The sequence below is a fragment of the Amphibalanus amphitrite genome, unplaced genomic scaffold (assembly GCF_019059575.1).
Source record: "Amphibalanus amphitrite isolate SeventyFive unplaced genomic scaffold, NRLGWU_Aamphi_draft 000571F_arrow, whole genome shotgun sequence".
Classification (NCBI taxonomy): Eukaryota; Metazoa; Arthropoda; class Thecostraca; order Balanomorpha; family Balanidae; genus Amphibalanus; species Amphibalanus amphitrite.
The window spans coordinates 163,810-273,430 of NW_024882065.1; the positions used below are offsets into that span (position 1 = coordinate 163,810).

Sequence of the window (109,621 nt, forward strand, 5' to 3'; positions counted from 1 at the left end):
GATACCTGATTTTAAGGTCCTAGGTCAACCGGTGACCTCTGAGGTCAGGTCAAGTGCCCCAAGGTACGGTTCCGTTTTTGGTGAATAGCTTCGAAAAAACGGTCGCAGAGCTGCGATTTTGGCAGCATCTTGTTCGCCTCGCTCAGGCGCGTCGAATGATATACTTTTTGTTTGGGTGAGGTGAACTTAGAGTGTTGACCTCAGGTCACGGTCAGGTCAGCGTCCCCAGGTCACGAAGTTGGTCGAAGGAGGTCATATCGCATACCATTCGATTCGGCAGGTCTTCCTGAGTCCATTGGTGGCTTTCCCGACTCGCTAGCTCAATTTGATCGGGAGTTATTGACGAAAAAACTAATATGACCCTAATGACGTCATAAATGACGTTATGCAAGGTAAACAAAGCAAAAGTGACGCATCTAACCTTGCAAGGTGTGCATCAAATCTTGATTCTGTGTGCTTGAGATAGTTGGAGATCGTTCACGGTGCCAGAATAGCAGTTTTTATTTTTCCCCATTGACTTATATGTAATGGTGAGGTCACGAAAATGACCTGACCTCATATGACCTTTAGGAAAGATCCGAGATTCATTAGTTGTGAGACTCGTAATGGATGTTAGATCCTGCAAGTTGCTTCATTTCCCTGTGATAGCTCCTCTGGCAGTGAGGGCGTTGCCAAGTTGCGACATCTGAAGACCGTGCAGAGGTTCACTTATGACGTCATAGGTCAGTGACCTGACCTGACCCGAAGATGCGCTTGGTGTCAAAAGATCCGAATTGAATCAAAGGTCAGGTATGCCAAGTTTCAGCTCTCTATCGCCAGCGTGTTCAGAGCTATCGCGAAAAACCCTATGGGAGAGGGGGTGCCGGCACCCACCCACCCCCCTCCCTCGGCCGGCGAGGGTTAGATTCAAAAGCATAGTAAAACAAAACCGAATTGACTCAGTCCGTGACGTCACCTGACACCTATTTTGTCATCGAATCTCTCCGACTCCCCATTATTCCCCTCTATCTCCCCCTCTCTCTCCCTCCCCCCTCTCTCTCCATCTCTCTCTCTTTCTCTCCACCCTCTCTCTCTCTCTCTCTCTCTCTCTCTCTCTCTCTCTCTCTCTCTCTCTCTCTCTCTCTCTCTCTCTCTCTCTACGCCACCGCTCACCAGGGCAGCTGCCTGACGCGCAGGACCGGCCAGCCGAGGACAAAGTCAACCCTCCGCCCCGAGTAAACATAGGTACGGCAAACAGCTGGTGCGCTCCATAGCGGGCCATTGTCGGCGGCCAGCCCAGCCCGGCGTGACGCAGGCGGGGGACGGCTGGGTAAATAGTAAATATGCAGTCCGACCGGCCCGCCCCGTTCAACCGAGGAGGCGATCGACTAACATACGCTGCTACCATGCTCGGGTACGACGTCATGGTTAAAACTTAAAGCTGATTAAACTGGAATGTATTTGAAAGTGACTTATGTGCTTCCCCGAGTTGGTTAATTATTTTATTCGCCATTGGAAATAAAAAACTACTTCATTGTATCTACCAGCCGATGCCATCCCTGCTTCTTTCATAGTTTCATACCATGGGTTTCTGCGAACACCACCACAGGAGGCAAACGCCACCACTCACGCCTCAGGTCGTCCACAGCTCCTGATGATGTCATACTACGACAGCGGCGTGGCGTGACGCAGGTGAGGCGAGCCGTGGCGCAGCGCGACGGTCGCCGCCATCGGACGCACTATTTTGGCCCGCGGCGTCAGGTGCTATGTGCGGCAGGGGCGTAGGCAGGGGGGGGGGGCCACTGGGCCATGGCCCCCCCCTTGGGCGCCGAAGGCGCCCTCCAATCGCAAATGCAATTGTGATATAATCGAATCGAAAAACAATCGCGACTGGAGGGCGCCCTCCAATCGCGAATGTGTTTACAGGGAAAATACGGATGGAGGGCGCCCTCGGAGGACGCCCATTCCAAATACGCCCTCCAAATACGGTTGGAGGGCTCCCTCGGGCCCCCTCCAACCACATTTGTAGGCTGTAGCTCTCTAAGCGTAACGGTGGTCGCCTATGTAAGCCGCTGTCCTGTAAATAAGCGCCCTCTCACCCGAAGGCGCCCTCCTGTAGGTCGCCACCCTGCTACACATTGCCGCCCTTCTGCTGATCGGCGTCCTCATAATTATTGGCGCTCTCCTACCTATTGAGCCCTCATGTGAAATTTTGAAGGCCGCCTTTCTCCCTTTTGGCACCCTCTTGTTCAGTGCCGCCCTCCTACCTATTGGTTCCCTAGTCCTTCCTGTTGAATGTTAATCGGGGCCCTTCTCCTATTGGCGCCCTCGTGTAGATCGCCGCCCTCCTAACCACTGGCACCCTCCTGTTGATCACCGCCCTCCTATCCACTGGCACCTTCCTGTTGACCAGCGCCCTCCGCACAGACGCCCTCCTGTTCGTGTCATCCTCTTGAGCAAAGGCGCCCTCCTCACCATTGCCACCCCCATTTTAATCGTCACCCTTCCGCTCATTGGCGACTTCCAGTTGATGACCGCCCTCCCACCTATTGGCGACCTCTTGTTGATCGCCACCCTCCTATTGGTGCTCTCCTGTTCCTCGCCACCCTCTTACCTGGTGGCGCCCTCCTGTTGATTGTTGATCGGCGCCCTCCTACCTATTGGTGCCCTCCTGTTGATCGCTGCCCTTCTATCCATTGGCGCCCTCCTGCTGCTCGCCAACTTCCTACCTATCGGTGCCCTACTGTCGAAACTCGGGATGTTGATCGGGGCTCTTCTACCTATTAGTGCCCTCCTGTGGATCGCAGCCCTTCTACCTATTGGCAACATCCGTTGATCGCTGCCCTCCTATCATTTATTTACTCCTTTGGCATGTTTTTCAACTTAGTCGTTCTATTGCACATAGTTGATGTCTTGCCTGTGAAAACTGCCACAAATGAACGTGCATTCAGCACAATGAATGAAGTATCTATACCTACCAAAACTATCTACGCTCTACGATGCATAAAACACGTCTTTGTTCTTAACGGATTGATCCTTGGGCCGTGGCATGGCACGTGCATCATGGCATCTATATGGATTACGATTAAGTATTGTCAACAGGTTCGGGCGCAACAGCAGGCATCTGAAGTTTCGGTGATTGAAACTGGTTATGTGGGTACACTGTATGCATCTGTGAGAAGGCTATGAAGGCTGGTCTAAGGTAATTTGGATGATGTTTACGCATCTCGCGCTCCGGTATCAATCCGATACGGTGATCTGGTGCGTAGATATGCCACCGCCAATAAACTTTTATACATCGACACCCATGAGCCAAGCTTTCTGTACAGTTTGTGTGGCAGCGGCCCGACCAAACCTTAGGTATTTTTTACACCTTCAAATTTGGTAAAAGAGCGAGAGGAGCTTTGAACAGTGATCGTATAAAAGGCGTGCCTAAAAAGCGGAGGAAAAGGTTGTTTTCAAAAATTTCGCGCGCCTTCGGCGCAGCATTTCAAGAACACTTGACCTTTTGTGACCTGGAGTATAAAGAATACACACGATGCAAAATCAATGCAGCACGACCTATACGAGGTTACGCAAAAAAAAAAACTGGTGGCATGGTAAAAAAACGCCTCCCAACCCCCCAACCCCCACTGAGCGATTTTTTATCTCGCGACCGTATGGCGCCCTCCTTGGGTGAGGTGGCGCCCTCCAAACCCTTGGCCCCCCCCCCCCTTCGCGATTTTCTAAATACGCCGCTGATGTGCGGCATTTGCTGATGACAGAGGTAAGACGGGAGACGCAGCATTGAAGACAGGATGTAGAGCGAGCCGCGAGGCGATAGAAGGGCAAAGCGGAGGCAGAAGGAGAGAGAGCAGGGAGACAGGACAGAGGAAGGAGAAAGGAAGATAGAGCGCGGGGAACGGGAGACGGAATTTGGTGATGACGGCAAAGGAAGTTAGATGAAAATAGAGCAGAGAATGGCAGAAAATTCTGATTGGTGGAAGGGATGGTGAGCACGGGGGCCTAGGGCAAGACTGGTAGCACGGCAGTCGGGTCGGGACGTGGATGTATAATGTCGGGCGTGGATGCACAATGCACATAGGTCGGAGAACACACACCTGAAACTGAAACTGAGGAGAAGCTGAACTGTCTAGGGGTGGAAATGTGAGGGGAAACGGAAGACCGTGCACCAACCTATAGGATAGCATCAAGTTTGACATGCCATTGACATGACAAGAATGGAGGTCAATACAAGAGGGTAATCTAGTATCTACAACGCGATTGTAATTTCAACAAGTGAAAGAGTGAAAAACTGCTGATTACATTTGAAACGTTCATTTGGGCGTAGGGTAAGGGCGGGTAAGAGGACGCGGGCGATAAGAGTACGCATCAGCTGTTTCGGTTGCCTAGCAACGCGGGTTTGTCGAGTTCATGAAGTGACATGAAGCCGCCAGTACGTGTTTGTCACCAACGGAACGTGGACGTTGTGCGGCGACGCTGTTGAGTTTAAGGCGATGAATATTATTTTGGAGCGTTATGATATTATTATGGTATGGTACAATAATTTTGATACTTGGCAGTTGAGATAAGGTACATTTTCGTGATTGTTGTGGGAAACTTGTGAGGTTTTCTGGTGAAATACTGTGCAGTGCAATTTTCTGTTTGTGAAGTTTTACACAATGTTTCGGGGTTGTTTGTGCGCGAAAAGCATGTACGGTAAGAGTACGCACTGTTCATGAGGGTAAGAGTACGCAGAATTATACATTACCTATATCGAATATACAGAAATATCAAATTATTGAGATATCGCTCAAAGACGTTTGTTTTGTAGGTAAATCATCAATGGAGCATGGTGAGGCAGATGCGTACCCGAAATTCTTCTAAATACGATTTATTCTCCCTTTTGATTGTACATTTTTAAAGTCACATGGCTTGATTCTTTCTTGATTTATAGATATGCAAGATTTATTTTAATGCTTTTTCTTTTTTTGATACTAGAATTAGATTAAAAGTCTTCTGAGTTTGATGCCAAGCATTTGGACAGTAAAAGCTGCCTATAGGTGTGTGTTTATATGCTTGCGTACTCCACCCGCATGGTGTGCGTACTCTTACACACCCCATGTGGTAAGAGTACGCAACAGCAGCGGTTCAGAAAACGTCAGTTATAGACCACTTCCACTTACTCTGAAGGATCGTTGCCTCATGGGTTGATGGCGAATTCAATGAACTTTAATATGCCATATTTGCGATTTCTTTCTTTCAAATATTTAACAAATGAGAGCAAAAAATCCACTAAGTGCGTACTCTTATACGACTTCACCCTAAGCTGTAGGTGTGTCATGAGGTCACATTATTATGCCAGGCGGCAACAGCAACCCATTCGATCGACGGCCCGGCCCTGACCTGCTCGCCTGTGACCAGTACGCACCCGTCACAAGATGTCGCTAGTGTCACAGCAGAGCTGCACCTGACACGCCATCTGATCCCCACTGTCTTCCAGGCCGATCAGTTGCTGTCTTTGATCACCCCTCCCACCCCGGGGTCATGTCACTGGCGCCGACTCCGGTGACCGGTAGCCCAGCCTAGCCCGGCGCGGCGGCGCGTGCTCCCGGCAGCGGCGGCGGTGGCAGCGGCGGCGCCTCAGTTTGTCGGTTGGAGAGCCGAGGGGAGGTGTGGCCGGCCGGAGCTCCCTGGACGAATAGCGCGGACCGGCGTGCGGGCCGAGACGAGCGATTGTGACGAGTGGTGGACCGGTGGGTGACCGCCGTGCTTTGCGGTGACGAGTGCTGAGGGGTGGTGTCCGACTGAGCGCACTGCACGGTGACAAGTCAGACGTGAGAAGCGGACCGTGTGAAACGCACCGGTTACCGATACCCCGGCACGTGAGAAACGTGACTAGACTGAGTGAGGCTGCTATGTAGAGTGATTCAGTCACATTAATTGGTATACAAACTACGAACGGTTTCTTAGGTTATTTGGACAGCGAGCTATTCTGAAACTGTTCTCACGACGGGGAAGTCCCGTTGAGGCTGCAGGGAAGCTTCAGTGCTGTCTTCGGACCGTGAGTAAATGGAAGTGACCTGTGTGTGGGTGAGTTAGGATCGGTACTGTGTGAGTTTCAACCAAAGTTGAGCTAAGCCTGCTGAGTTGAGTTTGATAAACTGACGAGCCTCAACAGCGGGTGCTGTGATTCACCGAGTGAGTGAAGGCGTTCGCTCGGATACTGAGAGTGAGAGAGGGAGTTTACTCGGCCACTGAGTCCAAGTGACGGAGTTTCGGTCCGTGTCCACCGGACGGTGGCGGTGTGTCCTGAGCTGCAGCCGAAGCTCAGCCAGCTTCTGGCGGTGTGTGTGAGTGAGCCGCTGCCATGCACCGTGACCAACCAAACTCAGCTGAGTTGGCGGCCTCCGAGCAGGCCCGCAAACTCAGCACCCTGGACACACTGGCCGGCAAAATATCGCCGCAGAACGGAGCCGACCCGGAGCCCGCCAAGTCGAGGTGAGAGCCCGAGACAACTTCATGACTGGACGGTACAGGTGCGGTCACAGGGTGGGAGGTGAACCACTGCTAGAGCCACCCACCTCTGCCTCGGAGGGAGTGAAGGGTCCACGTGTCAGCCACTGTACTCGAGGAAAGTAAACACGCGCCGAATCGCTACCATCACACGGCCGCCACCTGATGACAGTGATCCGTGCTCCTCACAGCACGAACCGCTTCTCTTTCGCGTGTCATGTATCAATTGTTGATCCTTTCCGTCAGTCGAGCGAATGACGTCATAGAGCTCGTGTCGGATGTTAGGGCGTTTTTTTTTTAGTATTCAGTCACCACGTAAAATATTCTTCAGGAACTTCTGAAATGCTACATTAACATGCTGAAGATCTCGAGCACGCAAGGAGCGCCCACCTACATTATTTTCAACATTGCTCCTCGAGTCGGATGATGGGCACGGAAGGGATGAAAAGCAATTCAGCAATTTATCTACCGCACTCATATACGTATATGTGGTGGGCGGGCTAGGTCACCACTTAATAATGCAACACCCAAGGACAATTTTCAGCACATGAGCGCATACAGCCTCTTCTATCCCTCGCATCTTTGTCAACAGCAACGCCACTATCCCTAAGTTAGGCAATAGGCAGGTTCCACTCGCCAGCACTATCGCTGCTGGGCCTGGACCAGCGAGTGCTGGCTCGGGTCTGCTACTGTCCCCACCAGACCAGCTGTCTCTGACACCATGACCCGCCCCTACTCCTGACACCAGGACACGCCTCACACAGCGGGATGCCAGCGGAAGACTGACCTAGTCGCCAGAAAGCTGACATCTCCACTGGGTCACACAGGTCTGTTGTCCCAGTCCTAATCTTGTCCCAGTCCCGTCCTATCCCAGTCTCGTCCTGTCCCAGTCCCGTTCTGTCCCAGTCCCGTCCTGTCCCAGTCCCGTCCTGTCCCAGTCCCGTCCTGTCCCAATCCCGTCCTGTCCCAGTCCCGTCGTGTCCCGTCCTGCATCTCGTCTGTCCCGTCCCTTTCCCATCATGTAACAGCAGCTATGTGTGACATAATGACAAGCTCATCTGTCAGGTGGCAGAGTTTCATGCCGCTCCCCGCTGCCATAAGCCACTGTTTTTGACAGTGTTCGGTGACCCTCATAGCGACAATTCGCAGATCCCTTCAGGCATCAGCCGTTGAAGCTGAACAGTTCCATCATCTTACAGCTGTATAAATAAAGAATCGGTTGACTGAAGCATGATCTTTGTCTCTATGATGAGCATTGTGGAGAACGTTGGATGTTGCCATTCTTACAGTATGTGTGGCTTTCATTGAGAAGCGCGAAATCGATTTAAAAGCATTGGTAGGTATATCGTCCACATTTTTCATGAAATCGTTTTTTCATGAAACTTTTCATGACAACTTTAGTGAATCTACTTTTAGTACAAAACTTTGAAGCGTGTAGGTAACTGCCATTGCATGCAGTGAAAACAAAAGAAGTACCTAGTCACTTGTAATATTTTTGGATATTCGACGGGATAAAATCCGTTTATGCTTACGGAAGTGATAGGCTAGTAAGTTGGCTACATAAGTTATTCAACAACCTTTTGATCTTCCTTTTTTAGATCCCTTTAAGATAAGAACTGTTCAGTTCGGTTCTCTCTTTCTCTCTCTCTCTCTCTCTCTCTCTCTCTCTCTCTCTCTCTCTCTCTCTCTCTCTCTCTCTCTCTCTCTCTCTCTCTCTCTCTCTCTCTCTCTCTCTCTCTCTCTCTCTCTCTCTCTCTCTCTCTCTCTCTCTCTCTCTCTCTCTCTCTCTCTCTCTACATTCAATCGCACATGCATTTGCATATGAAGGCATACATAGAAAGGAAGAGAACATTCCCAAATTAAGAACCACAAATGCTTCAACCCGTCGTATCCATTTTGAATAGAGTTGCAAAATTTCCCCCAAAGGCTGCTACCGGCACCGCCCCGCCCCACAAAAATTTTCTGGGATACCGGCATGCTACCACGACCCAAGCAAAAACACCACCAAATTACCGGCATACTAAAAATACCTGCACTGTTGATTCTAGCTTACCCCTACAAGAGATGCCACACTTTGGCAATTTTAGTACCCATCCCAGTTCCCACCCAGCAGCCACCCAATGTCCAACCTAACTACGAACAGGATGATTTTGGCTCAGTTGGCCCCACAAATACCCACAATTTTGAAACTCAGTTCCAGTCTATAACTGTTAAAATATCACGTGTAATCAAAGAGGTATTGCCTATACAAAAAGCAGTAAGAAAAAAGCATCAAAAAAGCAATGACAAAAAGAACTTAAATTACTGAATTGTTTCTGAAGACTGGACAGTTCAAGTTAGCAGTAATCACATTAACATTTCAGAGGTGTTCTACTATTCCACATTCTCCTAAAATGTTGCAGGAACCTACCAACCAAAATCGAATTTTGAAATCTAGATGGCCACAACATAAAAAGTACCTACAGATTCGGCCATGTGCCTGAGGAAGCGAGATCAACACCTTTTTTCCTTTTCGCCATGGCTTGCTGGCTCATGAATAAGATACGAATCATTTGAAAAATGTGAAAAACTCACTTGTCCTGAGAACAGTCACCAAATAATATGCATAAAAACGATATATTACCCGCTTTCTCGAAGTATCTTCCCCTCTCCAAACACAAGGTTATCAACTATCAAAGATTTCGAAACAGATGCGCCATAATAACAGAGACTTTTAACCAGCTGATTAAATTGCTGCAAAAAAAAAAGTTTCTGAACTGTAGCAGACTGCCTCATAAATGATTTGTTGATGTAAATGATCCAAAACGATATTGAATTCTGATGTAATCAACATTGTGAGTTTAGTTCACTACAAGAAAATGCATTCCCTTTCAGGAATTAAACCAAAAAGGCATACGAATAAATATAACGTCATCATCTTACATCCTTCCATCAGGGGAGGGAAGATCTAAAAAGTCAATCCTTGGAGTTGGTTCCCCTGTTATTCTGCGCCACTTTGTTTATTTTGTATGCATATTGTGTTTTCTTGTAAAGATGAGACAAAATGCCAGTTTATTTGATTTTCATTTCATTTTTGGGACCAAAGTCAGGCTCAGGGCTACCTAATACCTGCCTTTTCAGCTGGATTTTCAGTGTCAAATACTTTGTAGAGTATCTCAGACCACATCTCAGGACTCAAGGCCAGTTTCCGAACAATGTGTTTTGTGGTGTTTTGATTCTGCCTTTTCCTCTAGGGAACGTTGTCATGAACATTTATTTATTTTGTTGTATTTTACCTATTACATACCATTAGACTTACTGATTGATCGAGCTTTTGCAGCATGAATAAATATTCTTCTATTTATTGACCACAGTAGATTCTTGACAATCCTAATTATAACGAAACCTGTGAATCGCTGAGGTCCATGTGTTATCCCTACCCTTAGCAATGTAACTTCTACCACAAAATGTATTTTGCAGTGGCTAATATTGCTGTAATTATAATTTGATAGCCTCTTAGTGCCCAAAGTTTAAACCATATGCTGATATTTTCTATTTTTGTGCAAAATCAAAAATACCGGCATGCTACCGGCAAGACATGCCAGATACCACGAAAAAACCTGCGGTAGTGAAAATTTACCGGCATGCCGGTAGTGCGGTAGGGAAACTTTGCAACTCTAATTTTGAACTATCCATTTTGACCCGTCTCAACTCTCCTAGTCATTCAACGGCGTGTTACAACGCCCATTTCGATCACCTAATCACCTAAACAGCGCCCGTTTCCCGGTACCTGACAACTCTGATGGGATCTCATCGGCGGGATGAGTTGGTTATGGTCGCAACTAGCGACAGTTGTGTCCGGAGCCCGAGATTAAACTGAGATTGATGTACTCGGCTGGCCCTGATGTGAACACAAGATGTCCCACTCTAATACTGTCCAACTTTGCCAGTTAGACAGTGCAGACGGATTAACGACGACGCCGTAATATTGGACCGAGATCGAGCTGACTACTGAAGCTGTTAGTTCTATCGAGTGTTCTGCTAAAATGAAATTTGACATTAATAGCTTGTTAACCATGGTGATGTGTTCAGCAATCGAGCTGCGCTCTGTGCTCACTCTTGTGGATTGTAGTTGATTTATTTTCTTTGGCAATAACTGAACCACACTTTCTTCAGTATAAAAAAATTATTCTAAAAGTCATCAATAAATGTCGACCTATCAATCCCGACAGATGATTTGTTTTGTCACACGATAGCTCGGATGAGCTCAAACATTGTGTGCACTGCTGAGTGCTTTTAGGAGAAGTCCAAATATCCAGCCAGACCCATATAACTATATTGCGCAAAATAGCATCAAACGATTGCCCGTGTTGATATATGCATGATGCGTGTTTGCACGTAAGACGTATATATCCATATAATGGTCAATTCTGTTTTCGCTTTGACTACATACGGTTCGGCAGTTCGCTTCATTCTGTTTTGATAGCAGATGCCCCTGGCTTAACATGGTTAGATTTTCATCGATTCAAATGTCAAAAGAAGTTACTATCGGTGCGGTCGACCTCAGGTTTCCCGATGACCCGATGACTGCTACAGTGACCCTTCACCCACCCTATCCAGCCCACGACCTCGGGCGGCGACCCGGGGCGCGACCCAACGACCCAAAAGGACCTTGACCCTGCGGCCACCCCACGCCGACCTGCTGGGCCATCGGCCGTCCGTCTCACTTACCAGCGCGCGGCGATCGAGTCCTAACTCTGCCCTGTGGTCGGTCAGTGGTCTCCGGTTCGGCGGTCGGTCCGCTCTGGTCGGAACGGCCGCGTCCATCACGGGTCGCGGCGGCTGGGCGGCGGTGGCTCCCGAGGGGGTCGTGGCCGCCTCTCGGAGCCGCTTAGCACACCGTCATGACCAAAACGGCCGCGCGCCGGAAGGATCGAAGCCGGGACCTCGGTATAGTTTGGCGGAGCGAGACGTGAGCTGGAGGCTGTGTGGGCTGAGACAGCGAGGGCTGGAACTTGACGTGGGTTATGGTGGCCATGGCTTGGCGCTTGGCTTAGGGTATGGTCTGAAGGTGGCGAGGACTGACGTGGCTTGAACTGGAGGTGGATGGGCAGGGCAGCAGAGGGCTGGAGCAGACCACCGGGGGCTGCGAGTGTTGGGTTAGCAGAGCGCGGGGGCTGTGTGGTCCGGGTTAGCAGAGCGCCGGGGCTGCGGGGGTCATCAATGGCCGGTGGGCGTGAGATACGGCGGCTGAAGGTGGAGGTAAAGGAGTGGTGGACGGTGTTACATCAGCCGACACGAATGTCACTGGAGCGCCGCAGCTGAAGTTTGTGCGACCAAAGTCCACTCGGCTCGAGTGCCATGACTTATTTGCTGTGGTCAGACAGAACATTTACACAGTGGTAAAGCACATTGTTGGCGAGGCGGTGTCAAAGTTGGTGTGCCAAATGCCTTACCATCCATTCCACATTCCTCACCATCGAACAAAAGCCAGTCATCGGTCACGATTAGAGATTCTCGCCAGTTTCGTCGTCCGTTTTTGGATACTCACCGTGTCGCAATGTCGCATTTCGACATCACGAGTCACGACGCGCCTTCTCAGTGCTATCGTTCACGCCATGTTCAGCTGGGCTGCGTGTCGTCACGTCTCGCCACACTCCTCGTGCCGTTATTTCGTCTCCGTCACCGCCTCCGAAGTACACACGCGCACAGACACGCACACAGACGGCGGGTCGCAGTCAATAGTCATCCGTCCCGGCGCTTCGCTCTGTTTTCCCAGCTGGTTGACGAGCTTCAGCCGAGCCGCATACCAATGAGACAGGCCGCTTTGGGTGCCGGCCAGTGACTCGACTCTGAGTCTGACTACCGACTGGTGAGTCGACACTTACTCTGACTCCTACCGACCAATGAGTCGATAGGAGTCATCCCAGCTCGCGAGTCGGCCCAGCTCGTGAGTCTCATTCCCATGTCGGATGGCTTCATGTGCTCCAGGTTTCACCCATGCGCTACAAGTCCGCTAATTTGATATCGGGGTGGCGGTCTCCATACGCTAGCTGGCAAACGGTTCAAAGGCACCACGGCGCCGAATGGATACAGTTGGAAACTGGTGGACAATTTAGATGCCGTTCTACAGGATTGGATGAAGCAGGAATGACGTCAGTGACGGAGTCCAATGGATCGATAGTACTCGGAAATGTCTCAGTTCAATTTCATTTCTATCCGACTAATCAGCGCCAACATGTGAAACTGTCACGAGTGACAATGCGTTGAGCTGCGGCCGGAAGCGACCCCATAAATTCGGTGACGTTTGCTGGCTGCCGGCAGTTCGCCGAACGGTCTGCTGATGGGCAGATGTTTGCGCTGACAGACAGCTGCCGGCGCTCCAAAGTTACGGCGCCGGCAGAAGTTTCCAAAGCCCCGATACTTCGAGTAGCCCGCATGGTGGGTAATAAGCGGTCGAGTAGACTTATAGTATCTGGAGCAGCGGCGCAGACTTTCACAACACTCGCAGGTCCTATCCTATCCGTTGGGGTCTCTGATCCGCTCCTGACTTGCTAACGGAAGCTGACAGCTCACCAAACCCTCCCTCTCACCAGCTCACAGCTCTCACCGCGCGCTCAGCGGGCGGATGTGAGCCAGTCGTGCACGTCACTGTGCACAGACGCTGAGGTGTGCACAGTGCACAGTGACGCCCTGTGTGCACCGCCGGCCCAGTCACGGAGCCGTGAACGTGGCCCCAGCGCTAGGCACGTGCAGAGAGGTGCTGATTTCTCGGGTCGGTGGCGGGCCCACCGCCACTGCCAGCTCAGCGCTCTGACTCTGGTATGCCCCGTCATTAGGGTTGTTCAAAAAAACCGAATTTTGGAAAAGTATACGGGCTCATGGCTCATGTGGTGCGGTATTCTTTTCTGAGTCCAATGATGCCCATTTTTCTGAAAAGTATTAACTGTTAGGGGCTCCTCAAACGGCTTAAAGCGGACCATGTTACGCCCGCCGACCGGCCGGTGTCAATAAGGGCGAGAATTCGACGCCGCGCACGGGCGGCAGCGCCTTATCGGCACCGCGCGCCACGACACCTGCCGGGTGGCCGGCTGGGCGGTGGGAAGTTATAAGTGTGTGGTCTTATTGCACACGATCGGGGTGAGCTATCCCATGTTTTCGGGGCGGAAAGTTTCAGTGCAGCATCGGTGCGGCTGCTGCGGTGGTCTGTGTCGATGGTACAGAAAATAAGCAAACATAGCTGAGAAAAGACTGAATGATTCCGGTTAGTTGCCTCGAAACAATCCATTTCAAGAATACATTTGCCTTCTTAACGTACCGTATCACTTGTTAATTCTTTAAAAAGCAAACTCTGAGCAATAACAGACTTCTTTGCATTGCTGTTGACAATTCACGTTACCTTTGGACGGTGGCTCGCACCCCCAATATGCTGCCACGCATCTTAAATCTAACGGCGAAACGCGCAACTGTGCGAGAATCGAAAATTCACGATTTACGTACAGCAAGAGCTGACAATGCACAAGAACAGAATATGAAGACCCGGAAGTCATCGGTCCAAGTTTGGGGGTGGGTTTGACGAGCATGGGCGTCACCAATGTCATTATGCAGATACGTTGATGTCAAATGCTGAAGCAACAGAATCGACGCCAGGTTTAACTTAGATTAGCAGGCCGAAATAAAACATAGCATGTCCGGGAATGACAGGGTGGCCACCCTGACAGTGTGACGAAGTGAGACATGAGTAGAGACATTAGCCGGAGTACCTATAAAGCGCCGTTTATCCAATCTTTCGAGCATAAGCGACGCCGGCAGTCCGGCCAGGGCGGCCGTGCCCACGGCGATGCCGATCAAGACCCGAATCCAGACCCGGCATAGAACACAGCTCTGCCCTGACGTGACACATTACCCCGGTGTGTCACTCATGACGGATGGACCAATGCAGGAGCCTTGCCAGCTCCTGTTGTACCTACTTCGTTAAATTTTCGATTCTCGCTAAGTTGCCGTTTCGTCGTTGGAATAGAGTTACGCGGCAGCATATTGGAGCTGCGAGCCACCGTCCAAAAGCAACTTAAATTATCAACAGCAATGCAAAGAAGTCTGTTATTGCTCAGAGCTTGCTTTTTGAAGAATTAAAAAGTGATACAGTACGTTAAGAAGGCAGCTGTATTCTTGAAACGGATTGTTTCGAGGCAACTATCCGGAATCATTCAGTCTTTTCTAAGCTCTGTTTGAGTTATTTTCTGTACCATCGACACAGACCACCGCAGCAGCCGCACCGATGCTGCACTGAAACTTTCCGCCCCGAAAACATGGGATAGCTCACCCCGATCGTGTGCAATAAGACCACGCGCTTGTAACTTCCCACTGCCCATCCGGCCGGCCGGCAGATGCCGTGGCGCGCGGTGCCGATAAGGCGCTGCCGCCGGCGCGCGGCGTCGAGTTCTCGCCCTTATTGACACCGGCCGGTCGGCGGGCGTAACATGGTCCTCTTTAAGCGGTTTGAGCAGCGCCTAGCAGGAATACTTTTCGGAAAAAAAGGGTATCATTGGACTCAGAAAAGAATACCGCACCACATGAGCCATGAGCCCGTATACTTTTCCAAAAATCGTTTTTTTTGAACAACCCTACCCGTCATGACTGGCTGGACAGGGTGGGAAATACGGCAGGTGCTTCTCCTGACAGGTCCTGAGGCTTCAAACGACGATGTCAAGGTTCGTTTGTAATCAATTTGTCATAGAAATGTTGATGAAATGTTATATCCTAGCGTGCCAGGCCAGGTGTGAAGGTGAAGGATGACATTTTGTAACACAATCGGTATTCTCGTAGCAGCTTATATTACGTATGTGTAACAAGTAATATCGTGAGAAGGCTTTAAGTGTCAGTTTTATTTCCTGATTCTCTGGGGCTGGACTGTGATGCCTCAGTCGCCATGATTCGTTCTCCGGCCGCTTTCGGTTGCCGCTGACGTCACCGGTCAGTGGTGAGAGCCGCGATCTCTCCTGTACCCGGCGAACTGGGGGTGGAGGAAGAGGAGAGAAGGTGATTTGTGCGCAGTCACCTGAGTCAACGTTTTACGGCACCGCCGCGCCCGCGGGTGTGTGAGGTGTCGCCGTCATCCTGATTCTTTCGTCACCGACGGCGGCTATGAGGACGGTTTTCTCTCAGCTATCTCAGTGACCAGTGTCATACTATCGTAGTGCCGGATCGAACGACGAGCTGGCCGGTTACGAAGGCCTATGCAGATTTAATCTGGGAGGCATGAATCATGTGGTTTTGTTGCAGTTGCATACTGTCTCAGGTTGTCAATTATTCGTTTTACTGATGATGGTCTCCACGGCACACGATTGATGATTACTGCTGTGAGCAACGCATTGCGCATCCTCTCCCACCACCTCTGGTTAGCACTCTCCCACTCAGACCAACCCTCCCCTGATCAGACCCCTAGACCCCCAGACCCCTACCCCCTGCACCCCACGGCGTGCCCTTTCAGCTGGTGCTCTGATCGGCCCGGATCGGCGCCGGTCCGTGTCCTATGCAGCTCCACCGGCGACGGCACGTGCCGACTGTTTGCCAGGGCCCCGAGTGGCGCTTATTGCCAGTCGCCAGGGCCGGCGGCACCCGAATTCTATTGGCGGGATCGGGCTGTACTGGGGAGGGGGGGGGGCGGGTGGAGCTCTACTGGCGGGATCGGTGCTCTACTGGCGCGGGATCGGAGCTCCATACTGGCGCTAACGGAGCTCATACTGGAGGGAGTCGTGCTCTTTTAGCGGGAACATAGCTCTCTGCTGAGTGAGTTTAGCCCTATGTAGGCGAGAAACCAGGCCTTTTGTAAAACGGAACTGGTTGCTCTGAAACCTAACAAAAACCCGTTTCACTGTGTTGAGGAGGGAAGTGAAGGCTGAACAGATGCTTTGTTGTTTGTTGTGCTAAGCTGCCTCTCACCAGAACGTGACCGTTAGGTACAGATGTGAACGCTTCATGAACAGCAAAAGGCGTCGTGCTGGTTGTCATAATAAGCATCGGAACACTCTGCCTTGGGTCTGGACTGTCCCTTTTAATTAAGGTAGTTGTTGTCGTTGCAAAATATTAAGCAGCTTTTGTCTCATTTTGCAATATTTATTATCTTATACACTATCCAATATAAACTATCCAATTGTTCGCCTCAGCTAATTATCTGTCCAGACCGGGCTTTGTTTTAAAATCTTTTTATGATACCAACGCGCCGAAAACCTTCATTGGATTAGTCGAGCTGCCCTACAGGACCCGTTGATGTTCCCTGTCAGCCAGCTCCACCCCTTTGCCATTCGGCTTTGTCGCCGAGCCCCGTGATCCCCTCCTGCCTCTAGTAATGCATTCAAATCAGGCCCGGCGGCCTGCCGTCCCCGCTCTACCACCGCGGGTGCAGTGTCCCGTTCGTCCGCCTGCGCCGCAGTCTCGCCGTTCGCCACGCTCGGGGGGCTCACCTGCCCCGACCCCGGCCTGGCGGGAGCACATGTGCAGCCCGCAGGCCGGCGGCCGGGCCGTCCACGGCCGAGCGCCGTTTGCTTTTACACCGGCCAGCGCTCTGTTTATGTCTGTGATGCATGGCTCGATCGATCAGACTCTGAGGGGCCGGCGAGCCTCTCGGAGGTCTCGAGAGGCTACGCTCCGCTTCCGATGGTCCGTGCGGCTCCGTACGCTCCCGTTTGGCCCCGTGCGCCTCCATATGCTTCCGTACGGTCCCGTATGTCCCAATACGGCCCAGTATAGCTCTATGTGGCTCTCGGCGGCTCAGTATATGACTGCGAGAGGGGACGGCCTCAGGAGGCAGCTGGAGGCTGCACCCGTGGGAGTCGGGAAATGCCTATCTGCCGATCCCATAGGGGAGAGATATTCTGCGCGGCTGAGTAGGGAGGCGGCTGGGACCGAGTAAGAGCACTAGTGGCTCTTAGGACAATAGACGAATAGAAAGGTCGATGGCATGTGATCTCATATCCCATGCGTAGCATAAGCCGCAGTAATGTGTGCCGTGTGACACTCAATAAGGTCATATTATAATTTCCGCTGAAGTTAATTTAAGTCGTCTTACACCAAGAACAAGAATGTAACGCCTCGCATAATCCACTGATGTAGACAAAAAGGATCATATACGAAAGGATCAGCAAACGACAGGTCGCGCTGACATCTGCAGTGATCCGTGGCGGCTTTCCAGCTTTCCTCAAACAGAGCCCTGCGGACCTGCACCTCTGGGACTCGGCCTACCTCCACCATCCTTCCTGTGGACTCCGTTAGCCGCCTCCCCGGACCATACAGCGCCGGAATGGGCCCTGTCGACCAGCTCAGCAGATACGTCGGCCGCCGCCGGGCTGAATACATGAGTCAGCTTAGTCGGCCGGCGTTTGGAGCGGAGCTGTTCGGCTGGTCGATTGACGCGAAATCGGCGGCGGTGGGAGAGCACCAGGTGCCGCCGGCTGCGATCTGTTCAGTCACCGAGCTGAGCGGAGATCGGCGGTAAATATTTTTACGGGCTGTCGGCGCCGGCCGGCGCTGTGTGTCGACGGCAAGAGAGGCTGTTGTAGCGACTGCCTGGGATGTTCGTAAGCAGCCGTCAACATTCTCTCTTAGATGCCTACAGAGTGACGCATTGAGGTGGGGTCGATTCGGTGTCATCGATACAGGCAATTAGTTCGTGACACATTTTAATGCTTAGATCGGCGATGTTGAAATTGTGATTCATTAGAAATTAATGGATCCCGTCTATACATTAATTGTTGTTTACAACTTTCCGATGATGCAAGCTTGTGTAGGCATCCCATGTATCAAACCTGATTCTGAAAGAAACTCTCTGACTCATAACATAATGCACGTGACTATGAGCTGCCGTAAATGGTCACTTTGACCGAAGAGCCATTCTAAACCGTTTCTACCTAATGGCGCGGCCTTTGAAGTAATTACAGGCTCAACCGAGCGGCTCGTGCTTATGCATGCGTTACGGAATTATGGGATGCAATCGATTACGTTTCGGTGTGCATACAAAAAGCCATTGCTTTTGAAGTGTGGAAGTGCGTTTCTTGCGTAAATCAGTCGCCTTCTTAGTTTGAACAATGCAGGTAGGCATAGCATCTACTTCTTTGTCAGGTGTGGCAGCCATTATCCACTGAACGCCAGCAAAAACTTTTAAAAGCTGGCGACATGCAATATTTTTTTTGCTGCTCGGCCACGTCATCTGAAACAGAAAGAAAAGCTTTTTATCGCTATCAACATAGGAAGCAAAATTAGATTGCGAATGCTCATTAGTTTTGTGGCTAAATAAACCACAATTGCGAATGGTTCCAGTCCGATGGCAGTGCCCTGGGGTAGACCGTTCATCAAATCAGGCTGGGCTGTTCCATTTCCTTGAGCAGCAGCACGTTCTTTGGGTCCCTGGAGACGCTGCCCCGATCTGCCTCGGTAGTCTGCTGCCAGCCCAGCCAGTCTCCGGAGAAATCAGAGGAAATCAGCGTCAGCGTCTGTCCGGGACTGCTGCTGGAGATGTATCCGAACTCGGCCGGAACAGCTTTGGAGATCGTTCACCTAGCAGCGTTAGCTAATAGCTATATCCTATTAGCTGGAGGTATTTCTGCACAAACATGTTACTAAAACTAATAACCCATATTGATGACGTACTGGTCAACATATTTTCTTTATGGACCTCAAGACGCTGGTTCATTTGTGGTGAAAAATCCCGGTCCAATCACACTCATTTAAAATTTGAATCACTACTGCAGCTTGGCGAACATTAACATTACATCTGTTTCACGATACAGGCGTAAAGAAGTCATTTAGAAGTCTGCTCGCGCCGCAAATACCACTAAGTCTGCAAATGACGCATAAGTTTCATGGATTAAGTTTGCATGACTCATTACTGTTAAGAATTCCCTGCGGCCACAAACACGTAAAGTAACACGTGTGCATTGCATGCGCGAACAAAACGGCATATGCGTCCCTCGACAAATGGGAGTGACACCTTGTCAAACAGTTTGGGGCGGCTGGTGACATGCAAGACTGGCTTTGACTTGTCGGCACTTGCATCAAAGGCTCTTTACTCTGATGACGTTGGCTGGACGCACCAGTATGTATGTAGATGCCCTTTTGATGATCAAGCTACGATGAACTCAAGAAAAAATGTATATTGTTGATGTAAATACCGCGACTCTATTGAAGTTCTTTTTTTTTTGTAAATTTCTAGCAGAGCACAAAGTAAAAAGTAGGCTTATTTTTATGTTGCTCAGAGGTAACTTAACCTACCATTTGTAGCTGGTCTAATTAGCTAGACAAAAAAGTAAACAATCATGCTTACATCCGTTTGTAAGGAAATCCGTCTCTTCATGTGCAGAGACTGTAGTGGCTGTTTTCTTTTGTCGGATATATATGATCGTGCCGATTACGCTATATCACCTCGATTAGTCAAGGCACGGCCATATATTAATCGCTGCATTCCCCATGGTCCACACACCGTGCTGTTGATTGCAGTTCAGTCCAGCACTGAACCCGATCCGCCCCGACCCCGCCGGAGTCACCGCGACATCGACTGTCGTGCTCGTGCAGGCTTTGTCACGGTTATCCTGGGACGGCGCCCCGTCGGTGCCGACAGCGCGGCCTGTCGACGACGACTGTCGGTTCTCACGAGGTGACAGGTTGTGTTCGGCGGCTGACGGAGTGGACTGGTCGCCGCGCTCGAGGACGGTAGGGGTCGAGCTGAGTTGGATACACGTGTTGGAGGCGAGAGGTGACTTTCTAATGCTATGGGAATCGTCAAACGATGAATTTATCGTTAAACTAGCCTTTTCGGAGATAGTCTCGTGACTTGTGTGCAAAAAATGGCTTACCTATGTCAACTCGTTTGGAAATACAGTGCATTTTTCGATGGGTAAATCTTTATGGCGCACCCTGTAGAAGTTACCATTTCTTGGCAAGTTTGATAAGCACTGTGGAGCCGAAACTGGCGCTGTCAGTGATACGACTGACGGCGAATTTCGCTGACATTTGTGGCTTGTAATTGGTGATCACTCAGCCTGGTGTCGAGTCTTCTCCGAGCGTGGGTGAATTCCGTCACAACTTGGTCATTCCTGTCATAACTCAGATGCCCTCATATCTTGTATGATCTGAATACTGAACAGCATTCATGCGACGTTCAGAGCATAGTGAGAGATATTATTATTATTATTGCCATTAATTTGATTCAATGTCCGAACGAACCAACTTTTGAAACTTATTTTGCAGCCTGTCTTTGCATCATGCGTCGATGCTTCAGGCTTAGAATGCCCCACAGAATTCGCAATGTTCGTTGATGCTGAGGACACGGCAACTCTCGAAACCATCATAACTTTCGGTCGAAGCTCCCATATCCATTCGTAACCTTTATAAGTCGTTGGCGTAGAGTCACTATCTGCCTTGGTCTCAACGGTTTCCTTAACTGTGTGAGCGTTTTCCCCTAAGCTCCGTAGCCTCTGAATGAAGCCTCACGTCCTTGTGGGTCCGCCGTCGGCCGTCGTCTGCCGCTGTCTGCTGCCGTGCGCCGCGCCGCTGTCTGTCGCCTTCTGCCGCCGCCGTCTACCGTCGTCTCCCGTCGTCTGCCGCTGTCTGCCATCGTTCGCAGCCAGCTGTCGCCTTGCGCCGCTGTCTGCCGTTGTCTGCCGCTGTCTGCCACTGTCTGCGCCGTCGTCCGCAGCCGTCTACCGCCGCTGTCTGCCGTCGGCAGCCGCTGTCTGCCGTGCACAGCTGTCTGCCGCCGTCTGCCGTCGTCGCTGTCGTCTGCTGTCGTCTGCCGCTATCTACCACCGTGCGCCGTGCGCCGCTGTCTACCAGCGCTGTCTGCCGTCGTCTGCCGTCGTCGCCGTCGTCGCCGTCGGCAGCCGCAGTTGTCACCGTCTGACGGACGCCCAACTGGCATGCCACGACCATGGGCCGGCCGGCACGCGAGGTCCTCGCGCCGCCCACCGGTGCTGTCGAGTGGCCGGTCCGGCACTTCAACGCCCGCCTGTCAAAACATACTGACGCCGCCTGAATAATTGAAGAACCGACGGCGCTGCTGCGGCGCTGTCCGAGGCGGAGCCCCGAGCCGCGAGTGTCATGAGTTGTAGCCTGTAGGTTCTTAGTGGGAGGTGGCACCTGGATGGGTGGGGCTGGAGGGAGGGGTGCGGGGGTGGTTCAAAGTGTGTCGACCGCAATACAGGCTGAGTTGGATTGATGGGACACAGCGGTGGGTCTATAGACAGGACTGGTCAAACGATAAACCTGTTGTTGGTTCCGCTGCACGGCTAATGTCCGCGCAAACACTGTGGGCGGCGGTCGGACCGGCGGGGGCGGAGGCGGAGGCGGAGGCGGAGGCGGAGGCGGGGGCGGATCGGGCGGGCGATCGTAGACGGAGCCGTGGTCGAATTGTTTGGACAAGGCCGCCAAACAGCGACACAATTTCCATTCGCCAGCGGCGCCGCCATCCGATGGGGGTCATTCGGCACATGGGCGCCGGCGTTCCGTTAGCAGCGGATGGCTGTTCCGTAGCGATGACATTTATTGCGGAATGAATTTGTGGCTGTTGACTCGGCTCCGGCGATATGCCCCATGCAGAATGTAGCACGCCGCTCGCGGCATCAACAATGTTGTGGATCATTCATGATGCTGTTGGGCTGGCCATGTAATAGATTGACTGACAATAATATGGTGACAAGGCGTTGCGTGCTGGTCCGTGCCATTCCACAATGCGAATAATTGGAATCGACCTAGAGATAGAGACACTTGCAAAACTTATATAATTTTCATCGCTCAGATTATGCCAGGTGACATGGAGATTCATAAGTAAAATAATTGTTCCTCCACAGGAAAGGAGGGTTGCCCTTTCTTCAGACGGCGCTCTGAGATGTGGCGTGCTATTTTGCGAGCGCTTCACATGCGAAAATGGAGAGCTGTTCAGTCGGCATTTAGCTGGGGTGCATGTCACATCGTCGTAAAGTCAGGCAACATTTGCAAAGTAAGTACCGACGTTTACTCACGCATAAATGCCATGGCTGAGTTCCTTTTGGAGTTGTGACCAATCTGCCTCCTGTTCAATTTCCAAAGAGCTGCGACTAACCACCCATGAACTACCCTAGGTCTGCACCCATGAGCACACCTATAGACCGGCCAAGACTACAAGACCACTAGTTATAGTGGTCTATATGTATGTTTAGTGGTGCTCTTTACAACGTGCCTTGCCACTGGCGCTCCATTTGATCCTTAGCTACTTCCTGTTCCATTACCTGAGTGGTTGGTGCATACACTCGGGAACTTTGATTCATCAAGTGTGCCGGCCGCGCGCCGCGGGTCAAACTCGTGATGGCAGCGCTGCCGGCGTGGGAAAGTTCCGCTATCGGGGCCTGAGGAGGCGGCCACAGCGGTTAACGGCCACCAAGTTTGGCCAGCGGGCTGCGGTTCTTTGTGCTGAGCCACAGCGCTGGGGCGGCCTCGGCCGGCCGGCGTTGGGCCCCAGGGAGAAATCACCAGACGCTTTATCTCCTAAAGGGCTGATCCCAGCAGCTTTGATCGGACTTTTAATGATGCGTGCGGCGAGGAGCGGCGACGAAATAGACTTTTGGAGGCAGCAGCTGACGCGGCGGAAACGAATGCGGATGAGTGGGACTGCCTCAGCGATTTGGTTCACTTTGCCGCTTTATCGGGTGTGATTCCCACCGACTTCCCCAGTATCAGACAGTCTTAGTAGACCGACGACATTGTGTGAAGATGCTGACCAAATTGTCAATAGCCGAATGTCTTTTGTCAGTTCACTAAACACAAACAGTCCCTGCAAAGTTGGCAAGGTCCTCTCCAGATGCTTGGTTAGCTTCCAGTGTCATGCTCGTACAAACAAATAGAACAGTGGGATACTGCTAAGTGCGCATTTGATAACTTGGGGACCGTTGTGGGTATGCCACAGGCATGGACACAACAGGCCGCATGAGGAATCTAAAACACGAGGATTCTCAACACATGCAACATCCATACCTCTAGAGGGACGGCATGGTTTTGTTCGTGTGGAATCATTTTGTTCATACTCGTTTACTATCATGCCTTTACTTCCACAAATAAAGCCGAACATTTGGCAGGATATGTAGCGGTGCTGTGCCGCTTATCCAGCTAGAAATCGGATCGCCTGCCCCATACGGCCCTGACGCAAGATAACTTCAGAAGTAATCTCTCGGTAAATCTTGAGAAAAATTAGCAATCGTCCAGGAACGTGAGCCTTTGACGTAAATGGGCGTTCTTAATTTGGCAAGTGGAACCATTCTACGTTGTTTATATCTCATAAATTTTGCTGAGTCAGACCCAGGAAAACTTCTTTTGCAGGTTCGGTATCCAATTTTGCCAGGACTAACTCAAATGCAAATTTCTTTTCACAACTTCCGGTTGGTTCCCTATTTATGCCAAGTACAGATCAGTGCATAAAAGGAAAATAAATTGGCTTGATTTCATTGAGAGTGGACTCGAGAAGGAACCCCTGCTCGCGGCAGCAGTGCTGAACAAGAACGGAGAATCAGAGCTGAGGAGGTGCGTAGTGCCCAGTTCAGCCGTTTATTTGTTGAACTGATGTTTTTAGGATTACCTTCAAAATAGTCAACTTCTATCTACGATATGGTTTGCTCTGAAAAGATCAATATTGTTGGAAAAGTACACTCCCGTTGCACACAGGCGGCGGAACGGGGAGGGCACCGGGGCACCGTGCCCCCTTTGATTTTGGCATTTTAACATTAGCCCTATGGGCGTTGCATGGAAAGAATGGGACCAAAAGTCGGCAGTGCCCCCCCCCCCTTAATTGAAGGTGTTCCTCCGCTACTGCTATTGCATCCTAATTGTTTTGAGTTATAGAAACTTTGCTGATGGGTGCTTGCTTCTTAGGATTGTCGAAGTGGTAGCCTCCCGGTCGGGCTCACTCCATTCAACTGAGACACTTCTTCCCTATGCCATCTTTCTGAGATCGCTCTCTTTTCTCTCGAACCTGGTAACTCTCCCCTATTCTTCTCTCACCTCAGCAGTGGATCATCTCTGTGCTCCGGGGCTAAGCTCGGGCAGCCGCTGATTTGTCCCAGCCCGGACCCTCCCCACCGTTCTCCCACCCACAATGCACCGTGTGACCGCTGCCCTCACCGGGCGACATTAGGGGCCGGCCAAACGGCGGCCACATTAGCGTGGACCGGTCAGGGCTGCTCTCAGCCGGTCTGAGCGGAAAGCCATCGATCGAGCGCGTCAGGTCAGCCTCTCATCAGTCCGCGGGTGCCATCAGTCCGGTCATCCGGCAGTCACGTCACTGCCGTCAGTCCAGCGGCCTCATCAGTGCCATCAGACACATCAGTTTATCAGTGGGTATCATCAGACTCATCAGTTCCATCAGCTCCATCAGTGCAGTTTTCAAATCAATCCAATCAGTCTCGCCAGTTTTAGCTTTCTTCTACGTCAAGCGTCCGGGAAATTGCAGAATAACCATCGCCAACTTGAGACTAAGATCCATGGGCTGCCGAAGCGCTGCCAGTCAGGCCGGCAGTCGTCGGGTACGCCCCGATCATGAAATAATGGCTCAGACTATCGGCACATTATCGTGGCATTTAGGGGATAAGTGGATTTCGATACGGGCCGCCGTTAGGCCGGCCAAGGTGCCTTCCGTTGATGAAACCGTGAGGTGGAGAGCTGATGAGAGCTCCACGGAGCTTTGGTGGGCCCAGAGCGGCCGCCTGGAGGGTCTGACGGGCCCGTGTCGACGGCCGGCCTCACTCCAATCACGACCGGGTCTGCGGGACTCTGATTAAATGTGGCCGACGCCACCCGGTCCGTGACGAGCCCATCGGTTCGACCCGATACCCGTTCCACCGGCGGCGCTCCGACGGTCTCAGGGGCAGACTGCAGGGTGACGAGCCGGCCGGCCGGCCGACCACTTCACAGACCACGAGCGCCGACAGCGCTTTACGAAAATGAAAACCGGACTCGTTTCTCATGTCACAATGAGCAGTTTTTAGGGACGATGTGTCTGTATGATGGCCAATAGAGGAAGCCTGGGCCGGCTGTTGTTTTACTGGAATGAAGACAGACGTGGTGGGGCGTTTTTCGATTTCGCAGCGCCGTGTTCCATTTCACGCTCCATTTGTCCGTAATAAGGTTGCTAGTGTGTTGGGACATTGCGCTGCCATTGGCGGGATTTTCTGCCGTCTTGCTGAGACAGCAACCATCCGCAGGCCCCGTGAACAATACACCAACGTCCAACAGACGATCCAATGGAAGAAGAAGAAAGATATCGATTTTCATTGATATCTCTAGCTGTGGTTCCCAGATCCACGATATTCTGGATGGATGGTTGCCGATCCCTATTATCGAGCTCCGCACGCGCAGGACTCTATAAACTGCACCCTCTGTGAACCCCCGACAATAGCGTGGGCACAGCCGGAGGGGGCGACCGACGGAGGGGCGCCGGGGACTTAATACTCTGTCCCCTCCCGTGCCCTCGCCTCCCCTTCTTCGATACGACAGACGGCTGAGTGGCGCGGCGCTCCTATGGTGCTCGATGATCAACTCAGCCGAATTAGTCGCGTTTTCAGCTTTATTGAAAGACCGTCCGGCGGAGTTGTGATGTTTGATTGATGAGGTAATATGGTCGACCAGGCGCGGTGGCGGCGGTGCGGTGAGGGCTGGGTTCAGGCTGTCAGGGGTCGGTCTGACCTGACCGAGCACCTACTGGCGTCCGTCGGTCGGTAACGCTCGATAGCAGGCACCTGGTGGTCGCACTCAGCTACAGACAGGACGCCGCGTCAGTTGGCACACTGAAAACAATTTAACCCAAGGCTGACGAGTAAACCGGTGTTTTACGGGTAACCCTATCCTCAACCATTTTTAACCACCCTCCCAGGAGTAGTGCTAGGTCCCATTGCGGTGTAGTCGTACTTGCTCTGAGCGGATATAACCGCTGTCAGCGAACAAGTCCGCTGAGAGCAGGGACGACTACACTGCAATGGGACCTTACTGTACTCCTGGGAGGGTGGTTAAAAATGGTTGCGGATAGGGGTACCCGCAAAACACCGGTTTACTCGCGGGCCTTGGGTTAAATTGTTTTCAGTGCACTCACTGCGCTACAGTTCACGAAAGGATGTCATGTTTTCTACGCAAGTTAGTGCCACTAGCGTGAATGGGCGGCCGCTTTTAGAAGAGACTGTGAGGCGATCGCCCAGCAGACCTCAGTAGAGGAGTTACAGGGTAGTAACGGGCTAACGACGATCTTTAGAGCACGGGGGATTGATGTTATTGATTGCGGTCGTTGGTATCAGCACGTCCAAGGGCCAATGTTTCGACCGTGCAGCAGACTTGTTTGTCAACCGACCACTGAACTGCCATAATGGGGATCGAGCCAGCAGACAGGGACACAGGTTAGTTCGAAGTTGGAAGTTTGTCCACCGATGAATTTCCCCTGACCCCTTCATTTTCTACCAAGCCCCTGTAGAATCGATAATCAATGCGCCACTTTCGTTGATTGGTGGGCGACTGCGATGACTCATATTGGCTCGAATTTGGATCGAGCCGGGCAGCGCGACTCTGACCACTTCTGAGTGAGTTATGGGTGGTCCCTCGAGGGAAGTTTTCAAAACTGCAGCCTGCTCATGGGTATTAGAGACAATTCAATAAAGAAGCTTCGATGAAACCTTCATTTAGTTATGTCAGGAGAGGTTATTACAGGCCATATGGAAGCAGGCGGCGGCTGTCACTCGATTGAAACATGGCCCCATGGATCCCAGCCACCGACTACAATATAATACGTTTTAAGTTTCGTTTGGCTAAGATGAAATGCAGACGAGTGAATAGAAGTTGTCATTGATTTTTTTTCTTAATTTGTATTTGCGGAGTTTCATTCAACAGTTTGTTGGGTAGTGAAGTGTGCACTGTTCAGGGAGTAGGTGCAAGGGAGCTGCTTATATTTGTTAAAAAACGAGAAACTGAATGTTTGATGCAAACTAGTCAATCTAATGCGTCCTAGGTTTCGGAGCTACATGCATTGAACATGCTCGTATTTTTACATGTCATCTGTCCAATAGTGACTTTTCCTCGGGCATTATATTAAATGCTCATCATGGAACGAGACCGTAGAATGGAGTTTCCAAAGTCGTACAAGCACTACGATTCCTACCTTTGGAGACGTTATTCCACAGAAATCTGCCAGTGTTGGCGGTTCACTCGACAGTTTTAATTGCTACAACTTTCTGAAGGAGAAGCTCATTTGCAAACAGTCGCTGCCGGCTCCGACACTCTGATGAAGTTTTACTCGGTTAGCTGTTGGACCAACTGAATCATCAGATGTTGCTCAAATCTGCAGGCTAGTATGACAATCGCTGTCCAGAGTAGTCAACCCAATTGGTGCTCGTAGAAATCTGACCGCACTGTATCATGGACAATCGGTATATTTTCACGGGCATAGCTGCCTCGTTCTCGTTTTCATGCTATCTCGCTCACATGTCCGCATGTTCATATGAACTATCTGGAACATATGCTAGAAGTCCAACACCTTTATTCTAGGTCAGCCGCGCACTGATTGTTCTTTCTTTACGATGGCTATGTGGCTCTGTTGTGGATGTTTTCCTCGGCTTTGGATCACAGGATGACCGCGCTGACGACCGAAGCTCTGAAGCTCTGAAGGCTCAAATCTCTCCTCTCCCGAAATAACACATTCCTGCTGCGTCTCAGCGCCGTGCTGCTATCTATTTGTTCAGTTTACTGTTTGATTTCTTCTGCTGGGGATTTAAAATGTGCGGGCTCGGGACATTGTCAAAGACGGTCTGCAGCCGACGTTCGGTCGACGGTCGATGGAAGAAAATAAACACACAGGGGCAGTGGGAGGGCCGGCGCTGGCAACTTGCCAGCTCTCCGCGGGCCTCTTGCGGAAATCTCCCGTCACGGACCGGTGAAAACGCCTCTTTACTGCGGGATCGAGCGATGGCTTGCCACGTTTCCACCATCCTGAATTTCACACGCTTCAGGGGGAGCGTTTCAGCGGAAGCTTTGATGTGCTCGGGACAGACGGGCGGCGTGGGGGCTTCCTTTTGAAGTGTCGGTATCGACTCCATTGTTGTCTGTCTTATCGCTCACCCAGCTTCAGCGTCGCTGAAGACGGTGGGTGGCGTTCTGCGAACGGCTTCCTCCCTCCTTTCCCAGCTCCGAGACGTCTCCAATGCTCCCCTTCCGCTGCCAAACCGGTCCCAGCCGCTGTGTCCGCCCATTGTGTTTGGGCTGACCTCACGCGTGTGTATGTCTGCCCCTGTGTGTATTTGCGGTGTGCAAGCGACGCTGTATTGAACGTTGAACTGGCGGTCCTTGTTCATCGACGGACGGCGCGCAAACAGTAAGCTGACGGCGCAGGTTGAGGACCACCCAGGTCGCCGCCACCCCTGCCTCGGAGACCTCGGAGGCCTCGGGGGGCCGGAAGGGCGTCCGCTGCAGTTGGTCACACATGGCTCATTCCTCACGGAGCAGGCGGATGTCGAGATGTGTGGCTGCTTTGTTGGATGATACTGACGCACGGCTCTGCTACAGGCCGCACCGGGTCGATGACTGTGATAGGTTTATTTTAGATACAGGTTTGGGTGGGTCACCCACAAAGTATTAAATTGTCTTGCATTGCATTGTTTTGGCAATGGTCGGTTCTGTTTTTTTTTTTATACTAGGATGTCGTTGAAAAACGATAACGACTGTTTTCAATAATGGTTACTCTCAACAAGTGGTCAGCTACCCCGAAACCCATTACCCGACCCTTCCATCGATTTACCGAAATTTCATTCATCTTTTTCTCTCCCCAGCCCGCCTTCCCTCCATTCCCTCTCCAAACCACCGAGCGGCCACTCTCCTTCCCTAATGGAGGCCCAATTCTTCGAGACCTCCTCCTACAAGCGTCCCGTGTCCACACACTTTTCCATCGTCAACGCACTGTGACGAGCACGCGGCCGGCGCGCCGAGCAAACACTGCTGCAGTAGATCGATACCTTTGTAGGCTTTCATCGTCCATCATCGCGGCGCGGCTCTGGCACGTCCACGGCCGACGTCCCGGGCACCTGCGGCTTCATACCGCGCCGCCGCTGGAGTGTCCTGAGCGAGTGGGCAGAGGTGTGGGGCGGATGTGCGGGTGTTTGATTGCTGGAATACAAGTCGGCTTGATTTTATACAATTGAGGCGTTCGGCATTGAATACTTCAGTTGTTCAATTGTCTTACAATCTAGCTGCCCTGTAAGACACATCCGGCCGGAGCTGTTCAGTGTTCGTGTTCACTGTCAACACTGTCCAGCCATGGCTGGACAGTGAACACGAACACTGAACAATGCTTGCAAAACACTGCAGTGTTTTGCAAGCATTTCGCTTCCCAAACTTCATGCGACCGCATGGCGCATCTATCCAGCCGTCTTGTCTTTGAGGAATGTCTAGTGTCTATAGCTCTCCCTGCCACTCGACCGTTCCGCCTCCTGTTGCCTGTACGCTTGAATAGGCTATGGCTATAGGTCCGGTATCAGACTCACCAGCTCTCACGTAACTAGCCGTCAGGATCGCTGGCATGGTCATGATCCAGCAATGGTGCTGACGGTATCTTCCATTCTGTCAGGGCAAAGTCCGCGGCTGGAGTATCGTTTCTTGGCTTGCTTATTATTGTTTGAGCTTCACCGCTGCATAACCAAAGAAGTCCGAGGCTTTGCAATGCGCATCTAACGTTCCTTCATGTTGTTGGTTGAGCAGAGGTATCTCGCTTATTTCATCACAACGAATTTGATTAGTGGGCAGCTTAAAATAGCACAAAAGCAATGTAATGAGCAACGCTTCGCCTCCCTCTTCCCTCACAAGCATACGGATGATGTGTTAGCATTCATTTCTCTTTACCGGACAATGGACAGTCCGATTGTAGACCATAGGGAACAATTAAAACCGCAACGGGCAACTAACTGCGCTCTTAGTCGGTTAGTCTCAGAAATCATCACTCACCGACTCTTAACGGTCGTATTAGCATATGCACAGATGCCCTAACCGCTCTCCAAGTGCGATAAATGGCACCCTTGACGGCCCTTTAAGCTGTCACATCCGGATGGAGCTCCAGCATTTTGCAGTCAGTCAGAGAAGCATGGACCCTGAAATGAAAGCATGGCCTGGGTGTCGCCAGCTTAAGATGGTTTCATCCATAGTTACCTCATTGTTTGAATATTTTATGCGATATTATACTGTATCTATCAAGAGGCATATGATACCTTGCATTGTTTTTGTTTAAGACAAAATAGTTGCAGGCCTTTTGTTGTAGGTCACATTTATCAGAGATTTCGTAGTGGTAGAGCATGATATCTTACCTACCTCTTATCTTTTGATAGTGTCTCATGTGATCTCAACGCTCCAGCGAGCTCCCGCCGCATTTATAGCCACCCGTTGCCATGCACCGGGCGCGGATTTCGCCCCTCGGCCGGCGTCTGCCCACTGCCGCGGGGGCTGATCGCCTTGGCACGCGGCGACCGCAGACGAACGGCGCTGGACATAGGACATGCCGACCGGGCGGCCGTCCAATTTCATCAGCGCTCCCCTCTTCCGTCCCGGTCGGCCCCGTCCTGTGGGGCTTAATCTGGAAGCGCCTGGACCGCAGAGGAAGTTGTCGACTAGGAAGGGATGTACTGAGCTCTGAGCTGTCTCCCTCCGTGGTTTGTTCATCTAGAGTCGTTTTCAGAAAGACAGTAAAATCACCGCTGGGAGTGACTGACGGGTAGTCATCCCTCCTCATGATTTGTACAGGAACCTGTCACGATCAGATGACTTCTCTCACTGCCCGAGAGATGACCGACAGTGATAAACCTTCCCGTCGATCGTCCACCCCTCATTTCAATAGCCGGCCAGGTGACTTATTCTGGCTGATGATCTCCGATCGGCTCCCTTACGGCCGTCGGAACCCTATTGCCCCCCCCCCCTTCCATCCGAAGTGGCCGGTCAGGTGACCGCCCCCGGGTCACTGAAGTGTGACAGGATCTCTTGTAGTGGTAGCCCCCCTATTGGTTATCCCCCCGAAGTGGTCGGTCAGGTGACCGCCCACGGGTCACTGAGGTGTGACAGGATCTCTTGTAGTGATATCCCCCCCCCCCCTATTGGTCACCCCCCCCCCCCGAAGTGGCCGGTCAGGTGACCGCCCCCAGGTCACTGAGGTGTGACCAGCGTGTCATGCCAACTACTGGTGTTGGTTGGCGCTCGGCCACGTCGCCGCTGTCGCTTAGATGGATGACAGCTCTAGCGAACACCGACACTCATTAGCTGAGTCCGTGGCTAATGCTGCCCCGACGACAGTGTGAAATATTGACCGGGGGATTTTCGAATAATGCTGTTTGCTTTTGGTGACAATTTATGGTGAACAGATGTGCGCGCTTTCTTGTTGCCGTTTCTGATCATATGTAGGTACCTACATATGTACATTGTACATATGTCAAACTAACGTTTCATACTTTTCCATGCCTACCGAAACAGTTAATTTATTCGCGAAGATATTCAAAATGAGCCACAAATTCATGCATTATGGTAAAATGATAAAACAGTGAAAAAAACAATCTAAAAGATACTCACTGCAAAAAAGTCGTTTGTACAGGGTGTCCCAGAAGTCTTGAAGCTTTTTTATTTTTGTCGTGTGACCTTGCTATGCCACCGATTAAGGCGAATCATGCCTCAAACGAAAGAGAATGAACTGAAATTTTGTATTTTCATGCGTAGAGCACCACTTAAGTCAGGTGGCCCCCGTTGTGAGTCGCACAAGATTGAGCACGAGAGATCACGTTCTTCGCTGCCGCCAAGATCTCCTGGTTTGCGAAACACCGTTGTTGCCATGCCCGTTTCTTGTCAGCTTCAGAGTCTTATTCCCTGAAGCGAGGGACATAATATTAGCGACATATATTTCCGACGGGTTGATATTTGTTTTAGCCCCATAATAATGCGACGAATCAAAGGATTACAACGGGCTGTTGCTTAGCGTGCTCAAGCAGCTGAGCCTTATTTCTGTAATGGATGCGTGCAAACATGTCAGGAGACTTTCTGATCAGTAAATCATTATGTTGCTAATGTTTTCTCGGAGATCCAATGCTCTGCTTCCTGGCGTCTGGCTCGCTTCATGAAATAAGGCTCTGAAGCTGACCAGAAACGGGCATGGCGACACCGGTGTTTCGCAAACCGGGAGATCTTGGCGGCAGCGAAGAACGTGATCTCTCGTGCTCAATCTTGTGCGACTCACAACGGGGGCCACCTGACTAAAGTGGTGCTCTACGCATGAAAATACAAAATTTCAGTTCATTCTCTTTCGTTTGAGGCGTCATTTGCCTTAATCGGTGGCATAGCAAGGTCACACGACAAAAATAAAAAAGCTTCAAGACTTCTGGGACACCCTGTATAAATATTTTAGAATGAAAAACTTGCCCGAAACGAAGACTAGGTGCTCTCCACTATACGCTTAACATTTATATCTGTGCGAGGCGTCCTCTGTATTTCTGGTGGACAAGAGCCAAATTCTGCTGCTGAAGTGTGAGTGAGATAAACGTGACGTGCGATTAGTTAATCTTATTTTCTATTTATGTTTAGAGTTCATGTTGCATCAGGCAACTCAGGCGGCAGTCTTCTGTACCGGGTGCATGGAATTGAAGTGAGATACTCACGCTTTCCTGGTATCTATCCTGGTATATCTCCTAGACTTTTCTTGTAAGTCTCAATTGATCCATGCCTTAAAATGTTTTTTTTTTCTCATTTAGCTACAATAGAAAAAATTCATGGCGATTTATGGTAGAGGAGGCGAACCACCAATGCGCCAAAAAAGTTAACCTTTTTTCTTATGCCACCTACACACACATTTCCATAATTGACAGTCGCCGCGCCGTCCTGATGTCGCAGGCACTTTTATTGAGTTCTCTGTTCCGTGTCGGTCCTGTCATTGGTGCTTCAGACCTGTCAATAGCAGCCGTCCGCACGACAGTGAACACTGCACGGTACGGATCCCCGCTGGGGAGAGTGTGAGAGGGGCGGGCAGAGGCAGTGAGGGAGCACCTCCGGAGCCGCGGGTGGGAATCTGAGAGAGACGCGACCCAATTGGATTGCGGGCCGGTCTGTGGAGACAGATTGGCCGTAATGAGGGATAGAGAAGTGCGGCCTGACTGGCAGATAGCATAGCAGGGCTCTATATGTGGTGCGTCTATCGACTTTGCTGCATCGCGTCAATCCAATGGTGTCAGCGCTGGTTGTTGGCTACTGCCATTGAGTTAGATGGGGAAATTAGTGTTAAAATGTCAAGTACACTTTATTTCCTTACACTGTCCACTTTTTGAAGATGGTTTTATGACGTAACTACTAACTAGCACACCGCAGGTAACTTTTCAACGCGTTTAGTTCGTGCAAGACTGTGCAAAAACTGTTTCGATCTACTTGCTAATGGCCTTCATATTACATTAACTTCGTCTTCAAACTTGCTCTTTCAAGGTATCGAGCAGCTGTACGTTTTCCATTCCCTATGAAATATGTATCTTTGCAGTGAAGCTTTTCTGTATTTGGGCATACCTGCATAAAAACAACTAACAAGTTCTTCCAGCACGGCCTGGCTTGCGGATGGGAAGTTCTTCGAGCCCCGGTTTCTTTTTCGCTGACTGACTAGCTTTCAGCTCATGCATGTTTCAGCAAACATCTCACTCGAATGGACTCGTCTTCAGGTGAAACATTCCCTCGGCTCGCTCCTTATTGCCGTGATGGTCGCTTTTCTCCGCCACTGACGCCACTTCAGCAGCGTTTGCGGCAATTTGTGGCGGAGCAGATCACCTTCCATCGCCGGGCGGCGCCGCTGAGCGCGCAGCTATCGGCTTTCGGGGAGCATCGTTCATCTTCCGCTCATTTTGTCGGCGCAAAACGAGAACACATGTTCATCAGCTCGGCTCGACGGCGGCCCACTAATGAACAGAATGAGCACGGCCCGGCCGACAGCGGAGAGCGCCCGGTTATCGATCCGAATATTTATGACATTACCAGATGGAGGCTGTGAGATGCTCGAAAAGGTCCTCATTACAAAATGTGATGTGCTTTCGAGTTAACTAGGCGCTCGGGCGACGTTAAAGGCGGCCGACGCCGGACGTTGGTGTGCAAATTGGAACGGTAAATTATGGATCAGGTGTCTTGAAGCACAAAATGAGCGGCAGCCATGGTAATGCTTTGTTTGGTCTTGGTCGAAAAGCCAGCGTTTATCTGATGCAATAACCTCATAAAGTAGCGTCTAGTGCATATTCTTCCCCTTCCGTCGGCGTTTCACTATCCCGTTCGTGTTCCCTGGACGACAGTCACGGTTCCCGCGCTGTTTGCTTCCAACACGACGACGAGCCGGGGCCTGTCTTCCGCTACCGTCTGTCTCCCCTTCCTTCTTCCTTCCTTCCGTTCTGAACTTACTGAGAACTGCAGAGCGGATACGACCAGACGGTCCTGACAATCACGTGGCTAAGACGAGGCAGCGGCGGCTTCGATGCCAAAATACTGTCCAAATAAAAGCAAAACACTGGATTTTGGTAAGGTGTGAAGTCTTGAGTTGAAAAGGAGACAAATACCCACGTGATAAGAACAGCAGAAAATGTGCATTTTCCTTCACTTTGCAGAAATTATTTATTTGTAACGATCTACTTTTCCCCTCGAAAAACTCTGGTTATGACGTGCAAAAGTCAATCCAGTCACAAATAACTCACTCGCTTCACACCTACAGCGGTACGGGTCGATGCCATTCCTGTCACATGCACCGTAATAGCGACCACAATGCCGGCGTAAATGGCCGCCCCGTGTGCGCCGGTGCTTTATTGATGCCCTCCGCTGACCGGTGCCGCGTGACCGCTTTTGTTCAATTGTGTCCGGGTGTGTGGCGTGCTGGCTGACGTATATGCTTGGTGTGGGGCGGGGAGGAGGGGGATGATTTGTCGGCCCACGTCACTCTGTGCGCGTGATAAAGTCACGCGCGTAGTTAGATGGGTGATGGGTGGACAAAAGGTGTGATGGATGCTCCGGTTATTAGTTATTGACACGTCAACCAAAATGGCAACAATCATATTTGTTCAATTATGATTCAGGATGTGATCGGGCTGTTCTTAACGACATAAAGGAACGCATGTAACATGTGAATTTGACATGAAAGGTGAATGCGAAATGTGCGACCAGTGCGTCTAAATCAAAACTTGTCAACTTCCTGTCATCGATATCATTGTCATCATGTCATCGACATCGAAGCGCAAACGTCCCGACGATGGTCTGTCTAACATGCTTCACTAGCTGTGCTTTCTTTACTATCATCTGCTCTAAAACCCTTGTTTTAACTATGTATGTCTCTAGCTTCCGCTTTTTGCATTTACGCAGGCTGAACTCCTACTCCCCTGCCCACGCACCCGCTATTCGACGGTCCTCCGTTCGGCGCCATCTGTCCCCACGAGCGCCGAGTCGGCTTCGACCGATCCAATTAGAATATTTGAAAAGACTTATCACGTAAGGCATAGACAAGTATCTCAAGGGGCCGGATCAGAGCCAGATTAAAATGCAATTTGGGACGTGCCAGCTTTGCAGAAAATGTTAATCTCGGTGATGTATGCTGGAATTCTCCTTCGTATTTATCCGTTCAGAGAAGGATTTTGTGATGAGTCCGAGGAACTATTTTTCGCGTCTAATTTAGTTTGCTACGGGGTTTAATTTCATATGAGGGAGGGTATGCATGAGCAAGTTCTATTGCAAGCTCGAATATCTAATATGTGGCTAAGCATATTTGACATTTTTCGATGCATTAGTTGTGCATTGTATGGTCAATGGTAGCCACTTAGTTTCTTGCACTGCACTGGTTGCATGGTCAAGTATTTTAGTTGCCAGATTAACTTCCAAAAACATTTATAATCTCATTGGTTCTTTATGATGCATGGTTAGTGATTAATGATGATCCACGATTCTTTCAGTGATTCTTTTTTGCTAACTCTTATTTTTGATAGTATTAAAAATGCCATGCTGTACTCAGCGAAAGCTTATACCTAGTTACATATTTTTGGTTTTACTAAGATTACTCGCCGCCTGCGGGTGCGCGCTTTGAAACGTCTCCTTGTCACAATACCCGGCGGCTCTTCCAGAAGAGCTCCCCAGTCGGATGATGTTTGCTCTCAGATCTGTGAGCGCATCTGCCTTTCAGATTGGCCCGCGCTCCTCCGCCCTGTGCGTCCCCCTTCCCTCCTCTGAGCTTCCGCTCCTCTCCTCTGCAGTCGTGCTGGGATTGGAAAACTTGACGAAAATGTTTGACTTTGGCGCTCTTTGATCCTTCAGAAAGCTACGAGAGCGCCAATATTTCTCAAAACGAATTTTAAACTAATAGATGATCTTAACCCTCGCCCTGGCAGGGGGTCGATGCGACCCCCCCTAAGGTTTTTCGAAGATAGCGTAAAAACGGCGGCGCGCAGCGCCGCCAAACTTGGCACAGCCTATGGGGCAACCTTTTTACATATGACCTGAAAATTTCAGGTCCGGGTGACCTTGGGTCAGGTCACCAGGTCAGAAAAACCAGTACAAGGTCATGGTCAAATTTCAATTTTATTTTTGCACCTGTCCAACTCACAGTTTTCGACTGATTTCCTTCAAACTTTCAGGATGTGCTAAGTTCACCGAGTTGTATAACATATAGTCCGTTTTTCTTAGGTCACTGACCTGAGGTCAGTTAGAGGTCATTACGTCGTAATGTTAAGCCTATGGGAAAATACTAAATTCGGAAAATACTGGAGATATCCGCTTCGTCTGATCTTTTTTGTGCTTTGAAACCACGGTACTTAACAGCAGGTCACTTGGTGCTTCTTTGTTTGGTGCACTTATCCATGGGTCAGGTCAAATGAGGTCAACTGAGGTCAAATGACGTTTTTGCCAATAACTTGGCACATAATGACGCTAGAGCTTAAAAAATGGTATCATTGTGTTCCTGGTGATCAGCCGAATCAAATGATATGCGATATGATGCAATTTGGTTAACTTAAACTTAATTTATTAAGTTAAGTATACTTAAAACTTAAGAAAAACTTTAAGTACACTTAAGCAAGCTAAAATGTATATCATGTGACGCGCCTTGACGTGCTGAGTTCACTGGTGCTTTTCTGTTTGCTCTATCTTACTTAGATCAAAAGTTATAAGCGAAAAACTTTTGACCTGTTTTTAGCGAAATTTTTACATTTATACCCCCCAAAACCCCCTAAATATTGACTTAGAGCAACCAAATTTGCACAGGGGCGAGAACTCCGGGGGGCCCACCTGCCTACCAAATTTGGTGTTTCTAGGTGCCATAGGAGCCAATCGCGAGGGGGGGTCGCATCGACCCCCCCTGCCAGGCCGCGTTATGAAAAATGCCCTGCCAGGGCGAGGGTTAAAGTTGTGATAACTAAAAGCGAGACCAGAAGATCTCGGTGAATTGTTAACGATTTCTGTTTGAGAAACTTCAATCCCGTCTCCTAGAGCGCAGTTTTTCTCGGTTTCGCTCCTGTGTTTTCTATTTTACTTGCCCTGCTCTGTTTGCATGTCAAACAGACGAGTCCAATTAAGGCGAGACTGGTGTTGGCCGGGGGCGGCTCGCATTTGTCGCTGTAGACTGCCGAGTCGTCTGGCGCAGAAATACGGCCGGAGTGCAGGTTCACCGCAGAGGAAGCGCTTCCACCCGCCTCTCCGAGACCAACCGGAACATGATGAGGTGTCGGCCATGTATCTCGAGCTGGCTCTAATAACGGAGCCTCTCTTGCCAAATGTGTCGTGGCGATGACAACGCGCGCGGTCAGAGTTTGTCTAAAGCGACGTAATCGGCAAAGTCATGACCGCATTCGGTCGGCCGTATTGATCTTGCAGATCTCTCTGAGGGAGGGAGTCGCTTTTTACGACCGGCCGCCAAGTGGACTTGCGTGTTCGATTAAGCCGCGGAAATTACGGAGCAGATGGGGTGTCGTCGATCTGCCTGGGTCAGCCCGGTGCTGATTTGTGGCGGCCCACTGTGCGACTCTGTTCTATCGAGCCATTTTAGCCGAATTATCCAGCGCTATTTGTGGTTTATTGGGCCGAGTTTCCCCCGATGTGATGTCGGGCGACCGTTGCCGTCCCCGAGGCGGCCTTAATCGTATCATATGGGTTTTTGCACTCACTGGTGTCAATGAGTGGGGCTCATTCTTTTTCATTCCTTCATTCAGAGATGATTCAGAAGGACCATGGGATAAGAGCGATGGCAGTAAACATTGCCTTTTTGTGGGAGTTCGGAAATGCTTTTTATCGTTGCGCAGTGCGCATGAACGCCAATAAGAAGTGAAGTGGTGGCGTGAAACGTACCTTTCTTTTATCGAAACGTCCTTTTTCTCTTTACTAAACTAGCGAGTAACGACATTAAAATACACGTCGTAAATTCTTGATTTTCAGTATGACGTTCCTTTGACATTTCTTTCCACGCCATTCATAATAGCGACAGAGAATGCTCGGCTCGGTGCACAATCCGTCCAGAAAGTTAATGACGACGTGATTCTTAGGAGACGTAAAGCCCTTCTTGCCCGCCTTCGGGCATGATAAATGATAGGGATCTACCCGGCTCTCCACTTTGTCAACGGTCGCCATTCCGGGGTGGGTGGCGGAGCAGCGATTTAGTAGCCAGCGCGCCCGTTCTGACTCCAGGGGCGAGCTCGACCCCGACGCTCGGTCTCGCCCCCTCCGCGGTCCATTTCCAGCCACCGCGCCGCACTGCCACTCCCGCGGGCACTACCCTGACGCGCCCCACAGCCGCGCCGGGACCGGCGCAGCAATAATGCCCCATCTGGAAAGAACGCCAATATCCGCCGTCCGACTACGTGATGCGGTTTTGCCGGCGCCGACGCGGCCCGATGATTCCGGTCGCGTCGCGTCGCGCTGCCGGCACGATTGATTTTCCCGCGGGCGATCAGCGGCGCCGATGGGTGACAATAGTGCTCATCGGACGGGCCCGGTGGCTGCCGAGGGCTACTGGTTGGTCAGCGACTGGGGACTCGGGGTCTGGGGAGACGCTGCAAGTAGGGCTGATAATCCCGGGACTTTTTGGCAATCCCGGGATCCCGGGATTTTAGAAATGCAATCCCGGGATATCCCGGGATCCCGGGATTGAGCAGTTTTTATTTTAACCTGTCTACAAAGCAGAATTTTCTTGCAATATCGTATGTATATGGCGCATCCTTACCATCATAAACACAATACCAGGCATACACCTTCACCCCGAACAAATATAAGAGCATGAATGACATTGATCATTGTATTTCTTGTTTTTTTTTATTTTTTTTTCTACACCGCCACCCATTATCAGGTGACCAGGAGTGCCCCCTCCCTCTATCCCAACGACACACAGAACCTTACGTTAACACCACCAGGAAAATAATGAAGACAATTGTCGCGGCACTCCCAGCTAGGAAATGAAACAAACTCAAGGAAGCAAAAAACGAGACACATTATCATGCTGTTAGTATAAAGGTGTAAGAGAAGGCATAGTAGTCATAACTGAAAACAGTTAGTGACTAGTTTCTAATTCCCAGGAGTACACATTCGTTCATACATCCACACAGGAGCAGTGTTAGAAGGATTCAGATGAAGGGAATCATGCATGCAGGGGTATTATATACAAATCTGCTGGTCAGTATTCAAGCTGGGTCATTTACTGAATCTCCGTCGTTTTGCCCAGCTAAGCGAGGCTTGTTGCTGGGCAACCAACGGAGATCAGTTCCATGAGAATGAGTGGTTATGTAGAATATGCAAGGGAAATGAAAAAAAATATACTAGTAATAATAATAATAATAATAATAACAATAATAATAATAATAATAATAATAATAATAATAATAATAATAATAATAATAATAATAATAATAATAATAACAATAATAATAATAATAATAGTAAAACATAATAAAAATAATAATAATAAATAAAAACTATGGTGAAGAAAAATAAACCATGGGGTAAGAGTAAAGATATCATGATAGTGCACCATATGATTTATAGTTTTCATAATGTTACGAACCTCCACAATGTTTATATTTCGAGTCAGGATAGAGTAGACGTGCCTACGGATTGTGGTCGTCTGACCAGCAGCATGTCCTGGTCACATTCACTTGTTACGGTAGTAGCACTTGAGGAAGCAAAGTGCATCAACGACTTCGTCGCCGAGACTCGACCGCACTTTTGTGACGATATTCCCGACAGTGGAAAACACTCGTTCCGATTCAACGCTCGTAGGAACTATGCCCTTCAGCCAGTTGTAGGACAGCGCTACCATGCCTGTCCTTCCTGAGATAGGTAAATTTTCCAATTCTTTCCTTATGGCCTTCGTCATCATCAGAGAAGATTGCGAAAAGTTAATCCCAGACGGGCATGAACTGGTGCCTTGCTCTGGAGCTCTAACCTCATCTAGAGCTTGTTGAAGCATCGACTGAAGAAACGGCGCTGATTCAGGATCATCAGCGTCCATCACTTCTGTATCTACACCTACTTCGGTATCATGCATCTGTTCTCCCAATCTTTCCATCATGTGGACAACTAAGTCCTGTGCTTCCTTGCGAGAGGCACTAGGAAAAATATCTTTCCAGTCTCTGTCTGCCGACATTTTGTTATGGAGCGATTGTAGGACTTTAGCCGCACGTGACCGTCTCTGTCGGATGCGCTGTTTCAACGCATCAGACAGTTTACATGCAATCCTTCGCCGGACACGTTTTGCGGCGTCTCTCCGGATCGGGATGGTCCAGCAACACTCATACCACCATGCTTGCTCCTGAGGTGGACGTGAAGTCCTTTGGTGGAACCTCCAGATATTTTCAGTACCTTTTTACAAAGACGACACTTTGCTGTGTGGCCATCTTGACTTCTTAGATAATGTTCCCACACCGCACTGCTTTTAAATTCAGCAAAATCCGACATTTTGGCAAAGTTAGCTATAGCTTATCACAAAGGCACGTAATTAATAATTATTCACTAACGGTAACCATGCCCAGGGCGCCCGGCCAATGGATCGTCCAGCCACGGGGCACTGACAGTAACTGAGCCACCAGACGTGCTCCCACAGTCACACAGAGAAGACGGCCGACCTCCTCCCACTCGATGGACTCGAATTCGATAGTCGGCATAGTATGTCATCGTGCAAAATGATCTGTTAAACCGAGTACGCGAGGGACGTCGCGGGGAGCGAGAGATGAGCCGAGAGAGAGCTCGTCTCTCGCCACATTGTGAAGGCTGAGACGGTGTGAAACAATGTCAATTAGGTATATATGTAACCAATACTTGTGCATAACGACTTTGCACGGCGTAAGTAAGATCTTTGGACATAAAACTGCACTGTAATGCGTTGTTACTCACTTACCTTTTTTTACATACCTACTATCAGCTACACTTTATGAACGATGTTTCTGTACGGAAAATATCGGGATCCCGAAATCCCGATGCTTCTAATCCCGGGATTCGGGATTAATACAATCCCGGGATCCTGGGATCCCGATCCCGGGATTATCAGCCCTAGCTGCAAGCGCTGCGCGTGGCTGCGGATGGGCATTGGTCAATGGTCAGTGGTCTGCGGCTAAGGGTTTAGAGGTCTGGGCACTGGGCAGGGTCTGAACAAGGTTTTGTCAGGGTTGGACGTGGTCTGGACAGGATCGGTGACCGGCCTGGCCAACTCTCAGAGCAGCTGCGTAGTGCCGATAACCACAAGCGTGGACCTCTGGCGCTGCGCCGAAGGACGGGATGCATACAGAGGGCCTCCAATGAGCCGCGTGTTCGACAACGTCCACTGGCACGGCGGCGTGCAGGCCGTAATGCGTAACTGCATATGCATTAGAGGCAGCATTAGACCCGATTCCAGCTGGTCGCTCCATGGTGGTAATGTGAGCAGATTGGGCAGATTCTCGTTTTAGGCCTGTTACGTGACCATAGGTGTTGCTACGCTCTGAATAAGTATGTCATAATGGAACTGTTCGCGCACAAGAATGCTGACCTTGAGCATTTGCCCAGCTACCGCGAATTATGTCAAAGCGGCGAGACAGCGATGGGCAAGGCAGTCGGGTCTAAAGCGACGGCAGGCGGGCAGTAACTGCCGGCGGCTCGGCGGCGGCTGAGCTCGGTCGGTCGCTCCGTGCCGCGCGACGAGCGGTGACCGGAATAAAGCCGCCGGTGCGCCATTAGTGCCGCCCGGCCACCGGCCTCTGATTAATCCTCTGGCCGCCGGCAGCGCTGCCAACTCATCCGGCCACCGGCGGCGACGCAGACTGGCAATCACACGCCAATGATTAGCCGGAGGGCGGATGGGTCTCTGGGGGCGGCCGCCGGCGGCGCCCACGACGCTCGGTGTCGTCTGTCGCTCGGACCCGTGCCGCCGTCGAGCTGCGCCAGCCTCCGCCGGTCGGGTCAGGCGTCAGGTTCGGGGTGTAATTCTAGGACGGGTCTCGGCGGACATTGGAGACGGCGATAGCTGCACCACTTGGACGAGACGCCGGTCGTATCGCGGGCCTACCGTTACAATCAGTTACAATGCTCAACAATAGAGCGCATTTTGACCCGGTCTGGGAGTAAGCGAGATCACTAACTTGTTAGGATTAACCTCCGAAAATTAGAACGTACTACGTAGTGCATCGCAGGTATCGTAGAGTTACAACCAATGTTTTGGAATGCAGAGACGGATGCGCTTTGTGAGCACGAGCTCGCATAAAGTCATTAACTTCGTACTGAATCCCACAGTCTCGCCCTTGCAAAAATGATATATTTGGATGTATTCTCTGTGTCCCTCCAGCTATCACCATACCTTTCCACACCATCTAAGCCCACATAGACTGTATCAGCCCCTTCCCATTTGTTGCTGTCCCCGACTGAACACTGAACATCCTGATAGTCTCCCGGTGAGTTCCTTTACCAACGGCGTCTTTTTGCCCGCGGCGAAATCGGGTCCGACGGCCCGGTCCCTGCCGAGTGCCGGCGGCTGCGACAGCCATTTGTCTCCGAGGATGGAGATTGCGTTTGCTGGGCGCTGGCTACGCTGGACACGGCCTGGCCGGGGCGTCGGGTTGGGCCGGGGTTACTTGTATCGGGCGGGGCAAGGGAGATGGGGTTTACTGTTTGGATGGGATGAGGGCTGGAATTTACTGTCAGGTTTGCGTGAACTCAAATCAAATCAGTAAAGTGGGACGCTCAAATTCGTATTATTGGTGAGCACATTCGTATCACTATGACAAAACCTAAGTAATGAAGCGGAAAAACCTCACCTTTCTTGAATACCAGAACATCTTTGTGCAAAGTAACACAACCATTTTAACAATTGCATCTGAAACGGGCCGAATTACATCTCAATCTCATTGGTGCCATTCTAACTCAACTGGAATAAATTTATACCACATGAACTCCAGAACTCCCTCGCCCAGGAGACACAACCATTCGGCTAAACCAGCCGGCAATTGAACCCAAACAGGCTGAGATCCCACTCCGTTGGCGCGTCCCAGTGCAGCTAACGCCGCGCGACTGGCCGGCTGGGTCCGATTGAATGGAATACATTACAGCCGTACGGGTACGGGGTTGAGCGCGTGACGGGCGTACGGAACGCCGGCGACGCGTCCAATAGAAATCCGCTCCTCCACTGAACGCCAACTGTTTCGGAAGGCTGTCGTGATGTAATTTACAACGCTGAAACGCACCGCGCGTCGCGGACAATTTAGCGCCCTTGCCAAGTTTTTGCTTGGCTGGATCCAGCATGATAGGTGTTGACACCACACAAGAGACAAAAAGCTCGCAGAAAGCGGCTACCGATAGTGAAACGGCGGCGCCTCGTGCGTGCGGATGTCGATTTCTGTCGGCAGTGTCGCAACGTTTAGCGTTTAGAAGACGGGGGAGGCGAGGACATGTAAGTGATGAGCCTCGCGTGACCGCTAAGGCAGTGACAGGCATCACGTGACTGCCACCGTTACCAGAGTGAAAACATCCGTCTGAACGGGGCTTTAGCCGACTTATTGTCCATCGAAATTTAGCGGCCACTTTTTCTGACTTGGGATTGATGCAGTTAAAGTTTGAGCTTGCAAAGTTGAAATATGTAATGCTAAGTAAATGTTGGCAGCTCACTGAAGCATTTAGGAAAATGGCGTCGACAACTTTGCCTGATTTTGGTTGGAATATGCCGTAAACCTTTTACGCCCCCGGGACATATACCTACCATGTGTTTTTATTATGGCACGCACACTGGTTATTGGCACCAACAACATAAAACGCATCAAATGACCCTACCTAAACATTGGCTTACCATCCTTTTTCACTGTTTATTTGCTGTCGCACGAGCGTCGAAATATTTACGATCTGGACGGATCGGTTTTATTTCCATCGGTGCAAACGTCAGCAATCGATGAGAGCGATGCTATTTGAGCTGCGGACCAAGTTGCTCTGTCAGCCAAACGCCCTGTTTTCCAAACCTGTCAGTCCGTAATTGAAATATGGAAATTTCGCTTCTTTCTCACAAGTTTGCCGTCGATTTCAGGCATGAAAGGGACAGGTCGTCGCGAAAATGGTTCGACCCGTCGTCGGTGCGTTTTGGTAATGTTTTCGTTATGATCTACGGGATAACATAGTTATTTTGTGTTGCATCGATAACCATAAATATTAATAAATATTATAGTTAAATATTTTCACATATTATTTCCTCACTTCTTCTTGTGTTCAAGACTTGCTACTTCGTGACATTAAGGACACCCCAAGTGACCGTACGCGTCCAATGCTTGCGGTTCATGTATCTCCGTATCAGGGAAGTTCAACTGCGCGCCGGCTCCCTCCTCTTCGCTCCATTTCGTCCCGAAAAAGGCATTATCACCGAGTCGGACCACCTCCGGACTTCCGCCATAATTGCTCATTACTCCTGGAGATGGCCTGTCCGCTCTGGCCGCGGCGAAACCGGCACTGCTGCGCCGGAATTAGCGGCCGCCCGCCGCGATCGGCGCCGTGCTGAGTATATGGAACAGCGGCACTGGTGGCGCGGCGGCGACAAGGGACGGCGCTGGGCAGAAGACTTCTCACCTGCGGGCGAGTGCTGCTTACTCTGTGGTCTCACCCATTACCGGCGGAGAAGGAAACGATGCTTCTTCCCGTGCGAAAAACACTCCCATATGTCAGCGGGACGGAAACTGTTGTCCACTGAGAGGCTGGTGTTCCCGGCGCTCGGAGATTATTTTTGGCCGCCGTAATGGGTTGTGGTTGCGCTTGTTTACGGCCAAATGAAGTTTTATGTTTACTGTTATGGGCATTAGTCTCGTGTTTGTAGCGATATGAAGTTTTCATAAAGTTTAACGGCATCGACCGTTCGTTGTGTCAACACTAATCGTCACGTACCTCGATTTATCACAATTTTGGCCGCTGCCGTATTATTGCTGACGTCTTGCTTCTGGTGTCACCTCTGGCGGTGAGTTTCACACCGGAGTTGGCTCGTATAAAAACAAACTTGCTGCGTCGCACATTTGCCACAAACTGGCGGCAAGCAGCCTGTCAGCGCGATCAGTTTTACAGCGAAACTTTTGACCCGGGGGACTGCTTTATCACAGCGCGGCTGAAGGATCAGTGCTCCCTTCCGCCTCTCCCCTCTCCTCCCCTCCCCTACCCCCACTCTTCCCTCCCGGGCGCGTATTTGGCTCCCCTCGACAGCCGGGGATCGTGCCATTGGCTTATTTAGCCTCAGGAGGTCCCAGCTGGGTAATCGCAGCGATGCAGGGGCAGGTCCAAGCTGCGGTCCGATCTGCGGTACGCGGGGAGCCATGGACGCCGCCCTCCCACACCAAAAGGCGGCAACTGTTGCTATGTGGGCGAGAAGTGTGGGAGTTTTGTGGTAATGCTTGGAAGTCCGCAATGGTCATTCATATTTCCAAGCAGGTAATTGCATCATGGCGTCCTAAATCGTACGAGAAATGTGTTAAAATCTTGAAATAGGTTGAAGCGAATCGGGAAAATGGATGTACAGTCTGTCTTAAAAGTACCGCGCAAAGTGACGGTGGATCCATCGAGCCTCACTGAGCAAGGGCCTGCTAAATTTTGATCACCGAAGCAATGGACATCCTCGTCCATTCCCTAGGTCAATTGGTCGGTGACTTTCAAATTAAAGCAGGCCCTTTCTCGGTCAGGCTTGATGGATCCACCGTCACTTTGCGCGGTACTTTTAAGACAGACTGTACAAATTGGAATTGGAAATGTTTGGACTAACCTTATTGCAATGCATAGCATTTGATCATCATAAACACACAGTTGAATATAGAATCTAGCGTGCGAAATGGAGTTAAAAATAATTCCAGCTGTTTTATTTTAACCGGCTGTTACCTCACCATGACCCATGGTTATTGACTATTCCAGGAAACTGCTTGATCCAGCCTGTCTAGTCTGAGCATTCAGCACTCACAGTCGGTACTCCTATTCAATGGATCGTGTCATGCCATGCTTTACATTCGTCAGCCCTCAGGCAGTCTCCGCGCCGCACCTCGCCGCTGTTTACTCCGGCTGGTACCGTCGATTTTATCGATCTGCCGTCAGGGCACCCGATGTGTGACGTCATTTGCCGAGGGGGAGGGGGGGGGTGTCACACATGTGTGCCACGTTCTGTGCCGACCGGCCCGGCGGCTGAGCCCGCAGTGGTAGCCAGGTGCTTGTGTCGACTGTTACGACATCAGTCCCAGTGAGGGAGAGAGTGAAAATGTGGAGAGAGCGCGACTGCTTCAGCTTCAGCGAGCTGCGCCATGCTCTGTAGGTGCCGTTTGCTCAGCTTTTCACTGGGTTCGCCTGGGTCGTGGATTTGACTGATTTTAGAGGGCTATATATTTCAGTTTCGTGGTACATATTTCAGCTCCTCCTCTCCTGAGTTGCTCTGTTTCTGTCTCTGTTTCTGTACGTCTCCGTCTTGTCTGTCTGTCTGCCTGTCTGTCTGTCTGTCTTCTCTTTCGCCCTCTCTATCTAGCTTCTGCCTGCTCCTCACCTGCCTTTTTTATTAAATGATACGTTTTTGCCGTTTTCACGCCTTGGGGTATACGCTTCCTCCCCCACTACTCCCACTGTTTTGTCAGTATCTCTTTGTTTGGGTTCCGTCTCCCAATTATACTCTACTCTCGGGCAGTTAGTCTCTTGCTCTAGTTTCCTTTTTTATTCTATCTTCTTCTGTTCACTTGCAACCTACAGCACCCTAACAAGTTATATTTGTTTTGACATGGTCTTTTTGTGTCTCGGAATCCGTTAGATTGCATTTTTTCCCTGACTTTGTTCTGATAAGTTAGAGCTGTCGAGTTAGAGTCGGGTAGTTGGAAATCGTTCATGATTTGCCTGCTCCTGATCAGTGTCTAGTCCCATTCGCGAATGGTTGCTGATCAGCATTGCTAGCCTCTCTTTATAGGCATGCACTTCTAAGACGGCTGTTTCCTCCCCTCTATCTCACATCTGAAGTGTCTCGGCACCACCAATTTTGTGATCATCGGGACGACTGTTCCCATGGTGACTGGTGTCAGATTGTGTCACAGTTAATACCACGGCAAGATTTTAGGCATGAATGTTCTACAACGCCTTTCCATTCATAAATGTCTACTGACTACAAGGTACAAGGACTTTTCATTTCAATCAGATTGGCAATCAGTCCGTGCCTCCTTTGCTGTTTCAATGACTTAAAGCAATCGTGGAATGGGCCAAGCAGTCCGTTGATTACATATGTTACATAACGCCTTTCGTATTTCGCATCAGACTTATTCCTAAACACACCATTACTATTAAAAAACTTGTGCTACCCACTTCTCTATTTTCGTTCGCAATGCCCGCTGGGCAAAAACCTTTTCACTCTGCACTTAAGCGGCTCTTTGTGAGCGTGGGTCGGCTCTCTGAAGCGCGCCGGTGGAGCGTTGCCTCCTCCGGCCGTTCATTAGTCCGCTCATTACGGCAGGCCCGTGCCCCTCAGAAAATCGACCGGCGCGCCCGGGCCGCACAGCCCCCCTCCCCCCGCTTCACCGGCGGACGGCACAGGGGGTCCGGACTGATCCCTCGCGGTCCGATGCTCTGCGGTCCGGCTCTTCCCGGTCCGACACTCGAGGTCCAGAGCCTTGCAGCCCCGACCTTCAGCCCATCGCAACTTAGAGAGACCCGTATGTAATGCATGGGGGGGGGGGGGGCGCTGAATACGTTCAAAGAACGGCAAGTCGCTTTAATAACAGCCTTTTCTTGCTTCCTATTTGTCTTTAGCGGACATTGCGTTTCAGCTCCTCAACAAGCTTTCTGTTTCATCTATTATTCCGTGTTGTTCCTTGCTGTGGCGAAATAGTTAAGTCTCAGGTAAGTTAGGAGATGTTTAAATGGTTGCCTCGCCAGGTAGACGAACATCATTGACATAAGGAACGCGCCTTCCGTCCTCATCATTCTCTAATCTCTTTCCCTTTCCTCCCGTCGGACCTCTAGCTGTGACCCGGTTCCCCCAGCTGCCCCCACTGCCCTCGGGGCACCGGACGGAGAAAGGACTCGCCTCAGATCCCTCCCCTCGGCGATCCAGCGGCTGCCCGCGCCACCCGATGCATACTGATGCGGCTTTGATGGATGGCTCGCCTGCATTATATCTGGCCCCTGTCGGGATTGGCAGCGCTGTTTACGTAGACGAGTGGCATCCCGCCGCTCTGGGGTGGAAGAAGGATGCGGACTGGGAGATGGAGGAAAAAAGTCGGCTAAATATTTGTGATATCCGTCCTTTATTTCCACCTTTGTTGCTTCTGTGCTTACGTGGAACTTTATAGATAAAGACGTGGGTATTTGGAGAATATACGATACTTTCTTTCAAAATCAAAAGATATGAATCGCGAGCTTCAAGGCTACTTAGCATTTCCCCTTATTTCCACCCTCGAGCCATTATTTTTGTTGTCTGTCCCGCAGCATCAAATGGCCGATACGCGCTATCAACGATCAGAAAATTGCCTTGGGATATCTTGACGCAGGGTGGCTCGGTCTCGTACCAAGCACCGTTCGAGCTTCCCAAACGGAAAACGGTGGCTGGTGCTCAACAGCCGGCCTAGCGGCAGACATCGAAACTAGGCCGGAAACATTCGAAGCTGAGCTGTTTGCTCTGGGCTAATTTGACCCGGGCGGCCGGTCGCTGCCTCAGACACGAGACCGGAGACGACGTCCTTGATGGGCGAGACAGATTCAGTTGGCTGTGGCCTGTTAGTGGCGAGAATTGATGGTGTGCTGTTTGTAACTGCTAGGGCTAAGACACCGTTATTTTTGTTTTGTGTAAATTGTATTGGAAGTGCCGCCTGCTATGAGTTATCAGGTCTAGTGCCTGGCGGCTACTACAGGCAGGATATTTGTGGTCTGTGTGATGACATGTCAGCATCGCAGGAATTTCTTAAAAGAAATAAAACTGTCCTCCCTCGTCCATCCAAAGTGTCAAATAGTTGTTGGTCGTCACACTGGTGTCGTCATTCGTTCCGCCAGCTCCGTACTAAATAATCATTCCATCCGTGCGTGAAACACTACATATAACAACACATTGCGAAAAACTGTCCCCATAGACTGTTCCAATTAAATGAGTACAGCGTTTCCCTCATTCGTGAATTGCGGTTCATTCCCGGTGGCGCCTAATGGGTTTTATCTGATTCGCGATCTCCCTGCGAGGGAAGGTAACACGCGACGTGGCGTGTGTTCGCGCTGCAATCCAGTCTGCATAATGGATAAGCTGCAAGTGTCAGCACCACCGTGTGGAAGAGGGACACGACCGAAAAAGAACTGACTTTTATGGATACCTGGAGCGTTTTTGACACACCTTCATACATACATATATCGCCCTGATATACCCTAATGTATTAGTAGATATTTATGCATATGTCACAGAGACTGTGAGTCCATTTGTGTAACAGTCACACCTCATACACCTCAGTCATAAGTATCCAATGTCCACACAGCATTACGGTGAACAACTTTGCATTTTATTGGCGATCTATGTAGGCATAGCCAAACGGCTGCGGGCCCCTAATCGAGAATAAACATCGCTGAGAGAATGCATAGCATCATTGAGTCAACATTGCGCATCACATTCCCTATCGCTCTGTGATGTGCTATTTCCAATGTTATCTCGACATGATAACTCGGAAGGTCGATACTGATTCCTGTTACGACCATAAAATCGTGACTGTGCGATATTTATCATGGGCCGGCCGGCCAGGGTTCCCAGGCAGGCTTCGCAAATCCATAGCGGTAGCGACGCACGGAAAAAGTTGAGCTGTATGTATGTTGAGTGCGAAAGTGGATGGCGTGGTCAAAACCATTGGTGGGGGAGGGGGGAGTGAAGCATAGCCAGGGAACCGTTTTGAGCTTTGAATGAGATGAGGCATTGCCGGTCGCAGACTTTTTATTGTTCATTAACATACATTACGATCGACAAACATTGGCTGGATCGTACAAGAAATTTATTGATGGAGAAAATGGACGTTTGAGGTCCTGTTTGCATTTTAGGAGCTTATGAATAGATGACTTGGACAACTTTCTTTTCGGGATAAAAACAATGCTTATGGTACGCTTTTTAAACGCTTTTAGGAGCCTTCTCTAAACATAAATGCAGTGAACAAGTTATTTATACCACCAACGTTTTTCTTTCTCTCTTCTTTTCCCCTTTTACGAAATTAGCCACCCGTCCCATAGTCTATCTTACCACCAAGCGCTCTAGAACTGCTCCACATATCACGTCCACGCACATAAGGCTTATGATTACACGCTAGAAAGGCGCCCAGATGGGCTGAGGAGGCCGTTTAGGTCCAGATGAGCCGTCGAAACAGTCTGGCGCGGTGGTTGTTCGAAGTCGTCTTGCTGCTGGTTGTGAGCGAAATAGCGCTAGTCGAGTCCCTGCAAGTCGCATCAAAAGAAGGCGAGAGGCGTGAAGTTGAGATAAGTGAAGCGTGGCAAAGGTAGTAGACCCGGGCACAGGTGTGTTGGACGCTGTTGAGGGCCCTCGCTGTCGTTGGCGCCTGTCAGACTGCCAGTTGCTGAAGACAACGGTGACGGAATGACAGAAACGAGCGACGACGGCTCTCTGTCAGCTGCGACACGGTATGGCACGGTGAGGAGCTTCACGTTGTTTTACGGCGCCCAGCGTTTGGCGTTTTGCCGTAGAGTGCCGCAGAGTGCCGCAGAGTGCCGTAGAGTGCCGTCGCCAAGGTAGACGTCACAATGTCGGTACGATTAGCTCGGCCTTTCTCTTTAGTAAAGGCTTTACGATTGCAACAAATGAATAAAAGCAAAAGTTTGTGGTCAAACAACGCCAGTGAGTAATCCCAATTAGCTCAAAGAATCAGGCAACCAGATGGAAAAGTTAAGCTATAACAGCTAAGGTCTGACTACACGACGTCTCTATGTAAGACCTCTCGTGGCTCTATCGTCGGCTCCGTAAGCGGTTCGACTTCGGACGTCTCACCACTGTCGGTTGGATGTTTACGGGGAGCCGCTCACCACCACATAACAAACCCAGCCGGCCCAAACGGCTCAGACGGACGGGACGAAAGGGAGGGGAATAACTGAGCGAAACCCACACCCGCCGACTCTGCAGGCATCGAAATAGGGATGAGTGAAATTGATTCGGCCGCGGACACTGGGGACCGACGGTCAGAGAGGCTTTGCGGTCGCCGCGACGGATTCGGTCGGACATTTATTTTATGAGTGGGCGTTGTAGTTTTGAGGAAACAAAAACGAGAGACGACGGAGCTGAAATTGACCAAGGTCCAGCGATGGTTCTTCGAAATGTTGAAACGCGATATTGTCGCGGATCTAGCTGGAGCCGGGATGTGGACTTACGAGTGAATCCTTGTCTTTGTTTTCTACAGCGTTCCAGGAAGGCATTCCAATTTTGGGATTAACTGGAAATTAACTGAAGTGAACTGACCTGAAATATGTCGAGCAGCTGGGCGCACATCCGCCCAGTCACATCCAGTAATGTTGAAATCCAATGCAGTCGGAATACGGTCGTGGACAATTGTTGAGTGACACATCTCCTCTTTTGGTTGTCAGATAGACCATTGTAGCTGACTTGACATGTCGTAGACGATGATTCTAGATGAAAAGTTGCTCATATGTAGGACGTACGCGATAATGTGTACATTTCAAGATCATAAACCAGGTTGGGAGCAAATATGGGTGGGTAATTTTGCAATTGTTTCCATCGAACTTTATGAAGAGTTGCATTCAGTATTTGAAATAAAACGTATAGCTACCTTTCATTTTGTAATGGCAGGTCACACACACCACTGGACAACACTTCGCTAAACACACCGTGAGTGTCACACCCCACCACACAGCCCGTTTCCGTTTGTCAACACACCCCCTCCCTCCCCTCCACACCGCTGACGTCACGGTCCGTGTTTGCAGGACCGGCTCGGTGGGCCTGGGTCACAGCAGGATACCTGAGGTCACGGCCCGCGACCACCCCGACCCAGACGCCATCAAAATGTTCGTCGGACAGATGCCCCGCCATATGGACGAGAACGACATCCGGAGTATGTTTGAGGAGTTCGGTCCCGTCCACCAGATCAACGTACTGCGCGACAAAATCACCGGGCAGAGTAAAGGTCAGTCGGGGCGAGGGCATGGCGAGGTCATAAATAGAGGCATGGAATGTGTTAGGTAAAAGGCAAACCTGTAGAGGAAATAAGATGCACGGCCACGGGTGTAGCTGAGCTGGCTAGTGATCATAGGAGGAACATTATTTTTCTAAGAATATCAAATAAATTAATTGACCCTATTTCTTTTTCAATTCCCCAACAGTCCCGGGGGTCCTCTAAGCCTCCGCTGGCTGGCTCAATCAGCTGTTTCCGTTCCGACCATCCATGTAATTTGTATCTGTCTGGACGCGGCTCTGGCGGCACATACACCTCTGCGGGGTCATTGCGGCCGGCCTGCAGCCGCTTCCAATCCGTTTTGGTTGGGTGGACGATCCGATTGAGCGGTGGACTGGCGGTCGGAGGAGCGGTCTCCGGCGGCTCGGCCGGCCGACCTGACCTCAGTGGCGGCCGATGATAGAGCTATCAATCCACATCAGCGCCAGGAGAGACCGGCTGAGCGGCCCTCCATTACCGACAGACACCTGGGAGAGCCGCGGCTCAAACCGGCATGGGGAGCGGTCGGGAGGAACGCTGACATTGCGGTGGTAGAGCGGATTTGGTGTAACGGATTTGGTATACCTAACTGGGTGGAGGGGTGGGGTCTGAAACTGCGGGAATAGGCTGATGCAGCACGGACTGGATGTAGAGGCGGCTTCTGAAATTGCTGCTTTGGGCTGATACAGCAGGACTGGGTAATTTATAGACATTTCTGTGTTTCCAATCGAATGAATTTCAAAGAAAACACAAATGCCACTGATGTGTCACTGATTGCGCCTTAATCTAAAACTGCTGTGAATAGCATGCTTTGGGACGAGAACTTGTAAGGAGTTCCCAAATCAAAATTAAATGCCGAAGCTGAACAAGTGACAGCTATCTTGATAGAGCTAGAAAGTATGAGTTGACATATTTTTTATATGATAAAGGTCATCCTTCATCTTTTCACAACTAGGTACTGACCTTGACATCAACCTGTAAAGCCACGCTGCCGTGTCGGCTCGTCGGCCGAGCATTCCGGCTCACCTTAGACTGACACGTGCCTCTGCAGCGGGCTTCTCTGATCAGCAGTCGTCGCAGCCGTCGCGCCGTCGCGTCGTCGTCGTCGCCGTCGCGTCGTATACGACCCTGGGCTGAAGCGGGCGCGGACAGGCAATGACAGCCGCGGCGAGGCGATGAGGCCCGACGGCGGCCCTATCTGTATTCGGCAGTCTCGCAGCCGGGCCGCGCCGCTCGTTCCTTTTGTTCTAATGAAAGTGCCGCCGCCCGGTCTCGCGGGGGTCGGACCGGCCCGGCCGATTGGTGCTCTGTTGCGCCCTCCACCGGCTAACTGCCGTTACCCGCTCGGGTAACGGGACGGATTCGACACGGTCCTGCCGAGACTTGAGTCACGTCAGGAGATGCGGGGAGGGGTAGAAGAGATCTAACTCGGATGGTAATCCATATGTATTATCATCTGAGTTAGGTTAGCTCTCTTCCCCCCCCCCCACATCTCAAGTGAGGAAGGTATGTACATGTGATGGATGTTCATGTGATGGTTGTTCACCTTCCTTTTTTATATTCCTTATCGTCTTCGCAGCTAAGGTGACTAGACTATGTAGATATTTGTGGGGAAGGTATTGGGTGTTGAATGATGTCTGGAGGTATTGAAAGAATGATTGAAAATGATAACTTATGAAACACATATGGTGGAAGTATTCGGTGAGCTGATGCTCAAAGCGATGGTTGATAAATGATAAGTTGAGATTTATGAACATCTGGAAAACGGGATGGTATACCATTATTATTTTCTCTTTCCTCTTCTCCACGCCAACCGAGAAAGCGTAAAACAGAGGCTAACCGCTGAAGAGCCACGATTAGCACCGCTTGCGATGTCCACACATGCGCACACGCATCCCAACAAAAAGTACAAGCACTCACGCAAACTGCGCACACGCAAATCACCGGAGCTCACGAAAGACAGGCATCAGCACGAGCGCATCCTATCAGCATGAGGCACTCTGATGCCCGAAAACAATTGAATCAGCTGCACAAACTTCAGCCATATCATTATTGAATTTCAATCACCACATCAACGAGGCCCCCATCATGTGGAAACGCCACTTCCACCAACGGCTTTTGTTCGGCCATTTCAAAACCAATACGGCCAGTACCATGCTCGCTCATCGAATTCCTGTGTAGCCTGCCAACGCTCACCGAAGTTATTGCACCTTGGACATCATGCAACCATTCCCAAACCACTACACACATTCTTTATTGCAGGTCTCACCGCTATTAAATCGATATATCGACTCAATCGATGGTCGCAGCAGGCGGCAGCGCGGGGCACCTGTGAACGACCCCTCCCCCGCCCCCTCCTCCCCACGAGGTGACAGGCCTGGCGGGACAAAGGGGCGGGCAGGGGAGGCAGAGTGTCGGGAGGAGTGCCACGAGCACCCCTGTCCGGCCCGGACGCAGCGTCCCGGAGCGTCTTGCAGCGACTCCCGTCGGCACAAAGGGCCATCGACTAAGCGGTGCCTGGCCCGGTCGAACGCAGGGCCATACGTTACCATGTAGCGCCGATCGGGGAGCTGCGACGGGCACCCGCCGGGGGAGGGTGTGGGGGGGGGGGGGCGTGGGAGAACGGTCATACGGGTCAGGGGAGGGCGAGAGGCAGCTGCTTCAGGGCGCGTCCTAGGGTCGGACGGAGAACGTTTTGCGATGGTTTGTTGAGTTACCTATATTATGGTTCATTGCCACTTTGTCTCGAAGGTCTGTCACCAATGGCACGTTTTTGACGATAGAACTTAGCGAAATAAAGAAGTGTATGCTATCATTGTAGAATTTCTCACAAAATTGACCTTTTGTAAATATTTCTGCTTGCACAAATCTATTTCATCAGATTTCTTCTCTACATAGGCCTCCTGCGTTCCATCTCGCTCTCCACAAACCTGTTACCCATTCCCCGTTTCCATGACTCACGCGCCCTCGGCGTCTGTCCCTTCCAACCCATTCACACCACACAACCCTTCCCCGACTCCCTGGGGGCAATCGGTTACAATCGCCGCCGCGGCCACCCCCCGCCGCACCCGGCGATTAAAAGCCACGGCAATATCGGTAATACCTCGGACGGTCGCATCGTTTCCTCCGAGGCCAATAATGCCGTACGGCTCGCGGCGGTGGGGGGGGGGGGGGTGATCGGTCGCGAGGGTAGGAGTGGGACGTAAATAATGCAGCCACCACGGTGCCTCCGCTGCCCTGTTACACTAATGGCTGGCCGCAGCCTGTCGGCTGGGTGCCGGCGATACCGAAGCCAATTTGGCTGCCCTGATAACGGCCCGTTACGCGTTGTTTATTTGGCGGCTGTTAATTCTGCACGGACAAATTATGCGGCATTAATGTTCAGCAATGACACGTGTTCGAAAGGGTTGCTAGGAAAAGGACAGTTATAGTCTCATGAAATCACATATAATCAAGGTCACCGATATGAATAATGAGGCGAACATTTACTTAATTGTTTGCAAAGTGTGATGCATTTATTGGTTTTCGTGAGCTGTTCACCTGATTGCCCAATGCCCATTAGCTCGCTACCTCATTGCAATTTTTTCTGCGTTACAAATCGCCGTGCTGGAAGCTCGAAGGTGTATTTCAGTGGTGGTGACCGACAGACGGAGTGTCGAGTTAGTACGTTATTTTTGGGCATTAATGTATCCATCGTCAACTAACCGCATCGTTTTTGTTTTATTTCAGGCTGCTGCTTCGTGACGTTTTTCACGAGAAGGGCTGCTCTAGATGCTCAGAATGAGCTTCACAACATCAAAACTTTGCCTGGGGTGAGTAACTCGTGACTGAATCTGAATTAACTAGTAGTGTTGGTTTCTTTTATTTTCCGCTAAATGTTAAAACTTTTGTTTGCCCTGTAGAATGTAGATATTTTTTTTTTGTTCTATAGAAAGCTTCGCATTAATATTTCTCACCTGTAAATGAAGGTAAATGGATTAATGTTTCTTAAAGCATCTGCAGCATATTTTAGTCGCGTTTCATTCATATATTTATAATAAAAAACTTATAACACATCAGTGAAGGTATTTGTCACAAATTGATGCAATGATTTAATGTTTTTTGCGACACATACCTCGTTAAAAAAAATGTTTTTAAGGATGAAGTAATACTTTCTTTAAATGCGTGCTTTTGCACGGTGTAACTTTCCAAGAACTGGCGAGTTTTGAACGTTCTGATGTTAAAGCTGATTACCGTGCTTAGGTAGATCATCAAACACGTCTTAAATCCCACTTCCTTGGTATCCTGGCGCAAGCACATCAGCCTAGTGCCTTCATGTTTAATCCGTATCCACCTTAGGCACGTGCAGCCATCCCCAGCGAATGAGGAGGGGGGGGGGTGCTACCGACCAAGGCAACGACCATTGTTTTCCCTGCTGGCGTAGAGCTCAGCAGTGCAGCTGACGACCCACTCCGGTGTATAGTGAACAGAAGCTCCGCCTTTCTCCTGAATACCGCCAATTAATTATTCTCCACCGCGAATCGACCTGCGAACACACCGGCACACGGCCGGGCTCACACACATACACACACGAGACAAAGAAGGTCGCTAATTGAGACACGCTCTGAAAGGAGCGCCCTGTGACGGTCGTCGACAGTGACAGAGCGAGAGACAGAGGGGCAGACGGTGCCTTGGTGGTGCCACCACACCGCACACAAAGCCGATTGATAAGCGTTGACTATTCACCGGGGAATGAGAGTGAATGTAATTATTAAATAAATATACAATATCTTATGACAAAGTTTGCAAAATTAATAAAGCATTAGTTGTAGACTGTAGTATCTAATATTTAAACATTTTCGAATTTTGAATTCCAGGTATGATATGAATGATAAATTCTACATGATATGAAGTCCATAAAGCGTGAATGGCCATAATAAGCGTCAGGTGTGTACTGTGGTGCTTGGGCACTGGCTCTACTGAACCCCATTTTTTCTTACATAAATCGAAGATTGAAATGAAACAAAATGTGAAATTGATATCATAATTCAAAAATCATTATATATTCCTCAAATGTTTACATTGAAGTTCAAGAACAAATGAAAAACTGCGGCTGTGCAAACCGGAGCAAAGCCACCGTTTGCCGAGGTCTGGTCGGGCAGCCTGAGCTCTCCACTGTGCCGCAATGCTCGCGTGCTCGGCGGCACAGCCTACCTTCCCGCCGCCCGCCTCGGCTGCTCGCTAACTGGCGGTCGGCTGGCAACTAACGAGACGGTGGAGAAAATTGTGAACTGACGGTGAGAATGTTAATGCTTATTGATGTTAAGGATATGCTTCTGATGCGTCTCTAACGTTTTATTCTCATTTCAGATGCATCATCCCATACAAATGAAGCCGGCCGATACAGAGAACAGAAATGGTAAGTCCAACTTGATGTTTACTTTGAAATATGATGATCAAACTGAAGAGGAAAATACCTTTTTCGATATGCCAAATATCGATGGGTGTAAACTATTTACAAGCATGTTTGCTCTGAAGCTTGCTTATAAATTTTAAGAGGCAATCGTTTCATAGCACTTCAAGGGAGTGTTTTGCATTTGCATGACCACGGAGATTTATAGATTGTTCACAGGTATTCTAACCTTCTTAACAGTTAAAGAATGGAATAATCTGCTGAAAGGAAACATTTCAAAACTTTTAACATATTGCAGCTTCTTGTTCATTTATCCCAAAAATAACATATTTCTCCCAAACTTCATAACCAATTTATCCTGTAAGACATTTTGAATATATGCAGCTGCCTGCACTTAAATGTCGACTTCACTGAGAATGAACTTGCACGTGACCACTTAAAGTCCCATTCATTTAATCATTTTGCTTTTCAGAGTGGTTTCTGATGTGATACCTATACGGACTGAAAATGCCTTTGTCTTGCCAGCTATTTCATGGCCATGCTGAGAACAGAAGAGTCTTTCGAAGTATTGTTACTCTACATAAAAACGTTCCCAGAATAAGTTTCGCAACTGCCATATTATTAATGAAACGTTTTCAATTAAAGCGAAGCAACATTTCACCTTTATTACTTTGTGGTCCTGATGTCCACTGCATTTTTATTTTTAACATATGATAATTGTGTGTTGCTTGTCAAATGCAGCAGAAAATAGGCTCAGCAGCAGATCCATAACGTTTTGCTAAATGCATGCAGATTATATTTCTCAACGTAAACCTTCTGCAGCATTATAATCAAAGCGACATTGCCTGGACCAAGAGCACTTGCTCTCTGTTTATAACGATAACACTCGCCCAGCGGCTGCATTCAAGCACACCCGAAATGAACGTTTTCAGCGCTGCCGCTGATCGCGATCGCTCTTTGTCTCGCGCGATCAATTCGGCACGTCGGCCGTATATTCGCGGGCCGCCATGAATCCCACCGTATAGATGTCATTCCCCTGTCTGTCAGAGTTCACTGTGAAGCCAAGCGCACCATCCGTGTCGTCTGGGCCACACGGCCAATCGGTGGGCCAATCTGCGAATTCAATGTCACGCTCCATTGAGCGATACTCCCGCGCCATCTGTCCAGCCCCCGGGCCGCCGGAGCTGCCGATGGTGGGCCCTATCGCGGCAGTATCTCGGCGAGACGCGTCTCGATGATTTGTTTCGGTCGTTCCGACGCGGTCGACTTTTTCTGAAGAAGATTGATCCGACATCGCGCCGGCGCGCGCTCAAGCTAAATGTGTTACTAAACTTGAGATATATGTTTTCTGTCGGCGCGGGGTGCCTGACGAAGCCATTATACGAATTGCTGGCGGCCGGCTTTGGCGGCGCTGACAGGATGACATGGCCGGCCGCAGTAATCCGCCTCGACAGTGATGACGCTGCCCACTGACTGGCTGAAAACAGCAACACGCCTAATCCGACCTCGGAGGAAGGCTTTGTCAACCGTCTGCCTTTGACAGAAGCGGAGCGAATGGATGCTACAACAGCCCGGCTAAGCAGAACGTCTCTGTAACAAAATGAGACGGCTAAATGATGGATCGGGCCGAGGCGAATTACCGTGAAATCGAGGGATTCCCGTCCAATTTACGAGGCCGCCACGCGCTGCCGGCCGGTCGGGACAATTTGTTCGTCACTGGGACACCGGGCGGAGGATGAGCTTAGATCAACGACGGGATCATCCTCGGGCCTAGAGTATAGCTTATTGCTTTGAGACTAAGTTTTAAGTAAAAACAGGACGACTAATGATATAGCAAACCTCTGCAGTGTGAATATGTGTCTCTTTGTTATTATCCAACTTTGGACACTTGTTCACTGCGTTGGCCAGGCAAAATGTGCTAAGAAATTCTGAGGCATGGATCCTAAATAACCAAGCAGACATCCAAGCAGTCGAAACTCATAATTTGCGAATGAGTAGCTCACTTAGGCAATAAGCATGTCATTAGCGTTAAACGAATAGAGCCCTTGAGTTGGCCAACTTTATCTCGTTATGTGGTTTGACTTAGCTCGTGCTTGATATTTCCAAACTCAATTTAACTTGTGGTCGGAGGCTAAACTTCTACAGATGTTGTTCACAGATCGTTTAATTAAACTGAGGCCTCTCATTTCGTTTTTGCTTTCTCTCTCCAGTTTTCCTCCTTTTTCCATTGTTTTTTTTTTCTCTCTCTCTCTCTCTCTCTCTCTCTCTCTCTCTCTCTCTCTCTCTCTCTCTCTCTCTCTCTCTCTCTCTCTCTCTCTCTCTCTCTCTCTCTCTCTCTTTCTCTCTCTCTCTTTTCACCTATTCGTCATCCATCACGATAGAAACGGCGTTTACTCTTGATTCATCCTCATCTCACGGTATATCTCCCTCTCTTAAATCATCCGATGGTTTTTCTCCGAGGTCAGTAGAGATGTTTACATGTAAATCAAATTATCTACTGTTGTGAAGTGACACGGATGTATTAATAACAGAACAAAGTAGGTACGCGGCGTCTAACTATTCAATCAGCAAGGCGATCGTGGCCAATGCGAGCGGGTCTGGTCTGCCGGTCCCCGGGGAATCCGTGCCAATCAGTCTCTTTGAGGCGGCCTCATCGGAATGGGCTGGGGCCGGGACAATCAGCGCAGCAGGAAACGGGAGGAGACTCAATCAGAGCGCTGCACTGGGAAGAGCTCAACACGGAATAACCAGTTCGGCTTCGCGACTGTCATCTTAATTCTAAGTGGCTAAGGATATTATGACGTGATGGGAAAGGAATCTACTTTGCTTCTAAAATCATAACAAAATGCGTTGATTTTCCTTTTTTATGAACTAATGCATGTGCTTCTCTGTCACAGATGTGGCTAATATCGCTGCTCTAATGCGCGCGTTTTCTGTGTGCAAAACATGATCTCAATGCAAGCCTTGCGATAAGAAAAAGAGCAGAAAATAAACCACCCATAACCCATTCACTTTACCATGTCTCAAGCCTCCACATCAGGAGTGCCTCCAGCGATCATCCTCTGTCGTTTTGCTGTGTGGGAGCTAGTTCCGTTCTTCGGGGGCCGATAAGCGGCGGCGGAGTGGCTCGGAGGGGCTGTTCAGGACCACTGAGAGCCATTCAGCAGCGCCGGCAGCGCTGGGTGGCTACAGAAGTCACCTTTATCGCGAACGAGCACCCACCGCCGCTGCTACCACCGCCTCCGCGAACTCTATCGTCATCGCCTCCAGGGCCGAGTCTCCGCCGCCACCCGCGCCACAGCACTGCTGAAACATTTTCAGGTTATTACACGGATCAAGAGTGGATAACAAATCTAGTATAGTTCTGCTTACCCATGGTAGCGGGGCTCTCCTGTCTACGGCGTTCGTGACTAGACCTGAGCTCCACCGCCACCGTTTAGTTATCTGGCGCCTACGCTTCCATTCCGCTGTTATTTCGCCTCCATTCTTTCAACACCTTCTCACCGCCACTACACCGCCTCGAAGCACCTTTGTGCCACGTCCCTGACCGTGCTGCCGCCGCTGCCGCCTCCGTCACAACCCCTCCACGACGGCCCATGCGGCGCGCTCACCAACTTGTGCTGAGTTAGTACCGGATAGCGGCCAGCTGAAATTGAAAGCGGGCCTGCCGTCGCACGATGGATCGGCGTCGCCGGCGGTGGCGGCGGCGGTTGGTGGTGTCATTTGAGAGCGTCGCCGCCGACTATGATGTGCCGACGGAGCTACTGATGTCGAGCGCTTCACTCAGACGGTCAGAGATACCGGCTGTGCTCGTCTGGAGAGATGCTCCTCAGTCGTGGGGATATGATACTGGTTGTCCGCCGGGTGCGATTTTGATGGGGATAATCCGAGAGATGGGGCTCATTTCAGCGGTGATTAATGCGCACTTTTCTTAATCATTTGTTTCCGTATTATTACAAAGAAGATGTTACAACGTGGCTTTATGTTATCTAATCGTCCTATTTTCTTCCGTCCTGCCGTTGATATAGCCCGCGTAACGGCCTCTTAAAGACGGCATGCTTGTTTTACTCTCGCCCTTTGGTGGAGCTCCTGTCGACCGTTGGCGCCGGGAGAGTGAAGTTCTACGACTCTCCTGCGCTCGTTCTCTGATGTTATGCTGAACTCGGCACCGGCTGCGGCCACAAAGCTGAGACGACCGTCGTCAGCCTCCGCGCCCTGAGACAAGCGGCGAAAGGGTCGTCCTCAGTGGCCGGCGGCCGTAACGTCGGAGATAGCAGCTCCACCGCTACTCAGTCGTCGCCAGCTGCACTGCATTTTATCCAGTGTGCTGCCGGCGCCTGAGTGACGACGACAAAATGCACCGCTTGTATTACAATGGTGACAGGCGCAAGAGGCTCTAAAGGAATGATGCTCAGTATTTTTAGCACGACATTGCAGGCTGGTAGATATAAGAGCGAAGAGGCTGATGGGAGAACAGCAGTATCCAAATGTGTCTGAACGACTTTATTGTTTGCCAAATGGCTTGTTTTAGTTTACTTTTACTGTGCAGTATGGACAACAGCGCAAGACGTTATATTATTAAATGCACTATATTCTACACATGACATGTCTTGATATGCTAAGTTGGCATTCCACGTGCGATGAATATTCATATCCAAGATTACTTAACTACTTCATATCTGTATCGATTAATATTCCTTTCTCGCACTAGTTCGACTGTTTCCTTCCTCACCATGACCTTGACTAAGTTATGCAGAGTGATACCATTTGAAGTTCATAGCTCAAGCGTTGTGTTCAAATTCTGAGCCCGTAGGGCTTTGGGTGAGTCCAGGCACAGACAAGTCTGGCTAATACTGGGCTTAGCAGCGGCAATGTTGTACTGAAGCGATGACCTGCTAATCTTGATATCGTGCCGGGCACATGTTTGCTGAATGAGGCACGGCACACTTCCTTTATACGGTACTTCTACTCAGGGTGTGGAAATGGAAGAGACTCCGATTTTCGGTTTTACATCTCTATAAAAAGTGATAACTTTGTTCGCTCGCTTCTTTGTCCTGATGCTCTGATTCGACCCCGACCTCACAAATACTGGCGCTGAGCGCTCTCCCTTATCAGGTCTTTTTCCACTGTCCTTGTCCCTTGCTTCTCTCCTTCTTTTGTCCTTGGCTTCCGTTCCTAGTCTGCGTCGCTTTCTCTATCTCTCTCTCTCTCTCTCTCTCTCTCTCTCTCTCTCTCTCTCTCTCTCTCTCTCTCTCTCTCTCTCTCTCTCTCTCTCTCTCTCTCTCTCTCTCTCTCGCTCTCTCTCTCTCTCTCTCTCTCTCTTTCACTCTCTTCCTCTCTCTCTCTCTCTCTCTCTCTCTCTCTCTCTCTCTCTCTCTCTCTCTCTCTCTCTCTCTCTCTCTCTCTCTCTCTCTCTCTCTCTCTGATTGTCTCCGCTCCTCTCCCCGCACCCCTAGTCTCCGTTTCTCTCTGCCTGCCCCCTGCTGTCTCCGCCCGACACGGGAGTCGTTTCCGGTCTCAGCAAACAGGCCGTGGGGCTCTCACAAAAAGCTTCGGACGCCTAACGAACGAGATCGATATGCTGCCAACTGTCCGCAATTGGGCGAGCGTCGCTCCCGGGGGTCGCGCCCGCCGCCCGCCGCCGCCCCCGCCCCCGCCCGAGCGACGATCAGCGCTCGGCACCGCCGGCACCCAGTGCGCGATCGATGGGCCGTGCTGGTCCCCGGCCGACCTGTAGCTGGCCGAACCGTGTACGTACCGCCGCGCGGCCGCCGGCGCCGCCGATAAAACCCCGGTTTATGTTCGCAGCACAGCCCGATCGCCGCTCGCCGACCGACTTTTAAGGAAATGAAATCTGGCTGCTCCAACGCGCGCCGCTCGCCCCCTGTCCCGGAGCCATCATGCAGATTGGTAGTCGGACCGGTCACTGTCGGTCCGACGGGCTGGAGTTCCGCCGGAGATGTGGCCCAACTGAAATTCGGATGGGCATGTGTCTTTAGAGAGTCAGTTGACGTCTAATGGTTGTGATGCTGAAAAATTAGTTTTGGGGGAAGGGGGGGGGGCGAGGCTGTCTTATCACCTATGCTGCTTAGCTTACACTGAAAACAAGTTGAAAGAACGTTATGCAAAAGCATCTTAAAATATTCCACACTTAGGTTTTTTGGGTATTAGGGTAAACTGGCTTAGAGGCGAAGCAGAACGTCTGGTTCATGAAGAACACACACAGTGTTTCACATAGACCGAAGACACGTGCTGCTTCTTCGCGTGCAGTCTTAGCGGCCCCAGGGGGCTTCAACTCGACCAACACCGGTTCTTCTTCGTTCTCCCTAGTCACGTGATATTACGTCACACAAGGCGCGCGAAAGATAAACCCTTTGAAGGTTTTGCACGAACTAGCATCGGGTTTAAGAAGAATGGGTTGTGGTTTAATCAGTGTAATGGCTTTCATCAAGACCACGCCCGCGGTACCACGTTCTAGCGTCCACCGGAACCGATCGCCATTTTTCGATCGCGTTGGATCACGCTTTGTGCAGTGACGAGCGGCTGGTGCAAGATTGGGTGAATGGCAAGTATTCGAATATTGAAGAACTGAAATAAGGTCAACTTTTGGCTTGTCAAGTGTTGTGTATTATTTATATTACTTGTGATTGACAATAATAAGCAATATCACAACGCTCTTCAAATGCATGGGTGAATGCATTGGATGAAGACAATTCATATGCAAGACCAATCAATGCAGTAAGTATTTATATGTTGTATAAATGCTCCATAGCTTAAGTTATGCATGTGGTATTTAGACAAATCTTCCAAATGAAGATAAATCAGGAATAGAATCAGCTTGCCATTTTGGGGTCAACTGATTTAGGTATAAATTTGGCTGATTTTAATAAACATATGTTCTTGCTAATTAGTGCAATATTTTATCTAGCTGAACTTTATATGTTAAGTGCATTATTTTATTTTTGGAGTAGGCTCATGGTATCTGAAGTCAATCTAAGTTTCTTTACTCCCTGCCTGTTGAATAACGCATCCGCCCGACTCTTCATTCTAGGGGACGAGGCCATCTCCGCTCTGATTGAGGCCCTGGAGTCTGAGGAGAGCGTCCTGGCGTGCGGAGACGTCGACATCGTCGAAAACGCTGGCTTGAAGCTGGTGGTGGAAGGAGCAACTGTATGTGATTTGGGAGAATGCGATATCGCCACCCGGCTGCTGACATGGGCGATAGCGCATACATACTGTGTTTGGGAAAACATCTACTTCCTAAAGCTAAAAATGTGTTCGCGGGCTGATCGCATGGGCTGGTTGCGGGCTGGTTGTTCCTAACTGGAGACTTGCAGGCTGATTGCTCAGAGTAAAGAGGATAATATAGAGGAGAGGTAAATACATTTTAAGGTGTATCAAGTACTGTGTTTGCGCAGCAGAGATGTGACGGCGCAGGTGGATAGCCATGCATGGGAGGTTCAATAGAGGAATGAACGGGGATTTTGCAGTATTGCAATAGAACTGAAAGGGTTCTACAACCAATATTCAGAACACAGGGTGGTTTCCCTATAAACCTCAGGGACTTCTTCACAGACCCTTTGGAGTTCTTATCTAGGTGCTAAGAATGCTCTTATTTTAAACCCTAAACCTCATAAGAGTCTTTGGAAGAATCGTGTGGATTCTTTTCATGAGAATGCAAAGCCGTCTACGTAAAGAGCCATGGGGGTTCTGAAAAACGGTGGCATAATATTTTACCCCACAGGGGTCTAAATACCCCTGTACGTTCTTAACGTTCTTCCAAAGTGTTTTCAGTGTTGGCAGTGAAATGAGTCGTCATATTAAGTTGTGACTTCATCAACTTAAAAGAAAATCGATAATCAAGGTTCCGAAATGACGGGTCTCTTGAAAATACATTTTCATTGATGAAAAAATCACAGCCCCATAATGCACGAATGGATAGAAATGTAATGTCGAGTAGTCACCACACTTCCTCTGGATACCAATGCCTTGCTACTTGACAGAAAATGTTCACTGAATTCTCAACCAGGCCGTAAAGTGGATTTATCGAGGAGAGAATTTCAATCTGAAGTGGAAAGATAAGGCTCTGTTTCATTCAGAGCCATCGCTCGGTCATTTCGCTTCCATTTCGACAAGTGATTCGCATCTCGGTTTTCGTCAGTGGGATCGTAAATTCAGCCGCCTGCTTCTCATGTCAGCAATCTGTGTGAAGTGCTGCCACTCGTTGTCGATTAGTTCACTCCAATGGTGCTATACCGAGAATCGAAAGGATTTGACCCAACAAGTCTGTTTTGCTGTTGGGCAGCTGTGAGGTCATGTGACGTCATCAAAGGTCACCAAAGGTTTTTGGCCAATAAGTCCGTACAGGAGCAAGATACAGACGCGTGGATGGTCTCATTGTGTTCAGCTCGTCAAGACGCATCGAATGATATACATGATGACCTCGAGGTCACGTAACCTGAGGTCAACCTTTGACCTTGACCTTTCGAGGTCAACATATATATCATTCGATGCGGATTGACGAGAGGATCACGATGATGCCCTTAGTTTGTTCCTATCTTGACTAATTCGAAAGTTATTCGAGAAAAACTCTCTCCATATTTAGCGCCGCCATTTTGACTTTTTCGACCCCTGTGACGTCATCTTTGACCTGACCTGAAAATGACATTAGTAAAAATTGTAGATCTTGACCGTGCGTATCCGATGCCGTTTACCTCTTGTTGCTATCTTGCTTCGTTCTCGAGATCTCAGGGGGGGGCGGTCATCCGCCCCCCCCCCCCGTCGGTACTAAGTTGGCGCAGACCCCCGTCGGTGCGCGGGTTATGTCTACCTATCTATTTTTCTTTCATTATTTCCCTTGTCGGGGGCTCGATAGGAGTATATCTTTGGTGTCATATTAGGTAGGTAGGTACAGGCTGCCACCCGGCTCCGGGCTCGTACGATTCCAATTTTGAGGTGGCTATCTACTTACAACGTAAGCTAATCAAGCGTTCGATGAAATGCTAGAATTTCCTGTAGAAAGGCTGTGCAAAGTGTGCATTCGTTTTCGACCAAGTTTTCTGGGCCGGCTGCCGCTGCCCTGCGCCCACTGCCCAGCCTCGTCTGCCACCTGTCGGTAAGGTTCCGAACTAATGGTTCGTGGATACCACGCTGACCAAACCAGCGACGCCACCTGAGTCATTCCAGGCAGCCAGGTTTTTCTCTGCTGTAAAACTGGTTTGGTGATCCACCCTGGCTGGAACTGACTGGCGAGGTTTGCGTGTATCGATCATAACGCAATCACAGCACCGCCAAACTGGATTCTGATGAGACTGACTCCCCAGCCCGGCCAGAGGTGGAACTTTTTGTTTTTCATTGGGGTTGTAGTTTGCCGGATCCCAGGGTATACCCCCACCAAAACCCGAAAAGTCCCCGGATTCGGCCCACTATTTTTCGGGAGGGGCCCACATTTTCATTTACAAAAAAGTGGTCCATCTTCAGGGAGAGACGGCTGACCCTGTCGTCCCTCCATTGGCTATGTGCCTGGTTGTAGGTACTCGGGTATCGCCACCATGGTCGTGGGCCCATAGGCGGCGGAACGGGGAGGGCACCGGGGCACCTCGCCCCCTTTGATTTTGGCATTTTAACATTAGCCCTACCTATGGGCGTTGCATGGAAAGAATGGGACCAAAAGTCGGCAGTGCCCCCTTTAATTGAGGGTGTTCCGCCGCCACTGGTCGTGGCGATTCGGAAACGGTACCTAGGTAAACGCCCAAAATCACAGTCCCTATGAATACTTGTTTCTTTCCACATTTGACACAAACATTACTCAGTATTGGAGCAAGGCTCTTTCCCTACGAGTAACAATTTGAGCCACTCGTGGCAATTGACAAAGAAGACCTAAACAGGAATACGTTATTTTTAGACTAAAAAAACTTAAAACGAGTCCATCTTTGTATATTAATGCCACGGTCGTCTGGAATACGTCTATTACGGAAACGGGTAGTAGAAACCGGAATAGTGACTGATCAGACATGAGATATTTTGCAAACGAGGACAACATACCGAACACAATGCCGCAAAGGAACCTAACACTGGATCTAAATAATCTCAATCTGAGGAAATTAAATAATAAATGCCACAGCCTTTTCATATCACCGAATACTTCAGATGATCTTCTTTTTTCAACGAGCAAATGTAGGTATTATGCATTGTTTGGCGAATCGTAAACAAAACTCATACTCTTCACAGCCACGATGGCTAGGAACACATCACGGCTTGTCTGTCTGCCCCTGAGACACTGAACGTACACCGATTTTCAGCTAAATCGAAAGACCCCGCCGTTTACCGTTAAAATGTAAATTGGCCGTTAATTCGTTAACGTTGCAAAATACCACCCCAAAGAGGTACATTTTTGGAATAAGCGCATCGAGGAGGCCCTTTACACCGATTTTCAGCTAAATCGAAAGACCCGTCGTTTCCCGTTAAAATGTTGATTGGCCGTTTACTCGTTAACGGTGCAAAATACCACCCCAAAGAGGCATATTTTCGGAATCAGCGCATCGAGGAGGCCCTGTATACCGATTTTCGGCTAAATCGAAAGACCCCGCCGTTTCCCATTAAAATGTTAATTGGTCGTTAACTCGGGAACGGTGCAAAATACCACCCCAAAGAGGTAGGTACATTTTCGGAATCAGCGCATCGAGGAGGCCCTGTATACAGATTTTCAGCCAAATCGAAAGACGCCGCCGTTTCCCGTTAAAATGTAAATTGGTCGTTAACTCGTTAACGGTGCAAAATACTACCTCAAAGAAGTACATTTTCGGAATCAGCGCATCAAACAGACCCTGTATACTAATTTCCAGCTAAATCGAAAGACCCCGCCGTTTCCGGTTAAAATGTTAATTAGCCGTTTCAAAATACCACCCCAAAGAGGTACATTTTCGGAATCAGCGCATCGAGGGGGCCCTGTACATCGATTTTCAGCTAAATCGAAAGACCCCGCCGTTTCCCGTTAAAATGTTAATTAGTCGTTAACTCGTTAACGGTGCAAAATACCACCCCAAAGAGGTACATTTTCGGAATCAACGCATCGAGGAGGCCCTGTACACCGATTTTCAGCTAAATCGAAAGACCCCGCTGGTTCCCGTTAAAATGTTAAGTAGTCGTTAACTCGTTAACAGTGCAAAATACCACCCCAAAGAGTTACATTCTCGGAATCAGCGCATCGAGGATGCCCTGCATACCGATTTTCAGCCAAATCGAAAGACCCCGCCGTTTCCCTTTAAAATGCTAATTGGTCGTTAACTCGTTAACGGCGCAAGTCACTGCAAACTACCACCACAAAGAAGTACATTTTCGGAATCAGCGCATCAAACAGGCCCTGTATACCAATTTTCAGCTAAATCGAAAGACCCCGCCGTTTCCGGTTAAAATGTTAATTAGCCGTTAACTCGTTAACGGTGCAAATACCATCTCAAAGAGGTACATTTTCGGAATCAGCGCATCGAGGAGGCCCTGTACACCGATTTTTAGCTAAATCGAAAGACCCCGCCGTTTCCCGTTAAAATGTTAATTATAGTTCGTTTTTTTAAGTTCGACCCTCACTGTAAACATCTTTTTGGAAACAGCACGAGAATTGCTTGCTGAATTACTGGGAAAACTGGTTAGCGCACTTTGTATTGGAGATATGAACTATTATTTTCAAAATAAGTTTCTAACACCGATTATATACTGTTACTTTAAACGCCGTGCGATTTATTAATTAGCTCAGTTACACTTCCTGACAAGTCCTCGATCCTTGTGGGGTTGCAAATACCGGGCTGCGAGTCTGGGAAAATGGAGTCAGGTAAAAATAATTTTGATACAATTGATCGTCTGCAAAATCACTGTGCGCCTACGAGTTTTCTCAGTAATTCAGCTACCAATTCTCGTGCTGTGTTCAAAGAGACGTTTACAGTGAGGGTCGAACTTAGAAAAAAACGAACTATAGTCGTTAACTCGTTAACGGTGCAAAATACCACCCCAAAGAGGTACATTTTCGGAATCAGCGCATCGAGGAGGCCCTGTACACCGATTTTCAGCCAAATCGAAAGACCCCGCTGTTTCCCGTTAAAATGTTAATTGGCCGTTAACTCGTTAACGGTGCAAAATACCACCCCAAAGAGGCACATTTTCGGAATCAGCGCATCGAGGATGCCCGGTATACCGATTTTCAGCCAAATCGAAAGACCCCGCCGTTTCCCGTTAAAATGTTAATTGGTCATTAACTCGTTAACGGTGCAAAATACCACCTCAAAGAAGTACATTTTCGGAATCAGCGCATCAAACAGGCCCTGTATACCAATTTTCAGCTAAATCGAAAGAACCCGCCGTTTCCCGTTAAAATGTTAATTAGTCGTTAACTCGTTAACGGTGCAAAATACCACCCCAAAGAGGCATATTTTCGGAATCAGCGCATCGAGGAGGCCCTGGATACCGATTTTCAGCCAAATCGAAAGACACCGAAATATGCTGCTGTGAGGCTGATATTCGTTGCTGCTGAATTGACAGACGTCGCCAAAACCTTGCATTTGTATCAGATGCGTCATGTTGGCTTACATGTGACTTAGTTTGCATTCTGTTCGCGAACCTGTCAGTAAGATTATCAGCACTAATTATCGCACAGGATTGGTTGTTATGGTCGTCAACGTTGGTTTTAAGTGTCGTCATTTTAGCCAAATATTCGTGCTGATTGGTGGTATTGTGCCAACTGACAAAATTGCGAACAGAGTGATATTTCACTTTAGTTCTGTGGTTCTGTGGTCGTTGACACGCAATATTATGGTCAGATTATGGTGATAGAATGCTACATAGGGTGAAGGCTTAGGTTAGGTCAATTTATTTCTGAAGCTTACTGTTACTGTTGTCTGTCCAACTTTTCATATATGCTTATCTATTTGATAAGCACAGCCCACAGGTATGAAATGTTTAGTGAGAAAACCCAAAAGTACAGTGGCGGATCCGGGGGGGGGGGGGGGAGCAAAATGGGCATTTGCCCCTCCCAAACGGCATAATTTAAACATTATGCCTATGGACGAGGCATGGAAAGAATCGATAAGTTGTTATGGTTTCCCCCCAAACAAAACTGAGCTGGATCCGCCACTGCAAAAGTATGATGAATGTTATGATTTGTTTGCTTCACACTTTCATGTTACATGTTAAGATTTTTTGGAACACTTTCAACATGATTCACTTAGTATGCTTAAGAAGTGTGAAGTGATGTACTTTCATATCATGCTCACTGTCTCAGTCTCAGCGGAATAATATGTTCTTAACAGAGCACTTTCAATGTTTTTAGCATCTGGAATTCAAAAAGATGTCCTAATTTATTGATATCTTCACTTTCTTGATATATCTCAATTATCTGCTTCTGTATGATACATATTTTGTTCATTTTCATGTGTTTTAGGCTGATTCTTAATTTTCCAATGTTGGGGTTGTAGTTTTGCCATTGGGGTTGTACTTTTAAAAGTTGGGGTTGTAGCTACACCCCCCACAGTATATAAAGTTCCGCATGTGAGCCCGGCGTGACAGAGCTGTCAGTGACCAGTGACGATGCGGATTAAAGATTAAATTAGATTAAAACTTATGCTGGACAGGGTCCAGCATAAGTTTTTAATCTGGCTAGCTGTTAACTCTAATCGCCCTTCAAACTCATTTGACTACGCACAGCTATTGCTCCACTTCGCCGTTCTAACTATCAAACAGCGCCTGGCGCAACACGACCTCGCCTTCCTACATGGCGTCTTCGGGGGCCGTGTTGACTCCGTGGAAATCCTGGGCAGCTTCGGACTTGCTGTCCCAGCCAGGGCAACTCGCGCGCAGCCCTGTCTGAATGTCCCAGCCGCCAGAGTAGGCACCATCAAAGATGGATTGTTTTGCCGTCTACCACGTCGGATTAATAGCCTGTACCAGGTGACTCCTGGAGCGGACATTTTTGGAAGGCGCTCTCGGTTTATGAAGTGTGTGTCTGTGTTCGTTCGCCATACAGTGTGAAGTTTTAACAATGTGTGTCGTATTTATTGTTTTTATATGTCTGACTCCGTCTATTATTGGGTTTTCGGACCTGTTGATGGTATGCAATAAATACAATACAAATACAATACAATAGCGCTGCGCTCGAGAGGAATCTAAAATCTTCCGGATGCAGGTGTGCAATGAATATAAACCTCAACTATTTGTATAGAGTATTCAATGCATTTAAAACGGGTTATGTGTGAGCCTGTTTCATGCAAAGTGCAGACCAACTTTAGCGGGACTCCGCCGAGTCTTGCCAAGAGACTGAGTCACTGAAAAGTGAATGCGTGTTTAGGCATACGATTAAGATCCTATGGATAACTACACTCTACAGTGTATTGCATCTAAGGCAGCAGATGACACAAGGTTCTAGCAGAGTAATAGGATGCAATCAAATTTGCATTCCTGACTGTAGTGTAGTGTACCACCTACCTACCTACATCTCTCTATCAAACGTCACGACACGATAGTCGTTCCCACAGGTCACCCCTCTCCATCGTGGCCTGACGGCCCAGAGTCTGACGTCACGGGCCGACAGCCGTGGCAGACTCCTACTGATGACGTCATCTGTGGTTCCGGTGACGCCATGAACGATGAGCTCATACATAACCTCTGAGACGACGTGAGACAAATGGGACGTTTGGAAGAGAAGCGAGGCATGGTTGATGATGACGGAGCTTCGACATCAATAATCAAACTTCGGCCACACATAAATACGATGTTAGTTTGCTTAGCCTCCTATGACTGACATTTCTGGCTACACAGAACTGGCTCCTACTTTGAAAGCGTAAACCATTTTTATCATAATTTTGATTGTTTTCTTTTCGTGCATGTTGCCCGTTTAACCATTGACACACAAATGTCTTTATAAACCTGAGGACGCAGTAGCCTGTAAGGCCTGGCGTCACTTTACGACCCTAAGGATGCCGTAGTTCCCTCCGGAAGGCCTGCCAGAGCTCTCTGTCTGCTCTGGCAGCAGTTTCGACTGATGTAACCTCGTCTGATGGCGTCACTCTCCTGTAAGACGCTGAAAGGCAGGTCTGTGCCGACACTGTTAGAACGTGCTAGGAGCACATGGAAGGCGCCCATGTGATCCAATACATCGTAGCAAATCGAAGGTTTACGTGAACTGATGGTGCATGGCACAGATTCGTGAGCTTGTAGAATGTAACTACTCAGGTTAAAACCGGCGTGTCTGGAGTTCGCAAAAAAGCGTTGAGCGTCAGGGTTGCTCTAACCTAAACATGATACTTTTTTGGTGAATAGCTGTGAGCTCAGACTGGTTTCTATACTCTATAGTTCAACAGCCAAGTTCAGCAGCTGGCTGACTGCAGGTTGTCTGGCCGGCTGCTCTGCCACCTTGCCTACGGGCTGGCTTGCTTGCTGTCTGACAGCACAGCAAGCCCTGGTAACAGTGCCGTCTGTCTCCCTGTCTTTCTGTCTGTCTAGCTGGCATTTAACAGCGCAGCAGGCCGCTAGTGGCAGTGCTGTCTGGCAGGCTGGGCACTTGGGCAGCATATCCGGCCCGCTGTCTGGCTGGCTGATTTGTCTGCCGCCCTGCCGTCTGCCTGCCTGTTGTCTGCCTGGCAGACAGGTGCAGCGCTGCAGCCCGCTGGTGACAGTGCCGTCTGCCTGGTGTCTGTCTGGGAGACAGACAGCGCAGCAGGCTGCTGGTGACAGTGCCGTCTGCCTGCCTGTTGTCTGTCTGGCAGACAGGCAGCGCAGCAGGCCCTGGTGACAGTGCTGTCTGCCTGCCTGTTGTCTGTTTGGCAGACAAGCAGCACAGCAAGCCCTGATGACAGTGCTGTCTGTCTGCCTGTTGTCTGTCTGGCAGACAGGCAGCGCAGCAGCCCGCTGGTGACAGTGCTGTCTGCCTGCTGTCTGTCTGGCAGGCAGGCAGCGCAGCAGGCTGCTGATGACAGCTGCCTGCTGACGGACTGCTGGCACAGCTTTGTCCAGCTGGTCTGCGCAGGCTGCTGGCTGCCGTTCAACTCTGGCCCGCCGGCCGCTGTGTTCATTAATGTCACCCCGGGCAGTGTAAATACCCATCTAAAACGGTCCCGGCCGGCCGGCGCGGCGGGGTGCCCCCGACCGTCTGCCCGGGCCCTTCCTCCGAGTCCGACTGGTGCCAGCTGGAGGCCAATCCATGTCGGAAGACAGGTTTACAGCGGAAGCATTGCAGTATACATCACAGTGTGGTGCAAGTGGATAGGACGGTATTTGCACCACGAAACAGTTTTTATTTTATTTTTTTATTTATTTACAGAAAGTGTCCATGAAGCGAGTTTAAATGAGTGAAAAGAGACGCACTAGACGCACTCGTCATTAGTGCATTATAGGTGTATTTAGTTTATGCCATACGGCAAAAGCTAAACCGACAACCAAGTTAGTGGGCACCTTACTCAGAGAGAACCGAGTTTTATTTGTGCAGTCAGGGCAATGGCAAGGACGAAAGGGATAGTGTCGGTGGCCTGTCACAATGCCTCCGATCTGTTGAATTATTTATTGTCAATTTTGCATGCATGACATTGGTAAACCACAGACACGAATCCATACTCACATGAACCGCGTTGCGTAAAAGGTCATTAAACCATCACTTAGCAGTTAGCGTTACGTGTTCAATGGTTTATTGGCCCAGGGATGCATGCATGCATTCATTGGATATTTGATAGTTGATTTTGGAATGAACTCTTACCGGCATTGTTTTATTGGCAGGGTTTGAACACGATGTTAAGTGCGTGACATCAAGCCCGAATGCTCTTGGCTTCTGTTTCTGAACAAACAATGTTTGTTTTCATTCCTAATCAAAGAACGGGAGCTCACTTGAGCGCTGAAGTCTTGCGATGCAAGTGACTCAGCCTAGTTTAAAGTTTACCTTTTTCAAGAAAGTAACTATGGAAAATGGAAATTACACTTGCTTGCGCTTGTCTCTGCTCCTGCCTTTGTTGGCTTGGTCACCATGGGTCGTATTAGTGTACAATAGTTTTGCACCGTTGTTGGCGCCAACTGAAGACATCACTGATGTGCTTTGCCTCGTCCATCACCGCCCACATCAGTCCGATCACTCACTCGTGAGCAGCGACCTCAATGTGGATGTCGTTAGCCTTGCTTCTGATGTCTCGCATAGCTATCTGATCGGCTTCCCTTGCATCTTACCGCGCTGATATCAAAACAGGTGACTAGTTCGATGAAGATGATTTCTCGGCTGAATTATCCCCGGCATACAAGCGGTAAACATAGTGAACAGGGTTGTATATTGATGCTGCAGTTCGCGAAGCTTCTTTGCTTGAAGTCAAGTTATTCGGCTTGAGATTAAAGAAAGCGACACCGTTTTTGATATTGCAAGCCTTTATTCGTGAGAACTCTACAGGGTACTGTCGCTCTTTCTAAAGATTGAAACTAAAAGCATTCCAGCAAGACCGTACGCTACTTGCCGAGCCGAAATGCCAAGAGCATACCATGAGCATACCAGAGACAGGTCGGCTGTATATAGCACTGTCGGCTACATCTATTGAATGCGAAAATGGTGACGAGGTGGCGTATGTTGTTTTGTTTTATTGTGCTTGGCTTTCTTTCCCATGATCACTTAAACATTTAATTTCCTTCAGTGCGTCAGTGTGCTCATTTGTATTTCCATTCTTCTGACTTGTAACTTAATTGTTCTCACAGGCAAGCTGTTTTACCTTGTTCTTGCCACATGACATGTAACACATTGCTCATATGAAACCATCCAGCGGTTCCCGGCTCACCTCACCGCTTCCACCTAGCTCATTTCACGGCTCGTTTGCATATTTCACACCGTGTAAATATTTCACACAATTAGCCCCACTCTGCCGCTCATACCGTTCATACCGGGGCTCGTGGACGGACTGTCCACGAGCCCCGTGTGGCACGTGCCGGCCACGCCCCCCCCCCCACTCCCCCTCACATTCAGCCGCCTTAATCACGCTATACAGGGCCGTTTCCCGGCCCGTAGAGAGCCGCCCTGACGTGCCTCCGCACTTCCTGCCAGAGAGAGGGGGAGGGGCGTGTCGGAGGGGGGGGGGGTGAGGTGGACGGCCTCCACACCTGTACCGCTGGTGAAGCGACACCGGGGCTGGAGGGAGGGGAGGCGAGGGGAGAGGGCGAGGACCGAGGCCGGCCGGCCGGGCGAGCGGTCGCCGCTGCCGGTTTTGGTCGCCGCGGTGGTAGCGGCGGGGGCGTTTTTACGCCACACCGCACACCGCGCGGCTGTATCGCGGCCCGCCAGTCACGTATCATGTCACGAACTGTGTCGCACGCAGTGCTGGGCGCTATCGCCGACTGCGACAGGCCCTCGCTCGCTGGCCCTCGCTCGCTGGCCCTCGCTCGCAGACCCTCGCTAGCCGAACCTCACTCCTACGATCTCGCCGACCAAACCCAGTAGGGCGGCGTGCCAGGTCGGAGCGCATATTTACGTCTGGACAACGAGTTGCGGGGAAAAGTGCTGATTTTGTTGCAGTTTTAGGAGCCGGTGATTAGGCTGGATTTTTGGGTTACTTTTTCGTTCCGATTCATGTATTTCATAGTGTTTGGCTTTTGAATATTTTAGTTCTTTCAGATAAATATTACTTGCCTTACAACTTTTGTAAAAACGTTTCATTTTTTATAAGCCGACCTTCAGAGTCCTAAAAGTACATCAGCACTACAATCATTGTAAACAAACAAATGGAGCATGGCTCTGTTCCAAGGCGCTTTTTAAGTTTATCTGGTGGTTTCCGTACTCTTGTACGTCGTTTTGTTGGACGTTTTGAATCCCTTAAAATTGACTTATATCATATTTAAGAAGCATGTGACTGAAAACAATCCGAAGTATCCAGGAGGCTGACAGAGTGAGAGGTCCTTGTCCTGACTCCTGAGCAGAGCAATATCAATATCAAGTTGAACTTGAAGCTATGAAATTTTGGTTGATAACCGCAAGTTGATCGGGCTCATATATCAGCAAGAAAAAGTAAAATTAAAAGAGCTTATTGGCCGAAAACAAGCTATAATATTACAGATCTTTGAGCAATACTGAAGAGCGCGCTGAGCAGGATCATGCCAGAAAATGTTGACTGATGAGCGTATATCAATAGATGTAGGTATTGGTATGGTATTGAATGATAACTTACAACAGCAAGATAAATTAGTGCTAACTATCAAGTTAAAAATCTAGAATGAATGGACTTTGGCAGCTTTACTATGCTTAGATGCTATGCAGATTGTAATGTGCATCACCAGCATCAGGTACTCAGTGTCTGGCAAATGAAACATGCGTTCATTCCATTGCTACTGGAGGAGGAAGCTTGGATCACTAAATCCACTTTATGTTGATTTTGATGTTAATCATTACTGTATTTCTTGAAAAAAGGATTGTTATAAAATTGTCAATGTGACAATCCATGCAACAATGTGATCATATAATGTGTTCATAGTCATTCGTGATAGTGATTGTTGGTCCAATATACAATGGCAAAGCTCTCAGTCTCAGCGTTTCTTCCTGTGGATGGCCAGCAGTGACTCAGAGCTTAGAAGTATTAGTTTTCTTCACAAGGCTGGGATAAAAAGTACTGAGGGTAATCTTCCACCAAGGAACTCTACTTTGACATGTTATGAGATGTAGGCCCAAGTAGGTAGGTGCTTAGTTCCTATAGTCAAGCGGTTGTGTAGGTTTAGTCGGGTTAGCTTAGATTAGGTTATGTTAGTTTTTTAATTTGCCAAGCGTCCATAAAAATGTGACCTGAGCAATGAGCATACCTGAATAACCTGACAGCTGACCTAACCTCAATCATCACACATATTTGCAGCCTACCCAAGACCTGCATAGCAGTAGCACCCAGTTATAGGTAGGTACTCACCCTAACTCAATCTTACCTGCTAACCTTCTACTTGCCAATAGCTAGCTCACCTCGCCAAGCTGCATCCAGGGAAACAGTCAACTGAGGAACTGGCTCATTGGGTGGCTGGTGTGAGTCTGTGCATTTAAAGTGTTTTTTTTCTCTGAAGCTACTCTGCACTGCTGTATGTCATGTTAGATGCTCAGAAAATGTGGGAAATGATTACTAAGCTACTTAAGTGCTTTGTTAATGCGCGAGACATGAACAAGTACAGATCCTGCTGCCTGCACTTGCAGGGTACAGCTATGAGTTAGGTGCTAGGTGAGTATGCTATGTGAATGTGCTGTTCCCTGTTTGACCATAGTAAGTATACAAACAAGTACAGGGTCACAGTTATATTCAATCTCCACATAAACATACAACAAAAAGTGCCATATAGCCTCACTCCGAACACACCACAAAGAACTTAAGCCTTGCAGGCACAAAAATGCTTTGATTTACAGGACAGGTATACAATATATTCTCTGTCCTTGGGGATCTTGCTGCCAAGTTGAGGTACGATGACTGAACTTCAGGATTGATCAACTTTTCTTCTTAGCCACTGCTTATATAGGTATGAGATAGACCAAATGCTTGTTTGTACTGCCTTGAAAATTTAATGATCCCAATCCACCTTCAATTCTGACATGAAGCCTGAAGGCACAAATAAAATTGTTCCCTCTCCTTTTGGAAAACACAAAGCAAAATATTTAATAACTTCTAGTGGATGGACAAGAGCAATTCGCATAGCTTCCCTCAAGTTAACTTCTGGCACTGATGAATTACACTGACTGTGACGCTTATTCGCTTCATATTTTGTAACAAACGCGCCAAAACTGCAATATAACAGCACTATATGCTTCTGGACAAAATGCAAAAGTAGTAAAAATTTAGCCCTGGTGGCATTCTATCTTGGTGGAAACGTAATTACAAAATATTTTGTAGTAACTATTAAATTCCGGCCGAAAACAGTGCACGGTTTAAGAAAGAATCATCCCAATGACGGTCCATTCTTGCGGTCCTGAAATCGCCACTATTTCCGGCCTCTCCAACGCAACTCGTTGTCCAGACGTAAATATGCTATTCGCTTCATATTTTGTAACAAACGCGCTAAAACTGCAACATAACAGCACTATATGCTTCTTGACAAAATGCAATAGTATTAAAAATTTAGCCCTGATGGCATTCATTCTTAGTGAACACGTAATTACAAAATATTTTGTAGTAACTATTGAATTTCGGCCGAAAACAGTGCACGGTTTAAAAAAGAATCATTCCAATGACGGTCCATTCTTGCGGTCCTGAAATCGCCACTATTTCCGGCCTCTCCAACGCAACTCGTTGTCCAGACGTAAATATGCGGTCGGAGCCGGCTGGCCGCAAGATGGCCGGGGAGGAGGAGGAGGGACACGCTCTAGTGGCCGGCGGCACGCCGTCGTTCCGGCAGGTGACGGAGGCGGGAGGTGACGCCACACGAGCCACGACGCGCCTCCAAAGCCTCCGCCACCTCCTGCGCGCCGCCGCCGACGGCGCCGACCCTCCCGTGACGGCTTGGTTAAGCTTCCGTGACGGCTCTGTTAGAGTTCCGTGTCGCTTTTGTATCCGTTTCAGGAGGGTTCCATGAAGCTTCCGTGACGCTTCCGTAATGCATTCGCGACGGTTCCGTGACGCGGGAGGTCCAGCGCGCCCAGCGGGTGCCGTCACACGGGGGTAACGCTCGTGACGGTGGTAGTTTTCGTGACGAGAGACGAGACGGCTCAATTGTAAGAGGCTTCCGTGTGGACTGAGGCTAGTAAAGAAACCTTTGAGTTGATTGGGGTGGCTCAGAGGGACGTGGCTCTAGAAGGATGTAAATTTCTGATGGGATTCAGTGAAGATCTCCGTTATTGGTCTATATTTAACGGTGAGCTGACGATCTCCGCCCGATTACAAGGCCAGCCAGATCAAACGAGGCGGCGTCCGGTACCGATGTCTTACCGGGCTCTCGGCGGGATGCATGATTTGGAGAGCCGAGTAAAACAGCACGCAACATGCAAATTGCCGGCTTGATCTGCAGCTTTCGCCAGCCTGGTTCCTGCTGCCAGTTCAACAGAAAGGTTCTGCTTTGCAGTCGGTAACATTTATAGTACGGGGAGTGATGCATACGTTCATGCTTTTTTAGAATAAGCTCAAATGTGTGATCGTTTAAGTCATAGTTATTTCATTCAATGCCATGCTGTGTAGGATCAATATATAGCGCTAACGATAAAATGTTGGTGAAATCGATGCAAACCCTTTTTCCAGGATATTTCGCGACTCACTTCAAAGGCTTATGTAAGTGTAAAATGTTTTATGTCAACCATATCATATCACTTCAACCGAGGTCCCTGCTTCACTGCCGCATATCTAAAACATATGGCTGATGTATCAAATCCCAGGTATGCCACACCGCTGAATTATAAGTTGACTATCGAACGCTTTGTCCGCACATCGTGAAAAAGAAGTTAGATGGGGCCATGTTTGCTCTGATGCGCCATCCGTCATGCTTACCTAACCTGCTTGTTTAATAGACCTCCGTTATTTAGTTTGTTTACACTCACAATAGCGTAAGAGGCCTTACATCCAATAAATTCCGTCATAAATGAGCTATTTCGATCCTGTTGAGATTTTATGGAGGGCAGGTCGCTGACGAAAGGCAATTTATCTTCCTTTAACCCTCGCCCGTATTGGTGTTTTTCCAGCCGAGAACGTATAAGGGGGGGGGGGGTCCGTTGGACCCCCCCTTGCCGTTTCGCCCCTGATCGAGCTAGAGCTTCGCGGAAAAAACGAGCGTGTTGCCCGTGACGAGAGGAAGCCGATGATACCTAATTTTAAGGTCCTAGGTCATTGGTTGACCTTGCAGGTCAGGTCAATGACCCAAAAGTCGGGAAAATCGGGACCTGTTAGAACGTCGTAAAGTGTGGCTGCTACGGGGTTTTTCGGGGTGCTGATAACGAATATCATGTTAGTTTTGATCACAGATGATGTTTTCATGCATTTAGTCCGGGTCGGGTCAGGTCAGGTCAGGTCAACCAGTAGGGGTCCTGCCGGGTATTCCTAGTAGGTGTCAACCGCCTCTGATAGCTTCGTAACATGTTACGAAGGCACCAAAACTACTTCGTAAATGTTCAAATGGTTGCTAAATTCGAATTCAGCTGCAAAAACTGACCTAGAAACATGTAAAACTCGAAAAAGTGTACCGAGGTCATCAAAGGTCAATGACCTGACTTGACCTTCAGGTGACCTTGACACCCACTCTAACGCATGGGGGCAACATCATATCACATGTTTGAACGCTTGAAACCACGAAAAGACTGCAAACGCGCGGCTTATGCGAGCCGACATACGCCGAATCGCGATTCCGGCCAAACATGGTCTCGAAAAAGTAGGTCACAGGTCAAAGGTCATTGGGGTCAGGGTCATGAAATTTTCAGAGTAGATGTAAAATTGATTAACGCGAGGGTACTGAAAGTTTCGTCGCGATCGGCCGCTTTTTACGCGAGTTATTCGCGAAAAACCATGGGGGGGGTCCGTTCGACCCCCCCCCCCCTATACGGGCGAGGGTTAAGATGTCTGCCGGTGGACTATTTACAATGAAGCCTTATCATTCCAAGCTCCTTTGCAGTCTGTTATTGTCACTAGTTCCGGTGCTCTAACGATGTTCGCTGTGTGTTTTGTCTCTCCAGCGCCCTCGTGAATCTCACCCGCAGGTGAGGCTCGTCAATGAGTGGAGCGTTAATGGGCCCTTACCTGATCTCAGTGGGTGGCTCGCGTGCCGGCGACATATTCCGTGCGGTGCCGCCTGGCGTGTTTTATGGATACACACGGTCTCGCGCGAATAAGAATACATATGCTTGTAAATGAACGAATGGAGACCACGGACGGACGACGAAGTCATGCATCCGTGTGTCATTACTCAAAGACATGCTCATTCATCCACATGCAAACGGGACGCTCGCATGTGCGAGAACTGCACTCGTACGAAACGTAAAATGTGGAAACAAGTAAACACCCAAACATGGAGCATGCAAGACAGGATATCCAGTTGTGAAGTGTTCGCCGTAATCACTGTTGCTGCTGAGTGTTCGGTCACTACCGTCACATCCACTTTTGCAACTGCAACCGTCACCAATATCACCATCGTTATCATTACCATCACCATCCTCTCCATACCATCACCACCACCACCAGCAGCAGCGTCACCACCCATCCGCCCACCTTCCGCAGTGGCAGTTCCACCTCCTGCGGCGCCGCCGAAAACCACAAGCTGTGCTTGTCTCAGCAGCCCGCTTATTTCCGGCCGGGCCCAAACGCCGGCGGTCGCCCACTTTTCCGGGCCATTTTTAGCGCGCCGTCCCCGCGTGTTTTGCCAACTGCATTCGTCGCCGGCCGCGCCGTCCCGGTAGAGTTTTTGTGGAGCTCGGCGATCGTGCTGGTCGGGGCCATTGTGACTGGAAATGAAGTGGGCAATGACAGACCCGCGCACCGGGCTGTTTGTATTTACGGAAACGTGGCAGGTCGGAGGTCGGAAGGTGTGTGCGATGAGGTCCTTCGTGCTGTTTTTGCAGCCAACGGCCTGGGAAGGAGAGTGTAACGGACGAAATGGTGGCTTCGATCATATAAAATGGCTGCCAATGAGAGATTCTAACAGTTTTGTTGGAATTAGTTGATTCTGGGTGCGTAAGAATAAATAAAGAGACCTCTTAATGAAAACGTTGCTCGTGAAAGCTCATGAGGCAGGAACCACAAGTCCTTCAAGGAAGGTGTTTCTATATAATAACCAAACCTTTATGGGCAGCAAGACCATAGTGAAGCCGAGGCCCGAGCCGCACCTTGTCTCCTCTCCGTCAGGTGCCACTCGCAGCTCCCCTCTGGGATAAGTGCCCTTCCCTCCCCTCCCCTCCCCCTCGGAGCCCGGTGGCGGCAGCGACTGAGGGGCGTCTGGCGTCACTGGCGGATCCGAGCAATTAATCGCAGCACCAAAACAAACAGTCGCCGCCACCTGGCCGTACGCCGCGCTCCGGCCGCCTCTCGCCCGGCCCACTAAAAATACGCCCGCCGGTGACGGCAGCGCCGACGTCCGTTCGACATCCGTTCGACGTCCATTGGACGTTTTTTCGACGTTCATTCGACGTCCATTTGGTGTTCATTCTGCGTCTTTAATTTAACGTCGGTGCACATGGACGTTGGCTTACGGAAGGGCAAGGATATCAATCTATCAAGATATCAAGGATATCAATATAAGAGCAAGATCGTGTTGACGCGACGTTGGAGGCTGAACTTGCAGTCTTGGTGTCCCATTAGTCTCAAGTAGATTCCCGGCGCATGCCAGAGAGCTAGCTGGATGAATTGTTGGCCGGAATGCATGTCCTAAGAGGTCACGGTGGCAGCTGGTGACGACGATGTTTTCAGCTCCAGGTGGAGGTCAGGAGAAATGAGGCCTCCTGGGGAAGAGCAAAGGTCATGTTTTTAAAATAATGAAACTTGTGGCAGAAATTTGTTGTCCTACCCATGTATTTTGCAGCTTGTATTTACATGTATGATTAAGTGTTGTCGGGTTCTATCAATTACAGATTCTTTTCTTAATTTTGCAACATTTTCTTTGACATATTGAGTAGTGAATGGCAGGTTTTAACTTCATAAATAGGATTGACGTCAACCCTTGTCCCTATTCACAAGGCTTCACTTCACCGAATGATAATATAATACAAAATTGTAAATAAATTACACCTTTGGCAATGAGTCTAGTCGATGACGTCTTTTGCGCTTCAGCTTGAGACTTCTGAAAAATCATCGCAGATTGCTTTTAGTTCCGTATTGCTTCCTTGCCAGATTTCAAGTGGAAACCGCTCTGTCTTTATTCCTCCACACTCCAATCCAAGTCAGTTCGTGGTTTACAGCTCTTCTGTGTTCTCCCCGTTCGCCTGGTGCGGCGCCAATTTTTCCCGCGCTGATCCCGGTGAACGGTGCACCGAACCGCCGCTGCCAGCACTGAGCCCCGGCGGCGGTGGCGGCAGCGGTGGTGGCCCTGCGGAGGGAGGGCGGACGCTGCTGTGCTCCAGTCACGTTTTGGCGCTGCTCGCAGTCCGCTGTGGCACGGCCGCGGCGGCACGGAGACGTTTTTCTGCGGCGACATCGGCCGCAGTGTGACGTGGTGGTGAGGGCGGTACCGGGCTCAGCGCGATAGTGGCCGTACCGTGGTGGGTTGGATTCGGCAAGGGTCCAGGGCAGGATAGTTCTAAAAGTTAAAACACCGAGCCTTCTGTCAGGTCTGGCGGTAATCTGCTCCACACATCTCTCTGAGCTGCTGGCTAGCAATCAGTGAGCCGCTTTACCACAACCCCGCAAATTCCACCTCGAGTCTCACGCCGACCCATCCCTCCACCGTGGCATCTTACCGGACCGCCTCCACGACCGTGTCCTCTCTCGGAGAGACCGGCGCGGCGGGTCCGGCGCGGCGGCGTCACCTGTGCGCGCCGCGCGCCGTGGGACGCTGGTCGGACCGGTGAGAGGGCCGGTCCCTGCCCGCTCTGACGGTCGCTCGGTCGGCGCGGCGGCGGCGGCGGCGGCAGTGTGCGGCCGCGGCTCGACGGTGCAGGTGGTGTCTGCGTGCGCGGCGGGCACGACGGCGGCGGGAGCACGTGGAGCAAGTCGTGACGCGCGGCTGAGCTGAGAAGACCTTGGCTTGACTGGACTGGCATCTCGGCACGGCTTTGAGCCACGGAGAGAAACGGTGCTCGGTAGAGCACGACTGAGCCCAGACAAATTGAACTCTGGGAAAACTGGTGTCGGGAGTTGAGCTCACTCAGGAGCTGTGCTGCCTAGTGAGCTGAGCTATAGCCGAGCCGAGCTGAGCCTGAGCCTGATTCTCAGTCTGAGCCAGAGCTAAGCCAAACTGAGTTGTGCTGAGGCAGCGCTCGGTCCATTCGCCGGGCCGGTGACCATGTCCGTGGAGCCGGCACCGGTCGCCATGAAGGCCAAGAAGGTGGTACCCTACCACCTGAAGGCTCCCATCGGATTCTCACCCTACCAGGTCTACTCCAAACAAGGTAACTGACAGCGAAACAAATGGCAGTGAGGGTGCACGATCGGACTGGGTTTGATGATGTCATTGAGCATTGCTTGTGCATTCATTGGTCCTCAGATGGCGCGTATGCTGGCTCATTAGGCAGTGATGAGATCACTATTCACTATGTAAAGGTTTCTAATAGTTACTTTATAAATAGTTGCTTAGGATTGCCAATCACAGGTGTGCACTGGAATCCCGCACCTGTTATTCGTGCTTCTCAATCAAGCGATTGATTCCACTATGACGACGATGCGATGTTATTTTCTGTCGAGCACTACAAAAACAAGTCAGCCTCGTTGGAGCGTCCCTACCGGTTTCCAGTTAGCATTAGGTGGCCGTCTTATCGCCCAATTAATCGGCGTTGTTGGGTGTCAACCTGTAGCGGCGATGGCCGGCCGGCGCAGCGTCTGCCCAGCCATCTGCTGCCTAATCTGCAGCCCGCTGGACTGTGTGACCAGCACCTTTTTCTGCCTTTGTCTCGTACCGATCGGACGCCCTTCGTTCTGTCTGTGATTCTGCGCTGCCGCCGCGTGTATCCACCACGCACTGCGCAGCTCCCTTGCGACGTGGGCGCCGTTCACTAGCCTCCAGCGTTAGTAGTCCAGCCGGGTCTCCGGCGGGACAGTGGCACGGACCGGCGCGGCGGCGGCGGTGGCATTCCGTCGGACCTGTTTGCCCTGGATCCCACCGCCACCGTCACCGCCCATCCCACCGTCCAGGCCTGTTTGTCCGTCCTGTCCTGCCGGCCTCGCCCGGGCGCGTAAGGTTCAGTGTGCTGAACGGCGTACCTGGCGCAAACAGCCCCGCCGGCGCACACCGCCGCCGCATGGGTGGTGTCGTGTGCCGCCACACAGCAGCAAAACAACACACTGACTGGTTCGCACCGCGCCCGGCCGCCCCGGCCCGGCCTCAGGGACAAGTGGGTGCAGGGCTGGCTCACCGCGCCGCCCCAGCCGCGCTGCTGGGGGTGGAACAGTATGTTAGGGCAACCAGTTACACCAGCAATGTAAGGGAGACCACACATCGATCCATGCCATTTGTTCGCACTGAGTAGCTTGCACACAACAACGAAGTTTGATGTATTGATACATTTATGAATACCGTCATTTTATGTAACCGATCTTCCCATACTGCCACCATCCGATCTCATTAAAACGTATAAATGACTTGCTCGAGATTCCGGACTAATTTTTACCAGCAAACCTCAATGCACTTCGAACATGTATTTTGCGTTGCGTCAACAGAACAAAAATTTGCTTCCAAATCCCTTCTACGCAGTCACACTGGTGTGGGTATGTCACTGTCGCTTGGTAGCCATATCAGCGGCAGAAGTGGCGCTCTTTGAGCCACACTCGCCGCGGGTTGGAGCCCTATCAATAAGTACCGAGCCGGGGCCGCAGCAACGGACGGACGCCCCCCCCCCCCCCCCATCGCGTGTCCCTGCCGCGGCGGCGCGGCACGCGAAGACGAAATTTAAAGGCCTCCTGTAGCGACTGCCTTGCGTTTGTTGTCAGTTTGACTTTGGATATTTATGGTCCTTATCGTGACGAACAAGCAATGGGAATATGAAAAAAGCTAGATGATGCCGGTGTCCAGTTAAGCTTACATAGCGTGTTGTGAATGAGCATTCTAAAAATATGTATTGTTTTGTTGCTAACAACTGAAATGTTATCTTCAGCGATCTTTTTCAGAGTTTGTTCTAGTAATTCGAATTTTTTTTCCTGAATTACTTAACTTCTTTTAACAAACAGTGCAAGTGTAGCTTCTGTATTACGCAATGCACATTGGGCATGTAGGTATGTGTGTTTTTGTTTCACCACGTTTTATGAAAGAACATTCAACATGCAACAGGCGAGTTGTTACTCGAAGTTGTTATAGACTTACTACATATTGAGTGTTTGGTAGCTACATCACTCCTTTATGATGACTGAGAACCAATATTACCTATTCTTCTAATGGATAAAGGAGGGAAAGGAGCTGTTAGATAAAAGAGGGAAAATGACTGCCTTTTTGTAATCCCTGTTGATACCGACATTGATCAACGAAAGAGTTGATTGATTGCGAAAAAAAAAAACTCTGGCTTTTAACGCTTCCTATTATTTCCACGGCGTTGTCCTTCGACACATTTGTGAAAATCCGGCATCTACATGTAGGTTTTACTCACCAAAGTTCCAAATCCATCGGTCATGACACTATAATGAACTCATTAACAGCTCTGGGCGGTGTGCCCTGGGCACTCAACCTCAACCTGTAGCGTAATGACGAACAGAAGAACACAATCAATTGGGATTGCATGTGGGAGAACTGCCTCCGCATTGCTAATGCTAACTTTGTGGTAACGTAAGGTAAAAATTGCAGTCTTTTCACTTAGTTTGCTCGACTTGGCTCTTATTGACCCTGATGAGTAGTAGGAACTACGAATCTTGACTTCCTTCTGCCATCAGGACAGTTTTTAAGCACTAAGACATACCTCATGCTTATTTGCTGATGTGTGTGAAAATAAAAGTAACATAAAAAATCGTTATGAGATTTGATTTAGTTAAAATAAATGACTAAAATTTGCATTACAAGCATGACTAAATGTTCAGTCAGGTATCTGGCTCTTCTAAAGTCATCTCGTGAACTACCTTTCGTTTGACGCATTGAAGCCGTACACGAACGATCCAAATATTTTGCTCTGAAAACAATCGCCTTTACTCTGAGTACTCGCTTCCGCTTGTTTTAGTTGGATGGGCAATGAAATGCAAACAGCATATGTACTTTATCATACCCCGCAAAGTCGTTAGGTTTTTGTAGGCATGTGAACCAGCTGTATGGGAGTGGCATGCACTGTTTGTCGACATCAATTGCCCAACAATTCTCCAGAGCATCCTAGCTCCACATATTGCTACAAAAATAACTTGTTGAATTCGAGCGTTTTTCTATTGAGTTCAAACATTGTGATACCGAGACCTTCACCACCATGGAACTTCGAAAACTGCATAAGTGATGATTATTCTACTAGACATTTGCCTAGCTTAAGGCTGTGCCCTATCCCTTGTTTTTTTTTCGGGCAGATCTTAGCAGTTAATTTTGCCGATCGCTGATGCGAAGAATGAGGCAGCCGAGCCGTTCTGTTCACACTTTTACCTTATTGTTTTGGCGTGTGCAATATGCATGGCCCCCTGCCCTCCCCTCAGACTCAATATTATTTTTGCCGTTGCAATTATATAATAGTGAGACTGTCAGTCTTGTAAATTATGGATGCTGGATCGTCCCCAGCGACAAGTAGCTGAGGAATTTTTCATGTTGGGCAGGCACATTCACATCAAAATAAAAATGGAACTAAATATAGTGTTTATCCAGTGTTTCGGGCTGACTGCAAAGTCTGTTTGTTTATTTTATTTATACCAAGTTTCAGAACTTGGCTTGACACCTACAGAATACATACAGATCCATGCCATGGGGAGGTCCTCTCCATCCCCAATTTGTGCTCGTCCAATTACCGTCCGCTCATCCGGCTTCCCAGCGGGACGCGGCCCTAATTGCTGTTTGCCGCCGATGACTTCCACCGCGAGACTGACGTCATCACTTCTTCTCCCGCAGAACGGAAGCTATTCGTCGGCATGCTGAGCAAGAAATGCAACGAGAACGACGTGCGGACAATGTTCCAGACCTATGGCCAGATTGAAGAGTGTACTGTGCTGCGAGACCAAAATGGTCACAGTAAAGGTCAGTTCACACGAGCAGATGGGATATGCGCGAGGGTGCTCGGAGGGGATTGATAGCGGCGTCTCGCGTCTAGGGGAAACGGGCGACGGTTAGGTAATGGTTTACTGATCTCTGGGATCTGGGGCGCCGACTAGCGGGGTGAAAGTCTTATCTCAGGGGTATGGTCCTATCTAGCCCGCATCTTGGAGTCCGCGACTCGTTTGGGTCGCGTTTGAGGGTCATTGATGGTATCTTGCAGGGGCAGGATGAGCGCATGGGTCTGGGACTGGCTCATGTTCAGGTAAACCACATCTGCTTTGAGCTAAAGCTGCAGCTGAGGCTCAGCTTGGCTTGATCGATGCTCATGAGAAATGAGCTTGTTCAGGTCGTTTGGAATCACATCGCCATCCACATCTGGAGCACGTAAAGTCCCTCCCTCCTCGCCCGATCACTCGCACGCCGACCCGGTACCCCACGGGCCATCTGCACACATGGCAGCACGTGTTTCGAGTAGTGAGCCGATGAAGTGCAGCTTCCACCTGCCCTGATCACTCCTACCTAGCCGTGCTGCGGCCCAGGGCTGATCAGCTGCGACCCGTGGCATACATACTCTCCGGCTAATTCGGGAGCCGCTCGCTGCCAGACATAAAGAACAGGGCACACGACGAGCCCGATTTCTGGAGCCAGCAACTGAACATGTTGTTGGACAACCGATGCGGAGCGCAAGCATCCGACAGGAAAATCGGCCTTTTTTGTTGTGGGAGCACATTACAATTACACCGCACGACATCCGCCAGAGTCTGTATGTTTGGTTATCTTTGGATAGGGCGGTGGCACAAATAACCTGTAATAAAGTACGCCCGTTTGGCACGGTCGGCCGAGCCGACTGTGTCCGTCGGGCGTCGCTGACGAATGGCGGCCGAGCAGGACACCCCGGCCTGTATAATTCACTCAGGTGTTAACGGTGTCGCCATAACACTCCTCCGGGATTTAATTCCGAGATTTACAGCCGAACGAAAATACCTGTCAAGATAGTGTTGCCTAAAGCACATGTGGAATCGTTTTGTCGGCGTTTTGTTGTTTTCCATGCGTTATTCCTGAGATGGCTGTCATTCATCGTAAGGCTTCTCAAAGTAATTGAAGGGCTTCGATATGCTCCACCATGAATCCAAGGTTAGTATATAGGTATTCGCGCGGTCACATACAACAGCCTTGCAGGGGCTTGGGAACGGTGCTTCGACTGGTGGCGAATTTTGTTTTACTTCGCAAAAATGAATTTCGGCGATGTCGACGCTTCAGCATAAACCAATGTGCAAAGCTCCAGATTGCTATCACAATGGTAATGGTAATGGCATTAGTAATGAAAAATGGGGTAAGACCCTGTGCAGTTACTTTTTCTTTTTATTTACATCGGCTGTCATCTCCACCATAAGCCTAAATATTCGAGTGTCTCCCCAGAGTTATATGACCGGAAATTTGGCACTGCCTCTGGCGCGACTGCAATGTTATGGCCTTCGCCGGCGTGTCATAAACTGGTGTCAGTTCTGTTGAGCTCTGCTATGTTTGTCCCGCTCCGTGACTCTGAGCCAGCTCACGGTGGTTTTTGTGGCACCATGTTCGCGACAGACTGCCGTCTGGGACCGAGAGTGCAGTCGTGAGCACTTCCCGACCACCATTGCGTGCGAATGCGGTCTCAGGGGAGGGTGGCGTCTTCCTGGGAATGCTGTTGAACGGTCAGACGAGGGCGTAAAATGTCAGGTGGGCGGCCAGGCATGCGGTGCCTTATTGTCTTCCGTGCATTTGTGCACGCTTCATCAGGTGTGCACTGTGCAGCAGTGTCAAGCGTGCAGCAGCTCGCGACTCCTGTATGTCCTGAAATTGCAATCGGTTCTATACATTACGACTAGAAATGGATTGCATTGCAGGATGTCTTCATTTTCTGCAACTTGCGTTTCTCAAAGTCTCCATTACAAAATTAGTGGTACCTGTGACACTTGAACGAAGTATGTATTTCAGCAATGTAAAGATACCAGTGAGCTATGCAATGCCACAACTCGGTCTCAACATTATTGAAGCTTTGGATAAATAATAAGCACAGGATCCACTTTGGTTCAGCATCGATACCCAGCTCGTACGGGTCGCTGACCTCCGGATTCTCTCACCGATTTGACGTGGCAATCCGGTCTCCGTGGCATGCATCCACTGTCGTGCGTCCACTTTACGAGGCTGCGGTCGTAAGTGCATCTTAAGCCTGTCCCTGTAAGTATGTCGGCACGTAAATTAAATTCTCGTCATTTATGGCACATTGGCTTGAATGCATTGTCCCCCCGGTATTATGTTTAGCAAGATGTGAATAGCGACTTCAAAGGCGCGTCAAATGACAACGTGAGCGAAAATTCCTTTAGGCGTCGGGCAAGTCAGCAGTCATGTCTGATGTCTAGATACTGAGCAAATAATTTTTGCATGGTCTAAGCGCACCTCCACTTGAGCCGGTCAAACAGACGATGAGTACGATGTCAATTATTGTCTCAATGCATGTAAACCGCGACACTCTTCCCCCTTCGTAACATAAACGGCCACGCTCATGTGTGCCAGTAGCCGAACATTTTAGCCTTTTACGAAATATCACTTTACTGTTGCCACCATCATTCCAGGAACATTACAAGTTCTTGCGACTAACAAATGCCAGCCTCAGCACCACACTTATCGCATCGATCGATTCAAAACAAAGGCTGGCGTCCCTTAAAGAGGTCGATGTCTTGCTGCCATTAGGGGCGATGTCATAGTGATTAGACGCACACAACCATGCTGTCTTCTGAATCCTATATCTACGACCGAAGCTGAAGCTAGGCCACACCATAACGAAAATGTCTCGCAGGCCTGACACCAATTTAAAACTGTTGTTTTCCTGAAGACGCTGACCTCCGTCTGAGATGTTCAACAACTCTATCCTGTGGCGCCTATGCAGGAATTCCTGCACTCTGCGGAACACCACGGTGCGGTCAGCGAGCCCATCTGCCTCGCCGCAGCGCCCTAATCCGACCCTGAGCACCTCCGTGGTGCCGGATTTTCGACAACCGGTATACCGCCGATCCGATCCGGTCCGGACTGGCCGGTTCGGTCCGGGCCGGCGTCCTGTGGCGCGGAGGCTGCGGCAGATCTCGGAGCGCGGAGTGCAACACGGAACCGTGACCGAGCAAACAGAGTGGGCTTACCGCGCGGACGGTGACAAAGGGGGCACACTGTGCGGACGTTAGCGGGTTTAAAACTGTTGAATTGTGTGTTTAAGTTAGAGATATTCAACGTTAGTGCTTATTTCACTACAGCAACGCACACTCAGTCAATGCTTTTAAATTGAACGGGTTCGACGTTGGACATGTCATTTCTGGTGTAAAAAGCAAGTGCTAATTCTCCTCCCCATTTATTGAGCCTTTTAGAACCGTAGACCGTGGTTTCGACCCGTGGGGCTCTCTAAGAACTACCGAGCTTGTCTGGACGTGACGGCCGTGCAACACGACGCCACGTGATGCTGCAACACGACGCCACGTGATGCTGCAACTCGACGCCACGTTTTGCACGGTGAAACACACCTCTTTGGTTTCATGGCACGCTCGGTCGCGCGGGCTACAGTTACACTGGGTCGCGCGCTGACGCACCCATTCCTGTGGCGATGAAAAAATGCCGTTGCTTCAAATACGGTTTGACACGTCTGTGGTGTGCGCAATGAATACCCAAGAGATCACGAAATTGAGGAAACAACATGAGAGTAAACACACGTTACTGTTCCCTGATTAAGCTTTGAGACATGACTCCCTGACCAGGCTCTGCCTTTGTCTCGATATCACGTCCACTAGTTGAGCACGTTTCTGATTCTTTGTCGCGGCGTTTTTCTCCATTCTTCCTCGTCCGCCGCCCACCCCCTCTCGGCTGATCAGTTATTCGCGGCGGCGCGGGGCAGCAGACGGTAATCAGTATTGGTCCTCACGTCTTGTCGCGTGTGACGGCGCATGTTTCCGGCTCGTTCAGGTGCGGTGTGGGGCCGAGCAGTCGGGGCCGATACGGATTCGGGAGGTGTCCCGTATAAAGTAATGGCACTTTCGTATCACAACCCTGTTGAATTATCTGCTTTCAGGCATGACAGGCGCCCTGCTTTTATCAGCTTCGTACAATGATCCCTTTTGATTGTCAGCGTCCTCCGTACGTTGGTAGATTGTTGGCTGTATGTTAACTTTGTGTTCTGTTTGGCAGGATGTGCATTCGTAACGTTTGCGTCCCGGCAGTACGCCATTGCTGCCATCAAGGGCATGCACCAGGCACAAACTATGGAGGTGAGTATTAAGAGGAGGAAGGTGATGTAAATTCATCACCCCTGTCTCTTTAACAAGCAAAGTCTTAGGTCATGCCTTCGTTGTCTTTCAAGCAATGAAGGATTTAACTCATCCATCGTCAATACAATCTGTCACTGTATTGAAATTGCAATGCCATCCTGACATCTACAGAGCCTTTAGGCACCATTTCATTTTTTACGTCCTGCACTGCGGGGACCGGTTGTGCCTTATTGGGTTCCGAGTACCGGGTGTGCTGCAGAGACCACCGCGGCAGGGATGAGGGTCGGTGTCCAATTGTCCAAGCTCCGCGACTGGATCTGGACGCGGGTGCTGAACAGCAGCCGTGTAAGGGCCGCTGTGACAGACAAGGTACCGCAGAGGTTGTCATTGTTGTAACCGGTGGTAGCTGGAGATGGACGCTGATCTTAGACGCAAGTCCTTGTTAGGAATGCTTGCGATAGAGGTTACCGGTATCACTGTCCACATAGAACACGTTGATGAGTCAAAGTAGGTCGCACACGTATTGTTTTATTGGCTATTGCACCGTGAACTCCTTCTAACAGGACATCTAGATAGGCTTCTTACCTGTTGGCTGCTTTTCGACAGGGCTGTTCGGCGCCTCTAGTCGTCAAGTTCGCCGACACGCAGAAGGAGAAAGATGCCAAACGGATACAGGGTCTGGCCACCAACCTGTGGAACACGTCTGGCGTCAACTCGGCCGCCCTCAACCCGCAGTACCTCGCGGTGAGTCTGAGTGGGGTGGGCCACAGGTCACGTGATACCCGGTATCACATCACCGAGTGGCATAGGCGCACGTCACGTGATACCCAAGCTACGGTGAATTGCCTGCCGCCGTCATGTAAAATGTGTCGCCGGCGCAGTCACCGGTGTGTTTTCAGGTTTGGACGAGAGCTGAATCATAAACAAGTATCCTGTATCTTGATATTCTGTCCGCGATCTAACCAGGATTTGCGGATCTTAGCTGCCAGTGAAGGTCAATGAACGCTTAACAATGTCCATGTCCATGCAGTGAAGCTCGCATTAATGAAGTTCCTCTTGCCTTTGGACTGGTATGATGTAGCGCCAATAACGCATAATCTTCAAACAGACTTTACCGTCTTAGTTGAGCTCAGCCATCCTTGCACCCATTTCTGCACAGCCTACTCCGTAACTATCAGATCTACTCCTCTCTACATCATCAGTCTACCGGCTGACCTTGCATCCCTGAGACACACGTCAGCTCTTCCACCCCCTCTCACCCCCTCCCCTCCCTGTGTGTGGGAGGGAGGGGGGGCAGAGAGGGCGTTCGGCGGTTGTCAGGACTGGGACGGGAGGCAGACGCTCGGCATAGGTGCCATACCGAACTAATCGGGCCGTCATCAATCTCAGAGAGTGCCGCGGTCGGCGGACGGCCGATCGCCGCCAATCTGTCCTGGGAACCATCAGAGTGGGCGGAGGGGGATGGGAGAGGGAGGGGAGGGTGGGAGTAATGAGACACGGGAGTTAGGGATGGTGGAGGGACAGGATAAGGCGGGGATAGAAGGATAGAAGAAGAGAAGAACGGGATAGGACGAGAGGATTAAGACGCGGTACGGAACGGGACGTGATGGAGCGTAAAGGAACGGGACATGACGGGATAAGTCGGGTTAAAACAGGATATTGGAAGAAGAAAACGACTTCGTGGAAAGCGAACCGTAAGCAAACCATAACACCGAAGACAAGGTCTGAAATTTCAGGAGACAAAGCGGAGTATAACCATTCCAATAGACAACAACTGACACGCGTAGATGTGCCATTCCATCCTGGACCGTGGAGTCCCAATGAGCCGTGTCGTGTTCACCTGCTACTGTCGCCAGGCGCTGGCCGCGTACTGTGCGCCGCTCGGCCCTGTGTGGAGCCAAAAATAGCGGCCGCGCCGGCTGCGACACCTGTCACCAGAGTGCGAGGAGGGCTTGGGGGAGGGCTCGGGAGGGCTGCACCTGTCACCGGAGTGCGAGGAGGGTGAAGAGAGGGCTCGGGAGGGCTGCACATGTCAGCTGGGTGCGAAGAGAAGAGCCCTCCAGCGGGAGGCCGCTGGAGGGCTCGGAAGGGCCATACACCTGGGTGTGAAGTAGGTGCCGGAGGGCCGCACCTGTCACCCGTCCTGCCGTCCTCTCGATGCGTCCTGTTCCCGCCATCCCGCTGTGCTGGGCCACTCGGCACCTGCTTAGTGTGTGTGAGACCGCTCCATCGTCGCCGGCCTCTCGGTCTAATGAGGTGACCTGACCACACCTCCGCCGGTATGCCGCGCATCCTAGAGACGACATGCTGATCAATTAGTGCTCCTTCCGGTGAGCTACTGCCGAGTGCAGTGGCACTCGCATTTGTTATCACTTGGAGTGAGTTATTCGAGGTAATTAGCTATTTCTAGAACATGTTCAAGCCTACCATGTGATTTATTAGAACAGCGCCTGGCGCAAGGAGCTACAACTTAGTTTATTTTCGATTTGCAAACAACTTTTTCCTTAATTCCTTCTACGCAAAGTTATCTCTGATGTGACACGATGTCTTCCTGTCAAGATATCTCTACATGCCTCTCACCCCAAGTCCGATATCAGTACCATTCCCCTTCCTCCCACATATTCCTTATGGGCGCCCGGGGACCGGCTCCATCACGCCATTCCCTGATGCGCCGTGATAACGTCTCTGGAAAATAAACACCGACGTTATTGCGCGGCCGGTGTAAACAACCCCCGGGGCGAATCTGGGCGGCGGCCCGTCCTCCAGGAGTGGGGAGGGGTGGGGTGAGAAAAGGCGGGGTTGGGCGGGATAGGGCCGGCTAGGGCAGTGTAGGGCAGGCTAGGGCGGTGCAGAACTGGCGTAGAGTGGGCTCGAGGTGATACAGGTGGCATATAAGTGCCATAGGAGCGCTGTGGGCGGTATAGCGGCACAGAGCGTGGCCCCGCGGGCCGGCCTGGCGCCACCTGTCCCTGTTTACCCTCCCGGCCAGGGTAAGCGGCGTTTATTTGTCTGGCTGATGCCGGGCGCACAATGCGGCTGCCCTGTGATGGGTCTGATGTTTTGGCTGGCGCCGGCTGGGAGTCGTGCTGGGCTCCGGAAGGACGGAGATGTGATCGCGACGACGCCGAGTGGCACGCATTGCCACACGGCTGATTGGGGCCGGCCCGCTACGAGGGTGGGCCAAAACAGGGGCGGGTACTGGCCGATGAATCGGAGTACAGGGCTTATCAAGACCGGCTCACTACGAGGGTGGGCGAAAACAGGGCGGATACAAGTCGACGAAGGGAGGGAAGGAATGAAAAGGGCGGTGAGATGGGAGGATCTGCGTAGATATTACGGAATTCTCTGCAATTAGAGACGGTCCGAGCTAACTATACCAAACAAATGCGAGCCCAATTAAAACAGAAGGGCGATTGAGATTAACCCGCGCCCTGATGGTGGGGCCATTTTGGCCCCCCCCCCCCTGTGGGTTTTCTTAAATAGCGAGAAAACGGCGGCGCGCAGCGCCGCCAAATTTTTGGTACCTTACCGGGCATCAATTTGACACCTTCACACAAAATTTCAAGTCACAGGTCACCTCAGGTCAGGAGTTATTGAGGTCAAACTGAGGTCACGTTCGAGTTAAAATGAGCAAAAAACATGACATCTTGAAACGCTCACCAATTCTACAGTTAACAAGCAATTTTAAAGTTCTTTTTGTGGTTGTGTAGAAAAAAGACGGCGCTACAAAACTGCTATCTCGGATTTTCGAAATTTTGGGATTATGACTCTCAAAAATAAAATATTGATTTTGTTAGAAAAACTAATTTTTTCGAATTTCGAATAAACCGGAATATATGTGATAGTCCCTGCGCTCTTCGATATACATACCAAATTTTAGATCGATACCTCTTTTTTGGCCAAGTTATAGCGAAAAAACTGTTAAAAATTGATGCCATCAAATTTTTGAACTCATTTTTTAGCAATTCTAGACGTCGTAGCGCAGAACGGAGACCACCATTGAACTCCCCTTGATGAGCTGCATCGCATCGATACCCATTTTATGCAAAAATATTAGCTTTGAAATTTGACCTAATTTGACCTGACCTTGACCTGACCTTGACCTGACCTTGACCAAAACGTGACCTAAGCTGGCCCAAAAGTCTGCCTGACCCACATAGTCGCATTTGCCATGTCAAATGGACCATAAAACATGTATCACACGACACTTTCATATTGTGACCCCCCCCCCCCCGTGACCTGACCTCTGTGACCTGACCTGGTATCAGTGACCTCAAATAGCAAAATATGTGTTTGATGAACATTTCCCCATCGATGATTTTCAATGAAATGCATTTTACTCGATTTTACAACGCATTTCTTGAAATGCCTGTAAACGGTGAAAATTCGACCTTTGACCTGACCTGTGACGTCATCGGTTTGACCGAGGTCAATGAAATTGGGTCACAAGGTAGTTCCCCGTTGGGGCTATCCAACGCTGTTTACCGCTTGTCGCTATGTTGCGTGGTTCTCGAGATCTTAGGGGGGGGGGGCCAAAATGCCCCCCCCCCCGTTGCTCGGCAGACCCCATCAGGGCGCGGGTTAAACACGACCAAGATAAACGATGCAAATCCGAAATATTGACGGTCTTCTACGCAATATGAACTGGTTTATTTCAGTCTCTGTCATAATACCCTCTGCATTCTTCTGATTATCTGGTCACGTTTTAAAGGTCCGCATGCTTGTCTCTCGCTCCGTCTCTCTGATTCCACCACAATCTGGTGAAGTGACGGCGGTGCAAACGGCACAAAGTGCAGAGCTAATCCCACGGACCGGGCGCTAAAATCCTCGTCCCTCCTCTCCATCCCATCCTCTGCAGTTGAAGGCTTACAACCGGTCAGTGCTGTTGCTGTACATACGTGGTGTTTGCCTTATTTGTACCCGGGCACCGCAGAGCTGCCAACTGCGAAGGTCAATGCCTGGTTGTTGTTGCGGTGGGTGTCTCTTCCGACTGTTCCTATATGGTCAGCGCTTAATTTATGATGCGGTTTGCAAAGCTGACTCGGTTCGTTTGATGATGTGGCTAGTGGTGATACATTTTTTTTTTTGCAAATAAAGTCTAAAACCGACACTACAAATTTCTCACACCCCTTGGCTCTAAAGGATTCACTGTGTTTAAGGCTGTCTCACTGGATAGCGAACTCTGAATATGGCATGCGATATGCAACAGCGTCGTACATTCAAGAGTTTTTGTATCCATACAAAAGAACATTAATCGAAACTTTTAAACTTCTGGTAATCTGAAACGTACAAAAGATGTCACAAAATGGATTAGCCCGAGCATAAACGTGAGTCCTAACTCCTAACTCCTGTCTCAAAACATTTTGGTGTTTTTCCTTCGTAAAGAAAACCTGACTTTGAAGAGCATAGAAGGAAATACAGAATTTACATATGATTTGCATTGCCTCTGCTAAAGCACCGTCTTATTTTTTATGCATGCATTTCCATTGATTTCATAGCGCATCAAGCCAGCTCTCCTCTGATCGCCGCTGTTGTTTGGTCGCCACACATTCCAGTGTGTCGTGACCGGGTGGCGCCAACAATAGCAGAGTGGCTGGGGTGTGCGGTACAGCGCCCGCTGGCCCGGGGCGGGTCCACCCCCGGGATCGGTGCCAGCGGCGCAAGTGGCACCATACGGCACCTGTCTGACGAACTGTTATGCACACCGCGCCAAATGTTGTGACCATTACCGCTGGGAGGCGCAATTTGTGAGCGGAAACATTGACTGTGGACTAATGGAGCTGTGGTTCTTGGGTGTGTTCACCATTATTTTGGTGGCGGGATTAATGCGAGTGTAATAGTTAATACGTTTTCCGTTCATTGCGTTGATGGAGGTAACGTTTGTTGAGAAATTGAACGCGTTGGGACTGCACTTAAGCACTAAAGCTGCCTTGAAATAAAGCGACGTTGTACTTGCGTTATCCGGAGAACGTAGAAAATGAGTAAGCAATCAAATTGTCCCGTTTTGTAAGTTCTTTTCAGTGCCATGCATTCTCAGGGCGGAAGTCCCGGAAGTGTGTACCATGTTGTCATTAGCGTCTGGTGCCTGGCCGGCCGTGCATAATGAGACAGTCGCCGCTCGTTCCAGAGACAGTTGTAGTTGTCGTCCGCGCAGTAAAAATAGTTTCCACGTGTGACGAGTGTGCGCCGCCGCCCCCGCCGCCACCCTGGCCAGTCCGCCGCCACCGCCGACAGTGTCGAGCCCTTCTAATTAATGAGCACCGTTGGCGTGAGCGCTCTGATTTTTGGCGGCGCTCCCTGCCAGATGTCGACCCGGCCTGGCCCGAGGACCCGGGGGCCGCCTTCACCCCGCGCGCCGCCGCGGTCGCCCTCTACCACAGCAGTTGTCGTCATTGCAACTATACTTCCACCAACACTGTCTCTGCAACAATGTCTCATCAAGTTTCGTTCTGTTTCAGCTCCTGCAGCAGCTGAACACAGGCAACAACCTGGCGTTGTCACCCATCGGAGGCATGGGCGGCCTCTCCACATCGCCACTGCTCTCATCAGGGCTTTCAAATGGCCACGGTACGTAGTCAGCGAGCCTCGCCGAAGATCTGAGGTCACACACACTGCTGAGATATTCCCATATTTCTACCGAAACTAAGGATTCGGAGAAGCTTAACATCACACTTGGACAGGACCTAGAATTAAGCGAATGACCTAGATTTTACGTCCAATTCCTTGACATCACTTTTCTGGGAAGGCCGGATTATCTTTTGCGTGTCGATAGCCTTTCTAAGAACCCTATGGCTCGGGCTCCCTCTCATCAGCGGCATGTCCGGTCGCGATTCTGCGAGTGTGTCACCCAACCTGTGTCACTACGCCTGTGTCACCACACCAGTGTGTCATCTGCGGCAGTGGCGCGGTGACATCTCGGGCGAGGTTGCACCCCACCCCGCCCCTCCCGCAGCTCGGGCCCGTTAGCGATCTGGTCGACTGCTCTCTAATCGCCGGCTGCCTCTTCAGCCATTGTCTCATCTTCCGGTGACATAATGGGCTAAATGGGACCACCTGTTGTGAGTGTAGAGGGTTTTCCGTTCTGGCGTACAGGACACCCCACCCGCATTGGCACGTGAATGCATTAACGGGCGACAATTAACTGCAATGGCCTGATGCCATCGCTTCATTTTTAGAGCCATACTGTAAAAACTTAATTCTTATTGAAACATTTTACGTCTAGTCTGCTATTTAAAGAACTAAATTTGTGGTAAAGTTTATCTTTGATGCTATCATCGTCGTAACAAGCAGCCATTTCTCATAGGCGCCTTGGCTGATGCGCTCCCTCCCGGGGGTGCTCAGAATCGGCTGGCTCTCGATCACCGGGACAGTTGGTCGGCGGCCGGCCCTCAGACGGTGACCTCTTGACCTGTTGAGCGGCTCGTTAGTGGACAGGTTATTTGTCACCGGCTCCTAGCCATCAGGGCAAGCGACATCTCTATCCTGTCAATGTGCTGGCTCCGCGCCAGGGGTGCTCTTCGAGCTGTCACTTCACACACGGAGGGGTTCCGGCGCCGACCGAGAGCTGTCTCTGGCCTGAACGAGCTCTGACCCAGACCTGGGAGGACCGCCCAACGCATGGTGACCTTAGGTGACCTAGTCCTTAGATGGTCTGTCTCCCAGTTGATACTGGACCTTACCCGAAATGACGTGGTTGATGCGTCTAAGTCATCGCGCAGATCTATGTAGAACGGAACTAAAAGTAAGAACTTGATGCTCATTGCTCTTTGAAAAGCCTTTTGACCAGAAACTATTCTACAGTATATGAGGAGGTCGTCGTTGAATCCTGCGCACCATCGGAAGGAGTTAATGACGATAAACAATAAACATTTTCCATCACTTGAGCATATCAGAACTTTAAACACCAACTCCACAAAGCCCTCGGGAGTCGGAACGACCGTTGTCCCACCGTTCCACCCCTCATGGAGCCATAGTGCGTGCCACATACCACCCACGTCGGCGTGTCGGCGTAGTCCCCGAGTGAACACCGACATCACCATCAGTCTCGTCTTCAGCGGTCTGGTGGACGGTGTAGTGCGCCATTCCTTACTCTGACGGACAGCCTCGCCGCGGTGGGTCTCCCGTCACAGGCGCTCAACCCGTGCCCCGACCACACGTGGCGCCTCCACTGGCGCCCACCGCTGTCAACTGCTCGAGCTGATGACTGGAGTTCCGGTGACACCGCTCAAAAAGTCGCCCTGCATCGCAAAGAAGCGATGCGACTCGGACAACTTAGACGACAGCCTTGTCAGACACTCCACCAAAGTGATCTCAATTTAACGCCGGAATAGCCGCTCGGCGCCATCGCTTATCTCGAGGTGCCTCATTTCGCTCTGGCGGAGAAGTTAGAGGCCGCGGACGATGGTCGGCGGCCGGCTGGATGAGATCCAGATCCGGCGGCGCCACTCGTTCATCAGACCCGGCTCTGATAAATGTCCTGTGATGATGGCGGCCTGTCGCGTGCCGCACCTGTTGGCGCTCCTCCCGACAGCCGATTTTAATCCCAATATCCGCCGCGAGATTGCTTCCAGACCGTCCCACTCCACTCCTGTCAGCCATCAGGCTGTCTTCGACTTGGCATCGCTAACCGCAGCACCGCGGCGGATTCGGCATCGACCCGGCTCGATCCTAGGCTACTCCATCTAGCACAGTTCAACTGTTCCCTACCAAGCGCAGCCAAGTCTGCATGCGAACATTCCGTAGTTGAGTATTGTTGCATTAGTTGTAAATGAAATGTCCCACCTATATTTGCTTTCTTGCTTTCACCATCTTTTCTCCCCTCTTAGCTATTGCCCATTATCGTTAACTTTTGCCTTCGACCATCTGCCAAACGCACATCCTTGAAATCTCTTCCGTCGGACCTCACTCGTGCATCCCAGCATGAGCCCGGAAGCTCTTTTGGCCAGCCTTACATCCTGTGACGTATGTGGACGTCACATGACGTCATATGACGTGATGTGCTGCCACGGTGATCCCTCTGTTGACCCGGGATTGACGTTGATCCCTGTTCGTAGCGCCGTTGCCAGGTCGTTCCCGTCGGTCGCCCCCGTAACCAGCGGTGGGTGGCCCGTCGGTGAAGGGAAAATCTGATCAGCGACAAACATGAAATAGCTATAAGCTCGTATAGGTATTTTTTACTCATGTAGCGAGCACGAAAGTGGAAGGCAGAAAAGATGAGTTAGTCGAAACAGAAACGGTTTTATTAGCGGCGAATTATAACCATTGTTAGATAATTAGACCAGTTGGTTCATTTACGATCGACATAGCTGAACTCAACTGATTGGGAGACATAATGAAAAGCTTTCGATGCGTTGGAGTGGAGCACACATCCACTGGAGCACCTGCTGCAAGCAGCTGCCTATTGGCCTCCAATTAACGCGAATAATGGTCCATAAAAAGGGATTGTTTGTGTTCGCCCGTCGGCTTTCTTTATTTGTATGAAGACGCCTGCTGAGCACGCACTATTTCAGTCGTGCTTGGACTCGAGCGAACCCGTAATCACGAACGATTTATTATATACTTCCTTGTCATTGATTAGAGCCTTAAATCAATATTCAACGCATCGATTTCGAAGCAGGTCTGTTGTCACTGCAAATGGGTGCCTGTATCTCTACTTGCCTAACTGATTTACCCAAGCAACGCTCCATGTTCTCTATACTGTAATCCTAATTAAAATAATTCTTTTCTCGAAAATCAGAACCATGCATACATTATGTGTTGTTATTGTTCAGCGGGACAGTCAATACGTGAAATGGGAACAGCGTGTGGCAATCATTCGTTCGGTGACTTGTGTCTCCACTGACGGCCACCCTCTCCCCTCTGTGCGCAGGTCTGCAGAGTCTGGCCGGTCTGGCGGGCTCCGGAATGACCCTGGGTCACAGCACGGGCGGCTCCACCACCGACCTGTCCAATTCGGGTCTCCAGTCGCTCATGGGCGGCCTGCAGGGATCGGTACCCAGTGAGTTCCCTCTTCCCTCGGCTTCTGTTGCACGACATCTCGGTAGTTCGGGACCGTCGACTCGGCCCCGGTCTCGGCAGACGTTCTGACAGGTCTGCGGCCGTTCTGCACTCTGTCGATGCCGTGTGTCGTCCCGCGCGGTGCTTTCTGTCCCTGGTGGGTGTGTTTGTATGTCTGTGTGTATGTGCCGTGTTTGGTTTGTTGAGGGCTCTGTGGGTGCTCCAGCCTCCTGTCAGGTGACCTCAGTTGGTAATCATTCAGGGTTGATGGATGGAACGCCACCGATGCGCTTTGGTGGCTAACTTTGAAAGATACTTACACCATAGAACCCTGTTACTACTTACTTTTCTGAAATGGATACGCTTCGTTACCAATCATCATCGATTTTCATGACAATAAGCTATATTCGGCTTTTGAATAATGCTCATAGCTCAGCTCGAAAATAATGAAAAGAACTAAGCAAAATATCTGACCTCAAGCCCACATTACCATGTGTTTGATGTCGAAGCTCAATGAAACCACGTCACCAGCTGCCTTGTCTAGGCGTAGATTAGCGACATATACTGGTCGGCTGCTTTGCTACTTCTGTCGGTTAATATCTTCGTATTCCTGTGGCATGAGCTTCTGTACACAGTAACGGTCACGTTTCGTGTTTCTGACCGGTATTCTGACCCCGTCTGACCGCCGCTTTTGGTGCATGCTGGTTCGTCCGTGCCTTATCGTATCCGAACCGCTCGGTTCTGACCTCTGTGTGTGCGTGTTTGTGTGTTTGTGTGCGTGCGCGCGCGTGCCGCTCTGACCTCGGGTGACCTGTCGCGCCTGACCTCACGTGTTCTTCGTTTCGTAGATTTGACTACCGTCAGCCTGGCGCCTCTGGCAGCTATGAACTCTAACAGTATAGGCCTGCCGGGCCTGGCGTGTGGTAGGTAGAGCGGGCGCAGTGGCAGCCTCTCTCCCTCTCTCTCCCCCTCTCACCAGCGCTTTGTGTGGGCTCACCAGGCTGGGTGCCGGTTTAATCAGCTTCACCTAGGCTGCTAATAGATACAGAGAGTAGCGGTAACTTAGATATAAATGTCATGTGCTATTTGTGTGGAGAACCTACCTATGCATCGGCGAGGGCAACTGAGTCGCCAAAAATTGGTCTATAGACTGGTGCCACCAAAGCCCACGTCATGTGCTCAAAAACAAAAAGGAACGTACATATAAATGTAGCTTCACTTGCTATTGGAAATATGTTTTTTGCGGTCTAAATATTTAAAATTTAAATGTCTAAATATTTAAGGTTTATTGTTAAAGTAATAGAAAATATGTCATCCCTTTCTATGAATAACTTAGCTCTGTTTCGATAAAAACTTAATTAATTAACTCGTTTTCAAACGAATTAAAAACGCTATTTGTTGCCAAACTTTACGAGAATGCTTATGCCATTTCCAACCAAACATATGCATGAATCCTTAGCCTTACATCTTGCATGCCTGTTTTCAGTGTTACCGTTTATCTACAATCGATGCGTGAATGCCTAATACTACCAAATAACACCCCATTAATTCAGCATCCTTTCAGCCATGGACATTGCAAATCAAGTAAGCGTTTCTTAGCACTAAACATTCATCGTATGTCTTTAAATTACTGCCAAAAATACGCAATTATTGGAACAGCCTGAATACGGGCGGAGATCAGAGATACCGACATCTGCCAATCCTTCTCTGTAAAAAGCCCCTGTCCGCTATGGACTAACGCGCAGCTCCGACAGGCACGCTGGCCCAGTCCAGCCCCGTCTCCTCACTGCCGGTGACGTCACTGGCTCTCGGAGCCGGCTCTATGACGTCACTGAACGGCCTGGGCGCCGGCTCCGGCCTGGAGTCCCTCGGCGGCTTCTCGGCGCTACAACAGTATGCAGGTGAGTATCTTATGCTAGAAAAGACCTGGCAAATTTTGATAAATATACTCGTCCGATAGAAAGACGAGCCCCAAAGGAAGGGTAGTATTCTGGATTGTGGCGCTTTGTAAGCTGATGCCTCACTTTTTAGGTCATTGATGACCGTTTAAAGTGATTTTTAGTGTCTAAAACATCAATAAGAAGTACTGGCGTAGGCTTCGAAGCCTTCATCGGGGGCTTCACTCCCTGAGGTCTAAATTTCAACCTTCCAAACCCACTCGCCCTGCCCATGCGACACGGCATCTGCACAACATCCCCCTCTCCGCCCCCAGGGTACCCGGCGTACACGCAGAACGCGCTGGCGGCGGCGAGCAACGCGGCCGGTCGGCAGATGGAGGGTCCGGACGGCTGCAACCTCTTCATCTACCACCTACCGCAGGAGTTCACCGACTCCGACCTGGCGCAGACCTTCCTACCCTTCGGCAACGTCATATCGGCCAAAGTCTTCATCGACAAACAGACCAACTTGTCCAAGTGCTTCGGTGAGATATGGTTGTTCAAAAAGGTTTTAGAAAACTCTTGTGTCCGAAAAATGTCTTGGTAGCCCTTTTCTTTGGCACATGCCGGCGTATTTCTTATGAGACACAGTACATGGAATGTAATGTGTAATTGAGACGGGTTACACAGCACCCAATGTGCTGTGTAACCCGTCTCAATATATATATATTTGTCTATTACTACTCAACTCGTAATGTGTAATGTGCATAGTCCGGGAGTTCTTTTGCCTTTAATTAAGAATAAGTGAATGTTTGCGAAGGCATCATTAAAGCAAGCGTCTTTGCTCTATTTTAATGTGCGCAAAATGCACCTTATATTCTAGTATAACATTGATTTTTAATAAGACGACTTTATCATGCTTCGCTGCATTTTCGATGACCTCAATCGCCTTTTGACGTCCGTTTCAATGTTTCAGGCTTCGTGTCGTACGACAACCCGAGCAGTTCCCAGGCAGCCATTCAGGCCATGAACGGCTTCCAGATCGGCACCAAGCGGCTCAAAGTGCAACTGAAACGCTCCAAAGAGGCCTCGAAGCCATATTAGCCGCCGGCCGAGTAGTGCAAGTAAGTTTTGGTCCGTTCTGTGATACTGACATCCGAGAGACCTACGCTGACGGGGCAGAGATGCCCGAACAGTCTCTCGAGTGCGCTCCTCCGGGCTCGGAGGCGCGAGCTGTCAGGTCTGCCCTCAGGCGATGCAGTCAATGTCAAATGCCGTGCGCGAGCGTCGAGTCTCTGTGCGTGTTTCCGGTTTGGCGGTGTGCTAGAGGGTCCGGTGATGATGCTGAACATGATGCAATGAGCTTGAAGGTGTCTCTGATGGTGGCATTAGATGCTGGCTCCGTGACCAGCGTATTGGTACAAATATGCCACCCATGCTCCGCGATATTGTATCGAAATGTGCGCGCCCATTGGGTGAAAGCTAGTCATGCCAAATATACGCCCAGTTCAGGTGGTGCCATCATGGTGGCCAGTGAGAGTCGTTTTGTTTGTAATGGTCGATGTGAATAGCGTGGTCGTGTGCCGCAAAGATTTGTACAGTGTACTGTTTTACATAAAATATAGCCCTACATGTAACATGCTGCATTTTCAGGATACGTTTCTTACAAGATTCACTAATTGCAGGATCATCACTAACCTCATCAATGTTATTTTGTAATGGAACTGAAATAGCGTCTTGTACGATGTTTTACGTCAACCATAACCAAATAGTAAACCTTTAATGTCAATAGTTAAACTGTGTACAAACCTTTACGTCTCTTCTGTTTGTCTGTGTCTGTCTTCCAGGGGCGATCGTCCCGCATCTCTGTCGTAGTAATCCGTTATCCGTAATAAGTTTTATTTCGTTTCTCGTTTGAACTGGACCGGTTCCGTTTGCTTTCAGTGTCGACCGTCGTCTCCCGGGGCACACAGTGTCTCTGTTGCGCTTGCCATTCCACTGTTGGTCATTAGTTATCACCGTCACTGCACATTTAACCCCGTGTCCCTGTGCAATCGTCTCTCTCTCTTTCTTCTTATACTTGTCGCCTCTGCTTGTCGCCCGCCGGCCCCGCGTCTCTCTGGCGCGTTCCGTCGGTTTGTGTCGCTAACACGGCTCCTCTTTTCTCCCCTAGATTGGCTAGGTGGCGTGTGTGACCCCGTCTGTCTGCGCCACACAGTGCCAGTGCCGGCGCCCCGGCCCCGGCCCCGGCCCCGGCCCCGCTCCGTCCCAAGCAGGACGGCCCCGCGCGCGCGCCACGCTCGTGCCACGTGCCACGTGCGCTCGCCTGCGCGCGCTGACTGCCCGGCGCAGCCCTGTTATAGCTCTGCCGCAAACGGTGGCTCAGTGGCGCCATGCTTTGTTGCCATGAATGTACATTTTGTAGTCCTGTTTATTGAGTTTTGTGTTTGTCGGCTGTTCGTTGTTTTATGTTTTACCGTAAGGCGGCCGGGAGAGACGACAGCCGAGAGGATGCCAAAGGAACAAAACTTGACATTCTTTCCACTTTAAGTCTCATTTTTGCAAGAACTTTATACCAACTTTTACAAGAACTTTTTACAAGTCTGAACGACGAATCATGCTTAGTTCTAGGCTAAACGTAATAGATCTCCCAAAATTATTGAAGGTCGCTTCCCTTCATAGGGCTATATTGCAATAAACCGACTTCTAAAACATAGTAAGTTGTTGTTTGTGTACATTTTAACCCCTGATCTTTTGATAACGAGCTGCTATTTTAATTAACCAGCAATTACTGGTCCTCCTTGTCCCGTGTCTTCCGGCCGCCGCTTGTATGGGCTTTGTAGTGCTAGTTGAATCTTTGTGGGTGTCGCTACAGCTTTGTGTTTAGTTCTCGTTTTACCCTTTTCTGCCTGTAAATGTTAAGTTTGTCAGCGTTTTATGTGGCATGTATGTCTCACAGAGAGCGCTATCGGTTTTTACCCGTCCTCTGTTGTTGAGAGGCGCTACGATACAGGGTCAGAGTACGAATTTGACGTGAATCATGAGAACAAATAGCCGGTAAATGTTCGTCTCTCAGAGTCGTCAGACGATCTATCATACCAAATAAGCTAAACGAGGGTGTGGCATCCTGTCAGCGTTCTCCGTAAGCCAGTCGCCTGTCGCGCGCAGCATACGGAATCACCTGGCGGTGGTCTCTGAGGCTGCTGCTCGCGACGGAGGTGAATTGTTCTGAGCGGAGGTACTGCTGATTGGCCAGGCTTTATAGCTTTGGCGGTACCAGTTTCCGTGTCCCACGTCTCCCAGGCTGAGCATCCTATGTCACCTGCGCTTTTTCTGATCCGAAGCCTCTTGCACCAAAATACCTAGCTAGGTACAATCGGCAAAGTATAGTCATAGAAACTTTCATACGACAGTAAATTATCTTGCAACAACTTCCTAACCCAAACATACAGTTGTTGGGGAGAATTTCAAGGCGAATTGTCACATTTTTCAAGGCAGGCAGAGTTTTTCGAGTGTGTGTCCGGTGCAAAAGAATCTAAGTGAATCACATCGCAATTTACCGCAATTTACCACCAAAATATGGAGTATTTTGGTGCCTGATGCTTCTGTTTTCATTTCGCTAAAAGAGCATCTTTACGATTTTATGGATCTCCAGCTCTATCCATAATTCCATCTGATCCAACGTTGCGAAAAACAAAGTAAAGTGCCCTCCTCTCCCGATCTGCCCCGATCCTTGATCTTGTCGCTGCCGTTGGCGAGAGCGCATCAACATGTGATTGAATCTCGCACTGGGCATTGCAGGCCCGCCGTACGGCCGGGTCGGCCCCCTGAAGACACGATAATATTACCTCGCCAACGCCAGAGCTAGTGCTAGTCCATTTATATACCGTGCGACCTTGAGGGTGGTGACAGTGTTCTGCAGCTATCATGGTAGTGGCAGGTCTACACGATGCATTGTGATTTGCCCGTGACATGCGTTTGTGTACATTGAAAGGGATTATATATAAATATGGAGAAGAATTTGAGGGTTTTGCTTTGTATGGACTGCCGACCGAGACAGAGAGCAGACAAGTATTGTTCACGCGTCAGGACGTATTTCTGCTCGTGAACACCGATAAGCACACGGTCACAGACAAGGTAGTATGTACCTATCACAATACCTAATGCGCATGTATTTCATGAATTTATTGAGTGCTGACGTCAGACGGCCTAAAACTAAGCGGTTTTTAAATATGACATAAGAAAGGGAGTTCCAAAGCGGAA

At 49.9% G+C, this 109,621-nt stretch overlaps 1 protein-coding gene across 7 annotated transcripts; it reads left to right on the plus strand.

Moving 5' to 3' along the window:
* The first annotated feature begins 5,452 nt into the window (after positions 1-5,452).
* On the plus strand, positions 5,453-109,378 carry LOC122394068 (CUGBP Elav-like family member 1). Of its 7 annotated transcripts, XM_043390625.1 has the most exons (15): positions 5,612-6,036; positions 6,287-6,459; positions 52,852-53,051; positions 56,808-56,890; positions 58,428-58,476; positions 89,053-89,178; positions 93,406-93,485; positions 94,092-94,229; positions 99,944-100,052; positions 103,354-103,482; positions 104,330-104,404; positions 105,236-105,382; positions 105,694-105,903; positions 106,335-106,482; positions 107,532-109,378. In XM_043390625.1, exons 2-14 carry the CDS (start codon positions 6,329-6,331, stop codon positions 106,460-106,462), a joined length of 1,605 nt encoding a protein of 534 aa, XP_043246560.1. In that variant the 5' UTR covers positions 5,612-6,036; positions 6,287-6,328; the 3' UTR covers positions 106,463-106,482; positions 107,532-109,378. The 7 variants fall into 7 exon arrangements, with proteins under 7 accessions (XP_043246561.1, XP_043246562.1, XP_043246560.1 ...); XM_043390629.1 differs by lacking the exons at positions 5,612-6,036; positions 6,287-6,459 and adding an exon at positions 47,111-47,220; XM_043390626.1 differs by lacking the exon at positions 104,330-104,404 and having other exon boundaries at positions 5,453-6,459.
* Positions 109,379-109,621: the final 243 nt, after the last annotated feature.

Coding starts and splice junctions, on each gene's coding strand:
- LOC122394068 (XM_043390625.1), top strand. CDS start 6,329: ATGCACCGTGACCAACCAAACTCAGCTGAGTTGGCGGCCTCCGAGCAG. Junction 53,052..56,807: donor AATCACCGGGCAGAGTAAAG/GTCAGTCGGGGC, acceptor GTTTTATTTCAG/GCTGCTGCTTCGTGACGTTT. Junction 94,230..99,943: donor TCAACCCGCAGTACCTCGCG/GTGAGTCTGAGT, acceptor GTTCTGTTTCAG/CTCCTGCAGCAGCTGAACAC.